The sequence below is a fragment of the Centruroides vittatus genome, unplaced genomic scaffold (assembly GCF_030686945.1).
Source record: "Centruroides vittatus isolate TY-2023 unplaced genomic scaffold, ASM3068694v2 contig_726, whole genome shotgun sequence".
In the NCBI taxonomy this organism is placed as follows: domain Eukaryota; kingdom Metazoa; phylum Arthropoda; class Arachnida; order Scorpiones; family Buthidae; genus Centruroides; species Centruroides vittatus.
The window spans coordinates 766684-906016 of record NW_027122463.1 but is presented as its reverse complement, the minus strand read 5'-3'; the positions used below and the strand labels follow the sequence as shown (position 1 = coordinate 906016).

The 139333-nt window shown below is 29.3% G+C and overlaps 2 protein-coding genes, 1 long non-coding RNA gene and 2 pseudogenes across 3 annotated transcripts; 4 read left to right on the top strand and 1 right to left on the bottom strand.

Annotated features, from left to right (window-relative positions):
* Nucleotides 1-18156: 18156 nt before the first annotated feature.
* On the top strand, nucleotides 18157-19181 carry LOC136980801 (inactive hydroxysteroid dehydrogenase-like protein 1 pseudogene; annotated as a pseudogene).
* Nucleotides 19182-26544: 7363 nt separating this feature from the next.
* crb (crumbs) lies at nucleotides 26545-85979 on the bottom strand. Its single transcript, XM_067277012.1, has 22 exons — nucleotides 85849-85979; nucleotides 81889-82448; nucleotides 73370-73504; nucleotides 70850-71065; nucleotides 69960-70076; nucleotides 65399-65749; nucleotides 65235-65304; nucleotides 60438-60564; nucleotides 57252-57402; nucleotides 52922-53249; nucleotides 51487-52035; nucleotides 47092-48458; nucleotides 41990-42324; nucleotides 41649-41903; nucleotides 40155-40342; nucleotides 37802-37920; nucleotides 34936-35656; nucleotides 32612-32738; nucleotides 29608-29688; nucleotides 29283-29535; nucleotides 28948-29207; nucleotides 26545-28837 (listed from the first exon to the last, which is right to left on the bottom strand). Exons 2-22 carry the CDS (start codon nucleotides 82442-82444, stop codon nucleotides 28625-28627), a joined length of 6519 nt encoding a protein of 2172 aa, XP_067133113.1. The 5' UTR covers nucleotides 82445-82448; nucleotides 85849-85979; the 3' UTR covers nucleotides 26545-28624.
* A 59-nt stretch (nucleotides 85980-86038) lies between these two features.
* Nucleotides 86039-124677, top strand: Miga (mitoguardin). Its single transcript, XM_067277025.1, has 14 exons — nucleotides 86039-86174; nucleotides 88297-88417; nucleotides 93477-93577; nucleotides 97290-97457; nucleotides 101083-101171; nucleotides 103222-103440; nucleotides 104599-104720; nucleotides 104809-104881; nucleotides 105810-105896; nucleotides 112033-112131; nucleotides 114424-114558; nucleotides 116158-116211; nucleotides 119313-119429; nucleotides 123129-124677. The coding sequence occupies exons 2-14, from the start codon at nucleotides 88305-88307 to the stop codon at nucleotides 123264-123266; spliced, it is 1515 nt and encodes a 504-aa protein (XP_067133126.1). The 5' UTR covers nucleotides 86039-86174; nucleotides 88297-88304; the 3' UTR covers nucleotides 123267-124677.
* On the top strand, nucleotides 106960-111010 carry LOC136980800 (uncharacterized). Its single transcript, XR_010881605.1, has 3 exons — nucleotides 106960-107089; nucleotides 110701-110858; nucleotides 110947-111010. It is a non-coding gene; the product is annotated as an uncharacterized lncRNA (long non-coding RNA).
* A 6055-nt stretch (nucleotides 124678-130732) lies between the features above and the next one.
* LOC136980798 (inactive hydroxysteroid dehydrogenase-like protein 1 pseudogene) lies at nucleotides 130733-131722 on the top strand (annotated as a pseudogene).
* The last annotated feature ends 7611 nt before the right edge of the window (nucleotides 131723-139333 follow it).

Sequence of the window (139333 nt, the reverse complement as noted above, 5' to 3'; positions counted from 1 at the left end):
GGGGAAATGCGGTTGGAGCGCCGCGTGCAAGTCCGCTGGACGTAGGCGATGGAGGGGATCGTGTCCCTCCAAAAAGACGGTATAGAGGTGGTCCGGGGGAAAATCTGGACGAATGGATCTGAGTTTGTCCAGCTCTGAGAGCGGAGAAAAGAACCGAAAATCAGCGTGGACAGGGCTCGGCACCGCGGCCGGCGGTGTCGGCTCCTCACCCGAGGCCTGCAAGACCTCCACGCTGAGCGAAAGCCGAAAAAGAAAAGAAAACTCCTACCTGCACTGACTGTCGCGGGGGCGAGGACAGAAGCAAGGAAACTAACACTACTGGCCGTCGAAAACGTGCTAGGTCAGCGGGCTGGAAGCGCAAGAAACCGAAAACAAAGCGGAGACAAAAGAAAGGCGTCCGATCCGATTGAAACCGAAACCGAAACCGAAACTCTCGTCTAACCCCTGAGCGAGCTTCGTTTATATATATTAGCAAATAGTTCTAAATTCTGCCACTACAGCAAACAGCGCTAATGGCGGGAGCTCGAATTCTAGTCCTCAGACGGGATTCCGATGTGATACCTCCTGCTATGCTAACCCCCTCCGGAAAAACCGAACAGCTCAAGCGAAAGACAAAATTGTTTCGTTTCCACCAACCGTTAGACCTACACGACATTAGTGTAGCATTATTATCAATTATCAATACTTTTGTGAAATTAAATAAAAATAATTATAAAAAGAGTTTAAATGCATTTTTTTTTTTTTTATAGTTTAGACAAGGATCGCCAAAGTGGTCGATATAACATTATTAGGAGGTCGATTATCAAGCTTAGGCTATGGATAAGGGGGAGCTAAGGATCAAGCTTATCTGTCTCACTGATTGTCAGTTACAAAAATTATTATTAACAAATATACAATAAATGAAAAAGAAATGTATTAAAATAGTAAGTGCTTTGTTTTGCTTGTAACAAAGTTTTTGGTAGGAGTCAATATGAGGTTTCGAACACTTGTAGAGGGTCGACGATCAAAAAAGTTTGGCGACACTAGGTTTAGACGAAAGCAATTGAGAAAACTACAACAAAATATGATCCTAATCGTCTTTAAAAGATGCATTTGTGAGCAGATTTCGATCGTTGGTTTTACTAAGGGTTTACCAACGGTGACACTAAGGGTTTAAATTACAAAAAACCTGTAGCTTTTAACACTAAGTAGAATACAAAAATAATTCAGCATCGAAAGAAATTGAAAGTAACGCCATCAACAAAAAATTGTCAACCGAAAGGGAACTGTTAGAGTGTCTTTTAATATTAATAAAATTTAGTTAATAATTACGTTAAAAGTATACAAACTCTATATTAAATTTGTAATATTCACTAAAAGTATTAATCAGGGTTAATAGCAATCAAATGGCATATTAGTTTAACACAGAAAACAAATTTTTAGTAGTGGAAAGGTTGTGGAGGAAGACAACGATATTACATTTACAGAGTAGAATACGGAATAAACTCAAATAAATGTTATATGAAAGATTAGATATATATATACTACTTTTAACAATAAAATATAATATAAAAGTAATAATAGAATAATATAAAAAAAAAATAATCGAAACGTAGTAAGTAAATACATTTTATTAGATGTATTAAACTGAAAAGTAATTACATTCACAAATTATTAGATGGGCAACTATTTAAGTAATGTTTTTCAACAAAACAAAATAAATAAATAAAGAACTTGTTGACATCGTGCACATTTAACAAATCAAAGAGTTTGGCAATTATTCTCAACACAATTTGGTTAATGTTACCTTAGGTTCCGAGATGGCGGCGGTGGGAATTTTTCCCTATCTTGGCGACTGCGGCGGGGAAAAATTTTTTCCCTAGAGTCGTGACGTCGACGCCGTTGAGAATTTTTCCCCGTTCGGTTTCAACCCTGAGATCGACGTTGCCGAGTATCCTGTAACCTCGAAACGGCGACGGTCGTGTGTAAATTTGCGACGGTAGAGGGAGCCTTTTCGTGACGTCGTGCGAGAGTAATATCGGCGGGAAGTTCGTAGTTGTGTTACGAACGAATATGCAAATGCTCGATCTGTGACGTGATTTCTGTTCATTTCAATGCAATTTTATGCAAATCGACTAGTTTCCAGTTGGAATCGTTTACTGCAGTGTTGCGACGAATTGCGTATTGGAATATTTGCTGTTTATTTTTCTGGTTACGATATTTCATTTTTTTTCCTCACCACCTCCCCGCGTTTAGTTTATTGCCAATTATTCGATAATGAGTAGTTTTGCCGATTTGAGTTTCAACGACGAATTTCGGTCGAGTTGCACCACACGTGATTTCTACAAGTTAATGGAAGACGACTTTTTGGAGCTAGGTTTGCCTCCCCGTATCGATAACACATTGAGATTTCCGAAATTTGCTGTAAAATTAGGCATACAGCCGACCGAGTCCGTTTGCATTCCGTGCGATTCTAAATGCAAATTATGTCATCGGAGTAATAGAGAAAGCTGTTTCTTGCGATGTAGTAAGTGCGGAACGAAGACTTCTGCCTTTGAAGGAACATTTAAAAGTAAATTTGGCCACATTTCTTGGGGTTGCATTCTGTCGTTTATATGGCCAAGTAGTAATAAATCGAACAGAGGGAAACGCCAATCGACCAATAAAAGAGCAGCCGAATCGAAAAGAACAGGGAAGAAAAGAGCCGCACCAAGAGAAAAGGAAAGTATCCAAGCTGGCAAAACCGAAAAAAGAATGGATCGGAAAGGAAAAAAAAAGTAGGAAGAAGTAGGCAACCACCATCGAAAAGTGAGTAAAAATATCGTTTTTTTTTTATTGGTTATTTCGGTTAACGTCCGCGGAGTCTGCAGAGAAATTCAAGATGGCGGCCGGAAACGCGGCCATCTTGAATCGAGGGAAAAATTTTTTCCCCGCCGCAGTCTCCAACGTAGGGAAAAATTTCCCCCGTCGCCATCTCGGAACCTAGGGTAACATTAACCCACAATTTAAACTGTCAGTGTCTAAAAACATGTTTTACATTTAAAAATTCACATTTTTCACGTATGAGTCTAGAAGCAAAACCATCCATATTTAATCAAATTATTAAATATTGGCGCAGATAATTGATGAAAAGCGAATGTAATTTTATTATGCCATTTTTCATCGAAGAGGCATTACAAAATAATTGTATATCGTTTAAAACTTCTTTAGCTAAAAGTTTTACTTGTCTATGAAATCCAACATCTAAAGATGGACGTACACTTTGGTGGAATAATTGGTACTTGGCGTGAATTTTGATTTATAGATGTTTGAAATACTGTGTTATAAATATTAATATTTGTTTGCCCACTCCACGAGTCAATTATTAATAATGAGTTTTCTGTTATATTTGAAGCTAATATATCTTTTACATAGTTTGTAATAATTACTATAGTAGCTGTAACGGTAACGTTTGGGGCATTAAACAGCAGCGATCTTTCAATTCTAGGTCCGAAGGTTCCGTGATCCTCTTTAAGCAAATAAATACATTACTACAACTCGTCCGTTAGCATTAATTAAATATTAAACAGTGTAGGAATGAGTAATCTTATTACTTGGAGAATGTGCAAATCAAATAATATTTTATCTGCTTTATACGACAGTGTTCTTGGTGAAATCGTTTCGTACTGATCTGTATCGAATATAAGGTTACGCGAATAAGATGGCAATAAATTGTTTACTGTGGTTTGAAATTTGCGCTGCTTTTATTAAAATATCCTTTTCGTTTACTCTATTTTATTTACAAGTTTTATAGTTTTACGAGATACTGATCTGTACTCTTTTTTAAATTTAGCATTCCAGGAATCACTAGCTGTAAACTTAATTATATTCTTATCGGCTTTTTCATAATCATTTGAATATCCTGATTCACAGTCGGTGTTTGCGTTATCGACTTCTTTTTCTTTAAGCAGACAAGTGTTTTTTTCGTCTGAAATAACTTTAATCAAATTATTGTCTTCCATCCGACAAAATTCTTCGTCGTCTCTACTTACTTAATTACTTAAAATATCACTAAATGCATTAAAAGCATTTTAGCTACCCGTTTATCAATGTCCAAAATAAAAGGCATACAAATATCTTCTGTAGACCAGACATTACCACATAAACGTTTAAATTCTGCTATATAATTTTGAATATTTACATTTAAGACTTCTCCCATTTTCGAAAATTCTAGAATTTATTCTAAATTTAATATCGTTATCTTCCTCCACGACCCTTTCACTACTAAAAATTTGCTTTTTTTATGTTAAATGAATATAAAATAGTATGACATTTGATTGCTATTAACCCCGATTAATAGTTTTAGTGAATATTACAAATTTAATATGGTGTTTGTATACTTTTAGCGTAATTATTAACTAAATTTTATTAATATTTATTAAAAGACACTTCAATAGTTTCCTGTGAAATGTATTTAAAGAGTGAATAACAACCTTTTTAGATATCTACTCAGATTCTTAATGTTTAAATTTAACAAAAACGTTTACTTAGTAAAAATTTTGTGCTGGAGATCTACAAAGGTTTTGTTTATGTTTTTTACAAATGCATTCTTTATCTTCAAACTTCCCTTTACATTTTGCCCGACTGTTTCAGTCGTGATATAAACTTGGAATGAAAGATGGATCGTCGCTAAACACGTTCAAATAAGTCCTAAAAACAGTTAACTATTAAAATTTACTTGCGGGTATCGCAGCCTTAATACTTACGTGCTAAACATGACGACCACATAAGGACACTGGAAACTCTCGAAATATTTAAATCCGTAAACAGAGGTCGTTGCATTAATTTCAAAGAGGAAGGACAAGTATCTTATGCATGGCAATCATTATACTTAAGGGAGCAATCGAATTAAAAATTGTTTTGAACATTTTAAAATTCGATTTAAGCGATTTAAAATATTATTTTAAAGAATGTTTGTTTTTAAAAAATCCTCGTCTATCTGCTTTTAAATAAATTTTAAAAACGTTCCAATATCCGCATTCCAATTCAATGAATCCTGAAGAAGATCTATGTAGATCGAAAACGTTAGGGACTGTGTTTTTGAGATTGCGAACTGTTAATTATTTATCCTGGAATTGCATTTAAAGGTTCAACCAGTAGTTGTTAGAACAAACTTAAATTCTAATTCAAGAAATTGATTAAATTTAGGGTCCAACATCACTACACACTGTTTAAATTACCACCGTATTTGATTTCGAAACTATTATTGTCTTCTGTTGTTAATAATAAGAGCAACTTAAATTATTATACCATTTTAGTCATTTTTAAGCTTGTGTATTATAATTTTGTACGGTCCGAAATTAAAAAATTGAAATAACTTTTAAACTAGTAATCATTTTAATATAAAAATTTACTAAAATGTATTAAATTATATTTAAAATCTGTAGATATAAAAATTTTTTATAGCTTTTTAACCTAAAATAAAAAACAGGTGTGTTTATACATTTTTTACAGACTTCGGTGTATATTTATAGTAACTACAGAAATTTCCTCTAAACTCCACATTTTAAATGTCACCAGCCACGTGAATTTTTTGACAAAGCGTACTCAAAGATAAGCCAGAAAGCCACCTCCGCACCACGCCTTCCTGCACGGCATTGGCGTGTGTCTCTCTTAGTTGGATCCGGTCGCAACACTCGAGAAATCCCATCGAGACACTGCAGCACAGATCACCAAGCCTCCCCACCACGACAAGGTGACGGGGGAAAAAAAAGTACCCCTGCCTTGTTTGCGTATTCCTATCCCTATTCCCGTCACCGATTATATTTTTAGTTCAATTCAGTTTTCATTTTCAGTAAACATTTATATTTCAAAAATTAAAAATAATTTAGATTATTTCAAACAAAAACCCGATCTTGATGGCAATTTCCGACTGGCGTTCTTAACCCATGAATCCTGTTGGATCACTCGAGAATAGGCGTCAGATAGGAAGTATCCCGGGGCACCACGAGGAGATAGGGCTCGGAGGATTTGGGTTTCCGCCCCCGTTTAGTCCGGAGAGACGCGTATTTCGTCTCTCCGCATTAAATAAAGTCAAACAAATAAGACGCCCGATTGTTATATTACATTCTTATTATTTGTATTGTCTATTGTTTAGTCAATCGATGTATTGATATTTTCAGAAATTTTTGCAATTTATAAATCAAATTCTTCACAATTATATTATGAAATCATTTCCATTCTGACAGTCAAGTGACAAGTCATAATATTAATGATATTAAAAGAGAAAAACTTTTAAACAAATTAAAACTCTTATTTATCCGTGCAATGCTCGAGGAACGCTGAATTAATTCTACAGCCTTCCTCGAGCATTGCACGATAAACAGTTGTAACATTGATCAAAATAACATAAAAATTTTACATAAAGAATCTAAAGCATATAATAGGAAGTTTTAAAGAAAGTGTGGAAATTTTTAAGAGTCATAACAGCATTAATAAATATCCAGGCGTTAAGATAAATGGAAATTGGTTTAAAATATTATAAAACATATTATAAGAATTAATATACACTGAAATCTTCATTCATAGTTACGAAAATCCAACTCCGCATCAGTTAACCTCGGACACGAAAGAATATGCTAATGAGCACAACAGTTGAAGTGCCGTGAAGCAACAGTCTGATTTTAGTCGAAGTTTTAAAGTTAAAAAGTTTTTAAAACCAACGTTCTTAACATTAGTAGTAAAGTGCCATTGCCTGAAACATTGGTTGTAAAGTGTCATCGTCTTAATCTTTAGTTGACTGAAGAGGGGCATATTAGGCCCGAAACGAGCTACATACGCACGTAATGCTTGTCTCAACTAAATAACAGGGAGAAGAAAAGCCAAATGATCGTCTTAAGCACTATATTGTGTTCATAGTCAACAAAAAAAAAAAATATATATATATATATGTCGTTAGTTCGATTATTTTAGCACGTTCTCGTCCTCGTAATCACGTAAGATTACTGGATAATTTCATTTCTACAATCATTTATACTATTGCTTTCTCTGTGTATCGCGACACAAAGGAAGCAATAGTATAAATGATTGTATAGATGAAATGGTATAAATGATAAATGATTTCCTGTTGTCCGCCATTAATTGTGTGTTAGTATGAAATCGTGTTAATTTAGAAGATTTTACGGTCTTAGTTTATAAGTGTTTGGTGTAAAATACAATAAAGTTGCCATAGACACTTACCCAAAGCCAACTCGGACCAAATCCAGCAAATTATAGAGCGGATCTTATTCTCGATTGTCCCAAGATGGAAGCCAAGAGACCCTTACTCGAACTGAACGTACTCGCATTCTCCACCTTTGACCATTTTACACACCTTCTGCATGGATCTAAATGTAGAAAAAGAAGCATAATTATTTATGGAAAACGTCTAACTCGATTTGAATTTCATTAAAAGATATTGCGGCGCTATATCGAGGTTCCGCCGTATTTCTATCGATTAGCCTACAACGAGTGAAACTAAGAAAATTAAATTTTCTACTAATTCCTTGGTTCGGTGATGTCTAGAATTCAATTTTTCACTCAAAATAGCTTATTTTTTCATTTTTATCTTAACTTTTCCTTGCATTCGTAATGACACTGGCGTGGCAGACGAATACGTCGCCAATTCTCGGTACAGCGCCGTAAAACACCGGAAAGTTACGCGATTCTCATCAATTCGCAAATATTTCTAACTCGAATTTCAGATTCAAATTTTAATACTATAAAAGTTTTTGGTGTAATCGATACTTGGGCTGAGCACCGCACTCGATTTACTGCCAATTTCAGAGCCGAGGCTAAATCGCGTACAAAATCTTACCTCTTAACGGGTTTCCACATGCTCTTAAAGAACGACCCGACCTTCAATGTATTTCTTTCCCGATATTCACGGCCATTATCTTGCACGCAATCTTCGTGCTCTGCCGGGTCATCGTTTCGTGGAGCAACCGCGCTCTCTCTATTGTACACTTCTTCATCCTCCACATTCTCGACAAATCTCTCACTAAACAAGGAAACAAAGAATGTGTAATAAAATAAATATATAATCTTGAAATTGAATTACAAAGCTTCAACCACGAATATTTAGAAAATGTTAAAGAAAAATTATAACACATGGAAAACATTCGATTCACACAGAGTAACAAACACTGGCACTACATTCCAAGTTTAATTATATATATGAATAGGCGCCGCTTAAATACTAATAGAATAAGATGGTGACGGAAGACCCATAAGATTACAACGGAACCAAAAACAATTGGCAGCATTTCTACGTTTTGATGTGAGTAGATACACAACTACTTATTATCACTTAACAAATGGAACCATGTAAAGTTCGCTTAACCAAACTCTACGATAATTCCTTCACTACGCTGGTTAAACAGCTCATACCTTTTATATATATATAATATACATAAGTTTATTATATACAAACAGTAATGTAATTTACCTGTTAAAACGTTGGCAGGCCGTCTGACAGATTGGTCGAACCTTCATCAAAACTTGTCTATAAGCGGGCTTGATGTTATTTACAAAAACGTCCAAACCTTCGAAAGCACCGGTCGACGGTTCGAACTGCTTCAAGAGGCCTTTCTTCATCTTGCTGCCTCGAAATTTAAAATCATCCAAATTGTGTGGACTGACGAATCTTCGCACGTCCACATGTTTATCCGATCCCTCCCTAAATATGCAAAGACAATAACTATTTAATTCTACTCTCAATGCTTTTAAATTTATTCGCCACAGGGGATAAGCCTTTCATGAATTGTAGCTAAACACTCGACTAGTCTAAATATTCTTCTGTTCTTTTAAAACAACGCATATAAAAATTTAAAAAGTTATAGTTTATATCTACTAAACGAAATTCCGATTAGAATGTTAGTAAATTTCGTCATATTTCCGTACCAGAGTTAGACACGAATCTGTAATATAAAAGAGGCCCGATTACTCGTTTACTCGTGTCTTATAAAGCCCCGTATTACAGGAAGACACAAAAATCGTAAAGTCTGCTTCGGATATAAACCAGAGTCGGAATGTTTACATTTCATTTAATTAGGCCTAACTATATATTGTAGATGGAAGTTTTTCTATAAAGCCTTTAATCTCTAAAACGAATTTCTTATCCGAATAAATAATAATAAAATGTAAAACGTCTCATACCCAGGGGGATGGGGCAGGGGTCGATACTCTCCACCATCAAAAAACATCTTCGAATCGCTTTCCAAATCGCACTCTTCCTAACAAGAGCAAAACGCAACAACAACAACTTCAATTGTTGAATTCGATTGTTACGCGATTCGATTGTTATAATTAAAATTAAAAAATAAAAAATTCCCTTCTTCTCGGTTTAGTGAAAAAAAAGGGAATTTTTGATGTTTTTTTTTATTTTTAATTATAATTTCGGAATCTGACGCGTGTATAATGACGATTAAAAAGAAACATCGGTGTGGGGCTAGGAGTTAGAATAGGGCCGGTTCGATAAATGCACGTGGTGGTGCTGACGTGAAATACGAACGTGTAAATATAAACATTTCGCGTTAAGCAAGACCGTACACGGAAATATAAAACGAAATTAATGCAAATACGTAGCGAAATTACAAGAACAACTCGATATTTTTACCGTAATATCGGGAGAGATGATTATTTATGTATTAGACACAAGTAAAACCTGGAGAATTCTGTTTGGCCGGTTTATTTGCGATGCGAACCAGCAACCAACTAGCAGTATTTAGTAATTTTATCCACTAAACCATTAATAATTCAAATCGGATTGCCTCTTCGTGGCAATAGGCTAACAACTTTGAATTAGTTTTGTAGATTGTTATTTACATCAAGACTAAATTTTGAGAATCCTCTGTATCCAAGAGATTAGTCAAATGATTTGTATTGGTTTTTTTTTTCTGGTACTGCCATATTTTATATTGTGTAAATAGGGGAGGCAATAGCTGGAAACACCTCGCCCGAAGGGTCTATTGTTCATCAATGATCAACTGTATCGCATTAATTGACAAGTAAAATCCAATAAATAATATAAATAGTTTCTTTGAAAAACTTTTATTTGAATACAGATTAAACATATTCTGATACAGAAAATCGATAAACAAACAAATCTATCAGATTTGATTTTAAGAAAAACATAATAAACACAATGAAACTATGTACAAAAATTGTACTTTTGTACAATAAATTATCTTAAACTTTCCGAAAATATGTACAGATACCAGGCGATGAATACAGTAATTGGTTGTTTCGTTGAAACGAACGATTACTCGAAACTCTATGTATCAGTCAAGACTAAAGTTCCGTATTTTCCGATTATAATATCACTTAAGGGTAGATGCCTTTTTTCAGATAAGGTATAATAATGGCTGGCAACGAAGCTTGCACACGATCTCTAAAAACAGATAATCAATTCTTTAGAAATATTTGAGTCTTTTAGATAATTCCCAATTGTAAATCCATACTTACGTGCAAGGATATAAGAGGGACCACGAAACATCCCCAAATGACAACGGGATACCACGGCTGTTTTTGAAAATTATTTTTAGATTGGGTAAATTTAAATCCGAAACTTTATACGAAAGTAAATACACTTACCAATCCTTTAACTGCAAATATCATGAGAGGTATTATAGCGAGTAAGCAGCAGTCTGTTTCCAAAAAGGTCCAAGTTAACCACGGAATTAATAAGAATTTCTTTTTCTGAAAATAATTCAAATATAATTGATAACGTGGTCCAGTGGCGTGCCGTGACATTTGATGATAGGGAAGCTGTGTTTCTGTAAGAAGCCGACTTACAGGAGCAATCAATTAATTGCGCGTCAGGGCCCGTTCGTATTCGTTTGTTCGATAAGCCAGTAAAAACCGTATACTTCTTTAAATGTATTTTTAATAGATTATCCGACGTACTTAATAAATAAGGAAGTTCAATTTAATTACCTCCGTTATTAGATTCAATAAATTCCCTACGCCCTCTAAATGCCAATTCTCGCTTTGAGAAAAAACATATAACTTCTATTAATTTAGATATATCGATTAATCGTAATTATCTTGTTATAATTTTCAATATTTATTTTATATTGTCTACCAATGTTAAATTCTATTCCGCTTTGATTTCCAAATTGCTTCAATTTTACGAAAGAATCGTCCTTCGTCATAAATTTTATCGTCAAAATGTCGAAATTTTTTGTTGACGTATTTATATTTAATTTAGGCATCGGTCTTTCTCTTTTAATAATGTTTTCTTTTTCATTATATGGTCTCGAGCCAAAACTTTTTTAAAATAAATTTTTGAATCACTAGCCACGATATAAGGGCTAAAATTAAAATTATCAGAAAAACTTACTTGGTAAAACAAAATGTGTGACAAATATACATACCTAGTACAAAAAAATTCTTCAATTGTACGAATATACTTTTAATGAAACTTATAATTAAATATAACTTTGTGAAGAAACGTACATAAAAATAACAAAATATTCTTTACTTTTTAAATCTTAAAACAATCCACTTAGTGAAATAGCTCCCTACGAGTGGCTAATGAATGAAATCGGAGACGTAGGTGTGGTGCGTGCCAAATCCCGAGGGTGCCGATACCGGTCAATGTCAAATGCCTCTTTTGTCGCATTACTAGTATATCTCAAAGGACGCGACGGGGCTGTTGTAGATTTTAAACGTTTCTCACCATAGCTGTAAAAATCTAAATATGTTAAACTTAGCAGATTGTCTGTCGTTCGTTTTCTAACTAATTCGTTTCAGAACCGAGTGTTCACGGAAATTTACAACTTTTCGGTCACTCTCATTGAACTGGAAAAATTTCTGTCTTTATTACATCTAATATTATGAAGAGATTAGACCCCACTATACTCGGCAAGAGATTGGTTCGGTTAAGCTTCTGTTTAAGTAAAATTTCGGCTCTTTCATCAGGGTTTTATATATGTTTCTAATTCCCTAATCGCTTAATTATTTAACTACTACTAAGTAGAAATAAGTTGAAACCGGTTACTTTGTACCTGAATATCTGTAGTCTTGGGAAAACAGTGGAAAGACAAATTTTTATGACAACGGATATATATAAATTTAAGGAAAATAAATTCTAGAGCTTTTTTTTGTACCATTGTACGTCTCATTCATTAAATTTGGTTGTAAATGATGCTGCCAAAGTAACAGTTAATTTTTTAACACTGTACTAGAATTGTACACGTTTTTTCTGCATCCCCTTACAGATGGGACATACTAAATCCTAATATCACCGGTTTAACATTGAAATCCGTAAGTAATATAAGATGGGAGAGCAGAATAAACGCAGAATAAATATGTCAAATATTTTAATGGATTTTTTTTTAAAAACTCCTGTCAACTATACAGAACTATCATAAAAACGTGCCAGTAAACTCCTATCGGTTGGGTTAAGTTATAAATCTAGTCTAGGGTGAGAAATCGTTTTTATAACATGGGCCAGAATAAATTTTACGTTTTTTCCGCAGGCCGTAGTAGTCAATTGACGCCTTCTTGTGACTTGTAATTTTTTTAGTCTGCAAATATGAAATAAATAAATAAAAAGTTAATTACTAGATTTATTTCTCTTATCGTTTTCGAAAATTACAAAGAATTGGAAAAATAACTATTAATTAGTTATTTCGCCCAATTATGTGAATCATGAGTAGACTAGATCAACGGCGGGCAACCTCCGGCTCGCGGGCCAGCTACGGCTCGCGAAATCTTTAATAGATTATTAAATTGGAAAAATAACTATTAATTAGTTATTTTTCCAATTTAATAATCTATTAAAGATCTCGCGGGCCGGATAGAAACTTTTCGCGAGCCGTAGCTGGCCCGCGGGCCGGGGGTTGCCCGCCGTTGATCTAGTCTACTCATGATTCACATAATCGGTCGAGGGTGACCGAATATGTAGCAGGCGGCTAACAGCCGACAACCGCTCCGGGATATAAACTCATATAGACTCTTTAGGCGTGTGTCGCTTCTACCAGCTAAACCAGGTGAGGTTGGTGCACTGCAAACCGCATGCGCCAATGCCTATGTAATCTGGCTGATTGGAAACTGACCCGGTTTCGACACTCCTTCCGCCACCGAATCATTGGAATATACAATAGCAATCTTATCGTTTTTTTTTCACATGTAGTATAGAAATTTGTAAAAGATACATAATGCAGTTATAATAAAATATTAATTTTAATTAATTCAAAGTACGTTAAAATATGAAAATTTATATTTTATAATATACAAGGGAAGGTCATTGGAAGTTGGAAGCGGCGCTTCCATCGCTTCCAATGACGGCAAGCCACTGAAATTTAGATATTAAATTTATAGTTTTATAGCATTTAATCTGAATTTTAAAGTAATTCGATTATTTATTATTTCATTTGTTCTGTTTTTACGGGCAAGATTCTAGGTCCGAATGACGCGGGGAGGAGGGGGGCAAACTGTCGACCCCCCCTGGGGGAGCAAAAAAGTCAAAGGAACCATACCTGTATATGTGCGCGTTCGCGAGATATGGCCCTCGAAAGTTGGGCCGACGTCACGCGGGTTCGCGGGCAAAAAAGCCGGGTCACGTGACCCAATATTTTTTTTTTCGATTTTTCCGCCTCTCAGTGTTTAAAAAAAGCGTGCCTCCCCCCTTTCCTAGTCCCCCCGCGCGCCTCCCCCTCCTGTCCGAGCCGCCGCCGCCGTCTCCCCTTCGCACGCGGCCCGCGGGCCAAGTCTCCCGCCCGCAGTCGTCCGGAGTCGCCATCTATTGCCTGTAAATACAAGTATCTATTATTATTACACCTCTTACCTGAGCGGGGATTCGAACCCCCGTCCTGGCAGGCGCCGGTCCACTCCCGTACGCACCCGCCCGTCAAGTCGCTCTGCCAGAACCTATTCGGAACTCATATTTCAGGCATGCGAGGCCGAGGAACGCACTGCGCATGACTGACCGTCCACGCGGGCCCCACCTCCGCCAGAGATGCAGCGCGCCCGACCACGCGGCCCCACCTCGGCCGCGAAGTTGAAGCGGGCCCTTCGCGCGGCCAATGGCGAGCCGGCCGCGGGTCACGTGACCGCGGCACGGCCTACCGAAGTGTTATAAGCCCGTAGGCCGCCTTCGGGCATTTTCGGCCGGTGTTTGTCACCTCAATAGTCGGGAGTGCAATTCAGTAAATGTTCAATAGTTGTGATATTCGAGGCTACGGAAGAAGAAGTAATGGTACGTGTTGACAACTTTCAAAATCCGAAACTACGTAATTTACTTTACTTCTCCCAATACTAAAGTCTTTTGATAACGTACAAACTCGAGTGTGGATTAAGTGAACGAATCGGACAATCGTCGCGAAACGATTCCGAATGAGACGAAACAGGGGGCTCCCGCAAGTTGTGTATCATTTCGGTATTTCCCTAAAGTTTTCTGAATAATATCACAATAATTTGGAGCAAGTTCTGCACCTGTGAGGTAACAACAGCATCATTCAGTGACGGAGCAGACTGTTTTAGATGATGCTGGGAAACTCGGTTAATGTTACCTATGGTAGCAAACATGGCGGCTCATCTCTGAAACAGTGGGGATGCACGTTCTAACCTATTCTAATAAATTACCCCTATTATAATAATTTGGTTGGCAATAATTGTGGTAATTTATTAGAATAGGCTAGGTTAGAACGTGCGTCCCCCACGGTTTTCAGAGACGAGCCGCCATATTCGCTACCATAGGTAACATTAACCGGAAACTCGTTCCGCGATATCATAAAAGCCATGGTCGAGTGATGTGAATCGCTTTCCTCTTTACATAAACTCTTCAGTATAACCGATCTCAGCGTAAGGAAACCTTCTACCGTTTAAGTCACGATAATCCTTACGTAATTGTCCAACGGTTATGTTCGAGGGACTGGAAATCGACAGCGAAGGCACGATTTGTTTCGTTTCTAGTAAAAGATTGTCGATTCCGCTCATTTTCGATCTTGTATTTCGTAAACCATCAATTATCGTGTCACCATCCCGTAATCTCTACATAAAAACTTTTCCTCGTGTGAAGACTGCAAAGAGCAATGGTTTTCAAAAATCAAATGTCCAGAATGAGATGATAACACTTGTTGGAGCTGCTTTTAATCTCATACTTGGTATTGGCTCGTGACAACTGTCTAAGCGATTTACTTTTACTTTCTCCACATATGTTATCAAAAGACTTAGTTACTTTTAAAAGAAATATATATATATTTCTAAAAGACTTTGTTACTTCTTTGAAGAAGTAAAGTAAATGATATTGTTTCGGAATTTTTAAATTGTCAGTTTGTAATCACATAGCAATGTAATGTCAAATTCGCTTTCATCGTCTTGATTATCACAATGAATGAAGTCAGGACATAGTTACTGTACTTCCAAATATTGCGTTATTTTATAGATCATCCAGAACATGTGAAACTGATTTCAGTTTGGTGACACATTCTGTCTTCATCTGATCTGTTGAAAGCATTGCTCTCTGCAGCTTTGAGTGTTAACACAAGGAGAAGTTTATATGTAGTGATTGCCTTTTCATTCGTACTTCGATTACAGCTTTCCTGTGCATCAAGGTTTCCGGTTTTGACCATTCACAACCCGGAAGTTGAAGTGTAATCGATGGTTTAGGGAATGTAAGGTCGAAAGTGAGAGAAATGAACGATCTGTTCTTAGAAACGAAACAAATCGTGCCTTCGCTGTCGATCTCCTGTCCCTCGAACATAACTGTTGGACAATTACGTAAGGATTATCGTGATGTAAACGGTAGAAGGCTTCCTTATGCTGAGATCGGTTATAAGACCGCTGAGGATTTCGTTAAAAGCTTGAACGACGAATGAATGGATGCCTAACCTCAACGAACATGGATTAGGACTTGTTTTAATCGTAGCTTGGAAAGTTTGGCGGCGAAGGTTTACATGTGAAGATCGACCGACGTTTCTGTCTTCGCCGACATGTCTGCATCATATGTATACGTGTGTTTTCTGATGTACCCGTGCACGAGGGCGACGAAGAGAAACGGCAGGGGAAAGACGACTGGCCAGCGAACGGCGAAGCTTGTGTGTGTGTATATGGTGCGCGTTACCGAAGGATACTTGTACGCGAAACCTGGATTATATGCGATTGTTCGGACACCATCTTCGTCGTCGCCGACCTCCGGGACATAGCCGAGGAGGAGGCGGCGACCGGCGACCTCACCCCGTTCTACACAAGATCGGAAACAGGCTAGACGTCGTCAGGTAGCGAGAGGAGGAGACTCTGTCGAAGGTGAGTGCAGGATCTGTTTTCTTGGCCTTTTCGGTAGTTAGAGCGTGTTAGAGATAGCTCGAAATAGAAGAAGCGCGCTCTGTTTACGTAGGAGCGGCGTCGGAGAAAGCGTTGCCTAATTAGTCTTGTTAATCGGGCTTTTCTTTCGTCGTTGTCGACGAGTGTCGTTAGAATAGGGCTTCATTTGGGCAAGACTGCCGTTAAACGCCCGACAGAATTAGCGAAGAGAGCGGCGAGTCCCGACGGCGCTCCCCGGAGGTGGCGGTGGAGAGGTGACACCCTCGTGTTTGGTGGCTGTTCTTTGGTCGTTGTCGACCAGTGTCGTTAGAATAGGGCTTCATTTGGACAAGACTGCCGTTAAACGCCCGACAAAATTAGTGAAGAATTTTAAATTTTACCCCATTTTTGAGGGTCTCGAAAAGTTCACATATAGTCATTTTGGGGGGCCTATATCTCGCGAAGGCGCGCTCGTAGACCCATAGTTCATTAGACTTTTTTTGTTCCTATCAGTATGCTCTACAGCTCTGTTAAAGTCCCAACCGCGTCATTCGGACCTAGAATTGTACCTTTATTTACGGAGTTAACATCGAAAAATAAATGGTCGTTGTCAAATATTAACTGGGATTTGGATATAGAACGTTACGATGTTAGAAAAGCGTAACTAGGCAAAGTTGTCAAACTGTAGTCCGCGAGCTGTTCGAAGAGTTAATCACGAGAAGACAAGAGTTAATCACGTGTTAATAATAAGACCTGGTTTGCTCTATGACGTGTTAGTGCAAAGAGAACGGATTATTCCGCGAGAAGAAAAGCTGCCGGAAACGCGTCAGAGACCTAGTCACGTGACTGAGTGGCGTTGAAATTGGGTCACGTGATACGCTTCGCGTGCATCCGCCGTCCAGTGTGCACCTCCACGACGACGGCGAGCTTAAGTAATGGCGTCTCGAACGGGGCACAATCAGTAAGTAGTCCTATGATTTTTTGTTTATAGCTCTTTATATACGGGTCGGACGGATAAACGTTTAGCGTTTTCCGAACGACTATTAAATATACATTCTTTTTAATATAACATAATAAAAAAAAATTCATATACCTTAATATGCACAATTACCAAAAGCGTTTCGCATTCTTTCATCTCAGGATACTTTCCAATTTGAATCGGATTACTAAACACGTGCTAAAAAATTGTCTTGCCGTCATTTGTAAATAATTCTTAAAACGCACAACAGATGGCGAAATCGTCGTATGTTTTTTTTCTTATTTTTTTTCTTCTGTAATAATTTGTCACCATTTTTAAAAATTAAATATAACAACAACAAATATTATTATTATTGTTTAATTTTATAATAATTTTGGTTTGAAAAATTATAATCTCCAGCACTATACGCATTCTATATGCTTTTTAACAGCAAGAACTTCCATAGACTTACTATAAGCGTTTCCCGGGAATATTTATTGCTAGACGGTTTTGAAAACATGTTTACTCGTCAAACAACATTTAATTAGCAATTTACAGCTCATAATACGATTAAAACAAGCGAATTTATAGCGATTGTCTACATTCGATTTCCAAGATCATTGCCAAAGGGGAGGAACATTTTCCAGTAATTTATAGTTAGATTGTTTTCACAGGTCGCTGATTGGTAAGTATACGTAAAAAAAAGGCCAACCAGAACTTACATCGCCTAATATTCAAGTTTCTCTGAAAGCGCTGTACTTGACAGATCGTCCACGTGTTACGTTGCCGCATTCCATCAAACAAAATAATTAGGTTCGACTTGCAATGTCTTTAGATCTAAACGTCCTTGACTCCGAATGTCTATTCAAAATGACAGCATTATTCATTTGAAGTTATTGTTAAATAACTACTCTCGACATTTTTCCGGTATATATGAAGACACACTCAATAAACCGTTTTTTACGGGATAAAAATTTCTTAAATGATATCGAACCATGTACAAATTAATTCCTTGTTTTATCTACAATTATCAAGAGAACTTTGTGACTGTTGGAATCTTATTCAGTCTCCTCTTTTTCGTGAAAATAATGGAAATAATCCATATCTTTGTTCTTCGCCGGACTTTTCCAGTAGACTTTAGAAAATACGGAAAATATGCTGTTGTAACCGGTGCCACGGACGGAATCGGAAAAGCATTAGCTCATCAATTAGCCAAGAAAGGTTTGAACATCGTTTTGATTGCTAGAAACCAGAAAAAATTGAAAGATACAGCAGAAGAAATTCGTTTAGAAAACGTAAAAGTCTCGACAATTCTAGTGGATTTCAGTTCTGAAAAGATTTATTCTTTGATAGCTGAACGACTGAGACAATTGGATGTGGGAATTTTGATCAACAACGTAGGTCAAATATTTAATTTACCTTGTAAATTTGCTCTATTGGACGAGAGGGACTTGGTGAGTTTGATCAATATCAACATGTCATCGGTACTAATGATGTCGCGCATCTGTCTATCCGCGATGGATTCAAAGAAAAGAGGTATAGTCGTGAACGTATCTTCATTATCTTGTTTAAGTCCTCTGCCTTTGATGTCTGTCTACTCCGCTTCTAAATCATTTGTCACTAACTTATCTTTGGCTCTCAGTTACGAATATCGCGACCATAACGTCTTCGTTCAATGCCTTATTCCCTCCTTCGTCACAACCAAATTATCTCATTACAGCGGATTCTTAAGTAATAGAAGCATTTGGTTACCCGATGCAAACGAATATGCCTTGTCAGCCATAAAAACAATAGCCACGTCTATTTTGACCACAGGCTATTGGTCGCATGAGCCTCAACGTATCATATTCCAAATCTGTCCTGATTGGATTAAAAATGTTATTACAAATTTTATATTCACGAAATTCGATGATAGAAGCTTGTAAATTGCAAATGATTTGTATTTTATCTTGTATTTTTCGGTCTGTTTTAAATAAATATTACCATCTTGCTGTATTTTATTTATGTTATCGTTGGTATGTATTTAATGTAGGCCTAATCGTTTATGGGATTTTTAAATCAATCTTAAATGTGATTACATGAAATGACGTCCACAAGTAAACTCAATAAGATCAACATTATTTGGTAGAAAAATTATGCTATGAGCGGTTTGATTTAACGAGAACCGATTTTTCTGTTCTAATCTTGAATAACAGCTACTTTACAAACTAAGCTAATAATTATAGAAGAAGAAAACTAATTTCATCACATTATGGGCCGTCCATAAATTACGTGAGAGCGATTTTGGCCATTCTAGACCTCCACCCACCCCTGTGTAAGAAACTAATATTTTCTTTGACCCCCTTTCCTTCTCTATCTTACATAATATTTATGCATAATTTTATAGAACGATTTGGTTAATGTTACCTTAGGTAGCCAAGATGGCGGCTCGTCTCTGATTTCAGCAAGGAAACAGTGGAGACGCACGTTCTAACCTAACCTAACCTAACCTATTCTAATAATTTGGTTGCTAATAATTATAGTAATTTATTAGAATAGGTTAGGTTAGGTTAGGTTAGAACGTGCGTCCCCACTGTTTCCTTGCTGGAATCAGAGACGAGCCGCCATCTTGGCTACCTAAGGTAACATTAATCAAAGATTTTAACAAAAATAAATTTCTTTAATGAAACCCTAAAAACGTTAGGTCCAAAATATATAATTATTAATTAGTTAATTAATATGTACTATTATTTATAAAAGACTATGTGAACAAATTTAAAAATATAAACAAATTAATAAATTCGAATGAACAATTTATTTTAAGAACTTTATTTTTTTAATTATTAACAATCTTTTTATTGTTATCATTAATCAACGTCATAATATTCATTTTTATATTAATTTCAATTTTAACAAAAGGACCAAAAAATGAATGGATTTTGACAGATCAACTAGCTAGTGCACGTGTAAACAGAAACGTCATCTATATATATAAAAATGAATGTATGTTTGTCCTTCATGCATTACCACACCATTTATCCGATTGCCATGAATCTTCGGGAAGTTGTTTAATACACTCCGCGAAGGTTTCTGGCATATGTGAAGACTACCATTTCCCCCTTTCAAAAATATCTTTATATATGGATTAAGGCTTTTATGTCCAACAGATGGCGCTAACTCCGACGACCTAGGTTTGCTTTTCTGTGAGAATGGACTAAAGGAGATCATTTTCTATCTATATAAATAAATATAACGTTCGTTTGTTCCTACCGATTCCTTTGAAATTTTGACACAACGTTGCATTCGAATACGCACGTGTTTTTATATAATATACATGTCGAAATTCCCCCACTGGGGGAGAGGGACAGGATTAAGGCTTACTGTGAAGAACTCGACTTTTATTATACTATTTTAGATGCGTGTTTGATTGCGTTTTAATAGGGTACGTCAAGAGAATGTACACTAAGAAGGATTTTTTGAAATTCTCCCCACGGGGGAAGTGTTATACATTTATAATAGATACATTTTGAGCCACAACAACGCGTGGCCGGGTCTGCTAGTACAAAATAAAACGAGAGAATAGAGAGAAACCACATTCCGTTGCCATATTGGTTACACCTTGGCTAACGCCAAGAAAACAAACTACATGCTGCTAAAATGTGCTAGGTGCACGGGGACTAAATCATAAAGCTTATAAAACTTTATATAATGGGGCAATACAACCAATGCTACTTTACGTGGCCTGTAACTAGTAAAAATTCAGTAGCAAGTAAATTACTCTCTTCAAAGACAGTTTGCCATCAGAATTTCAAAGTGCTGCAGAACTGTTTCTACTAATTCCACTCTGATTCTAGCAGAGCTCCTTCCTTTGCCACTATGTATTGTAGAAAAGGTTCTAAACTACTACATCAGAACTACCAACATCAAGGCTCAACAAGTCTCTACTCCTATCTACGGCTGTTCATATGTTACCATATTGCAATTACTCTATCTCTGATCATCATCCTGTAAACAAGATTATCCCTAGGGTACACTTGGTGTCATCTGCTTCCTCCATGGATAACCATGCAGACATTAATATCTACAGAATGGGTCCAAAAGCCCCTTCATGTCTGCTCAAGTATCTGTATCTTCCTCCAAACTGACATATTTTGCCCAAAATATGTTAGAAGGTACAGATACCCCCACATATCAAGCTGAAGATGCTGTCTACCAAGTTGTTCAGTGGACCACTTCACTACCAAACAAAACTCTGTCTGTCAACATTTACAGTGATTCTTCTAAAGGCTCTATTAAATCCCAATTTCAATAGCAATAAAATCACATATATATCCAGCACCATATTAAAAATCTTGTAAATAAAATAACTTTTATATCTGTTCCTGGCCATACTGGATACTAGGAAATGAAAAAGCCGACTTTGAGGCTAAGTCAGTTGCAAAGGACACTGATGGACTACACTCACATCCCTCTCTCACGTAGCAGCCTTAAAAATTATATTCATGACAACGCTATGCAAAAGGGGAATCAACAATGGTTGAGCAGTAAAACTGGTAGAATAACAAGACTTTATTTCCCTAGTGTTGAATGCAGGTTCTCACCAATACTTAGAGATTTAACGTTTGCTACTGCTCAATTAACCGAGCATGATAATTTTAGAAGCCACCTGGCGATGTATAACCGGGCAGAAGCTACCTCTTGCTTTTGCTCTACAGGAAACGTAGACACCGTCGACCATATGATCTATCATTGTCCAATTTACGATCAAGATAAACTTATTCTGAAATTAGAAATCTTTACGCTTGGTTTCAGGTGGTCATGTCCACTCGATAACCTTGTTCAGAAACCACTGTTTGATGCTTTTTTGCAATTATGTTCAAAAAATATGGAAGAAAAAGACTATTTATAATTTATAATTTCTAATTTTACATTTTAGTTTTCACTAAAAACTGAATACTAATTTTATGTTTACTTTGTATCATGTATTTTGGTTTATGTATTCTTAGTGTTATATACGCATAGAGTGGTGCACTTATTCTAATAAAAAAATAATAATAATAAAAAGAGAGAGAGAGAGAGAAACCACCACATGGCCTTACTCCCATGATAAAAAATGTGTCTGCTAGCGTTACTATTCTATCACGTCACACCTGATGGCGTTAGTACAATTAGTGTTCTTAATAGAAACAGCCAAATTGAAGCCAAATTCAAAACTCCACCACTCAACGAGATCAAAAATTAAAATAAGAATATTACGTAAGACGAGATCTATTACCCCCTACCCGAGTAAGAAATCGTAAGAAATCCTTGACCCCCCACCCCAAAATACCTTACGTAATTTATGGACGACCCCTAACACACAATCAACGAAACTGCACTTTTTCCATGCTCATCGTAGGTTCGATCATACAATAAAGGAGGCCAGGTTGAGGCCAGGTGAGGGACGGGGCCCAACTTATCCGAGACAGACTATCCCCTAAAAAATTTCTGAAGATTTTTCGACTGTCCGGGTTCCCTTTAGAACAGTAACTGTAATAGTTTTTTTAGTGGCCAAATGGGTAAACCATTGAACCTGGTAGGTGGTTATGAGTTAGCGCCTCATCAATGGCTGGCTGCGTGAAGTTTTCCGGACTTTCTTCACTTGTCTACTATTTAAATAGGGGCCAGTCGGTCAGTTTTTAATAGAAAGTCCTCCTAGAAGGCATTCTCTTCGCATATCATCCATGAGTTACGTTGCCTTCTCTCATAAATTCAATCCCGGAGCAGTAGGATGAATTAACGGCTTTAGCTGTTCCGTCGTTAAACTGTCATCCAACTGACACATAAATGTTAGTTGAATGTAAATTCCTCGAATATTCGGAGTCAATATCTTAGAAATATTATGTTTAATTCGGATTTTTAGTGAATAAATTAAACAAAATTAACGTCATAATCATCGTGACCAACGTTAGTCGAAAAAACATGCAACGGTAATGAAGTGTCTTTTTTCCATTTTGGCCCTTTTGGTTCCTCGTGGGCACCAAGAGGACCTTTTTAGTAAACCCATTATGAATTCGTCCAAGTTCACAATGAGGCAGCTGGGTGGTGAGGGACGGGGTCCAACGTATCCGGACAGATTCCCCGAAAAGTTCTTGAGGTTTTTCAATTCTTCTGGATTAGACCTCGGGTCCTGCAAAGCAATAGACTGTCACTTTTACTGGTTGGCCATCCGGTTTCCATTTGGCTAGTGTGAATACAGTTAAACTGTAAGCAATGCGCTTTTCAAAGTTATATTCCGAGAACACTTTTTACATGTAGATACTCTCTGAAGTGTTTGTTTTATACACGCATACTATCAGATATTTTATGTAACGATGTACAGCTCAGTCATTGTTATTGTAATGTAACAGAATATAAGATGCAAAATATAATCATTTGCTGATTTACATTTTATTGTATTTTCTACGTTTTGCTTTTTGGTAGAGAAACTTAATACATGGAATAAATGGAGAATAGATGCCATTGTGACCAGAGGGTCGGTACCTCCTTGGTACCTTGTCGGGACATCCCTGTGTCTTCTAGGATAGATACAGAAACCTTGATGGCCGCAAATTCGGAATTCGCGCGAGTGGTCACTGCGCGGACGGTCGGATTCGGGAGGAAGGAGAATTGAGAGAGACGGATTGGAAGTGAATCGTCGGATACGAGGTTAACTAAAATAACTGATTTAATTTAACAAAAAAGGAATACATGGCTCTATGCTATCGAATAACAGTCGAGAGAGAGAGAGAGAGAGTTTACAAGAAATCGCACCAAAGGTAGAAATCGCGATGCGGACTTCCCGATCGCCGATTTCTCGGTCGGTCGGAGTGGTTGGGGAGGCGTTAAATTTTCCTTTTTCCTTGATGGCGGTCGGATATAATAATGAATAACTGGAGAACTGGATATAATAATCCAGGAAGTTCGAAGGTGTCAAGAACAGAGTATGAAATCCTTGATGGGCACTTATTTAACTACGCTCGCGAACTCTCGACGACCCCTTGTCCTTGAGTCACTCCTTTTTATACTCCAAATCACGTTATCCTTTCACAAATCGTGAATTTTAGCGATTAGTTCCCAGTGACACATTCGACGAGTTCCCTGGGAAAGGAAACGACTCCGGGGAGAGAGATGCTATCATCTTCCAGTAATAAAATTGAAAAAACCTTCGAAACATGGAAAAATGAAATTTTCTTCAAATTTTCGTCAGGTCCGACTCTCACACCATTGTATTACGTCATTAGAAAAAGTGTAATTACTTCTTAAGTGAAAATATTTTGGAACCCCTTTTTTCATATATTATTCAACATCGCTCATTAGAACCGTAGTAATAACTTGATAACAACTTACTTCGTACAAAAGTTGTCCTTGTTCCCGGGACATTTTATTTGTGTACCGGTCATCTTTTATTTAAATGCAGTTTACAATTTGATTAGGACTTAATTGCCAGGAAAAAGCTTTGCCGTTGGATTAATTAATCATTTTTTAATAAAAAAAAAACCTCGTATAAATGATCAAACATTGTCTTAATATTTTTCTTGAAAATGGTCAAATAAAAAATAAACCAAATATTGAGTTAATTTTATATTCAACTGTTAATAATTTCTCTCCTAAAAAAGTAGAAAAAAAAATTATGATTTACTAAACAGTTTATTTTAATTAATTATTAAAACCATTGAATACTGGTAATTGGCATGTGTTCGGCCCTCACAAATGGGCTGGCCACGTAAAGTTTTCCGAATTTTCTTAACGTATCTAACACCTAAATGTGGCCAGTTTCCTTCAGTCTTTCCCGGTTCTCACTTGGAAAAATCTTGCGTTGCCTTATTTCCATCAGTCCAATCCAAATTCTTCTGATCGAATTTATTGAATTCATTGTAAATTGTTATACGAGACCGCTGTGTGATTGATGGGATATCAAGACACAGCCTGTTAAACTCTTCAGCAACTTCATGCTGATTGAGAGTCATCACCATCAAAAAGTTGAATTCATTCCTCTTTATTCAACACCATGCTTTATCTATAAAAGAATAAACAATGATCATATATAGGGTATATGTTACGGGTAAAGTCCGTAAATCGGCAATGCTAGAATTCTAATGCTAACATTGTTCAAGTCTCAAGTAGCTAAACTGACATTATCCAAGAACGGATGGATGAAGCAAAGATACTCAGAGATGGACAAAAGAAGCAAACTACCCTGGGACCCGAGGAAATAGGAGCCTTATACAATGTTTCTTCGTTTACTTTAAAGCACAGCCTCAAAGGTTAGTGTCGCATTAAAAAATCGTCACCGCCTTATTGCCAAGCACCTTAAAATCTGGCGGTAAATTGTTAGATCCATTAACATTGTCCTATTCGTGTAGTGACTATAAAACAAATAGTAATGGACATAAAAATGCAATATCAGTGTTCAGCCTTAACCAAACGACGGTAGACTCTCCAGATTATCCGGATAAAGCTCGAAATTTAAGTTTTATTCTTGTTTCATCCACCTGTTTTTGGATAACGTTAGCATTATCCGATTCAAGGGCGTTGCTATATGTATGTATACGTTACAGCTAATGATTGAATTAGTGTTATTAATACATTTTAATGTACTGTACCGTGTATGTTTCTTTGTGCAGTTAAATGTTAATAAAATATAAACAGGAAAAATTTGTATGAAAAATAATATTTTGGCACTAAACTTTTCTAGTATAATTGTTATTTATGAACGGTAATTTATCTTATTAAACAAACCTTTGTACTAAAACGATAAATTTAAATCATATTTTCTCTTTTGTTCCTTTGTTTTGCTTTTCTAACATTTGACAAGTAGTAAATGATCGATACAATTTATTTAAAATAATTTTTAAATTAATTTCGATTGCTTACCTCTCGTATCCTTTGTATTTCCTTCCGGGATCAGGAGAGCACACTTGTCAAAATGGCATGCAGAAGGTTACGCGATTATACAACCACAGTTCTATTCAATTGAATGAATAAGACACGTGATTCTGTACAAGATTTAAATAAAATCAATTAATAAATAGATTTTAGAACTGAAAAAACGTATATAAAATCTTTTATAATTATATTAGACGTTTGTAGAACGTTAACTTACAGTACAGTACATCAGATGGTAGTTTCAGGAAGGCACGAATTTGTTGAACAACATTAAAAATTAGTTAGCAGTCAACACCTCCCAGTAATGAAGGGAACATTAAAAAATACCATTGTTTGGAGGTTATTTTCAATGCATTTTTGTTTAAATAAAAAGGGAGAGAGAAATTTCCTGCCAAAATGACTGTTGTTGAAAAGTTTGACTTCATATGATGTGAGAAATGGACTAATTTAATACATATTTTAAATTATGAATTTTATTTTTCAACTTTTGTACAATTTGCAAACATCAGTATATGACATGATTACAAATATCGATTAAAAAATTGTTCAAAAAAGAATATTAATCTGTTAATCTTTATGGACGGAATTAATTGTTTCAATAATATCACAACATTGTTGGGAATGCTTTTAATAACAATACAAAATTGGTCTGAACAAAAAAAATTTGTAAATCCTACAAAAAAACAATATACTGGAATGTAAACTTTAGCACCATTAATCAATTCTCATACATGATTAATAAACTAAACATTAACAGAACATGATTATAATCATAAAAACGAACTGCAAATACAAAATTAAAAAAAAAGGAATGTAATATAATTAATATTGAGATATTTTAAACACACCTTTTGAGTAAATCATATGGACTTTCTCTTTCATTGGTACTCAGTTATGATTATGACAGTAATTAAATAGAAATTTCAATAACCAAGAATGCAAATCGTAAATTATAAATAAGTCTCTGGAGACAATCATTACCAGGCCAGTAGGCAATGATGTATATATAAATTATATTATGCCACATTTGTATAATACAATTTTTGTAATATATGTAATATATATAATATATATATATTTTATACATATATATAATTAAGTAATCTATTAATAGAATTATAAATTTTAAATGAAATAAAATCTTTTTAATTCGTAACAATACCAAATTATCAACTGTACAACCATTCGAATGACATTAACTTATTCCTTTTTCAAATGTAATCATCAATAATACAAATTTCAAAGTACTCATTAAATATTTATGCCAATATCTTAATTATTTAATTAGGATTTTAAAATTATCAATTAAAAAAACACTGGTATTTAAAATAAATATTAACAGCAATCTACTTCATCAATAAAGCTTTTGACAATGATTATTTTGTATCAATGCAGAGTTAATAATATTTTTTGTACATTAACAGGTAATTAAATAATTTAATAATTAAGACAGATATGTAGAATATATTGCAACAATAATATAATTAGGATAAAAATTAACTCAATACTCCTTGACGTAAGATGCTAGTTAACAACAGTTTAAATTTATTGTTTTATTTATTTAACATTATGTAATTTACTTCAAAAATTATTAAATTTATATTTCTTATTTCTGAAAAATAAACTTAGAAGCAGTACTATTTCTAGCAACACTCCACAAAGTTTTGGTATGCCCAGGGCTTGTTAATGTATAAATAGTGTAAGTTTTGTGCCCATCTTCTCTCGGCATCCTGTGCAACTGCACAGTTCGACTGTGCCTAGAACTGATACTGCTTCGAAGGAAAACGGGAAGAAACTGCATTAACTTTAGAGAATTTTTTGTAAAGAATTTTTAAATTTATATTAAAAAAATAATATATATATATATTATTAACAAACAAGATTTCAAAAGTGTAATTTATAATATTTTTCTAATTTTTTTGTTCTTCAACTGGTAATTTAATTTTAATACCAGTGTATTTTAAAGATATTTAATACTTTTTTTACAGAATTTTAAAATGCAAATAATAACTAACTTACATATATTAAAATTCAATAAAATTATCTTATTAAAAATGATATTGGACATAATTAAGTATGACACATTATATTTGATAACACCAAGTGTTGATAATATAGATTATAAAAAAAAAATATTAAGAATTTTGGAAATATTCACTCTTATTTAACATTATAAAGGAAGTCAAGACTTTTAAAAAAATATTTAATTTTATAGTTAGTGATGATTTAAGTACTTTAATATATGACTATCATTTATAAATAATATATTTCTCTCTCTATATATATAAAATTAGATCTCTATCCATTGTTTATTTGCATTTTTTGATAATAGAATAGAAATCTTTGGTTAGACAAATATTAACTTTTCATAAAATACTTATATAAATTCTGCAAAAATGAAACATTGAAAATCAGAGGAAATTTAGAATTCCACAATAACTAATGGATGGATTGGTGAAAATTTTGTTATTATGGATTAATCCCACGACTTCTTTGGCTGGAATGTGTAATACAAATAATATTTAACAGGATTTTCTAAATGAGTCTTTCTTCTGGAGGTGGTTTCATTACGTGATTCATTTCGACTCTCGAGCCATACATTTCTTGTCTACTGGGACTGTAAGTACCGCGTGTCGCACGCTTCTTTTTTGCGACTCTCAAAAACATAATGATTGCAATCAGAATACAAAGGAGGAAAGCGCAACCAACCGTGATTCCTACGACTATAGCCCAATCGACTTCAGCACCCTAGATAAAAATAATAAATTTTATTGCAAGTTGTTCATTACTTTTAATGTAAACAATGACATTTATGCTTTATTATTATATTGTAATATATAAGAAGTAAAAATGCTTACAGTGCAAGGACCATCTTCACATTTGCATTCATAATCAGAATAATTTTCATCTTCATTACCAATTGGTATACATCTTTCATTTGCATCACAAGGATTTTTCTCTTTACACTTATCAACTAAACTGCAGTGATTTCCATGAAACCCATTTTTACACAAGCATCTGTAAGATTCATTTTGATCTTCACAAGATCCATTATTACACAAATCCTGCTTTTCATTACATTTAATAATTCTGTTTTCACAATGAACTCCTTTATAGCCTAAAAAACCAAAAGAATTCATTATATATAAAGATAATCATCATCATAAAAATTTCATATTTCAGCATGATTTACCGTAATAACAATGACAATAGTACATTCCAATCCCATCTTCACATTTTCCATTTTGACAAGGATTTGACTCACATTCATTGATCTTATTTTCACACATTTTCCCACTATAACCATTAGGACAAATGCAACTGAAATCAGCCAGTGACAATTTGGAGAGACATGTTCCACCATTATGACATGGAAAGCTTTCACAAAAATCTCTTTCTGTTTCACATTTCAAGCCAGTATAATTAGATGGACAATTGCAAATAAACTAGTAAAAACAAAAATAATAGAATATTATAATATTTCAAGCTTTGTATTTTAAAATAAATAAATAACCTACCATTACAGAATCTATTTCAGCATCTGTGTTAATACATGTTCCACCATTCAAACAAGGATTACTTCTACAGTCTTTAATTTTCTAATAAAGAATAAAAATTGATAAATCTCATAATTTTTGGAAAGCTGTCTAAGAAAATTCTTTTTGAAAATTATACAGATTAACAAAAGTTTTTTCATAATACATAATTAACAAATTTCTTTATTTACTTATAACTTATTTACTAAACTTATAACTTACATTTTAAACAGCTGATCATTTGATGCATATAAATTATTATTTACTAGAATAAAGTTTCACAAAACGTATAATAATTTTGGGTTGATGTACAAGTTTCAAAAACAAAAATGGTTTATTCAAGAAAATAACTGCCATTACATTCAAACACTTTCTTCCATCAATTAGACAGATCACTGCATCCTGCTGTATAAAACTCAGGCTGTTTTAACTTGAAGAACTCCGCAAGTGCAATATTCATCTCCTCATCATCAGTAAACAGCATTACATCCAAAAAGTGTTGTATGGAATGGAAGAGATACAGTCAGATGGTGCAACATCTGACTGCTAAAGGGTTGAAGGAGAGCATTCCAACCAAGATCATGCAACTGCTTCTGAGTCAACCTTGACATGTGTGGTCTTGCATTGTGTTGATAAAGCACACACTATTCATCTGTGGCCACTTAGTGTGAATGGCATCAGTGAAACATAGCAGCCGAGCACAGTAAAGTTTGGAAGTTATAGTGATATTCCATGGAAGCATCTCAATGAATTGGTCTGTCAACATCCCACCAAATACACAGCATAAACTTGCACTAACACAAGACTTCATATTGCCCAGCTTTCAATTTACTGAACCAATTGTACATTGTAAAACTGGAGATGACATTCTTGCCAAACAATTTACCATACAACTGCTTTTATACCAAATTAATAATCATAAAGCATCCATGTTCAAATTTAGTCATGAGAAAGTTAGAAAACTTGACATGTTTAAAAAGTTGGTATTGACATACAATCACTTATGATTGTGATCTCAACACCCTTCATTTACATATACACAAGAAACTTCTAGATGTCTTGTGTTGGACAATTATTTTGAATATTCTACAGTGTCTAAAAAAATATATTTCTTTTGTACAGTCAAACCTGTTTTTATGTGGTCTTTTTTTGTGTGATTTTTTATTTGTGCAGTATAGTTGGCGACTAGTCTCGTGCGATTTGTCATGTCTCACGTTGACTTATTATAGCTAAATAAACTTATTATAGTAATATTATTGCATGAATATGCGAAAAATGAAATAATTTATTTTTTAAGTCAACAAAACACCACCCGGACAAAAATATGTAAAACAGACGATAGACGAGACGATGCAGTCGAGTGCTGACATCTGTTGTCAATAAATTCTATTTCGTACGGTTCTGAGTTATTTTCTATGTGAGACTTTTTTATGCGGTCCCTATTGACCACATAAAAAAATATTTTTTTAATTGTGTTGCGAAAACTATTTTTTATAGCCACTTGTGAAGTTTCGTGCAATTTTTTTTATGCGGTCCCTATCCACCGCATAAAAACAGGTTTGACTGTATATGTATATGCAAAAAAATATATATTTTATATACATATACAAAGATATGTTGATGAGTATAGAAAATTCCAGAAACTTTTGCATCAACCCAATAATATTTCCTTAAGTTGTTCTATTAATTTAAATTTCAATCAGTGAATTTTTAGTAACAATCCAAATAAAGTTCTTGAAAACTTATCAAAAATTTTATAATTATTGGGTTGAAATTTTCAGATTACAGACATATATATTCCTACTGTCATCTGTCCATTGTTAATCTCAAGAATAATTTAAATTTAAATAGATGAAAATCTTATCTAACTCCATCTGGCTGCTAAGCTTTCCTATATGGAAAGCTTAGCAGGGACCAGAGGTATTTGTTAACTTTATATGGACTTTGAAGTTATGTGACTTTTTAAATTAAAAGATCATTAAAAATTGCAGCCTGGCATTGTGACAATGTCACAGTAATATACATTCAATTTTTATTATATAAATTTGAAATGTAGAATTTATTATAAACTTCTAACAGTAGTTTAACCATGTACAGACTCAAATATTTTTTTTTATTTTTTAACTACAGTTTAATGTATTAGAAATGTTTGAATTTTTTATTGTTTATCTTTGCATATTTTCATAAATTTCACATTTATTTGAATCTGGGGTTGCAATAAGGTCACTAGTACATACAATGGGTCAATCAATCAATATGGGGGTTGACAAATTATTAGGGGTTGTTTAGGAGTCAGTAGACAAATTCATTTTGTATTATATAATAATTTATATAAGTAAAATTCAAAATTTTGATTTATGTTTAACAAAAATTTCCAATTAGAAAATTTACATATAGCAACTAAAGAAAAATTTCCAGTTTTATCAAAGCTAAGAGATTGTTTACCAACATGGTAATACCAGATCATATTCTAGCTTTGATGGTTCAACAAAAATTTTTCTAATGGGTTGGAAGATGTTAAATCATTAATCACATTCCATAAGCCTCAGTCTATGCTTTATGATAAATATGATTAAAAAAAATATATAGCCTAAATGATAATTTGTAATTCTATTGCATACACACATTTTTTTCAAAAAGAAAGATCATCATCATAAACATAAAAAGAATGGAATATAGTTATTTCAATATAAAATTATAGTCAACGTAAAAGTTTTTGAATACAAATATTCAATAATGAGAGTAATGTTCAAGTGTATTAGAAAAATATTTTATTTCTAAAAAGTATTTTTTTTATGAAGGTATAACCTGACAGGTGTAAAAAGTTGTTGAAGTTAATAGATATTATTATATATTGGTAATTAGGAAATAAATATTGTTTAAATTTCATTTTTAAAATGTTCTGATATACATAATAATACTAAAAATTATAATTGTTCCAAATTGATAATTAAAAAATTTGGACTTATATATTTTAAAAACTTACTGGTACTTCACACACAGTCCCTTCATAATCTTCAGTGCAATTACATTGAAATCCAGATTTCACATTGTAACATATTCCTCCATTTTGACAAGGATTACTTTGGCAATGATCTACTTTTGTTTCACATCTAAAAAATAAGCAGTTTAAAACTTTATATAACTTCTGTTTCAAAAAATTTTATTAATTTGTTAATGAGTATTTCATTATTATTTTTTATATCAAATAGAATCCTGAAAAAGTATCCAAAATTTGGCATTTTTTGTTATCCAAACTGATTATATTTTATTATTTTATAGAAATATAGAAACTTTCTTGACATATTAAGCACTAACTTTATAGTGTATTTTGAAGACACATGGCAATTTTCATCTTTATCTTTATTTAGTTGGTACGGTACATCGTTTTTTCTGTACATGTTTCAGGCTGTCTTCGACCCTCTTCAGCCAACTTGTACTTTCTCTTTGTGTCTGTAGTCTTGATGTTGATTTCTTTGCATTTTATTTGATGAATATTGCCGTTTCTGCCCTGAAGAGGGGTGAAGAAGAGTGAAAACAGCCCAAAACATGTACAGAAAAAAACGATGTACTGTACCAACTAAATAAAGATAAAGATGAAAATTGCCATGTGTCTTCAAAATACACTATAAAGTTAGTGCTTAATATGTCAAATACGAAAAGGACATGGTTTCACAAAATACCAGAATAAACTTTCTTATTTCATTTACGAGAAATGAAACCAACTGATTAATAATCAGTTTAAATCATTCAATCAATCTTCATTATTTGATATAACAGGTGTTATTAAAAAGGGGGATTAAATAACATTATTACATTAAAGTTAATACATAAACAAAAAATTTATATAATGTTAACATGGCAAACACTGTCACTGAATAAAAATTTGATAACAAAATTCATATGTCAGTGTAGCAGCTCAAATATCTGAAAGAATATTACAAGAATCAAGAAGGTGTTTTCTCATATTTATCACTGTCATTCCACAAAAAAAAATACTCACCATCACATAAGACATTATTTTACCACTTAAGTTTATTGAAAACCTATTTAATCTAAATTGTGTAGCAAATGACTTTATTTTGTAACTCAAATTAGATAATAAATATAGCAAAGGAATCCACATTACATTAAGAAAAGTTCCAGAGTCCCAACCCCTTTCACACAAATAATAAACATCTTGTGACCAATATAAGCATCTTAGTCATTTATGACAATCAAGAAGAAATGAACTTTCTCTTAAAAAAAATACATATAACTAGAGAAGGACAGTCCAATATTATTTAATAGTTCTTTAAGTATAACAGGCAATGGCTTCAAAAAAATTATTATTTATCCGTGAAAGTCTTGTATATATCGAAAATCGATATATACAAGACCTTCATGAATATCAATATATCAATTTTCGATAATCATCATCTGATAAATCAATGTTTCCTCCAAAACTGAAACAGATTTATCGATACATTAATATGAGGAGAGGTCTTCTCAATTCCATTCTCAGTACAGGCCCTGAGACATATCTATTAATATGAAATACCTGCTTAAACTAGAACAACTGTATTCCCTCAAATCTGTCCACTAAAAGATCGTCCCAAAGCAGAAAAGCAGAAAAAACACTTGGTCCATTCAAAAAATTAAATAATCTAAAATAATTATTTAATGAAGATGCTTCAAGTTTAATAAATAATTTATTAAAAATAGAGATTTTAGCTCTTGCATCAAATAAACCTTTATTTAAATGATAGGAAAATGTGCCCTGTGAAGAAAAATAAATACCTAGAGATTTAAAATTTGGCACAATTTCCAGTTTATAGTTTTCTAAACTGAACCGATCTTTTTTCTTTTTTTATTTAAAGTTTTCCACCTCTACAAAAAATCATAAGCTACTCAACCAAACAATCGCCATAAACAATCGAGCTTCAATCTAGTCTAATCATTTGGTTGAGTATCTATGTATCGGGCTTTGGGATGTTTAATATATGAATTAATTGTCAATTGATTATCAGTTTAAATCAATCTTGATTTAAACTGATTATTAATCAATACGTTATTTACTGAATGATAATTTTATTGAATGATTACAGCATTTAATACCACTGACATTATTCAATGTATTTGGTGAAAGTAATGACTTGGCTTGTAAAATAATAAGTTACTATTTATTTAGTAATTAATTTTAAAAAATTTAAGTAGAAATCACAAAGAATACTTTGTTTTTGTATTTTGCAAAATTTAATTTATTATTTATAATTTATTTAATCATGTATATCACAAATAACTAACTAAAAACAGTTAAACTGATCTTACCTGTCTCCTGTATAATCATTTGAACAATTGCACTTAATACCATCGTCATATGTATGGTAACAGACACCATCATTCTTGCAGGGTTTTTTGTCACATTCATCATCTTGGCAATATCGACCTTCATATCCTTTTCGGCAATTACATTCAAATGATTCTATTTCATTTTCACAAGATGTATTATGTTTACATTCATCTTCCCAACAAAGAATGCATCCAATATGCTCATTTTTATTACTGATTATTTGAAAATTGGATTCATTATTTGGATATTCTTTAGTTTTAAAAACTGGTAACAACAAATTATTTAATCTGACTTCATCCATGCATCCTCTAAAACCATCATTATTAAGAAATGATCCTAATATTATATCATTAAACATTTTTTTTCCATAATCATTTTTTATTTCCAATGTAAAATTAGCATCAATAAGAAGTGAAATGTCTCTATCTTTAAAAGTTACTGTCATTTTATGCCAATTTCCATCTGAAATATTCTCATAAGATTCTGAAATATTAACAACTTCGTTATCAAAAGTTAACCATTGCAACAAGAGAGAATTATTCAAGATTGAAAGCAATAAACTCTCATTGGAATAACTAATATTCATTAAATTTCCTCCATCCAGTGTTCTATAGAGAAATGTGATATTATCTACAGATTTTAAGTCTTTTGGTTTCAAATGTATAAATGTGTTCTCTCGAAAAGCAACTGAAGAAACACCTGAAAAAGTAATTCAGAATAATTATAAAATATAAAAAAATAAATTTTATTGATTACAGTCAATTCTCTAGTGATATTTAGCAGAACTTGAATAAATATTGTAGTAGAGAGATTTATTGTTATAATGAGAATTTTTATAAAAACTATCCCCTTCCTCACTTAACATTGTCAGATTACAAATAAGGTTATTTCTACAAAGTTTTAAAAATATTGGAACAGAAAAACACATATTACTAATTTCCTCTACTACAATATTTAATTGAATTGATAAAAGTCTCTTTAAACCAAACAATTGCTTTAAACGGTAGACTTTCTTACAGCTTATACAGGCATTTAAACACTTTTATTGTTTCACTACATATGCATTTTGGTCCAGTGTTTTTCTTTCTGGTCCCTCCTCAGTGCTACAAAATAAATTTATTTATTTAACAAACAATGGGAGGGACCAGAAAGAAAAACACTGGACCAAAATGCATATGTAGTGAAACAATAAAAGTGTTTAAATGCCTGTATAAGCTGTAAGAAAGTCTACCGTTTAAAGCAATTGTTTGGTTTAAAGAGACTTTTATCAATTCAACATATTGTGCAGCTGTCATTACAAAATTCAATACAATATTTAAGTTATTTAATAAATTTTAAAAAATTAAACAGAAAAAATTTTAATGTAAATTGTATTACAGTAGTATACACAGGTCTGACAACCAATCATTCAGCATCTAAACAATTCTCTGAAAATTATTATATTGAGGGAAAGAATTATCAAAAAATTACCATATTTTAAAATATAAATTTAAGTAAGACTGTCTAATTACATCAATTTTAAGTTGTTTTTAAGTTTAAAGATATAACTGCTACATAATTGAAACCATATAATTGCTAGTTAAAATCAGCAAGTAAATTATTTTTCAACTGATTTTTAAAATCAGATAACCTACAGATTATCCATATGAAATTATAGTATATGATATGTCTTAAGATCAAATTTGATATCTTCCAATGACAAAAAATTTGTGTGTTTTAGTTTTCTACTTCATGTCAATGTAATATTTATTGTCTTTATATCATATAATAGATTTTTTGTCACATGTGATGATAAAACTAGAAACACAAAGTAAATACAGTGGGTGATCGGTTAACAAACACAATCCATTCCAAGACTTTGTTCGCTATCCGAATTGTTCGTTAACCAATTATTGGTTTACCATAGGTTTTTATGGGAATTTGATAAATTCATTCTGGAGACCCCAAAAAATAAAAAAATATATACTTTCTTACTACATTTATTTATATGTAATAGTAAAAATACATATATACACAGTCGTGCATTTTTATTAGTCATGTTTTTACCATTTGTGGGGGTTAAAGAATTTGTCCAGTGTTGATTCTCTCTTCTCCAGGATTTTTCAGACGTAATTAATAGTATTGTAATTGTAGAGATCCCTAAGTCTATTAACTTCAAACTGGTTTGGATGCCATTCTAAGACACTGTTCTGATGTCTTCCCACTTCTTTAATAGATGTTTAATAGCAGATATCGGCATTAATCCTCTTTTTCAGAAAAAAACATATCTCACCAAGTTTCTTGGTGTTGTTCTGTTATTAGATCAGTTTCAGGTTTCATTATGAGCTCTTCAATGTTCTTTATTTCTCAGATGTGATTTTTGTTACTCCTTTAGCTGCTTGAATCATCTTAATTATACAGATAAGATTGAACTGCAGCCTACTGTAGACCTGTTCAAGTCATACTGCCCAGCAACATCAGACATCTTCAGCCCACTCTCTACCTTTGCTATTATACTGTCACCTTTCAAAAATAAAAACCTACACAAAACTTAATGCGTGCCCGTCCGACAGTCTCGCGAATACTATAAAAGAATTGTTTCTGTCAGAAAATAAAAGGCTGGAATTACAAGAGAGAGTTTCAAAGTTTGGAGGAATACTATCCGATCAGTATATACAGGGTTGAGCATTGATGTCAATGTCTCCCGCACTCCAAAGTATCGAATTGTTGCCCGAAGACAAGGGAAGACCAATCAGTATTCATTATTTTATGTCACTTCTTGTGTTTGTTCTGTGAGGTATTCATTATCCAATTTGTTCATTAACCGATCACCCACTGTAATAACAAATAACATAATTTACTTACATTGATAACCTTCATTCATATTATGACATCTTGAACCTGAAGGGCATTGTGTTTCATTTAAAGAACATGGTTGTCGTTCAGAACAATTTTCACCTCTGAAATCTTCTGAGCATACGCATCTGTAAATAATTTCGCAAATTAATAAACATTCAAATTAAGCAATAATGAATTCTGAAATGAATTAAGGTCAGATGTAAATATAAATTAATCTTTAAATAGCAACACAAAAAAACTTAAAATTGGCATTATAACTAAATCTACATGAACTATTAATTATACTGAACAAACCATCATTAATAAAACAGAATTTACAAATGAATTTCTTCATAATGAAAAGTCTCTGAAAAACACAGAAAATTTAGTAAATGAATAGTGAAAACATAATGTACTGTAATGTTTCTCTTTTAACTTAGCTCCACTGATCTCTTAAGCTAATAGCAGTCAGTTAATTGAACAGATCAAAATTTGTGTAATAAATAAAAACTTAGGAACTACAATTTATCACAAACCTACATATCAATACATTCCCCTTTATACCAGTACAGTCATTGGGTACATGGGTACAGTCGTTCTTTAATCAATACTCTGGCTTCCACACATCAGTCTAATTTAGTCACCACCAGAATGCATTTAACAAAGGAGACTTTAATTGTGTAGTCTTAAGTTTTGAACCATACCTGCATAAACTTTACAGTAAGATTGCTAGGGATTTAAATTGATGTTAGCATATAAAAGAAAACCCAACATTTCCCCCTCTTATCTAATGCAGATGCGAGAGCCGAATGTGGCGTAGGAACCTTTTGTTTGACGTTTGTTTTTCTACCAAAAATTTAGAGAAAGACAAAATAGAAAAATTTAGTCAAAGACAATTAAACCTGTTTCCCACAGACTTGTTTCCTTGTTGAAGGTGACACATTGAATGTGTCACCCAGAACCTACGAGTGAAAGGTTAACTATTGGCCCCGATGTACTAAAATTCTAGCGAAGTCATGGGAAAAACCCAACTCGCTTGTCATCACCTCCCCTTAATAAAAAGGAGGAAGTGATGACAAGCGAGGCAGTCGTCATCAACACAATTTCTAAAGTTCACAAGTGATTCACTTCCGGTTCGCTGTCTCTCATCTCATCTCATCTCTATCCCAAATCCGATCACCTGTGTACATGGCCGCTCGCATGATCGAATTAACATGCCATCTTGGCTTCTGTGTCACCTGGGACAAGGTGGTGTCAGTCCTGACAAGGTACCAAGGAGGTACTGACCCTCCGGTCACACACAGAATAATGTGGATGACGCTAAAGCACCTTATTCCATTACAAGATGGACAGTTTAACACATGATTGTTGTAAATAGAATCTACATACAGATCTTGCAAGCCAGAATATGTGATCACAAATATGACATGGCCATGAGGAATTCCAACAGAGCGCTTGTCCATTTTGCCACTGAACATGAGGTTTTTCCTGCTGAGATGAAGCCTCACTTTTACACAAAGTCTTTGACCAACATGATTTACAATCATTTGAAGCATTAAAAATCTATACAGTATAGTTGAGAAGAAAGGATGTTGCATTAATTCTGACAGCATCACAGTACTGAAAGCATGGAAATATTTTATAGATTCACACATAATTTAATGTTTTTAATTTTATTATTTAATATCATGCCACGTAAAGAATTGAATCATTGAAAGTCTTTCTTTTATTTTTATGCTTTAAACTCTGCATCATGACACATATCAAACATATTTTTGAATATATGTTTACCATTAATACAAATTTAATTAAATGATACTGGGGATATGATGACTCCACATGAATAAACTGATTAGTAAACAACCACTTAGGTTTTCAAGAGACCAAGAAATATAGTCTATTAAATAAATGGTTAATCTGTTCAGAATGTTCATCATTCAATTATAAGGATGTAGTTTAATGAACTTTTGAATTGCAGCATTTTTAAATCAGTTATTCCTGTAATTTGAACATTCATTAAACTACAACAGTCTGATGATAGACTGACGAACCTTCTGAAAACATTAATCTTTAATAAAAAGTATTTTCCAGCTTCTTGAAATCTTGAATGTTTTGTTAATTGAGTTATATTTTATTTTACTATCATTAATGGAATTGGAATTTTAAACTGTTAAAACAAAATCAATGCTTTACTGAAACAGATTTCATAAATTAGTATCATTATATTAATTATTCTTAAAGATAATGTTATTTTATTATTGATAATTAAATTTACAAACACAAAATCTTATTAAGCAAGTTTCAGAATTACAAAATAAAAATTTTATCAAAAACAATTGATAATAAAAGTCAAAAAGTATTTAAATAAATATTTTCTTACTGATAAGCATTCCAAATATCTTTACAAGTACCACCATTCTCACAAGGATAAATAAATTCACATGGATCATCTGATATTACACCTTTAATTACATTTTCCATACGCACTTTCCCAAGGGTTTCGGGAAATCCAACTGTATCTGAAGAATTAGTTGGCAAATCAAAGAAGACGACAACTTTTTCATTCACCTATAAATTTTATAGCAAATATAGTTCAATAATGAATTAAAATACTGTTAATCAAATTCTGTATACTAAAGTTTCTTCTACATTAAAATTATTTGAATTTTCTTACATAAAATAGAGTAAGGCCGCGACTCCACTAGCGTAAAAACGGCCGTAAAACCCCTCTCAATAAAAGCTTTTAATCATGTGACCTAGTTGCGTTTGCGCTTGGATTGCAGTGGAGGTCTGGCTAGTGAAGTTTTTACAGCAATGGTGCTGTCAAAGTTATGCCTGTATGGTTGTATACATGATATATCGATATAAAGACAATGATTATATTCTACAAGCTTTTTTCTGTACTATAATTACAAATGTAGTAAAAATAATATCTTTACTTTCATATATTAACTTTTATTATCATATTATTAAGATAATATACAGCACTTATAAGCTTAGCTTTTTTATAATATACTCCTGTAAATTGAAGGATTTTCCTTTGGCCGTCCATATTGCATTTTAGGCATCCATTGTTATAATCGGGATACCTCTTGTTGTAGATACATGAATACTTTCGGATGTTTTTGACAACTCTTTCCAGATCTATTCTAGAATAGCCACGAGAGAACATACGCAAAAGCTTGTTTTCCGCCATTTTTGCACTGTGTCACAATTACCTAGATTTCACTGATTTCTGATTGGTGGATGGTACAGTTTTACGGCCGTATTCGCTTCAAAAGTTGAACACTGCTCAACTCGCTTTTACGTTGGTTTTACGACCTGCTCAAATGTAAAATATCATGGTCACGTGATTAAAAGCTTTTATGGCGAGGGGTTTTATGGCTGTTTTTATGCTAGTGGAGTCGCAGCCTAAGATTGCAACATTGTATGTTAAAATCTTCAAATTATAAAATATTGTTAATTTTTAAATTCCATTCAAAAATTGTTATTATTTTTAATACATTTTCATTAGAATAAAATATTATTTCTATACAATTTTATTGATAATTTGTGAAAAATGGAATTATTTACTGAATTTATGTAAATATTACAACTGTTACTTGTTTTAATTACTTCAAATATCAAACAAAACAGCTAGATTCCTTTATTAAACTATTCAGGCTAAATAATTACCAAATAATTTGGTAGAAGTTAGACAGTTAAGCTTAAAAACAGGAAAACGCTTCATAAAATATAAATTTCAAATCACAAATAAAAATTATTGCTTAGAACAAAAACAGAAAAATCACATGATTAATAAATATAATAAGTACTGTACATGTGTTAACTGTATTACTACATTTAAAATAATCATAAATTGTTAAATATTTACCCTCATGTCACTAATTATTCCTTTAAAAAATCCTGTATTAGTACCAGAATATATACTAAAGCCATTATCTCTCGAATGAATTGTAGTTAAATCATTAGTTGTATCAAAAACTTCACGTTTCTGTCTTCGACAATTAGAATATGATCCAATATACAGAATATTAGCTTCAAGACGTGCAGTTTCATTAATAAAGACAACTTCTCCACTTTGTGTGTCATTTATGTAAGCAACTAATGCTGAGCTATTCCTAACAATCTAAAACAAAATTTTCATTAAACATTTAATTTTGTTAGTGATAAATAACATCAAAAGTTACTTTGAAAAATAATGTATCGACTTACTTGTAATAAATAATATTCACCGTCATCAAATTTCCTCGGAATAGTAATAATATTTTTCGAAGGAATACCTTTAACTTTTAATGTAATATGAAGATGGCTACTTTTAAGGAAGGCTTCTAAATAAGAATTTTGCGTCTCGTCCAAAGAATTGGTTACAAAGTATGACGAATTTGATTGAGAAGAACCTAAATGAAATAATAATCCGTCATCCTTTCTGGTTCTAAATATAAGGCTCACATTAACTTGATATTCCATAGATTTGGTATCGTTCTCATTAATTTGGAGACTAGCACAACCACGAGAATTGTTAGGACTGAACGTTGCGGGAGAGTAACCTATAATAATAAATTTCAAATTTAAATTATTATTAAAACATTATAACTCTTATATAAAGTAATATTTTATTATTTTTTAATTATAAAAATTATTTCTTCTTTGTTAATACACAAAATTATAACAGGAATTTTGAACTAATAAAACTTCAACTTTTATATTATGTATTTTAGTATAACTGCAAAAGATAACTAAGATTTGCATATAATTGATTGTATTCAAGAAACAACATAGAAAGGAAAAATAAATACCAAATTCATGATTATTTTTCTTAATATAAAATTAATTGAATGTTTTATTTAATCACTTCTAATATCAAATTTCTTTTTTGAAAAGTTTTTGACAATATTCTATCATTTTAGACAAAAAATGTCAAAGAAACATTCAATATTCTTAAAATTTAAATTTTATGTACCATAATTTCATGCAAATAACTCACAGATTATGTGATTAAAAGTCAATTTGAAAGCAGATTTAAATTATATGATAATTTAATAATTTATCTGTCAATTTTAACTTGCAATTATAAACTCATTCAACAGATTTTCATTTGTCTAAACGTACTAGTGGTATTTTTAAAAAACCACAACTGCACACACGTCTTTCTTGCCTTATCTTCAGTTAGCATCCATTCATTTTCTGTAAGCTAATTCAAGTTTTAATTGATAGTAGACACTCAAATTTGTATCTTGAACTTTATAGTTGATAACTTTATAGTAGATTGGTCCTCTCTACATAATGATTCAAATATTAATTCTTAATTTTGCTGTTGTTACAGAAAATAAAAGCTTCTTGATTAACCATCAAATCCATTGGTTAAATATTAATTGTGTGCAACTTTCTTAGTAAAATTAACAACAATATCAATGGTAATTACTTTATTTACAACTTATTCTTTATCCATTAGGGCAATCATAATCACACCATCACACTACCATCTTGAACTTGTCTTGATTCCAAATATCAAGTATTTTACAAATATTATCGACACTAAAATCTTTTCCTACTTAATTTTTCTTTATATTATTTTAGCATTTACTGTTATAATCTTTTGGTAAAAATGGAAATGAAATAAAACGATAAAAATATTATAACTAGTCAGCAGTCATTTGTATTTTTATCACGTATGAAGCATTCTCTCTCAAATATTCCATTTCAGTTATATTATAATTGCATCTATAGTAAATTGCTACATAAATTAAATGAAAAAACAGAAGAAGAAATGTTTGACACAAGATCTTCTAAACTGTATACTAAAAATTGTCATGTTTTGATGAATACTGCTGAGACTGAGTAGTATAAAAGTTTTATTTCCATTCTATCTACTTTTTCTTTGGGATATTTGCTGGCATGGGTTACACATGAATTATCTACAGGAAATTACGATAGTCAACAAGACTAAATTGTTTTATTTATTTTTTTAGTGACAGAACTAATGCCACACTAAAAGCACAAAGCTTTTGTATAAAGCTAAATAGAAGTAAAAATAATAAGACTCAGATATTAATTTTAATTACAGCTATATATTTTTGTAGTTTTATAATGTATTTATAGAGATTTTATTTTCCTAGATCAATGCATATTAAAAAATACTTTCCAGGCAGGATAATAAAATAAAATTAACCATTATTCTAAGGAATAAATTATACTATAAAATTAGGTAGTTCATTTAAAGAAAATGAAACCCGAAAAATTTAAAAAATCCTACAGAAAATAAGTAGAGATGGATTGTTTTATGTAATTCAACATATGTAGATTTAGACTTACATAAAACAATTTCTGATGAGTGCAAAAAACAAATCTACAAAATTTTACAAAACAAACCAATAATATAAAACACTACCAATTGTGAGAAAACATGCTAAACTGTGGCCTGTGGAAATTCAAAGCTGTCTGTATGGTCTATTTTCCTTAGTTTATGTAAGTTACATATGCTAGCTGCTGCATTTGTAAGGCATGTAATAAAACATGGCTCCAAGTTACATAAAAAAACTGATATACACATAGGGTTGGGAAGTAATTCATTCACCTGCATCAGAGACTTTCTATAAATAAAGATTTCAAAATGTCTGAAGTATGATAGTCAAGTTTTTTAAAAAATCAACAAATATTAAGTTACATCTAAGATCAATAACTACAGGGTTGAAATGAAAGTTTGTTCGAGTATTTACATAATCGCTTGTTTGTGTCTTTCTGTCATGTTTACCAAGCTTTAACTTGTTTAGGTAGGCATTACATATATTTGCATATTTAATATATAAGTCTAGTTACAGTTATTTCTTAAATTCTGTTATCTTTTAAGAAAATACACATTAAAAGATAAGATGATGTAATTTCAACATATGCTCTATTATTTCTGAAATGGAAAAAATGCAACAAAAACTCAAAAAAAAAAATGTGCTGTACATGGGAAGAATGCAGTTACTGATTAAACATGCCAGAAATGGTTTGTGAAATTTAGGGCAGAAGATTTTTCTCTTGGTCAGGAAGGACAGCCCTCAACCATAGAATATGAGTCCATAATGGCTTTAATCCAAAATGATTGACATAGAACAACACGAGATAGCTGGCATCTTAAAAATATCCAAAATGTGTGTTGTCAGACATTTGGCTAGCCTTGGATACACTTCCCATTATGATGTTTGGATTCCCCATCAGTTAAGTGAACAAAATCTTACTGTGTGTGTTTGTTTGTGATTCATTTTTAAAATGCAATGATGATGATCCATTTTTAAAGTGATTAATAACAAGTGATGAAAAATGGATTGTTTAGAACAGTAATCAATGCAAGAGTTCTTGGAATAAGCCAGGTGATCTGCCATTGATGCAACCTAAAGCTGGTTTGCATCTCAGAAAAGCACTGATTTCAGTTTGGTGGGTTTGAAAGAGGGTTGTTTATTATGAGATTTTACCCAACAACCAAACAATTAATTCCAATAAATATTGTCTCCAACTGGAGAAACTGAAGGCTGTAGTGCTTGAAAAACATTCAAAACTTGCAAATCAATGGGAGTGATATTCCATCAAGATAATGCACATATCCAAAAACATAATGAACATGAACCAAAAACCTTTAGACTTTGACAGAGATGCTTTGAGCCACACTGCATATTCTCTGGACATTGCTACCTTACACTAGTGTCTTTTTTGTTCATTGCAGAATAATTTAAATGGTATAGAATTTCAATCTTTAAAGATATAAAAAATCACATTGATAATTTCTTCAATCAGAAACCCACCCAATTCTACACAAATGTAATTAAAAAGTTACCCATCAGATGGTGTAAGGTTATTGAACAGAAGGGTAAATGCATCATGGATTAAAGTTTTTATTTATTGATATTATAAAATAGTTTATTTTATTTCTCTTTAAAAACTGAACAAACTTTCAATTCAACCCTATATAAATTCTCAAAAATGTTCACTCATAATATATAAAATATAATAAAGAAAAGTTTTGAATTATTGATTGATTAAGTAATGTTTGTTTAAAAATAAATTACATTTTAAAAATTTATGTAGAATATATAACAAAAATATATTTGATGCAATAAAATATATTGTATTTTATATTCAAAGACAAAAATGCTGAGTTTCTGAAAGCCAGAAATTATTTATTTTAGTAACATTTTTGAGATAAAATCATCTCATCATTAGATCACTTTAAATATATATTTGATTTTGTTTTGATGTTTAATTTGATTTGAAATTTATCTATGTTTAGTACCACAGTTTGTTTTGAATTTAAATCAACATATTTAATGCATTCTGTTTGTTCTGTTTTATACTTAGTATTCTTATGCTGAGTATCTATTTGTTTTGTCTTGATTATATTCTTAAAATGTTAGTCAAATAAATTACCTCTGGCTCCTAAAATCTCTTTTAGTGTTTGTCTTTAAATATAAAATAAAATAATAGAGTTGTTAGCCATGCTGAAGATCAATTAGTTTAGAACTAAGATTTAAAAAAAAATATATTATAGTATGGATATTCAAACTCCTAATTTAAAATCTGTAAACATACAACAACTTTTTAAAACATAATTTCATTAAAAGCATGTGATATTGTGCACCAAACATTTTCAAAGAGCAAAGTGTCATTGAAAAATATCAAAGTTGTTAGTCTTCAGTGTTCTTGTTTTTAATGATAGTTTTTAAAGGTTTTGTCTATTGTATTTTTAGAAATTTTTTAAAAATTGCACTTTTAGTTTTATGATTTTTCAAACTTCTTAAGCTTTTAATATTCAAGACAAATAAGATACATTCAATATGTGAAAAAATCATAAAAATTTATTAAGGATAAAGAGATGCTTATCAATCCCAGTTTCTTTTTCCACTCACTTCCTTTTACTTGTATATCCAATGAAACTTCTTGTTGAGTGTGGCTTTTAGTAGAAACTTAGTTTCTACTAAAAGCCACACTCAACAAGAGATATTCTTTCATACAGGGATATGCATTTTGAGCACTTTTTTGTTCCTCTTCAGTCCAATTTCTTAAGAGTACTTCTTGTTGAGTGTGGCTACTGAAAAAACAACTATGTAAGTTTCACTGAATACAATTATCAATTCCATTTTCAGATCCTTGCTCCGAACAAAGAAGTAAAAATTTACAAATACGTCTCTTGGAGTTGAGTAAAAATTTAAACAAATTTTAAAATTTGTCTAAATAACAAGAACTTATTATAAACATATCTTACATGTTTTGAATAAAATATACTTATTTTCAATAAGAAAAATAAAATTCAATAAAAATTTTAAAAATTTACTCACTGTATTTGCATCTAACTCCAAAAAATGATCGTTGACATTTACAGAAGTATACATTCCACTTGTCACTGCACAGACCGTTATTTTCGCATGTATCTTCATAACATTGTTTTGATCGAATGCAGCCAATTTTTCCACCTGATAAATCATAACTTTTATCATCTGGTATGAAAATTCTGTCATTGAGTTTCACTTCTCTAATGCAACCAATAAAATTTGGTATATCTGATGAATTATTTGGTGATTGAATTATTCCTGGCATCTGACCTCCAAGAATTATTGAATGAAAATTTAAAGAATTCTTAAAGGCAAGTTGTTCTTCATCATCATTTACGTTAAATATAATAACTGAAGGAGTTAAACTTACTGTTACATTCTTCCATTTGGCATCATTAATATACATATTGGCAATGAATAAACTATTAAAATAATGAGTATTATTATATATATCAAGTTGTATTGCACCATTATTTAAATAAACAATGTAAGATGCATGATCAGTTGATATTTTAGCAAGTAAACCTGTTGGTAATGTTGTTCTAAATTGAAATGTTAGGTTATAAGACATTATTGTGTCATTTACAGTAACTGGTAATTTCCAATATGTTGGAATATTTGCTCTTGCAACTGTACTAAATTGCTTAAGTGACTCAAATGACACAGTTGTTATAATATTACAAAAATTTCCATAAAATCCCAATGGACATTCACACAAATATTTATGATTGTTATCATCATCAAGATATGCAATACATTTAGCATCATTTTCACATTTATTATTAATACAGCCAAGTAATTCAATATCACAATTCTTTCCACCATATCTAGAAGGACATTCACATTTGTAGTCAGCAATAAGATCAGTGCAGACAGCATCATTTTTGCACGGTGAGAATTTCAAACATTCATTTATTTCAACATCACAATACATTCCTTCGAAACCAGGTAAGCACTGACAGTGATAACCATTAACTTCATCAATGCAAGTTCCATTTACACATTTATTATCTTCACATTCATTTATATCAACTTCACAATTTTGACCAGTGAATCCTTGAGGACAAAAACAGCGATATCCACTAGCATTTTCATAAGAAAATCCAGAAAAAAAGCCAAGATAATTTGTTTCATAAAGCGTTTGATTAGAATTTTCAAGGCAAAGTGCACTGTTATAACAAGGATTAGGATCACAATCAGGAAAATCAATCTCACAGTTTCTGCCATTAAAGCCAGGATAACAATTACAATGATAATTTTTTATTTCATCTATACAAGTTGCACCATGCTGACAAGGAGAAGATTCACAATCATCAATATTTATTTCACACAAACTTCCAGTATAGCCTGTTTCAGAGCAATTGCAAGAAAACCTGAAAAGTTTGGAAATAATTATTTCAAAATTTGTGTATATGAAGAAAATTAACAATTAAATAATCCAAACTTCTAGACTAATTACTAGTATATGCATATACCACTGCTAAACTTTTACTTCTGGTAAGATATAATAGATGAAATGAACAAACGTTTTTGATCTTATCCAAGATCTGCTTCAGATTCTTGGGTCAATAGAGTTCCAATTATGGAATGCTAAGGTTTGAATGTTTTGAAATTCAAAGTATGTAATAAGTTTGGAATTAAGAACATGGATTTGAAATAATATAATAAATTAATATACACAAAAAATAGACTGATGTCCCCGATGTTTCTTATTAATGTGGGACCATCTCCACAGGGAAATAATAAGCATTGATTGTGGCTATGGTTGGTATTACTTCTCACATGCATATCTCCAAGCATATGATATCTAGTTACTGTCTTTGAAATTAATACACTTCCCTATCTGGCTAGTTATGTATATCTCCAGGGTCTCTGGGCCCTAATGTGGTCAGTCTGGAATGATCTTTTTATAAGCCTAGTGTTTTGTGGGTTGGCCTGCACCTCAGAGTCAGTTGTGGAGGTGGACAAGGCAATGGTGTATCTTTTCTTATTGATATCGTACTTGTGATCCATGATCCTTTTATGTACCAATCGTTTGGTCAACCCTATGTAGACAAAATCTCTCTGGAACCTCAGGTCCCTTATCATGGAACACAAGTATAATATTGATTAAAAACACCACACCACAGCCATGTCCACCTACACAACTGACCCTGAGGTGCAGGCCGACCTACAAAACACCAGGTTTATAAAAAAATCGTTCCAGACTGACCACATTAGAGCCTAGAGACCCTGGAGATATACATAACTAGCCAAATGGGAAAGCATATTAATTTCAAGGATAGTAACTCGATATCATATGCTTGGGGATATGCATGTAAGGAGCAATACAAACCATAGCCACAATCAACGCTTATTATTCCCTTGTGGAGATGTTTTCTTATTAATGTGGGACCATCAGAGACACCAGTCTATTTTTTGCATATATCAATTTATTACGTTATTTCAAATCCATGTTCTTAATTCCAAACTTGTTAAATAGTTCGAATTTCAAAATGTTCGAAACTTAGCATTCCATAATTGGAACTCTATTGACCCAAGAACCTAAAGCAGATCTTGGATAAGATCGAAAACACTTGTTTGTTTTATCAATTATATCTTACCAGAAGTAAAGGTTTAGCAGTGGTGTAATTAAATAATCATTAAAAATAATGTTAAAATTAAGACTGTGTTCAAACAGTCTCTTCTTATATATAATGTAACATAAGAAGAATACAGTCTAATAATGATTTTAGATAATTTAGTAAAAATAAACCGTAATAAGATATTAAAAATTGAGAAAATTTCAATATATTTTAATATAATTCATTTAATTACAGTCGAGTCCGCATAAGTCGACACCCCAAGGGGAAGTGGAAATGTGTCGAGTTATAAGATGTGATGACTAAAGCAAAGTTGGAAAAAAAAACCACAAAACTAAAATTAGGAAAATACAGTAGTGCATTATACAGTAGTATAGGCTTACAATACATTGTGTCCTCCATTTACAATTACTCTGTAGATGAAAAACTGAAAAATTCATTTAGTGTTGTTTGTTTTGAGCACTTAACTGTCTCAACTTTCTTTTTCAACGATCATGAATGCCTTTAAAACATCATCTTCACAATTGTCAATTGTTGGCAAGTAATGTCTATGGATTCTTAATGCCTCTAGCGTGAGAAAATGCACAATTGGATTCTGGTGTGACATTGATGTAGATTGTATATTTTCTTTTTGTTTATCTGTTATTATTTTATACATAAAAATACATAAAATGTTAAGGCATTTTTATTAATATGTATATATATGTATATATATATTAATTATACATTAATAAATAAATTGACCCCCTCCTGAAAAAAAGAGTTTGCACCACACGTGCGGAGTGAATTCATTTTTTCAGGAAGGAGTGACGACTTATCAGAGTGTGGGACAGCAAAAGTATGTCGACTTATCCAGTAGTGATGAGTTAAATGGTGTCAAGTAAACTGGGTTTTTTAACATTAATGCCTATGTTAGTTGGCCAGGACCACAGAAAACTGACTACTTAACCGATGGTGTCGAGTTATCCAGGTGATGACTTATGCGGAGTTGACTGTATTTATCTATTAAAATTATGCTCAAGAATATAAAAAATTAGATTTGAGAGTTAAAAATTTATTAAAATTTTCTAATTCATAACAAAATATATTTTTTTAAAAATTAATGTAAGAAATCATTAAATTTTATTAAAGCAAGAATAAAACAAAATTATATGATAGAAAAATATACATTCTGTATATTTTTCTATCATATAATTTTGTTCCCATAATAAGTCCCATAGTCTAGAACTACAGGAGTTATGTTAATCTTTGTTTATTCTTTAACAGAAAGCATGACACTGAGTAAAAAGGAACAAATTCAAGTTATTTTGATAGTAGGACCTACAGTCTGTATGAAATTGCCAAAGAGTTTAACAGGCTACATCCAGACCATATTATAATTTGATCTGTTTGTCACCTATGACTCCAAATTTATGGGATAGCCTGTATATCTAATAGAAACAGTAAGAAAATTAAGACATGAGAGCCAAGATAAAAATAATAATGAAGAATTATAAGTAGCCTAAATGATATTTACTATTCATCTAAAATAATTTAATTTTATTAATTATTATTAATTCACATTTCTGTAATTATATATAATGAATAGTTCTACGATCTATGAACACAAAATCAAAAATAATTTTGTATATTTTATAGCCTTTTTTAGTTCCTTTTTAATCAGTGAATTGCTGGAAAGTGAGAAGAAAGTGCAAATTTTAGCTTTTACAAAATAGTTCTAGCTTTAGAATTAACAAATATATTTTATAGCCTTTAAAATCATCATAAAGGGCAAAGAGATAAAAAATCTTTTACTGCATAATTTAAAATTTTTACTTACTCATTTATTAAATCAATGCATTGTCCATTTACACAAGGTGAAGATTCACATTCATCAATGTTGATTTCACAATTCACTCCAGTAAAACCAAGCAAACATTTACATTTATAAGTATTTATCCTATCTAGGCAAGTACCACCATGCAAACAAGGTTGATTTTGACATTCATCAATATCTATTTCACAATGCCTTCCTGTAAATCCTGGTATACAAGCACATCGATAATCATTTATGTCATCCCAACAAGTGCCATTATTTTGACAGGGAATAGATAAACATTCATTAAATTCTATGTGACACTGAGCTCCTGTGAAACCAGGTGTACAATAACAATGATACGATCCAAAGGAATTTTGGCATATCCCATTTCTACAAGGTAATAGTGAACATTCATCAATATCAACATCACAGTTCTTTCCAGTAACACCATTTGGACAAATACACGTATAACTTCCAATATTGTCTTGGCATGTTCCATTTAAACAAGGATTACTTAAACATTCGTTAATATTTGTTGAACAGTCAGGTCCAGTAAAACCAACAGGACACCTGTTTAAAAAAATAGATATATTATTTATTTGCTTGAATAAAAAATACATGAAAAATTTACTTCAGAACTTTAGTTTTTACTAAATATTTAATATTAAAGCAATAATTTGCCATGCCAAAAACTAGATATTGTCTATATTTGACACACATTACACCCATGAATTTGACATAAAAACTTTTGGCAAGATAAAATGCCATTGGCATACAAAAAGTTAACAAACATTTAAATAATTTTGTATGATTTATTATGTACTATATTTAATACTCTGAGCTCTAATACTCTAATATTTAATACTCTATTTAATCAAGTTCATTTGAGTCCTTGAAGCATATGAAATTTCAGTCGGCACGTTAAATGTTTAACATTAGTACATGTTTAATTAAAATTCTATAATACTTTATAATTTAAGCTTAATGAGAAAAATTAATAAATTAAATATTGAATAAAAATAAAATATGTAAGATTAATTAAAACTATTTTAGTGGTTTTTACAATGTATTTAATGATTTAAATAAAGTGAATAGCATCTACAACCATAAAGTCATCATTTAATAAAAAGTAATAAATTTGTAACTAATTATTTTATAAGTATTATAACATAATACAAAAATATGAATAGTTATGAATTAATAAAATAGAATGAAATAGTATTCCACAAATAAATATACAGTATCAAAACATAAAAGACTACTATATGAATATTTTTTGATCATTAAATATAAAAATTAATTTAAATTGACCAATTGCTTTACGTCTAGAAGTTGATATGAAACAGTAATAAATACTTTTGTATTTCAAAAATGCATCCTTAAAACAGAAGAATAGTCCAAAGTAATCCAAATTTATTTATAAAATATTCGAATAAAACAATAGTAATATCATTACCTGCATTCATATGAATTTATAAGGTCAACACATTCCTGTCCAAATGGACAATTTATGCCTTCACATTCATTAATATTTGTTTCACAGTGACTACCAGTAAAGCCTTCTTGACAGCTGCAGGAAAAATCAGTCGATGGCATCCTTGTATGGCAAATTCCATCATTCATGCAAGGTGCAGATGCACAGGCATTGAAGATTTCAGAACAGAATTTTCCCATGTATGTAGGCAAACAGATACATTTAAAATCATTAATATCATCCTCACAAACTCCACCATTCTGGCAAGGATTGGATTCACATTCATTGATATTAATTTCACATTGCAGACCTATGAAATTATTATTTAAACTATATTATTAAAATAATTATTTATTTATTTATAAAATTTATTATTTCAAATAATATTTTTCAGATTTTAAGCTTTATTTATCTCAATTTTTGCAAAAAAATTCAATTTATAAAATTTGTATTTAAGTAATTGTAAAATATAAAATTATACAAAAAAAAAAAAAAACACCACCAAAGTGGGTTATTATTAAATTTATATGAATAAACAAAAATAAAATTAAATATTTAATTTTTTCATAAATCACATTCTGTAATTTATAACAAAAAATGTTATTTCCTATTTTATTAATGTAAAAATAAATAAATATCATGAAATTTTAGAGAAAAATCCATATATTATACACAATGTTGAAATTGTAAGTTAACCTGAGGTGCCCTCCCAAATGTGTGACACACTTTTTCTGGGAGATAAAATTTTTCTTTAATTGAACTCTCTAAACCTTTTTCCACCTATTTGATTGAAGTTAAGATTTTATTTTTAAAATCTTAATAAACAATAATACATGAGAAAATAGGACAGACTTAATCCCACCAATTATTTCTGAGTTTGAGAGAAGATTCTAAAAATTCAAAGGATGTGAAGAGCAGAAAACATTAAGAACCACTATACTAAAGGAATGACTAATGAATCAGTCTAGAATAGAGATGAATTTTTTGTGAGCTTCTGCCAAAATATGCTTATTTAACTTAAAAATAATTGATGCTTTGGGATCCAAAAATTACATTGAAAGAAAGGAAGAGTAAATATATATTTTCAGGATAAATTAGAAAAATTGACAATAATGATGATGATAATAATAAAGTGATTAGAATGTCACATAAATTAAACCAAAACTTATAAAAGATTAAATTACTATTGTATATCATATTACTTTATCTATATTTATACATTCTATATATATATATATATATATATATATATATATATATATATCTTAAAAGCAAAATGTTCTGTCTCTGCCAACCGAAATCATCACTAACACTTTACAAAGCAGTGATATAAATAGAGACTCAACTCTGACTGTCAAGATGAAATATAACTAAATCTATCAAGACCAACAACAAGTATTTATCTTTTTCAAATATTGTATTTCAATTTATTTGATTTAAAATTTAATTTAAATTAAATAATTAATTAATTAATTATTAATTAATTTGATTTAAATTCAACTGTGGAACTACTGAAAAATGGAAATATTATCTTTCCTGCATGTGCATTGAAATTAATTTAAATAGCAATATCATCAATAATTTATGTGATGCGAGGCAATCTTGGCACCAATAACTTCTAAATCAGTAGTCCTGTCATTGATTATTGGGTCGTCGACTTTCTTAACACAGTATAGGAAGTTGATCATCAGTGGCAGGATCTGCCGAGTAGCTTGTTTGGAAACCAAGTTAACACATGGAAACTGGAATAAATGTGGTGTTCAAAATTTTGTTCATAAACAGAAGCATTCATAACCCGAGGTTTGACTGTACTAGCAGAAATCCAATAGATGTGACATATTCCATATTTTTTCAGAACACAAATTTTGTTGTAATTAAAGAGAAGTCCCATTTCCAAGATAACAGTATTTGACTGAACATTTGAACTCTAAATACCTGAAAACTGCTTAATAGACAAAAATGTTAACATCTTTGGTTTTATTCTTGACTTTATATAAACTGTTTGTTTTATTCAGTTTGTTGTAAAGTGTGCATGTTATTGTTTTGTTTAAGTATGATGTTATGAGCAGATATGCATAATGTAAAATGGAAAACTAACTGAACTTTTTAAATTAATAGAAAAGTTGTAGATATAATTTCAGCATATGAGCCAACATGGGTCTACATATATAGTAGCAGATTTGAAAAATTTCTGAAATTCAATTTTATTAGAGAATGCATTTTTGAATATGCAAGAAGCATTTCCTTCAATATAATTCTCTTCCATTACGCAAATCACAACCATTATAGTTTAAATTGTACTTGTTTCCTGACTCCTAAAATGAACTAGATCTTTGTTTCCAATATTATTCTGATAAAAAACACTGAAATCAGTTCACTCAATAAAAATGTCTTTCTTTCTCACTGATCTTCAATCAACAATTGAGGAACAATGCATATTTAGTGTCTCGCAAAATTTTCTGGTAACTTCGATCAGAAATGCCAACTTTGAAAGCAATTGAATGTTCTGCCTTTTGTAACTCCTCAAATTGTCCAATTTTGTAATTTTGTCTTTTATTGAAACTATTGACAGTATCTGTATTTCAGGTAGACACTGTCGACTCCCAATTTCACAGTCAGACAAACTGAAACAATGCATCTCCAGAACAGTGAAATTGATATCAGAGGATATGCTGGGACATGTTTGGACAGTATCAAACTATCTCCTTTAACACTTGCCATATCACCAATAGTGCCCACATTGAACATTTGTAATGTGTATGTGAAACTTGGTGAGTTCTACTTTTCCATGTCATTACTGTTGCCAAATGTTAATTCAAATATGGCTAAATCAGCTTTATTTTTGCACAATCCTTTTTAAATAACTCTGAACATCCTGAAATGCTCCTTCTAAGTAATAAATAAAATCATTGCTATGATAAATAATATTAGTATCACATTTAGATGAGAGTTTTTTTATTACATTTTGACTTGTACTTTTTCTTTATATTTGATATTTTTAAACAATAAAGCATGATAATACAACAACATATATAATGCCACTAATGATATTATAAAAATTAAAATTTATGGTAATATTATAGTAACACCAATATTTATAACATGAAAATATCATAAGTGATACAGCTATGATTTTAATCGATGATTTAGAAAGGTAATGAGAAAAACTCAATGATATGCTCGAATAAAGAATTTGTCATACCTTCTCAAAAATAGTCAAAGATTTTAAATTCACTAAGTTTAATTAAATCTATATATATAAACATCCAAAAGCCCAATAATTTTAGTAATATGCAAAATGATTGATGGATTAAATCAAGCTACTTTACAAATATTCTAAATTATTTATTATATATTAATTTAATTATAATTCTTAAATTTAATAAGAGATGGTGTCTAATGCCTACCTCTAGTACCAAATTATTTAGAATTTAATTAAAAATAACAATGGTAAAGTAGCCTGATTTAATCCGGCAATCATTTGGCATATTATTAAATAAATCTGATCATCTTTCAAAATATTCATAAGCAAACACACTTAGCTCTTTGTGATCTAGAAACAAGTTTTCTAACTATATTTTTGCTAATATCTATGCAAATTTTAATTCTTTCACTGGCACAAATGAGAATTTTTTTACTCGGTAACCTTGACATGATTAACCTACCACCAGGATTTATCAAGCAAGAACAAAACCTGGTAAAAGTGAAATGAATTATTTGTTGAAGTTATTATGTGAGATAGACTATAAATTTATCTTTAAAATTGAATTAATTTAATTTCAACCAAATTTTATTTCAGAATGTTAAGAAACATTTTGGTCTGAATTGTCTAATTTATTTTTTAAAAAATATTCAGACATATTTCATATTATCCAAGCCAATCTCTGATAATATACAGCCTTGTGTACAATTGTAACAGTTCAATCTTAGAGTATTGGATTATTTATTTACTTATCCTAACTACTTCAAGGTCAGTCTATTGCCTTTCCAATGAATACCTGGGAATAATGCAAAAACAAAGATAATTAAAGGATAAGGTTAGCAACATCATGTCTTAGTGCAGACAGTGGACATTCAATTAAGTCTAATGCCCATCATTCCAAATATCCTTGCAACTATGCCAAAACATATGTATCTTCAATTATTGCACAGAATATAATTACAACTTATAATCTTTTTCATTCAGCTGAAATAAAAAAATACAATGCTAAAATTGAGACAATAAAATTAGTAAATTATATTAAAAATTCTGAATTTATTTTAAAATTAAATATTTAATTAAAACATTTATCAGTATCATGCATTATCTTACCCGTATATCCAGGGTGACATGAACAAGAATAATTGTTAGGTACATCAATGCAATTGCCATGCAAACAAGGTTGAGATACACATTCACTGATATATTCATCACAATTCTTGCCTTTCCATCCAGGTAAGCATTCACAATGGTAATCATTAACCTAATTATGATATTGTTGGAACTATTACACCATGCAAAATTCATTCAAAAACATTAAGAATCATGCAAATATAAATAAAAATATAAATTTTAAAACATAAATTTTAACAATAATGACAAAAATTTAAACTTACAATAAAGCACATAATATCTAGCATTTCAAATTTACATATATCTTTATAAAAGGAACATAAAAAGTAATTAAACTTAATATATACGCAACAGTTTTTTTTTATCTTTACATTAAAAAAATCTTATACATATGACAAGCATTTTTATATTTCTTTGTTAATTGTCACATATGAAAACATCTTTTCCATTGAGTTACCCAAAAAGTCCATACCGACATTAAATAAAATAAATTGTTTATTTTATAATAAATTTTAAATTAGAAATATCCTGCTCCCAATTTTTACAACCCTCATTCAGCTTTTCAGGTAACGAAAAATTAACTGACTCAATCATTAATCTATTTAATATAAAACACCATATCTAAGAACACGAAGAAATTGATATACTTCCCAATGACATTTAAATTTTCTAATACAGTAATAAAAAATTTTTCCAAACTAAAATTAATATGAGCAAATTAATAGAAATAAAATAAATAGACACATTCAAAAGTTTATGTTTTCTTTAACAGGTTTGATAACACTGAGGAAAGAATAATTGATTAGTGAAAACAATTAAGAAATTACATATTGAAATGAATGCATTGAGTTAGAAAATAATATTAAAATCAAATTGCACAGATTTAAAATTAAAACAAATTCTTGTTTAGAATTAATAGTATTCTAATATCTGCATAAACATTTTCTGAATATTTATTTGATGAAGTCTTTCTTATCCTCTTAATAATTATATTAATAAAAAAAATTTTGCCTGTTGTAATGAAATTAGAGTTAATGTAAATAAAAATTTTTTACAGATTGTAAAAGACAAAGTAATAATCTATATAATAAGACTAATAAAGCAATTTAAAAAATGGATTGAGTAATAAATTGTAATTTTTTTTTGTATTTTTCTAACTTAAAAACTCTTTGGTCTGTTTATCTAATAAAAAAAAAAAAAATTGCTTTTTGATCATCTACTTAATCTCAAAAATAAAATATTTAAAATAATTATATGAGTTAAGTTAACCTTTATCAAGATTCAAAACTATGTTTTATAAATGTTAGTAAAAGATTAGGTTGAATGCTTGTACATAAAGTCAATTTATTAACATCACAATGCAAATCAATTAAAATTAATTATATTTATTGTATATATGTTACTGCTAAAGCTCGAAAGCCATTAATGTGTACATTACCTAGCTAATCTCCAGATTAACTAGGTTGATCCGTTAACGTGTGGAATCAAGAGTTTTCTACGTTTTACCTAGATAATCTGCACATTAACGGCTTCCGTATCATTAAAATTCAAAAGTTTGTTTCTCTCATTTTCTTTCCCTACTACTTCCCAAAGAAGACAGAACAAAAACTGATGCATGCTCAATTTTATCTGTGGTTCTGAGTAAAACAGATGACGGCTTTTATAAACTTGGTACTAAAACAGGTATTTTAAAACAGTTGTAGACAAAATCTGAATTCAGTGTTTGTACAGAGAGATTTTTAATGAAAGAAGATATCCCTGCTGTAGAAATATCTTTACGTCAAACAGCAATAAAACAATACCTTGGTACTGAGCAGGGTTTCAGAAAATGTGACTGCAAATCTAAATGTACCACAAATAGGTGTGCTTGTCGCAAAAACCAATTGCTATGTAACTCAAAGTGTCACCAATCTTTAGATTGCACTAATAAGTAAGCACAATTTTATCGTATGTTTTGCAAATTCATTTCCCTAATTGTAATATTTTAAACCGTTTGATTTTTTTGTATTACAGTTTTTTAATTGATTGATAATTGATTCTATCAACTAATTTGTTGATTGATTGATTGTATTAACTTGATTCTTTAGATATCGAAAATTAAATAACATTATGTTAATTTAAGCATACAGAAACATTGCTGTTGTTCCAGCAAAGATCTTATTTTCACTTTACCGAGTGCCTAGTAGGTAATGTGCAGATTACCTAGATCATCTGCACATTACCTAGGTAATTTGAGAAATGGAATATTTTTCAAAACTTTAATGGATCACCCTAGTTAATCCGGAGATTAGCTAGTTAATGTACACATTAATGGTTTTCGAGCTTTACCAGTAACATATATAATAAATATATAAAATAAAAAATATTAGTTATTTCAAATATCAAATGAACAGACAAATTTTTTAAAATCAGATTATAAGGCTAAATAATTATTAAGAAATTTGACAAGAGGCAGGTCATTAAGCTACCATCTCTTGTTAAAAGTAATAATTATAAATAAAACAATTAAAATTAATTTTAGAATCCAGCTGTTCATTTGGATTATTTGAGATAATTATTGTATTAATTGTATTTATTATACAATGTCAATTATTTTTGAATTTTTTTTCAGACAGAAAAAAAATTCTTTATTGAAATAAGCAATTGATTAAACAGCCTTTTATGTTATAAAAAATATTTCAGTAATTATAAATATTACTTCAGTTTAGATATTTTAAACATTAATTCAAAAATGTTAACAGAGTCTCATATTACTAAATTTAAACACAATAAAGATTACGTTAAATTACTTTAACACATTATGTAAGTATACAGTATAATTAATTTAATAATAATAATAAATAAATTTATGAAATACTTCTATGTTAGAAAAAAACAAACATTTCTACAAATATATTGTATTTATTTATTTTTATGACTAGATTAGTTAAGTTCAATATTTTAGGAATCTACAATAATAAAATGAAATATTACATCTTTTTGGTACTGATTGTGCTTTAACTATCATATTTGGACATTGTTATTTTAAACAAATTATTAACAAATTTTAACAAATTATTACAAATTATTATTATTGTTAATTACTTTAGTAATAAGATTTTTAAAATAGTGTTGTATATTGTTAAACTGTAATAAACTGTAATAAAATAATGCTCTATATCTTACTAGATCATTACACTTGATACTATGATTCGTTGAACAAGGATTTGATAAGCATTCGTTAATTTCTGTTTCACATAAAGGACCTGTATATCCTTGTAAACATTCACATATACTGGATCCAGTAATACATCTATAAAATAATCAAGTTTTTAAAAATAAATATAATGTAATATTGAATAAATATATAGTATTAGTTATATGATAAATTCATTAGAATGGATATTTCTGCTATAAAATAAATAATCATGGTATGCAATATTTACAAATATGCATGTATTTTGCTTCAAAACTAATGTGATAAACTTCAAATACTGTACAATTCAAATTATAATAAATAAATAGCAATATTTCATTTGGAAAATAGAAATGCTATCATCATAATGCAATTCATATTAATGTTACTGTAAACACAATTTTATTGACACTGTAAAAAGGCAAATTAAATTTTAAAATGATTTAATCTCAAGATTTTTACAATATAATATATATGAACTGTTGGTTCCAATTTATTCTATGCTATATAGTACTTATCAAAATTTATGATTTCTCATTCTATTTTCTCTTTTTGTAAATGATTAATTTTTTAAAATAATAATATATTAAAGAATAAAACTTAAGAAAATTTAGAAAATATGAAATGAATACATATTTGTTAATAGAGTAAACAATACTATTGTATATGCATGACAATAAGAGAAACACTAGACAATAAACAATATTTTATCATCATTCGAAAAACTTAAAAAAACAAAACACACCTGAAAAAAAAAACAAATTTGAACTATACAGACGCATGATAATGGAAAAATAAACATATGATTATCAGATTATCATATAACTTCTACTGTAATAATGTTTCACTATTGATTACAAAAATTATAATAATAATAAAAGCAAAACTTCATGGATTAAAGCTTAATTACAAATAAATCATACACCATGGTAAGAACCTGGAGAAAAACAACTTTAAAAAGGATGTTTAAATAAATATAGTGGGTGATCAGTTAACGAACAGTTCAGACTGTGAACAAATTGGAAAATGAACACTTTCACAAAAGATTTTTATGTTCGGGCAACAAACACGTGTTTGGATAAAGAAACCTCACAGAATAAACAAGAAGTGAGGCTACATTTAATATTTATAAAACTATATTTTAATGGCATCAATGAATGGTTTATGGAATGAGACTTTCACAGTTGTCAAAAGTGAAACAAGAGTTTCATAGTCACAGTCCACTTTTTTTTGCACTAGTTAATTTCTGTTCTCTGAATTTTTATAGTGCTTTCCTGAACTTTTATTTAAGAAAACTCATAAAATTATGGGGACTAAAAAGAGTGGAGTGTCAAGAACTGTGTTCACTATAGAAACTAAGCAAGAGATAATAGCCAAGGTAGAGAGTGAGAAGATGTCTAATGTTGCCAGGCAGTATGGCTTCAACAGGTCTACAGTAAGCACAATCTTAGCTAAGAAAGATATAATCAAAAAGACTCAAGCAGATAAAGGAGTAACAAAAATCACATCTAAGAAACAATGATGTACCATCCATGAAAAAATGGAGAGATTGCTTTTAGTTTGTTATTGCATTTAAATAAACATAGTAAGAAAGTATATAATTTTTAATTTATTTTTTGGGGTCTCCAGAATGAATCAATCAAAATTACCATAAAAATCTATGGTAAATCAATAATTGGTTAACAAACAATTTGGGTAGTGAACATGGTCTTGGAACGGATTATGTTCATTAACAGAACATAAATAATGAACAATAAACAATATTGAAAGTGCGATTGTCGTCCTTCATGGAAAAACACTAAGAATCCATTAACTTATTTCAAACAAGCAGTAAAAACTTTAGGCTTGCATTAATTTGTTATAATTAAACAAGCAAGTTTCATATTAATGTAGTAAAATTAAACTTTTATTATCATTATTCTACAGATTTAAAAAACTTCATGATAGTGGTCTGTGGAATCCAAAATTGTGAGTTTAGTGGTCTATGAGGTCAGATAGGTTGCAGACCATTGCCTTAGAGCAATACAAATATCTCAATCTGCTACTTGTAGCCCAATCTTGCCCACCCATATTTTATGAGATAAGAGAAAAAAGAGTTCATAGGTAAGGTGACTTCCAAAAATGTGTTACTGTAAAAGTAAAGTCATATTGACCAGATTAGAATTGTCCTCTTACAGTAAGGAACCACTTCAATCTAAATGAATGAGAATTTTCACTTTAAATTTCTAAGTAGTCATATTTCAAACTAACCAAATTTCTCAACTTTAAATCTCTACATCCACTGCCAGGAAAAATAGTACAGTTACAAACTAGTGAGATTTCAAACTATCTGAGTCTAAATTAATGAGAATTTCTTGTATTGATATGGGTTACAGATTCAGAGTCAGGAAAATATGGTATATTGTTAATCATTTTCAATATAATTCTGTTGCAAAATAAATATTAGATTTGACTCAGGATTTGATTATTATTATAAATTAAAAATGTCTAGATCAAAAGATAATACACTGATTTTATTGCTAATTATATATAAGCTTAACTGAAAATTCTTATGTATTTCTTAGAAGGGAGTATGAATATTTTTTTAAACACACATTTCCAAGAAAATTAACTTTATTTCCTTTAAAAAATAGTTAATAAAGTTAATTTTAAATTGACTTAACTTTATATGAAAAATAATAAAGATAACAGAAGTAATGTAAACTGAGAATGCATAAAACAAAAACTAGGTAAATTTGTTTTCATATAATATGTATTTTAGTCAAAATTCAATAAATGAATTTAAACAATAAAAATTCTCCCAATTATTTAGAATAAAAATTAAAATTACATAAAATCTTTAAAATCCAATGTCAAATCTTGAACCAATAACATAAATCAAAAACCATTCACACTTTTCCAGCAAAGGGTTTATTCAGTAGATGAACCAATGCTTTTGGTTTATTTTATAAATCTTCCTCAGGTTTAGCTTCAAAATACAAATTCTGATATTCTAAATTGAAATGTGTCAAACATTCTATGATGCTATTTACAAAATATTTTAAAAATACTGAAATGTTAAGTTTTGTATACCTTTTCTAACTTCCAGTACAGAAAATAATACTTAAAGACGTATAGTCTGTATTAAGAAAATAAAATAAATTGAAAAAGCCTTAATCTACTTCCTGCATTTTCAGTTGTAGTTTCATTTATGTATGTATTGACTCCATGTTTCCTGAGATTAATGAAAAATTACTACCACGCAGGAGATAGAAATTCACACTCCTCATGGTTAATGGAATCACCTTTTAATTTGGCCTTGTATATTTCCAGTGTTTCTAGCATTCTTCATTGATGACCATTGAAGACTTGTTTTATTATCATAGAATGTTTGGCATATTCCAATTTAGAATATCAGAATTTGTATTTACAAGCTAAACCTAAGACAGGTTTATAAAATAAAACAAAAATGTTTGTTCATCTATAAGATAAGCACTTTGCTGAAAAGTGTAAATGGTTTCTGATTTATATAAAATTTTTATTTGTAGGAGAGAAAAGTCTTAACTAAAAAAATATAAATTAGAAACTAAAGTAAAGAAAAATGTAAGCAAGCTGTAAATAAGAAAAAAAACATACATAAACATTATATACATTTCAAAGATTTATTTGATCAGTTAACACAGTGCTCACATTAATGTTAGTTTATTTATTTGTTCAGAATGTTCATTAAAAAACTGAAGAGATGATGTCAAAATGTACTATCCTAGTCAATCCAATATATCTTACATATCAGTATATTTATTTATACTGTATTTCCTTTTACATTAATTACAAAAATTTTGACTTATTTCAGTTAACTGATACAAGTTTTAGTTTAATTATAGAAGACACAAAAAAATTAATTTATAATCACATTATTACCAGATGAAAAATTCAAACCACAAATCAAATAAATTACTAAACAGTTTTGTAATTCAACAATCCAGATAAAAATGAAACATTCCATCAAAATGCACTTTAAATTTTACATTCAGGAATAAACATACAAAATTAAAAGAAAATTTAAGATTTATATAAGATAAATACATGCAGATTTTTTCATAAGAAAGTAAATCACAAACTATTTGACAAGCTGAATAAAGATGGACAACTTATTAGCAATAACATTGTTGCATTAAAACAAAACATTTCATCGTAAGGCAATGATATCACTGCCTATCAGCTTTATCTCTTCACTCTGCTTATCAAATAGTTCATGCTTTACTTTCTAATGAAAAATAGAAATATTGACCATAGAGAAATATCCTCTTAGATGAGTAAACAGCATGTGTTTAACTACAAAATAAATGTTAGTACTAAATTTTAACACAATTTTCATGTAGTGATGTTCTCTTTATTAGCATATCTTAGTAAAAAAATATTATAATAATTCACAGAGTTAAATTCTATTTTGAGATATAAATGATAGGTTTATTGGATTTTATTATTAAATTAGATCAGTCTATCAATAGAAAAATCTAGGTAATTTTGGAATATTCTGGAAAAAAACAGTAATAGAAGTTCAAAAAGTATGATATACTTTTAATTCACTAAAATTGTCACTTCTAATCATACAAAATTCAACTAGTTTAATAAATACTAATTTTCATTTTTAGATGGGCTCATTCTGATGAACACTTTCATAAGTTTAATAAATGAAAGTAAACATGTTAAAATTAAAAATTAATTTTATAAACATATTAAAAAACAATTCAGAATATATAAATATAAAAAATATTATACATCTAACTTATTTTTAATTTGATTACCTTCCTCCATTCTGACAAGAATTAATGGAACATTCAACATGATCAATTTTGAAACAGTTGGGATACTGCCCTAAATATATATTTATAAAATGTTAATAAAGAAATACATTTAAATTTTTAAAGAATTTAAATATTATTTATTAAACTACTGAAATGCAGCTTACCACTATAACCTGGATTACAAACACAATAGTAATTACCACCTTCATTAATACAAGTTGAATTAGTTTGACAATTTCCATTTTCACAATTTGCATTTATTTCACAATTAATGCCATTAAATCCTTGAATGCATTGACATTCATATCTGTCTAAATAATCTATACAAGATCCTCCATTTAGACATGGTGAAGAAAGACATTCATTAATTTCATTAGTACAATATTTTCCTTGGAAACCATGAGAACACTGACAAACAAAATCGCCATATCTATCAAAACAAGTACTTCCACTGGAACATGGATTACGTTCTTCACATTCATTTATATTGATCTCACAATTTTCTCCTCTATATCCTGTAATCACAGATAAGTTGTGAATAAGTAAGTTTGAATTTACATATTATTTTATATATTTTTAAACTATTACAAAAAAGCATTTTAATATTAAATATCAATGATGTCATGAATTTAGTTGTATGTCCTTCAGAATTAGCACAAAGTTGCTGTTGAGAACAATCACACAGGAACACTTGTTTTTGATGGAAAAAGTAGGTTTATTTTCTATAATTTAGTAAGTGTATGCATTTCAAGTTTAATGCCCCTCTTCAGTCCTAAAAATTATTATAGTGACAGCTGGAATAATTAATCACTAAAACCTTGGGGTAAAATAAGTAAAAGTGTAGAAAAAAGTTATTTTTGTTAAATCATATAAAAACCATGGGCTAATACTAGTAAAACTATAAAAATAAATATAAATTTGTTAAAATGTATAATGTTTTGTATGTCATGAATTTAGATACAAAACAAAACTCATGAGCAATTTTTTCATACTGTTTCAAATTTAATTTAACCATATATATGTATTATGCATTAGTTATGCATAGTTGCATTTGATAGTCATGAATGCAAAACAGCAGACCAGTTCCTTTCAATTAAATATTAATTAGGCATATCTGGCATTGTTCTATCAGCATCAGATATGGCATAACTGATATTTGTAAATGAACTTTTAATGCAATCATATATGATATAGAAGTTAATTCAAAAGGTGACCAGATTTTAACATTGGTGAAGTGGGACAAAATTGACGGGGGTTGTCTTGTTGAAAAAAATTGTTCTAGAGCAACAAAATTTTATCATCAAAGAATGCAAAATTTGTATTATATTTTTTAAAATTTCAACATATGTAAAATTTACAAATATAATAATTATATATACTATTATAAATCTTTAAAAACTCTTTATTCTTTTGCATATTTCTCAGTCCAGGGAATTTTTTTTAGTAGATTGCTATCATTTAAAATGTCATGAAATTTTTTGCAAGATCTTGTTAAATTATATTTCACACATAATATGGCTTTCAAACTCTCAACACTTAATTGTGATTTATCAAATGTCCACACTTTATTTCGGGTAGAAAAAAACGCATTCAGTCATGGCATTAGTTCCTGGCAAGGACAGTGAACAATGCAAACTGATGTGCTTACTCTCACTAGTTGCTAGTTTTCTAAGGCAGCGACAGATGAGAGTTTTGCCCCATGTAACATGCAATGAACAAAATGTTTGCTCATTTGGACAGCCTGTGAACACATGCTGCTCCATTGCTGCAGCTGTGCACCCCAAACCATTTTCTGTTGGTCTTTGCCACTAACACAAAGAGTTTTGTTGGAGCAGCATTCTTTATTTCCATTGCTCATGCACACCTTGGTACTGATAAGTGTGATATAAAATGATCTTTATGAATCTTAAACATAAGACATAAGTTTATGACATATAATTGACAAAAACTTAATCTTTCCAAAACTCGAGACTTTTTTAAAATGCTGCAGGACACGGGACAAATTGTTAAAAAGTGGGATATCTGGTCATCTTACTCAAGACAATCCTTATTTTTAATTATTTTCAGTTCAAAACTTAGTTAATACAATATTTTTTTCATACATAATAGACAAAAATTCTCATGTTATCAAACCACAATTAAAATATTTATGAATTCCATTATATTTAAATGTCCCTATATTGTCTAATGCATCTACAAGTAATAAAAAAAATTTTGTTAAATTTTTTTTGTTACATATAATACACAACAATAAACATAATGAAACAAAATAATGACAAATGTTTTCTAATATGTTGTGGCAAAGCCAAAATTTTTTGATTTATAAAATCAAAAACATTATAAAACTAATTAATTTTATAATGGTATTGTTCACAGATGAGTCATATTTCATGTTTGTCTATATTCTAAACTATTTTATAGTATAACATAATACAGTAGAGCGTTGTTTATCCAAAAGCTGATCAACCAAAACGTCAGTTAACCGAAAACGTTCCAGTCGGACTGTATTTTGCTGAATCGAACATTTTTGATACTAGATTAACTTCCAAAACATAATTTTTTTGTTTTTATATTTTTCAATGTATTTATTTTGTTTGTACAAAATAAAGAAATAATTTTTAACGATACAATAGCCACGATTATTATTTTAAAAATTTACATTAGGCTTAACATTGACAAAAATTCAACACGTAGTGACACGCAATGGAGAAAAATTTCAACATGGGATAGGTTAATATATTTTTTCATACATAATTGGTTATCCGAAAAATAAGTTATCCGAACAACCCCCAGTCCCCAATTGATTAGGATAAACGACACCCTACTGTATTATCAATCCCTTCATATGAAATTAATAATTATTAATGATATTTAAATTTTTCAAAAGATATAAAAAGTAAACTAATGCATATAAAATCATTTTATGTTATTTTTAACTATAATATACAATTTGGTTTATATAAACTATTTATTTGTTCTAAAAAATTTTTGTTGTCTGGAATGTAATTAGATAACTATCAAATGAAATTCAAAAGCTATTAACTATTGTGACTTATTTTAATCACAATGAGAGTTCTGAATTTGTTTTGTTTTTAAATTAAAAGATATAACTTACAACATAAAATCTTCAATCTAATGTTAGCTGAATAGAAGTTGCTTGTTTGTTTTTACAAAATCCACACACACATTATTATTTTCTGTTATTAATATTTAAAATATATGCTATAATTTATTATTTTAATAACTTCATTGTACTGAATCCAGATTTTCTGGCCTTCAAAAAATTATTTACAGATATACATATCTGTATATCAGTCAAGACAAATTATAAACATATTTGAAAACCTAAATAAAATTTACCTCATACATAATTTATACTAATAAAGTGTTCTATTCAGTGTAAACATAGTATATGTTTCTTTATTATTATTAATCACTAAAACTTGTATACAATTTTGTACAAGTTTTAGTAATTAATTAGGAACAACGTTTTATATTTAATATTTTCTACTAAATATTTAAATGTGAAATGCAGATAGCCTTCAGTTTATGCCGCAACACCATTCCTACAAAAGCCGGCACAAATTGAATCAGCGTAAAATAAACCCATATTTACAGTGAGGTATAGTGTTAGGTTCTACATAAGTGAAAAATAAGCAAATAATTTTGTTTATTAATACAATACAAAATACATATATTGTAAATTTAATTTTTAAAATGTATTTTATAATAAAATAAAGTGAAATGTTTTTGTTAAAAAGTTTTAAGAAAAACAAATAATATTTCAAAGTTTTGGATCTCTTACATTTTTCAGAAAAAAGTATCCATCTTTAATTGTTTAGATTTTTGTTTTCTTTCATTAAGAATTTTGGAACATGGTCAAATGGATGGGATGATGCTCCTTTTTACATTTACACTTTGCTCCCAATCGTTGTCTAACTCACAAAGTTCATTTATCAAACTTTCCATAGTTGAAAGGATACGCTAACCTGACACAGAGCTACAGACAAGAGGAGACACGGATTGGTTAACCGCCAGCCGCATATATAAGATCAGTTTGGGCGGAAAATTAAAGTCAGTTTCATCTCACTAAGGAGAGTTAGATATTGTCTGACTGGCAAGAAGTAGACATCATCTGGCTAATAAGAAGGTATTGTCTGGCCAACAAGAAGTAGATTTTGTCTAACTAATGATAGTTTGTGATCACCAGAAGTGCAACTGTGTTGTAAGGTGTTTTCCTGAACGAACTGATACGGGATACAAACTATTCATATTCATTGGCACTCTGGATTTGGATGCCATTTATTGGACTATTAAGTTTAATAACTTGACTCATTGACTCAAAATTTAATATTAATTTAATGCAAATGTATACATACCCAATAATATTAAACAGAAAAAATAAACATATTCAATAAAAATCTTCGTTTTAACAAATGTACAATGTCGCGGCTCAGTAAATACGTTAACACTGAAATGAAAATCAGTCTAGTATAGAGAAAATCAGAGAATTACACCGTAAAACAGCGAATTGCACAGCAGTATTATTGTGAATCAGTGTAAATTGAGCCAACATAAACCAAGGGCTACATGTATATTACAGTAAAAATTAATGAATTCAATAAATTAATACATCAATAATTAAATTAATTTCTAAATATGGTAACTATTAACTAATTCATTTTTAATATAGAAATGCAATTAATCATTATCAAAATTAATTACCTGTTCCATTACAATCACATACATAACCATTATTTTTATCTGTACATACACCATTATTTTTGCAGGGATTTGATTCACATTCATTTATATTTGTGTCACAATTTATTCCAGTAAATTCTGAAAATAAATCATTACAATAAATTTATTACATAATTATTTATAATAAAACTAAACAACTACAGTTAAGACTGATTACGTAATTATGTTTTGTATAAATACAGTGAAATGTAAACAACAACAAAGTTTTTTACTTTTAAATATTTATCAATATCATTCATATTCTAATATTAGTTTAATTAATGAATCTTGTTGGTATTTTAAAGTTACAACTTAGCACAATAATCGTTCTTATAAAAAAAATATTCCATATTTCATAACCAGAACAGCATTTTATACAACAAAAAACAAAGCATATATTCCTAATCATTATGAACATTGACTAATGATATTTTGTATACTTAAATATGAAATGATCCAGTTTTTTCATAGTATTTTCACAATACCATGAAAAAGAACATTGTTTATAATTCCAGTATGGAAAACAGAATTAAATCTTTGATAGATCATCTCATTGTTACAGCTTTTTCAGTGAAATTTTAAATTGTATCTATAAGATTTTCATCTCAAAGAATACTTAAACTTATAATTTGCAGAAACTTGAAATGTAGAAAAATTAATCAATTTAAACATATGCAAAACTGCATTTCATTTTTCTTTTGGGCTATAATTTTGTCCTTTTTGTTTGAATTATCAATAAAATTTGGATTTAGACACAAGTAATCTCATACAAAATTTAATGATTAAAGTCTATTAATTAATTGATATTGAGTAATTAATATTAATTATTATTATAAATATTATTCTCGAATTTAATATATAAATCTACATACCTTCTGTGCAAGTACAAACATATCCATTTTCGGATTGATTGATGTTACAACTACCATTATTGTGACAGGGCTGGGAATCACAAAAGTTATGTTCAATTCTAGTTTCACATCGTTGTCCTGTATATTTTGGAGGACATATACATTTGGAATAATTTCCAAATTTATCTTCACGACAAAAACCACCATTCTGACAAAAAGTGAAACTACACAATGGACCTAATAAAAATAAATTTTAATTCATTTTAATTTTAATCAAATTAAAAATTTTATATTGCAATTTATTATATAAAACTATAAATTTTTAAAATTGAATTGAACACATTTTACAATTCAAATAACAACTGTAATAAAAAAATATTACAACTGGTTAATTTATCATTTTTAAAAATTGTTCATGTAAAATTTTCATTAATCAGTTTTACAAATATAATGTATTTCATCTGTTACCAGTCTGTTTTCCAATCACCTCTTTCATGCATTTATATAGTTCATAAAACAGTTCACAGCATTTGTTTTTAGTTTTTATTAATATTAGTCTATTGTGACTATAATCTATTAGCAGGTCTCTTATTATACTGAATTAACTTGTAAATGAAATTAGAGTGATTGAACCAATCACTTGATTCAAAAGAATAACTTTTATTTGCACCTGTGTACAATATTTTCTTGTATTTCAGACTTTTTTGTCCTCGTCGACAGGTATTTTGTTTTTAGTTTTATTTTATTTAGAAGTAACTCAGGCAAAACGTATTATTTTAATAAGAATTTGAGGATTTGAAATTCCTTCTTTCTTAAATTTCCACATTACAACAAGACATAGATTATTTATATTATAGGAAATGGCTGTTTAAGACGACAAGAAATCACATATGATGCAGTAATTTTATAGTCTTCTACAAAAGAAAGTTTCTTTGAAATTTATTCATATGGTTAAAAGTGTGAGAATCTGGGGGTTGATGATTTAAATTATTAAATTAAATAACAAATTTTTGTTATAAAATTTCTGACAGAAATTTATCTTTTTACAAAAATTATATGAAGTTGAAAAAGGAACTTCCTGTTTTGATGGAGAAAAACAACTTAGTTCCTCTAAAAACAATAGTTAGTGTGAGATTTCTCATACTTTATCTGCAAGACAGCCTGACTTCTGTCATGTGTCAAAAGCTTGGAGGGCTTATTTCAAATAATCCAATTGGATGAAAATTTTGTGTAAAAGAAGATAGGTCACCTCTAAACATGCTCTCACCCTTGTCTCCTTTCACCAGTCATCTACTCACATATTCTTAACTGAGGAAGAATCTATGATCCTGATTTTCCGACTCTCTCACTTGTTCTCTTCTGAGACAAGACAATATAAATAAACTTTAAACTTGTGTCTGATTCTAAGCACTTCAACACTCAACATCAAGTAAATAGGTTTACTTGAGAGATTACATAAATATGAATTTATGTAAACTCTTTTTGACTTTGATATTTATGCTTTGAACAGTCAACTAATGGTGCCATTACCCTATCTTATCATAAAATATTGGAGAACATAGTTAATTGGACAAATTGCATATAAAGACAGAATGGATACACAATATCATTAATATGAATTTATGTAAACTCTCTCTCTCTCTCTCTCTCCAAGAAAGGAACTAGATAATAGGTTGACATTAGTTTGTATTCCAATAAGGATCATTTATCATTAGAATCTTTTATTCTTTAAAATGTTTATTTTTGTATAATTAGAATTTAATTCATTTGTGTAATAAGTTTGTTCATCTGTGCTTAATATATCCTTTATTGCATTTGATTCATTTTTGTCTAACTTCATCGTCAACCCATGTTACAAATGTTACAAAATAAACCCTCCTTAAATTCCAGTAAAATTTTTATGCCTTTCTATTTGATAAGTTGGGTAAAATTACTTTGCATCCTAACTTGTGAATTTAGACTTTTATTTGCATCTTACTCTGCAAAACTGACTAAGTGATATCAGGAGATCTTGACAATAATCTAAAAAAGTTGAGGTTTTGTATATTCTTGACTTTCAACGATTAATTAATGGCCATCAAACACTAAGGCAGGGTTAACTGGAAACCCTTGTTTACAAAAGTAATTTAAAAAAAAATATATATCTTAAAAAAAGCCAACAATACAAAAATTCTCTTTAATTCACAAAAACTTCATTTGATTTTTATTCTTGCCTTATTTTTCATACATCATTTAATCATTCTCATAATAAAACAAACAATAAAAATAAAATAATTTTGGGATGTACAGAATGTTAAATGCAAAATAAAGAAATAAGTAGCAATAAATTTAAATTTAAGAAATGCTTCCAATACCAGTATCCAGCATCTCAAAATTAAACTTTCATTACATTGCATAATTTTCTTTCATTTCATAAAATCCTGAATTAAATTTAGAAAAGTTATCTATGAAATTTGTAACCATGAATGAAAGTCATAAACATATCCTGTATTATCAACATAAAGTATCTTAATAAATTCTCAGTCAAAAGAAAATATTTACCATTATCATATTCACAGTTTCCACCTCTATAACGTTGAGTACATTGGCAAGTATAACCTCTGTTGTCTTCAAGAGTATTAACACAAATGCCATTGTTTAGACAAGGTTCGTTAAAACAAGCTGTTCCATATCCACCTATTAAAAACAATAAATTAATATACCATTTAATAATAGCATTTAATGAAATATAATTTATTTCACTAAATACTTTAATCGTGTTTTCAGAAAATTATACAATATTCATAATTGTTTTAATCTATTTTTTTCTTACTTTAGCTTCTTTAAGAGCAATTTATTTTTTCTATATTTAAGCCTTAGATTTTTCTTTTTGCATATAAAACACCTGATAATATTATATTGTAAAGATGAACATACATTTGTAACTGCATTGAAGGACAAATACAGAAAATGAGACAAGAATGAGAAAACAAGGATTTACTATTGTAGCAGAGCAAGCAAAAAATCAAAATATAAAATAACTAAGTGATTAGATTTTAAAATTAGTGATAGGACTGACTATATGGTAGAAAAATAATGCGATAAGGGAAGATACTATAGATTTCTGAGATGAAAATAACAATTACACCCACATTCCAGTATTGAAATTCCACTACAACCAATGATATTTTTTATTCTTTAGTACCAATTGTGTAATATGTAAATTGAATCTTTCCAGTATGATGAATTCCTTTAAAGATCAATTGTGAAAAACTAAAAAGATTTACTAATAAAAGTGGAAAATAGGGGCTGACTCTATTCTCGATATCTGAGGCACTGTCTGATAATACAATTGTGCACTTTACTGTATTTTTTTTTATCACAAATTTTAATTTAATCATATGAATTAATTCTTAACACTTTCTTATAGTAAGTTCATTACCTCATTTTAATTATTTTTACTGTTCTTTTAGTTTTATTCAGTAATATCTTAATATAAAATGAATATATCATCACTACTATTATACTGACTTTATATATAAATAAACTCACAAAGACACCAATAGCAGCAGTTTATTCATATATAGTATCATTATAATAATTTTATTGCTATCTATTCTATATTTCCTATATAATTCCTCGTAGGAGCACTATACAAACTTATTTATTGCATTACTGCTTAGAAACGTATATTTTAATGTCTTCATTAAGTGTTTATTTGTAAGGTAATTGAAGTTTATAATATTAAACATCATGCTAAACTGTCAATAGATAAATATCATTTGTATGATTTAGGGTTTTCTGCAGTATTATCTAGGAAAGTTTGACAGGTTATTCGGATGGATTGAAAGGGAGTTAGAATTTTTTCAATAAGAAATAAAGTAAAAAGTTGATTAAATATTAATTTGATTATTATTATTAAATATAATAAGAGATGGTACCTAACACCAATTTCTGATACCAAATTATTTAGAATTTATAATAGCAGCCCAATTTAATCTGGTAGTCATTTGGCATAAAAGAAAAAAAGTCTCTTGATATCCAAATTGTTTCTTGATAGTGTTTCATAAACCATTAAAATGAAACAATACACAAGAAACTTAATATTTTTGAACATCCAGACATTTATTAAAAACTAAAAAATATTTCCAGTTATTATAATAGGATTTTAAAAAAAATAAAGCAATCAAAAATAAATACAAAAGAAAAAAAATAAATAAAAACTAGAAATAAAGCTCTATTGTTAACTTAAAGTATGTGAAAATGTATGAACATTACTAACAAAAAGCAAGTACAGTATTACACTAAGAACATCAATACTGTGAATATTTATAGCTGTGAGGAAACATTCATCTAATATAAAAATTTTATTTATTTTATTAAACAGCTACTTCCATGCTACAGAAATCTAGTGTCTAGAACTGTAAAGATTTCTAACAATTATTTTTTCCCATCATAAATCATTTTAATAGCTCGAAAATTCAAACAGAACAAGATTATAATCTAAAACCTCATTGTCCAGATACATTTTGTAAGTTTAACTTTGCCTAAAATAAAATTTCCTTTGCATTCAAATAATGCCTCTTTAGTAGCTGCCAAAAGCATCATATACAGAATATATAACAATTAATATTTTGAGACAAGAATGACAGGTAACTCTAATAACATGAACTGTCATTTGATGATAATTTTTTCATTTTTATTGTAACAACATGCAAAGCCCAACAAAAAATTAATTTAAATATGAATCTAATATTTTAAAACTTTAATATATTATCAGTCTTCATTTGTTCTGTGAAAATTTGAAATTCTGTGGACATTTTCAAGAGTTACAGAAGCATTTTTAAAAATTTTTCATGAAAATGACATTTTATAACTAAATAAAGTGAATTTTTTACATTTGTATTTCATAAAAAGCAGTGACCAAAACCAAAATCCAGCAGAAAAAGTAACAGAACTAACATTTTCACCCGTGTTAAACAGGCATTCTCAGACTAAATGACCCCACAGCTGTTAAAACAACAGCGGATTGCTGCACAAGTGTCAAGAGGAGAGGTGACATAGGAGGGAGGGGGAGAGGATAGAAAGTTTACAGTTTGCAGATTCCTTCCCAGGGAAAGGAATCTACATCACAAAAGTTAATAGCAGTATTTTTTTGGTTGGCCTTGTAAATTTCTCAATACCTGAGTTGTTTATGGGAGGAGCTATATATGAGGCATGCATGGTCGAAATGTACATCTATGCCAGGGTCAGAGGCAAAGGTGGCTAGAACAGTGTTGGCTGACCATTTCAGGATAGAATTCCGATGCTCTTTGAGACAGGTGTAAAACCTATGCATTCCAAGTGGAAGTTGGTTCTGTGATCTGTAACCAAGATGGTGTATATGTCTGGTTGAAGATGCATGTCTGGATGGTCTTTAGCATTGCGGAGAGGGGTGAAAACTAAAGAGGCTTCTCCAGAGAGCTAAACAAAAATTATTGTTCTTGGAAATTTCTTTGTACAGGGCAACTAAAAATATTAGCTCTATTACTTTTTCTGCTGGTTTTTAATTTTCGTCGCTGCTTTTACAAGTTTACCCAGTTGTGAGTGGTTGTTTTATATTTGTATTTCCTTCATGTTAATAAAATTTTCTATTGTCATATTTTATAATTCATTTTACTTTAATACAAACATATACTGTATAGAATAATTATTATTGACATAATTCCCTCAAATTAATAATTTGACAGAGCAATCATATAAATACTAAATCTAAGAAAGACATAACCCACATGAGAGAGAGATCATTCTGAACCCAAAGTTAAGACATAACTATCTCAACCAAAAGAAGAACATCAAATCCTATAGATGCATCCATTTACATTTTTAAATAATTGTAAGAAAAATTGTTTATCCTTATAAATAAATTTAAAGATTCTATAATAACATTACATTATATTAGTAGTATGTTCTTTTGAGTGAGCAAAGAAAATAAAATGATTTTCTGAAACAAAAACTTATTTCTTTTTAAACAGTTTTATTACTGGTCATTTTTTAAATATATTTTATATTAAAAAATATACATTCTTTTACTAACAAATAAGTTTTATTAATTACAACATACTTATTACTTAAAAATTACTATTAATTTAGTAATATAATGACTTATTTATTAGACGAAAAAAGAGCACTCACATCGGATGACAAAACCACACTATAAGACTTATTTATTATTAAAAAATGATGTTTGTATATAGTTTTTGCTATTAACATCGCATTTATTCTTAAAGTTTGAATTCTTTAAATTCAAAATTCAGTATATTATTCTATATTACTGTGAATCATTACAATAAAATGTTAAAAAAAAAGTAAATCAGCAATAGTAAGTTTACCAGTAATTATTTAAATTCAATAGAATCCACTTATGTAATCACTTTCAGGTAATCATTTACCTTTACTGATAACAATTAGTGATATAAATATACTATACATCTCTAATTAGTGGAAATGGAATTCTTGTTTTATTGATTGATATTAAAACAATATTTTAAATCAATGAGAAAATTGTATCTCACAAAGATTTATTAATTATTACTATTAAATACATAACTCATTCAGTACTGTTTGCCTGTTATGACCTTTAACAATGACTAGGCAATAACTGAAGAAATGCCAGCAATTTATTTTACTGTATTAAAAGTTAACAATTAAAATGATTAATATTTAAAAGCAGTGTGACCGAGTGATAATGATAATTATTTCACATTATCAGCCACATACTGATGCTGATAGAAGATAACTTAAAATATCTTTTTACTCAAAGATAAAGATGACAATAAGAAAATGCTAATTACAATAAATAGAGTTTTTATAACATATTTTAATTTATAAGTTTTGGAACCTGTTAATTTTGATAATGTTAAATGACTGATGATAAAAATCTCTGATTGTAATACTTGCAAGTGGAGTCTATTGTATTTACATATGTTTAAAATGTCAGAATATAGATTTTTTTAAAATCTCTCATTGATACTATTAGTGTATTAATAATTTAGTTCTCTCTGAATAGTCTTCATATATTTATATCATACTCATTTTTCATTTAAGTAATGTTTGAAAAATATATCTGTAACTTAACAGAAGCCATAATAACTGCTAATAACTGCATTATGGCTGCTGACAGAAGCCATAATGGCCTCTGTTAAGTTTCAGAAATACTTCATTCTTTAATCTATCTCTAATGACAAACTTCCTATTACAAATTGATGTCCACAATGGATAAAACTGAGACCATACAGTATCACTTCATTGAAAAGTTCAGTAAGGTTAAAAGCCTCATAAGTCTATTTCTATTTTTGTGGAATATAATAATCCACTTAAAATAATGATTCTAATATTCTAATCTTTCAAATTTTAAATCATTTTTAATTATATACATAATTTGATCTCAAATAATTGTAAAATCAGGAATGATGTCAGATATCAGTTTGACTAAAACAATTATAAACAGAATCACTAAAAATATTCACATCAACTTATATAACTATTAGTGATCAGACCATTAATTGGAAATGGTATCAAGAATTGAAAGAATTAAACATTTTTCAGCAATAAAAATTAGTATAAGAATCAAGAAAAATTTATCTTGATTTTCAATTCTTAAAACAATTCTTTAACATTTATAAAACTAATATTTTGTTTCAGGAAATAAATTAAAATTATTTAAATTATGATCAATAACAATCATATTTTTATATTGTAAAGTTTCATTTTACTCTTTAAAAGTAAAGAATAAAGTTATTTCACATTGCCAGTTAAGACATTATGGAAAATTAAACAAATGCATTCTATGATGCATGTGACATGAAAACCTGAAATTGTGGTAAGAAATATCAGTAACACAAACTATCGAAACTAACAAGTAACCAGCATTGTCAGCTTTGGCAATTTTAAAGATTTTTTTGACACATGAAAAAATTGTGGAATGCCGAATCCTATTTAGGATTATATTTCGTCTGAATTAAACTCTCCATTGACATACTGTCAGCAATAATAACAATTAGAAACACTCAAACTGCTGTGGAAATTTTACTATTGAAGTGCTTTTACTAAATTTAGTGTATTTAATTCTCCACTTAAATTCTGATGTTGCATCTACATCGATACCTTTAATCCGTCAGTTGATTACATAAAACAAGAAATTGATGACGTAATTGCTGTTAAGTTTTAAATAAAGTTAAGTTTTTACAATAAACTTATTCAGTACATTATTAAGTGTTTTTGATTTCTAATGTAATAATTCAACTTTACCATTTTTTACCCTGAAATGCTACACGTGTCTAGCACTATTATGTTGCCAGATCTAAGATTATATCTGATTATGTTTATGAAAAGAATTGGAATCAGAATAAAGACTTTTTAGTGAAATTGTTAGAAATTTTAGTATTATCCCATCCCTAATAACTATATTAGATTCTAGATAATAGGATCATCAAGTAATATCTCAAAATAGATAAATTAATATAACAAATGCATTCTTTAAACTTCACAACTTTTTTTTTTTTTGAGTTATCAAATGGCATAAACATTGATAGCAATTAAAGTTACTTGTCTCCATTTAAAATTGGTGATGATAGTAGAACCTGGCTTTGTTGAGGCTCAGATTAAAATATAAGATATATATAACAAATATAAAATATAATTACGACTATACAAAGTTGAAGACTTTGTCTTGTCTTTAATCCGCCGTTCGCACCATCAGCAATCCTTTTAAATTTCACAAACTCCTGGAGGCGACCTTTCCTTAGAGGCTTCAATCTCCGTAAAAGAATGTAAAACAGGTAAAAAGCGTCCTCTAGTGCTATTGCCACAGTTAAATTATTACATTTTAAAGTAAAAAATTAAATACGTAACATGGCCGGCGTTTATTTACATTTAACAAATATAAAATATAATTACGACTATACAAAGTTGAAGACTTTGTCTTGTCTTTAATCCGCCGTTCGCACCATCAGCAATCCTTTTAAATTTCACAAACTCCTGGAGGCGACCTTTCCTTAGAGGCTTCAATCTCCGTAAAAGAATGTAAAACAGGTAAAAAGCGTGTTACGTAGTCTTCAACAAAGTCTTCAACTTTGTATAGTCGTAATTATATTTTATATTTGTTAAATGTAAATAAACGCCGGCCATGTTACGTATTTAATTTTTTACTTTAAAATGTAATAATTTAACTGTGGCAATAGCACTAGAGGACGCTTTTTACCTGTTTTACATTCTTTTACGGAGATTGAAGCCTCTAAGGAAAGGTCGCCTCCAGGAGTTTGTGAAATTTAAAAGGATTGCTGATGGTGCGAACGGCGGATTAAAGACAAGACAAAGTCTTCAACTTTGTATAGTCGTAATTATATTTTATATTTGTTAAATGTAAATAAACGCCGGCCATGTTACGTATTTAATTTTTTACTTTAAAATGTAATAATTTAACTGTGGCAATAGCACTAGAGGACGCTTTTTACCTGTTTTACATTCTTTTACGGAGATTGAAGCCTCTAAGGAAAGGTCGCCTCCAGGAGTTTGTGAAATTTAAAAGGATTGCTGATGGTGCGAACGGCGGATTAAAGACAAGACAAAGTCTTCAACTTTGTATAGTCGTAATTATATTTTATATTTGTTAAATGTAAATAAACGCCGGCCATGTTACGTATTTAATTTTTTACTTTAAAATGTAATAATTTAACTGTGGCAATAGCACTAGAGGACGCTTTTTACCTGTTTTACATTCTTTTACGGAGATTGAAGCCTCTAAGGAAAGGTCGCCTCCAGGAGTTTGTGAAATTTAAAAGGATTGCTGATGGTGCGAACGGCGGATTAAAGACAAGACAAAGTCTTCAACTTTGTATAGTCGTAATTATATTTTATATTTGTTAAATGTAAATAAACGCCGGCCATGTTACGTATTTAATTTTTTACTATAAGATATATAATCTAAATATACAAAATGACTTGTCCTGACTGACTGATAGATTGACTAATTGATTCATCATTGCCCAGAGCAAACCGCTGAACCTAAAGGGGTGAAATTTGGTACACAGTTAGGGTACGTCATGAGAATGCACACTAAAAAGGGATTTTTCAAAATTTCCCTACGGGAGGGAGAGCATTAAGGTTTAACATGAAGAATGGCTTCTACTGTACTATTTTAGATGTGATTTTTTGTTTTCAACTATGTTTAGTCTTCATTAAGTACTTAGGTGTATTAAATTGATAACATTTCAGACATTGTTATAAATATTTTTATATATTTCGATTTTTTAACCAAACGTTTTAAATTAGAATTTGTTATTGCAATATTGATTCGATTATAGAACGATTGTAAACATTCCAGAAAATTGATCAAATTGAAAACGGTTCGTTTGATTCTCAGCAATTCTCAGTGGTAGGTGTTATATAACAATTACTGCGGTTGTTGAAATACTGAATATAAATGGTGTTTGCTTGCAAAATCCGCATGGGCAAAGTCACGGGTAACAGCTAGTATCACATAAGATGAGGTCTTATGTGACACTAGTTAAATTAAATCTGACAAAATGAAAACCTTAAATTACAGCAAATATTTTTAATTGCTAACAGGCTAGAACATTTGGCATCTTAAGAACATTTAAAAACTTGGAATGTATTATATATGGAAGACATAATACATTGTTTGTAAATGTGTTTGAAATTTCTTAAGATTCCAAACATTCTAGCATGATGATGGCCTTTGAAAAAGTCTAAAACATTAGCAATTAAAAATACTTATGCTGGAATATAAAGTTTTTTGTTTTGTTAGAAACATTAGCATACTAAGATGACAAGAATTCTACTTTGTCAATCTTAATATAAATGACATTATTTCTGTTTAGTACCTTATTTTATATTTTTGAACATTTCAGTTTAATAAAGCTGATATATAACTAGATTTTTGAAATTTCAATAAATGTATATTTCGTTAATAAAATAAAACCTTCTTCATATATCATTTCACACAAATATAATTAAAACAGGATAAAACAAGATAAATTTATAATTTAAATTAAATGAGAAATAAAATAAATAATACTTACTACAATCTTCTTTATCAGGTAAAGGACATACATCCCATTGTATAAGATTTCCATTTGTGGAAGAATTCAATAAAATATTTATTCCTTGTAATATACAACCAGAGAAATTGTATCCAACATATAAATTTGGAATATCGTCTTTTAAATTAATTTTAAATATATTACTATGATAAGTACTATTAGCAACAATGTATGACTCAGAATCTATATATAAAGTTAATGTTCCTACATTATGAATTAAATCCACATTATGCCAATGATTATTATTTAGTTTAGTTCCACCAAAAATACTTTGTTCTTGACCATTTATTTTCCACTTGAATTCTATTTGGCCTGACTCCTTAAGGTCAAGAGATAAAAAGTCTCCATTTTTGCCTTTTTGATAGAGCAACAGACCAGAGGAACATGTTTGGAAACTGAATGATGTCCTTTCTCTAAGAGATATAGTATTATTCAAAATAACAGGTGAATATCCATTGAAATATCCTTGCTGTTTCTCATAACCAGAAATAAAACAAATAAAAACAAAATATATAGCTGATAATCTTCTCAACATATTTCTGTAAGAAAGAAAGAAATAATAATTATACTTCATTATTTATTTACATAAATAAAAATAAAGACATTTTGAAATTATAGCTTAATAAAAAAACAACAAATTTTAATAGCTGCATAGTATTTTGACAACACTTTTGCACAATACTGTACACCATATAAAGATAGAAGTTAAATTTATAATCATATATTAGCTAAATCAGGTAATAAATTTCTGTTACACTTCTTTCATTGTAGTGATTTGTAATTTCTTCAGTATAAAATTAGAATTCAAATGCAATAGTTCAAAAAGCAAAAATATTTTAATGTTATGACATACTTAGTATATTGTAATATTCAAATAATTCAATAATCACCAATAATCCAATAACAAATGCCATAATGAATAATGAAATATTTATGTATAATAACTATGGTATTATATATATGAAAAATATTTCACAAATTGTAAAAAAAATATTAATTATAACAAAATATAAAATTATAATGTACTCATTCCATGCTTTATGGACTTTTGGTTTAATGGTTATTTGGTGCTTCCCTTTTGATCTTTAGACTACAACTTAAGTCATAGTCAACAATTTTAATGGAGTATAACTGAAAAAAAAGAAAAGAAGCATTGCATTATCTTATGCAATATTTAAGCAGAGTGAATATTACTTCACATAGCTTTTCAGATAACTTATTTTCTTCAATTATCTAGGAAATATCATAGTAGTTATTTCTTTGGAATAGAATACATATGCATTTTATATTTTATTACAAATTATCATCATGATTAATATAATGGTTAAATAGTTCTTTAAATTAATTAATATACAGTATATATCACAATATCTTTGATATTTAGGCATTTGTTTGATTTTTTTGACTTTTTGAATGAAAATGGCTAAATTTTTGGTGGTCAAGAAAGGCATTATAAAATTTCCCATTAAATCTATAAAGTTTTTAAAATTTTTATCTTCATACAATATATTCAGAACAAATTTCCCAAAAAAACAATGTACCATTGTAAACAGAAAGTTAATGTAAATATGAATTTAAAAAAAAATTAATTTACACAATCTGATATTTGTAAAAACAGGCAAAAATCTTTGTACACAAGTATTTAATTTTAGAAACTGATTCATTCTAATTCTAATTTTTAACTTTCAAAGGATGTATAAGTTAACAGAAAATCTTCAAATAACAAATCATGTATTCCTTTACTGAGAAATGAAAGTTCAAATCTTGCTCTAAGAAATCCTTCTGTTAAACCTTTCTAAACTAACTATAAATCATTAAATAACTTGATAAAAAAAATACCTTCTGTAATAACAAATTTATCAACTTATTAATAAATTTAATTAGATAAATTATAATCAAAATTTGTTAAATCCAAAATATATTGTTAATTACAACAGAATAATAATGTTTAACATGTCATATGTGATAACTGTATAGTTATTGTTGTAAGTAATTTTGCAGTTTTGTTCAATTCCTTATTTTTTTTTCAAATTATTCTATATTTTATATCTATTAGAGATGATAAAGTAAAATGATTGTACTAACTGTATTTACTTCACTCAATATAATGTTTAACATTCTCTATTATCAAAATCAGTATAGAAATCTTAGTCTGCGATTTATATTAAATTTATTAGAAAATTATAGGTTTTTGAGCAGTTTTCACATGAAGTTTTCTAACACAATAAATTATTATTCTTTACTTTCAAAATATAAAACAATTATCCGTTTGGGCTGTATTGCTTATATAATATTCAATCTAATAATTAAATTGTGATAATTAAACTACATGTAATTTCATACATGTACAGTACTTTAAGTATGTGATATAACAGGAAAATAATGACAGTAACACAAACATAATTTAAATGTTTATTTCTGATATATCAAATATATAAACAGAAAGTTTTGTATGATGATTTAGCTAATAGTACAAAGATTATATTCAGTGTTATGTATGGCAACTGATTAAGTATAAATAATCATGTAAAATATGAGTTCATAAAAGATAGACAGATCAAATATCAAAACAAGAATTATCAAGTAGATTGTGTAGAATAAAACCAAAACTAAAAGGGGAATACTTAAATAATTCTATATATTACTTCTACTAATAATAATATGAAAATTTAGTACACGTTCAAATTAACATGTTCATAATGGTTAATGTTACCTATGGTAGCAAACATGGCGGCTCGTCTCTGAAACAGTGGGGATGCACGTTCTAACCTAACCTAATCTATTCTAATAAATTACCATAATTATTACTAATCAAATTATTAGAATAGGTTAGGTTAGGTTAGAACGTGCGTCCCACTGCTTCAGAGACGAGCCGCCATGTTCACTACCATAGGTAACCTTAATAACATCTGTTAGTATAGCATTTTATATGATGTCAAATGATAAAATTGTTTAATTAAATTTTTAGATTAATCAACAGTGATGTATATTTAATATTAAGTTGCAATTTATTTTAACTTGATTATTAACAAAAATAATTTCAATTTAGAAAATTTTTTTAATACAAAAGATTGAATAAACCCAAAATAAAGTCAAAAATGTTGAGTGATTTATTATTGATGATTACATATTAATACTGTATATAAGGTAACACGTTTTAACGACTCCTTGAAAAAATATCAAATACCATATTTCATACATAAATCATTCATCCTAATGACATTCTAAGGGGCTTTCCATTCTCAGGATAACCTCATTCAAAACTACAATTTTACCAAAAGTTTTAATATAGACCAAACTTTTCTTTTTAAAAGAAGACTTAAACAATTTACATATCAAACCAGTTTTATCATATTTATTAATATATAAGACCCATAAATTAATGAATATTGAGAGAGGGACATTAATTCTGCATCCAGAAAAAATTATCCGTATTTTAACACACAATGAAACAATGGTAATCAGATAATTAACCCAATATAATGAAACGTCGAATTTCGAAACAGAGACAGGTAATTTAGAATGAATAACTCTAAATCATCAACTTTAATTCCCTTATTCTTGCCATAAATCTAGTTAATACACTACATAAACTAGTGTTATTCTCTTCTTAAGCATACACTAGTGTTATTCCCTTCTTAAGCATACACTAAAGTAGTGTTAAAGCATACACTAATGTAGTGTTATTCCCTTCTTAAACATACACTAAACCAGTGTTAATCCCTTATTAAGCATACACTACACAAACTAATGTTATTCCTTTCTTAAAGAAACACTACGAGAAGATTTTACACACGAAACAAGAAACTGTTTAAACACAGGAAATACGCCTTGTTGTTAAATTATGAATATATTTGACACTTCATTAGGCTTAATTCCATTACCACGTTTCACTTAAACTAGTCTCATAACTTAAACCGTTAATTCTTTTGTACTTACTTATTCTAGGATTGTTAATTCATGATATGATGTTTTATTTTGTAGACTTGGTAATATAACAGTAAACAAAAATTCTCACGACAAAAAACTAAAGAAACATAAACTATTATAATGAAAGGTCATTGTCGGTAATCTCGAACCACAACAGAAGGAAATAGTATAGAGAGTAAACATGTAGGGGGCAGTAAAAGTTAAAATATGTCACGTGAATCGCACATGTTTTAATTCTAGTGTTAAGGAAAATATTTGTAAATTTAAATGAATATAATTATGTATAATTTATTCAGATTTTCTTAAATTTACACATTTATTTCGAGCTTATGAAGGTTTGTTATCAATTAGTAATTTGATTAGATAATAAATGTTAGATTCGTGAGTGAAGTATGAGTAACGTTTTTAAAAAAAAGGTGGATATAATATATAAAAATTAGGTTAGACGAATATTTTAATTACTGAAATAAATTTTGAGGAAATGCCTTTATCTAATGCTACTCTATGCCAAAATATACAATAAATTCCTTTAATGCATACAACAAATAAAAGACAAAAATATAACTCTCTTATTCAATGCATAATAAAATTGTTTTCATTTTATTTCAATATTTTTTTAGTTTAGTTATTTAAAACATATTTGTAAATATACTATTGTATTTCATATTTTTTAATGTACTACATTTCCTTGAATGGAAGTTAAAAGTTCTTCTAATTTTTAACTATATACATGTATTTATCATAAATAGTCACATGGACATGGATTTTGTACCTCAAAATAGTTCAGTCATTTGTTTGTTTTCATTGTCACATATATGGATTCAAATTCCTAAATTATAATCAGTATTAAATATGGTAAAATATCAAATAATTTAAGTCAATTAAAACAAAAGCATTTTATTATATTATGCTTGTGATTATTGTTGTTCTGATAATTTATATATTTCAAAGTATTTTCTATTATTTACCTGCTAAATGTTATTTTATATTAAAGGTTAATGTATGTGTATATAAAAATACATCTAAATAAGCTTTGTGAAGCTGAAATGAAAACCACACTAAAAAGTTTAAAAGAAACAGTTTAATAGCAAAAATAATCATATCCAAATTTATATATATTATTTTTTGGATTAGTTATTACTGTACCCTCTAGTCAAATAATTCCTGGAATTTTATTGTACTATTTGTAAGTTGATGATAGATTATGGCCAAAATATCATATTTTAATGGTTCAGATTCAAATTAATTGTTCTTGCATTTAATAGGTTAAAGTCTCATTCATGCGTGATTAATTCCTGGTTAATTCCAAAAACAAAATAAAACTCTATAGTTTTTTATGATTTGAGTGTGTTCATTTTTCATTAAGAGTTGGGAAAGTTTATATTTTTGTTTTTAATCATTAATTTGAGTAATGTATTTATCACCATTGTCTTAAAATTATTATAACAGAATTTTTTTAGGATAATTAAAACAAATGCTTTTCCTGAAATAAAAAAAAATTGTGTTTGATTATATATTTGAGAAGTTTTCCTAAAAAAGAGCAATTAGATTTTCAGAATGGATATATATATATATATATCTCAAGAGAAGCTTTTCTGACATTTATGAATTTCTTTTATGTTTTAACTTATTTTTATGTATTATTAATCTTATGCAAGATCATGCACAAGATTTTTAAAATGGTGGAGTTTTAAACAAACATATTATTTTTCATAACATAGTTTATTAATTTTTATAATATAGGTATGTAAAATAACACAGTACAGTGTACTAAATACTATTTAAATTTTTAATTCTTTCCAAATGCGAAAGGTTAAACCCTGCACACAGCCTAATCTGAGATTTCTTTTATAAATTTCAAACTGCTATTTATAAAATTCGAAATTTTAATTTAAAAACACAGTATTGTGAACAATAATAAATTGAAAAGATAAATAAAGTAAAAAAGTTAATTACTGTAACAAGTTAATGTAATCAGAGTATAAAATATTTTTTTTTAAATAAATAGTTTTAAAATAATAAAAAGTTTAGAAAAACTAATATCAAACTAGAAGTTATTAATATTTTTTAATTTTAATAATATATTTACTATTTTTTTTGGTATATAAATAAGTATTAATATATTCTGCTAATAATAATAAAAAAATATTGCTAATAATAGTAATTTTAATATAATTTCAAATTAATCTTACTTTTCTATGAATTAAATCATAAAATAATTATAAGAATATAATAAATATATAAAATTGGAAATAATTTTATTGGGATTTCTTCAAAAAACTTATTTAGTTACATTATTTGAAAATTTTTTTTATAAATTTAATTTTTGTGTGATATAATTAAGCTCATAAATTAGCAGAATAATAATATAATGACTTTACTAATAAAAAATTTCAAAATATTATGAAAATATAAAATTTAATACTGAAATTTACAAATGTTTGAAATTTTTAACAGAAACAAGAATGATTTTATTTCGTCCAAATATACAGTTTCCAAGTTTAAACCTACCTTTTCATATAAAAGTAACAGTGATTTCAATTTCTGTGGGCGTAACATTATTAGGATTTATAGCAAGGTATGTGATTCATGAGAATTGATTAAAAGAATAATAATTTTTATTACAAACTTTTTATTAATACAAGATTCATGATATGCATGCAAAAAATTTTTAGTATTATAATATTGATTGATTTATTATATTATTTTATATGCATATAAATATAATAATATGATATCTGACATGTAGAAATGAGTTTATTTAGAAATTCTTTATGAATAACATCATTAATAGATTCTGAAGAATTAAACATGGATTTTGATTTAAAAAAATAGGTTTGATGTTGCAATAGCTCTAATTGTTTTGAATAATATAGCTAAATTTTTAAACTTTTAGCTGTTAGTTATATCTTAATTTTCATTAATTGATATATAAAACAACTTTTGTATCAACATGTACAGTGCACTCAAAACAATGCACTCTGGAGTTAACATCTGTTTTTGTGTTAGCCTAGATCAGGCCTGGCCAACCCAAATTGTTTTGCGGGCCACTTTGATTACGCGTAACATTACAGTGGGACACAATTTAGGCAAACATGCTTTTAAAAAAGTAAAACAAATACAAAATGAAGATTTTATTGTTATACCAAGAGTTTGTAGTACTTGCACTTGCGCATTATAACAATGACACATGCAAATTTTCATTTATTTAATTGTTTTGGTATACACAACGGGAAACAAAAGTTTTAATGGATATATAATATCACTCAGCGGCTACACAATTTAATGTGACAGGCCACAGGTTGGCCAGGTCTGGCCTAGATGATGATGGTGTGTTAAACATACATGGATTTTATGACTGATATTCTTGAAGGTGTGCTGAATTTTTATTTTCACTGTTAATGTCCCTAATGATAGAGAAATAAATATCCTAGATAATATTAAGTTCTTTAATGTGAATTTAAAAAATTTTTGGGATGACTGGGTCTGTCTTTGGAATCTGAACAGAATGGAACATTAGAACCAACAACACATTCTATCTGTTATTTTTTTCAATTTAAAATTTAAACTTTTTGTTCTATAGTTCTACAGTTCAATTATTTTTATTTTAAAATGTTGTAACTCATTCTAAAAAGATTTTTGTATAACTAAATATTGTACTCAGCTCTTTAAAATATTTAATATTTAATGAATCATCAAACACCTGATACTGAAAAATGTTTATTAAACAAACATTAATGTTTTTGTCCCAATATGATAGGCCATCTGCAGATGCAACTGAAATTCGAATGTATTTTTAACTTAACATTTAAACGGCAGAATGTTCGAACACTTTTGGTGTTCAAACACAAGTGTTCAATGTTCTGAATTTAAATGTTTAAATGTTTGAATTTTGGTTGCATCTGAAGATGGCCTATTATATTGGGTTGAAAACATTAATGTTTATTTAATAAACATTTCTCAGTATCAGGTGCTTTGATGATTCATTATGGATTTTTGTATATTTAAGTATGACACACATGAATGAGAGCATCATGATTTATGTGATAATTTTTGAATAAAGCAGTAGTAGTGCTGTTATGAGAGTCTCAAAATTGCTGCTTAATATTGTCTATTGTATTTATTTCTCTGATTTCACATGGAGTTGTCTCATTTATGTAAGACCCAAGATAACTTTTAGGAACTGAAAAAATGCTATAATAATAAAGATGAACTCTGGAAAAACAGTGTGTCAAATGAAATTCATTAACTAAAGATATATATTACTTTTGTCCTAAGAATATAATAGTCATTAATAATAATTGATGTACAGATATATACGAGGCATGTTTTTTAAGTAAGTACTGTTTTGATATCAAAAAAACACAACTGCAGTTTGTAAAATAATTTTATTCTTACATGAAAGCCTGTATCTTAATCTACTTTTCAACATAATTTCCTACAATATAAAGACACCTTTCATATCGTACAACCAGCTTCTGAATTCCATCCTCATAGAAACCTGTCGCCAGGTTCGTTGAGCCATGTGTGGATGGACATTGTTATGAAGCAAAACAATCTCCTTACTGAGCTTGCCACGCTTTTTGTTTTGGATGACAAAATTGTAAAGCGTCTGTTTTCTCAAACTTTTGCAACAACTTTCTGCACAAGTCTTCAGTAATGAGAGACGGTCGCTCACTATGCTTCTTGTCATGGACATTGGTACGGCTATCTTTAAATGCTCTAACTCATTTTCTTACCATTTCATTGCTCATACTGTTTTTTCCATATACCTCACTAATCTGCCAATGAATGTCAGCCACTTTCACATCTTTTGCATTAAAAAAAACTAATCGCCGCACATACTTCACAATCAGCGGGATTTTCAATTGTTCGAAGCATTTTAAACACACACAAACAAATGTAAAAGGAACAAATGCTTTTGTAATTGCGTCTGTGGCTAGCCAACAGATGTAGGTACTCAGTGTACATTCATGGAACACCAACTATAGCACTGCAGCGGTCCTATTTTAAAACGGTACTTACTTAAAAAATATGCCTCGTAACTTCATTATTAACAACAGAACAAAAAGATAAAAATAAAATAGAATTATCATACATTTTTTTATAGTAAATATTTTTTAAAATGATATTTCTGTTTAATAATGTATTGTCATTTATTGGTAATTAATTCGATATTTATATCAAGAAAATTGCATGTTTTTAGTAAGATCTAGTTGTCCTTAATATTCTGAATTTTCTGTGAAAAATATTTAGGCTTGAAAAGTTTTTAATAATTATCTTCAGTTCTAAAATCCCTAAAATTTAACAGCTTAATATAAGTATACATATAAGCATACATTAATATTTGTATTTGGTACTGATCTAAAAATAGATAATTTTAATAACAGAATTTATCTTAAGTAAATACTAAATGAATAAATAAATAACACCTTATCATTGCTGAGAAACGTATTTATTTCAATAACAAACGTTTTCAGCCTGATTTACAGGCCATCCTCAGGTTTCGAATGCATTTGGAACTAAAGCATTCCATTAATAGAATACAAAATTCAAATTATAAAATTAAATAACAACTGAATAACATAAAAACAAAATTAAAATTAAAAATTAAAATAATCAAGGGAGTAACATAAAAACAGAACAAAAAATATGTACATAGAATTAAGAAATTCAATTAACATAACTTCTCTACTGAAATCATTAATTTAACTGGTTAGAGCTCTTAGTAAGATTTTTAACCATAAATTTCCATGCAGAGGGAAGACTTTCTGCATCCCTTGCATTTAAACATTTTTCCTGTAGTTTACTTTTATAAATCTGAATTTTTTTTGACAGTCATCGCCAAAGATGGGGAATATAAAGATTTGATGATGGCTGCGTCATTCCATTTGACTACAGAACCTTGTGTTTGCGCCAATTGGGACAAGATCTATTAGACTCTTAGATATTTAGATTAGACTATTAGACTCTTTTCTGATATTATAATTATGCTCCTTGAGCCTAGTTTAAATGTGAGGGATGCAGAAAGTCTTCCCTCTGCATGGAAATTTATGGTTAAAAATCTTACTAAGAGCTCTAACCAGTTAAATTAATGATTTCAGTAGAGAAGTTATGTTAATTGAATTTCTTAATTCTATGTACATATTTTTTGTTCTGTTTTTATGTTACTCCCTTGATTATTTTAATTTTTAATTTTAATTTTGTTTTTATGTTATTCAGTTGTTATTTAATTTTATAATTTGAATTTTGTATTCTATTAATGGAATGCTTTAGTTCCAAATGCATTCGAAACCTGAGGATGGCCTGTAAATCAGGCTGAAAACGTTTGTTATTGAAATAAATACGTTTCTCAGCAATGATAAGGTGTTATTTATTTATTTGGTGATTTGCTGACTAGATACTAAATATTTACTTTCTGTTGCTTTGTACAAATATGGATCTAAAAGTTTAGTTTTTTATTATATTATTCTAATATCAAATTATACTTGAAATTACTTAAGTTACTGTTAAATTGTATCATTATGTTTCAGTTGTAAACATGAACATTAGTTTTCCTACTTAAAATTCTTTATTTTTGCCTTTCCAAAGTTAAGGAATTGTAGCAAAAGTGAATAGTTTAGGTTTATCTGGGATGGAACAACCACCTTATCTAGTTTTAATTTTTTGGCCAATGTTGAATGAGGTCTTCACCGGCCTCCATCACTCCTAGTCAGCACGTGGCGGCACTGGAGCGCTACATTAGCCTCACTGGTCGTTTCACTTAGAAACTGGCAACGTTGGTCGGAGAAAGAGCCGCAAAGGCTATAATCTCCATATTAAACTGTGAAAGAAGAAGAAGAAGAAGAAGAGGTCTTTATTAGTATTACTTTCCAGTCTAATTTGTTGTGAAGTTATTTATCAATTTTGTATTAAGGAATTTTCTTCTATTTTTAGTTATGATTTTGTTTTAATTAAAAATTTGCTTTTTTTTCCAACTAAGAAGGTGACTGTTCATTATTTAAATTTTTGTTAAGTAATATTTTATTTATCATCAATATATGAACATTATCTTCTATATTCATGATAATATTTGTCATATATATTACATGATAATATATATATATATATATATACACATATACACAGTATTATTTATGAATGAACAAGCCTACATCTCTGGTGAACCTGGGACTGAATCTGGACAGTCAAAGAACCCCAGAAATTTTTTGGGATTGGTCTGTTCCATATATGTTGGTTCTTGTCCCTCACCATTTTTCCACCCCATTATGGACCTGGTTGGATGGACTTGATAAAAAAAGCCCTCTTAGAGCCTACAGATTGCAAAGAGTAAAAGGAAAACTATTCATGAGATATTTTTGTAAAACTTGCTTATATATGTAATGCTCTCCTTATACATGCTTTAAAAATTTCAATATGCTTATATTACACATTAAAGTGCAAAATTATTAATAAGTGTAATATAAATGCAAATATTTCAAGTGTTTAAATTAATAAATTTTATATAAAAAAGATAAGTAAATAAATCTGTAATTTTTGAGAGTATTAAACACAAGATTGTGTTATTAATCAATCACGTGGCTTCTTTTCCATCTTTATTTAATTAATCTGTATTTAAATCTGTAATTCTTTTATAGTTATATAGGAAAAAGAAGAAAAAGAAAAGCAAAGTTTAACAAAAAGAACCTTGCTCATCAAAAAAGTAAACATGGTGCCACTTGGAAGGATACAAATGGAGGTATATATTTTTGTCATTTAAAAATTAATGTAATAGTTTTTATATAAATTTATATATAACTGTTTACAATAGAAAACAATTGTTTCGACATTGTCATATTGATCACATTTTCAGTATTATCCAAGTGCAATATTTGTGATGCAGTTCCAACGGTGAAAATGTTAATGAGATATTTTTATAAAATATATCTTTACATATATTTATATAATATGTAAAACTTTTTACTACTATATTTAAGAGTTTGTATTTAAATATATTTTATTTAATTTTTCAAAATTTGTTTGTGTGTATCCTGAATATGATCTTTTAAGGTCTAAAGTATTAAAAATTAAAATACATTTTGGTTTTGAAAGATGATTTGTCTACTGAAAAGTGTTTAGTAATTTTGAGCTTATGAAACTTTAACACATTTTACTTTTCATATACTAGGACATAGGTTATTCAAGGACTATTTCCATTTTTTTTTTAAATTTTATTTATACATCAAAGTTAAAATGAGAATACACCAAAACTTTGCAAAAATAATCTTTCTTGATTAATACGTTGAAAAATTCTATTTTTTCCATAATAAAAATGGCTTATATAATCATAAGGCAAATTATTAAAGCTCTTCCAAGTCAAAATTCAAATCCAAATGCTTTATATGAAACAAAAATTCTAACATAGTATTATAAGCTTATATTTTAGAGTGTCATATTATAAATATAAATATAATGAAATCTAAATATAAATAACAATACTGCAACAAATATTACTTTCTTGACTAAATATTCTGCATAAAATCAAAAACAAAAAAATAATGTTAAAAATTAAAATAAGAAATTTTACAATACCAATAATTAATTAATGATACAAGTTATATATATATTTAAAGGAATAAGCATCAAAAAATGTCACACAGCCAATCAGAATCAGAGCTTTATCTACAATACACAATCTATATTTGTGAAGTAAATGATAAAGGTTACTGAATTTTTATTTGGGAGAAATTAAAAAATTAAGTTTCCTTTAACAACAGAATAATTATACTTTCAAGTTCTAAAGAACTTGTAATAATTTACTGATTTCTGATGGAGCTAGTTATTTACTTTAATTTTTATTACTACTTTATCTTCTATAAAATGTATTTTTCTTTGTTTTTTCAAAGATATGTTGAATATTTATTTAAACTTTGCATTTTGCTCTAATGAAATCAAAATATTCAAACAAAATTTCCAACTTAATTCTCAATATAATCAGTGGAAAGGCTGTCTTAACTTTTTTTATAAATACATTCAGACAACTAAGCCTGAATTATACTAATGATCAAATAATAAGTCCAAATTAACTTTTAGGTTACGACTTTGCTAATTATTTTGTAGATATTACATAATTTGGCTAAAGGTAGATGATTGTGCTGCCATCTTATATTAAATTTAATAATTATATTAATTTTTGAATTAATTAATTTAGACCTTGGATTCCCAACCTTTTTCTTGCATTGATTCCATATATAAAATATTCTTTTCACTTGATCCCCATGAAATTTTTGTTATTTTTCAAGATTTTTCATGATATATCAAGAAATTTATTAAATCAGTTACTGAATTTCCAACGTGATTTGTCATTTTTATTTGAAAATTATCTGAAATTCTCAAAAAAGTACAATAAATATCTCAGTTTTCCATCAATTCCCAATTGATCTCTTGAGTTCCATTGACCCCTTTCATAATTCTATTGATTGTTAGGGGGATGTATCTTGATCCTGTTGGGAATCTCTGATTTAGACTATTCTAGAAAAAAATATTGATTCAAAGCAGGATTTGAACCCAAAATTTTGCAGTGATATGAAATTAATTAGCCAAATTTTAGCCTAATAATAATTCAATCCAGTCTTATCATATATATTTATTTTAAATTGATGTCATTATACAAGGGATTCTACAGTAGTGTAACGAGATCTGACATAAAGGGGGGCCCAAGTTATAATGTAATATGAACCACTACACATTTTAATAAATTTTTACTTTTATTATTTACATAATGAATAATAACTAATATATATATATAAACTATTATGTCAGTAGTTACCTCCACAATTAAATTTTTTTTCTGTATTTAGCATTTTTATGAACTTTTTTACTATGAAGGAAAGGCTTGGATTCCCTGGGTTCCCTTGTTATCTCAGTGATGTTTCATAAGTCTGGAACCACAAGTTATGTTGATCTTTGTTTATTCTTTTACAGATAAGGCATGATATTGAGTAAAGAGGAATGAATTCAAGTTATTTTAAGGGTGGGAACCGACAATCAGCATTAAGTTGCTGAAGAGTTTAACACATTGCATTCAGACTTTCCACTTTGATCTGGATGCAGCCTGTTAAACTATTTGGCAACTTCTTGCTGACTATAGATCTTCACCATCAAAGTAACATTTACTCATTTCTTCTCTCTTCTTACAAATCAGCATCATGCTTTACCTGTAAAAGAATAAACAAAGCACAACATAATTTCTATGGTTGTAGACTTACCTTGTAGAATAAAATATATTTTATACTTATTATTAAGACTTTTTAATTTAAATATGTAAAATAATATATTTTTAGAATTTTATGGTTTCTTTCAATATATTTCTTCAATCTTCATTAAGAAACTGATTTAAATTAAATAATATTCAATAATGATTAACAAATTTTGTTTTGTTTATTAAAAGAGAAATGTACTATTGTTTTAACCTGAATGACTTAATCTATTGGTTTATAATTACAAGGCATTAATTAAAATTTGAGAAAAGTTCAAAAAATCTTTAATATTTGATTACTACAGATAATTATAGAAGTTATTTAAATAATTCTAATAAATCTCAAATGTTTAAATTATATAATTTTTACTCTCTCGGCTTCATTATATGTATAACAGAGGGAAAGTATGGCAATCGGTCAAAAAATGATTCCCAAAGATTTTTACATTTTTGGACTCTGGACCTTGAAACATCAAGAAATACAGAAAAAATTTGGGTGTTTTTCTGTATGTATGGATGGGTGTCATGATTTGTTCACCCTCTATGAAGCTTAATAACTCCTGTGCTTTATGTCAAAAATTTCTGAAATTTTGCAAGGAGATTTGTGTATTAGGGGATTAGGGGGATTGATGCTATTAAATTTTGGTTGGTTAAAGGTAGACAGGGTGGAAAGAAAAAGGAGTCACATGTCATATTTCAAATAAGGTTGGACTTAATGATGATTTTGCTCGTTATTAGGATTTACAAATTTTTAAAATCCCATAAAAATTAAGGTTTTTGCTATTTTATAATAATTAAAAATATAAAGTTTTTTTAAAATAAAATATCATAACAGATAGAGCCACACACTCAGTTTTAAATGTTGCCTGGGAAGTTAAGCAACACTCTGCTGGATTTTTTAAATTTTAAATAAACATTAAATTAATAAAAAGATAATAGAAGAATAAATAGTCCCTGCACCTGCTATAAGTATTATACACAGTGTAATTTCTATAAATGTTTATTTTTATTATTTTATCTAAATAATCTGTACGATAAACTTGTTGATTACTAATATTGTATGTAATATTATTTACTTGTATGTATATATGGTAAAAAGTGTGTTATAAAATCAAGATTTGTATTTTTATTTGCATTAGTTTGTATTTGTGTAATTTTCAGATAAAGTAGATAATAGGTAAAGATAATATATATATTTTTATTGATATTTTAGGTTTTTCTCATGCAAGAATTAGTGTTAGTCCCAACAGCTACCATCCTAGACAAGGATCTATTGCAAGTGATATACAGTCTGTCAGTTCAAATTTAACTACAATGACACTAACTGCTGAAACTGGAATTCCAACAACTAGTTTAACGCCACAGCAGCTAGGAGTAATGGGTAAATTTTATATAATTTTAAACATGTAAAATATAGTGTGGCCAAAATGTTGCTTATCAAATTGGATAATCACTGCTCTTATTGTTTCAGGTGTAATAACTAATTGGAAATAATCATACTAACTCCTAAACAACAAGTGGAGCATGTTTTCTTTCAGGGCAAGGAATGTTTTCTTAAATTTTATTAGGATATTGCTAACAGCTTAATATGGAAGCTCTAGAAGATTAGGTGGCAACAATAGAATTCCTGTGTTGTTCTGTGATTGTCCCCATACAATAAAATTAGCTCCACTTGTTCAGAAGTCAGAATGATTACTTCAAGTTGTTACTGCACCTGAAACAACAAGAACAGTGACTGTCACTATTTGGCAAGCAACTTTTTTGGCCACACTGTATAATATTTTTCAATATTATTTTACAAGAAATTATTTAAAATGTAACATTATCAATTGTATTAGTAACACAAATTTTTAATGATAAAATAAATACAGACACTTTCTTACTGTTGAACAGTTAGGTTTCCAAGGTTTTGTCATAAGTCAAAAACTAACCATAGACACACAAACGACCTTACATATTTTTCCAGCAAATTACTATTTAATCAAACTAACATTTTCAGCTAAACTTTACCAACCTTTAATATGCAGTCTATTCTATTAACGTAATCTAACGTTTTCGGTCAATTAATTGACCTTCATCAGGATTGAACAGTTTTTCAATTTATGAACGAAACCAAATATAGAACATTTTTAACATTAAAGGTTGATAAAGTTTAGTTATTTTCGTAAGTGCAGTTTGAGAAGAATGTAACATTTTGAGCTTTATTTATAAGTCTTCATTAGGTTTTTGAAAAGAGATTTGATTTGGAACAATATTTAAAATTTTGTTATTTTTGAATGATTTTACATTTACGTTATTTTAGAATGATATTACATTACATTTTCTTTAAAAATATTAATGGGATTATTGATTAAGTTACAAATAAAAATAAAATATAAATTTAAAAAAATCATAATATACTAAAAAAGTTTCAATTAAGAATAAAAATAAATAAAACAAAATCATTAATCAGGTTGGAGACAAGTCTGCCCAAGAGGGACCACCATTATTTTGCGTTTTAGACTAAAAACATACACATATGGCGACAGGCCTTCCTTTTTAGGCTTCATGTCGCCAGTAGTAAAAAAGTCCTTTAAAAAAACACAAACATCCAATTAAAATTAAGGAGTCGGTGACATACAGACGTCTCTCTTCAACCATCCGGCCAGTGGGTGTTTCCGCTTTTTATCTGCTGGAACAGGCGCTGGAAAATGCAAATTTTGAAGCTGCACCCTGGCGACAGTACTTTCAAATTTCTTTTTGTCAATTTTTTCCGTTCGATGGCGAGATTATTATTAATCAGGTTGGAGACAAAAAGAAATTTGAAAGTACCGTCGCCAGGGTGCAGCTTCAAAATTTGCATTTTTCAGCGCCTGTTCCAGCAGATAAAAAGCGGAAACACCCACTGGCCGGATGGTTGAAGAGAGACGTCTGTATGTCACCGACTCCTTAATTTTAATTGGATGTTTGTGTTTTTTTAAAGGACTTTTTTACTACTGGTGATATGAAGCCTAAAAAGGAAGGCCTGTTGCCATATGTGTATGTTTTTAGTCTGAAACGCAAAATAATGGTGGTCCCTCTTGGGCAGACTTGTCTCCAACCTGATTAATAATAATCTCGCCATCGGACGGAAAAAATTGACGAAAACAAAATCATTTGAAGTGCTATGAGGATGTCATGTTTTGCACCGTGTTATGAGTTTTGCTGCCTCTCCTTTCTAAGGGGGTTATCAAATAGCGATCTCCAAGCATATGATAGTGATTCACAGTCTCTGCTGTTAATGCAATATTCTGTTAATGTAGATTTAAGCATTTCTGCTATTCTTAGTTTGTGTTTGCCATATATTCATTTTATAAGTTGGACTCTGCTGAAATCTGTTGACACCCTGGGTTTGCCTGCATATTGGGCAAGAGTGGTTTTTAAATTATTTTTGTTGATATCATATTTATGTTTATTGATTTTGTATGTTAATCATTTATTAGTCGAGCTGATGTATTTTAGATGTGTATAAAATCTAACGTTGTATATAGGGACGGAGTACACCCTGGGACTTTATTTGGGTCAGTGTAATCCTTACCATTACTTAGTAATCTGTGTACCATTGCCTCCTGTTTGTATCCTATATGAGCTCCTGTATATTTAGCAATTAATGTATATACAGGTAGAGTATGGAGATAAAGTTACCAAAAATTTTCTTTTTTAAGGTATTTGTATAGTTTTTTTAACTTTTTATTATGTAGCAAAATTTAATAAAATTGATTATTTAAAAATTTTTCAAATCATAAAAAAATTTTTAAAATTTGATTTCAAAGTCAAAGTCTTACAATCAATGAAAAATATAGTACTTACAATACTCTTTTAATTAATTTATTTATTCAAAACTTACTTTACTCTGCACAATAGAACTTGCTTTTATTCAATCTTATGAGCATTTCTTTCGGTATTATAACTATCAAATTTAAAATTTAAATAAATTTTCTGAACAATACATGTAAAATCCATACAATATCTAAATAATGCATTGTACCCACAATTAAAATTAATCTATTATAAAATTTCTATTGAAAGAATATTTATCATTCTGCATTTAAAATTGCTGAATTTATAAGAATGACTAATGAAAACAGAAGCAGAGTTACAGTAAAAAATTTATTTATTGTTAACTAAAAAACAGCATTTCATTTTTCAGATATCATTGTTCATTTTGTTATTAAAATGAATATTTTAAAATTAATGTAATCTGTCTACACAAATTTCCATTTTTTGAATTATGAAAGAGTATTAATAATAAAAAATTAACACAAATATACTTCTTCCATTTATATATTTATTAAATATTAAATACACATATAATAAAAAAAATCTAATAGTCTTGTTGATTAATTTATATAATTTCCATATGAAACAGTAAACAAGAAATATTTTAAACACTAATACTTGAAGTTTTTGTTTGTTTATATAGGAATATTTTACAGTGTAGTCTTGTAAATGATAATGAAGCCATGGTCATTTATCTGCTGTATAGTTTCAGGAAAATATATCATTAGTTGAATAATGGTTCTTAATTATTGGATCACCTTCAGAAATTACAATTATTGCTAAATATTATTATTGTAATAACAGCCATGTAAATTTACTTAAGTATATTGAATATGTAAATAGCTAATAGATAATTATAACTTTAAATTAATCAAATTAATTTCCAGATATAATGAGATATTGTTCAAATAACTTCTAAATAAATAAAATAAAAATTATAAGAACATTTCTATTTTTTTTTTTTTTTTTCATATCTGTACAAATGACAAAAAATTTATATTAAAGAGTAAATCAGAAAATAAATTTTATTCTTGACTGATTGGAATTTTTATACATTTTTATATGCTTTGAATAGCATTAAATATTTTAAATTTTTTGATGGTAATATTAATATATTACCATCTTTCTTAAACTTAGTATTTATATTATAGTAAAATGTTCAAATAAATTTTAAAAAACTAGAAATAATTATTTTTTAAATATTTTAGGAATGGAAGCATTGGAAACTGCAATTGGATATTGGGAAGATGCATTACAAAGTTATAGATCACCAGATCAAAATGTATTATGCTTAACTGTAAGTAATATTAATAAATTACATTAAAAATATTTTTGAATTATATTGTAAACTAGCTGACCCGGCCACGCGTTGTTGTGGCTCAAAATGTATCTATTATAAATGTGTAACAATTCCCCCGTGGGGGGAATTTCAAAAAATCCCTTTTTAGTGTATATTCTGTTGACGTCACCTATTAAAACACAATTAAAAACGCAAAAAACCGCATGTAAAATAGTATAAATAGAAGCCGAGTTCTTCACGGTAAGCCTTAATCCTGTCCCTTTCCCCGCTGGGGAATATCGAAAAATCCCTTTTTAGTGTATATTCTGTTGATGTCGCCTATTAAAACGCAATTAAAAACGCAAAAAACCGCATGTAAAATAGTATAAATAGAAGCAGAGTTCTTCACAGTAAGCCTTAATCCCGTCCATCTCCCCCCCGTAGGCGGAATTTCGACATGTATATTATATAAAAACACATGCATATTCGAATGCAACATTATGTCAAAATTTCAAAGGAATCAGTAGGAACAAACAAACGTTGTATTTTATTTATATAGATAGGTAGAAAATGATCTGCTCAGGTCCATTCTCACAGAAAAACATAATGCCTCACAGAAAAGCAAACTTAGGTCGTCGGAAGTTAGCGCCATCTGTTGGACATAAAAGCCTTAATCCATATATAAATATATTTTTGAAAGGGGGGAAATGGTGATCTTTACATATGCCACAAACCTTCATGGGAATGTATTAAACAACTTCCCAAAGTTTCATGGCAATCGGATAAATGGTGTGGTAATGCATGAAGGACAAACACACACACACACACACACACACACACACAGACATACATTCGTTTTTATATATATAGATAAATAGATAATTAAATTAAATTTTTGTAATGAATCCAAATTTTTTGAAGTTATAAATTACTTTGCTAACTTTTGTATATAAAATATTCATTAGCAAGTTAGCAAGAAAATTATATTTAACTCATCATTCAAAAAAATTTCATTATCAGTTTAACTGTAGAATATTTCCAGATGGTAATTAAGTTTAAAATATTAAAAATTGAAGACAGTCTGTTGAAACTGGAATCAGCATTTATTCAATTTCAATGTTTCAGAATACATTTTTGACAACCAACCTTTTGTTGTACGCTACCTGGCTGTCAAAATTTAAAAACATTCCTTTAAAAATAGTGAAAAAAATAATCCAATTAAAAACAAAATTTTAAAATTAGAACTGGTGAAATCCATATCTAATTTGGTCCAGGTCTAGGTCAGTTGTGAAAAATGTATTCCAGAACATTGAAATTGAATAAATGGCAATTCCAGTTTCAGCAGACTGTGTCTTCAATTTTTAATATTTTAAAGAATTTCATTATATTTATGAAATCTGCAGAAAGATATTTCTGAATATTAATATGGTAATTTTTATTACAATAATACCTTTATAACTAACTCATATTCAGCTACATTTTAATAATTTTTTGGAATTATGGACAAGACTATGTCTCGTCTCTAAAATCACACTTCTGTCAACAGCTGCATTTTAACTATGATTTTCTTATGGATTTAAGAACTTTAAAATAATCAATTTTATTAAGGTTTTTAAGTAACAAGATTGAAAAGAAAGAAATACAAATCCTATGAAATAAATAATGTTCAGCAGCACTATTCCCTTGTTCTTCTTCATCACAATAACCTTTCTCTGTATTTAACATTTAAGTTAAAGTGTAAATTAAATGTTCAATCATCAACCATGAACTGATGTGAACATTGAGCAGTTTAGCCAAAGATATTATTGATGCATAGTGTATCATGTGGTTTACTCATGGAATATTCTTTTTGATCATAAATAGAAATATAAGATGCCATTGATTGTAAGATGTATCAATATTTTGGACAGGTTAAAATTGGTAAAAAAAAACCAAGTTTTAGAATTGAGGAAATATACTATATAAATAATGTAATTATTCTATTTAGTAAGCATTTAATAGGGATTTGATGTAATAAGATGAATTTTAATTTTAAATTAATTTAATTTCTTATTTAAAATTTTGATAGGATTCAGAAGAAGGAAAATTTATTCAACTTCTTCAAAAGATATTAGACAATGCCCATGATTTACAAGAAAATTGTACCCAGTTATTTCTTTATGAAAATTCTGTATTGTTTAAATCAGATTCAGTATCATCTACATACCAAGAAAAAATATTAGAAACTGACTGGAGAACTATGACAAGTTTATCATCTGCAGATAGCTTTGTTTCTGCTCAAGGAGAGGTAATATATTTCAAGTATCAAATTTTAAGGTCTAATAATTCAAAATTTAAATTCTCAGATATTTATATATTGACATTTAATTATATATAATCTTAATTGCTTTCAATTATTATTATTTTTATTAAAATATTGTGAGATCCAGGGGAGGTTAATTAAAATTAAAATGGGAAATTAAGAAAGTGGAAAAACACCAGTTTTCTTTCCACCTGCCATTTCCATTACCCTCTGATCCAAGATATAACAAACATTCAAATGACCATAATAAATCAACAATCTTTACAATGTTTTGAGTAAGTTTCTATGATACCCAAACATCTAATTATTGATGAGGGAGAATGTCAAAATCGTCTAAATTATGAGGTAAGAAGAATCACAACACTGACAGAGAATATCAACAATCTGCCCGAGTCATCAAAAGTCTTATGGCCTACCTCAGCTGTGCTGTACCAGGGACATATTGTGAACTTGGAACCACGACAACATGAGTCACTAGAGTAAAGTCTCACACTCCAGAGGATAAAAAGGGCTGACTTCATAGGTTTGGGGCAGACATACCAGAAGAGCATAGAAGAAGGTCTACCTGCCAGCTCCTGTCTCACCATACTTAGGAAGACATCCCTGGAAACAGCTCTACTCGCCATTCTCCAGGCCAAACTTCATCTCCAGAGAAGACTGGACCTAACCAGTAGGCCTCGACTATAACCAGAGACCTCAGTCCTTTTCTCAGAGGTAGCATATTTAGATTATTGTAAACTTTTTCTCAATTGACTTAGATAAAAGGGACTTTAATATATATCTTTGGTATATTGCTTACACAAGGTAGGAAATACCTTAGTGTGTCAGCTTACTGTATTATATGCTTTGTTTTAGTTCATTAAACAAATTGTGTGTGGACTTCCTGCAGAGAACCGGTCACCCTATCAACTTATCCTCATTCCCTCCCCACTTGACAAATAGCCCTCCTAATTAATAGCCATCCAGTGACATAGTGAGCAGCCTTTACTGGACTGATGTCGGAGAAAGGGTTAGGTCTCACACCTCAACCCCCGGCTTCTCACAATATTATTATTGTAGTTTAATATAGAAAAAATCAAATATTATATAAAAAATGAATGAAATAAACTCATAAAATAATTAATTGTGTTTTTACTACTTTAGGTTGCTGACATAAGGGATTTTGATGAATTTCTTGAATTAAAATTTGATACTCAAGATCTTTTACTTTATCAGGCAGCAATGAAACAGTTTGAAGAAAATAATATTCCCTACAGAATTCTTAGGTAAAAACAAAATTTTAATCTAGAATAATTTTCTAATAATCATTTAATTTATTAAATAAATAATAGGCAATAATGTTTTATTTTATAGGACTGATTTGCTCAAATGTCAAACTGATTATGAATACATTGCTAAACTACATTGTGTTAGATTGGCATTTAAAGTAAGATTTCATAGTATCTTTAGATTTTTCTTTCAAAAATTGTAAATTTAAATTATTTTATTATAGTTATTAAAATTATCACGAGATGTCTAGTCCAGCTGCCTACCTCTAGATAAACTACTTTGTATCTAATTATTAACTTAGCCTTATTACAGTCCTATAATTTGGCAGATTGTTTGGTTTTAATCAAACTAATTCACAGTAAGATTTGATGATTTATTTTGAAAATTAATTAGAATCTATATAGAATTTTATTTAGCTAAATAAGTTTAAACAAATTTAAACATGTTGAATATTAATAAATCTCAGCTTACATGAAGAAAATTCTTAAAATTTTTATAAAACTATTAATTACTAAATACAGTAGAGAATTGATTATCCGACTTAATTGGGGACTGGGGTTGGTCGGATAACTGAAAAGTATGAAAAAATACATTATTAGTATAGTATATTAGTATATCGCTATTAACCTACCCATGTTGAAATTTTTCTCCGTTGTGCGTCGCTTTGCGTTGAATTTTTAATGATGAAGCCTAACAAAAAGTTTTTTTAAAAATAATAATTGTCACTATTGTATCGTGAAAAATTATTTCTTTATTTTCTACAAAATAAAGACAAAATAAAAAATTAAGCATGGTTTAAATACTGGCCTCCCTTTCATGGTCGAGCCAGTGCTGCCAGCTAAAACATGCAAAAATTTAACAAAAATAATATTAAAGTAGCCAAGACATAACCAAATATTGTAGAGCCATGTCACTAGTGAACATTTGAATTTGCTGACTAGAACGCAGTCGGTTAACCAATAAGTTGGTTAATCGGGGGTCGGATAATCGATGCTCTACTGTATATAAAATCTGTACAGATATAAAACAACTTTTGTACTGATTTGTATTAATAAAGTAACAAAACTCTTAATTTTATTGTTTAGATGTTATTGTCAAAAGAAGAAAATAAACTTTGGTTTATTGAAATTGGAAGTCAACTTCTAACAGATCTGATACTGTTTGCTGAGAAGGTAATTTATCATGAACTACTGATATAAGCTAAAAATTTGCATTACATTTGTTATAACTAACAACAGTTAAACTGTTATTTAATTATTTTATTACTGTTTTTGTGGAATAATTGAATTATTAAACTTTGGAAATCATCAGTTAGTGTTTGTGATGAATATATTTCATCAACAAATGAAAAATATACTCTTGAAAAATGTTTACCTGTGGATTTGTTTTTATTATCTCTGAGAAATATTCAGTTATTAATTTTTTTTAACTTTTCTAAATAACAAATTTAATATTTGATTTTCTATTTTTCAAATATTTTCATTATCTATCAGGAAGCATTTTATCACTAAATTAATAAATTTATTAAATTTTCAGACAAGACTTTAAATTTATTCTTATTATTTCTTTTTAAATTATAAATTAAGTTCATATTTTAAAAAAATTTTTTCAGTTTTTAAATAGTCAAATTTATTAGATTATTTATTTATCATTAAAGTTCTAACAAAAGTTTTAAACAAGAACATTATGTTTAAGTTAAAAATAACAAAAATATTTTATATAGTTAATAATAAACTTTATTATAAATTAATATACAGTTTAACCCGATTATAACGTCATCAGATGTAATGACAACCCTAATATAACATCAAATTTTTATTGGTCCCACGATTTTACTATACTAGTTAATGTTAAAAAACCTGCTTGTAACGACATAAAACTCTGTTTTAATTTCATATTTGAAGCACTCCCAAATTTACAAAATTAGATTACAAATTTTATTTAACAGGGGAGCATCTGTCAGTGCTGTGTCTTCGATACTAATTTTTTTTCTATTTATAGTTATAGGCTAGGTGTAATTCATTAAACTTTTTAAATAATTACTCGAGAGAATTGTGTAACTTTTGTGTTGAGAAAGAAATTGTGGATGCCTGGCATATTCTGGCTAAATGTGGGCGTCTTAAAGTGTTACGTAAAGAAATCTTTGGTTGCGAAGTTCTTACCAGGGGGCGTGATTCCTCTACTATAAATCTAGCCTTGTTTTATAGGTAAGTCTTTACAATTATGGCGGTTAATCCGAAAAGAAAGTCGTTTTCACCGAGTTTAACGGAAGGAGAGACCAGCAGTAAAAAGAAATCTTTGAAGAGTCGCGAGGAGGAAGAATTTGCATATCTTCTGGAAGGAGAAAATTTTAACCTCGAAGAGGGTATACGTGTTCTGTTGCGTTTACATTTTTCCATGAATTCTAAGGTTGATGAACTTATTTCAAGATTAAATTATGTATCGGAATGGTTAAAAAATTTGGATGAAGGTTTGGGTGACTTAGATACCAGATTAGAGATATTAGAAAAATTGGCTGATAAAAATTGTGGTTTAAGCGATCAAAGTAATGTTACGAGAAAGTTTAATGATATTACTCGAGAACTTGATTTTTTGGATAACCAACGTCGTATAAATAATGTTGTCATTTCCGGTCTAGAAGAGGTACGGGATGAATCATTTCTAGAAACGAAAGAGAAAATAGTTGAATTTGCTACGCGAGTCTTACAGATGCCCGACATTAAGATTGGTAGGGCAATGAGAGTGGGAAAGAAAAAGGCTAATTCCCCTAGATTAATTATTTGTACTTTTGTTGATTATTATGAAAAAATGAACTTTAAGAAACGAATTCTGGAATTAAAACCGGATGGTGTTTATGTAAATGATGACTTTTCTCCTAGATTGAGAAATATTAGATTTAAGCTTCGTGATTTCGGTAGACAGTCAAAACTTTCTGGAGCGCGAATGGTAAAAGTAGTTTATGATAAAATTATTATTGACGGAACGAAGTACTTTTACGATGTTGACTGTGACCAGGTTAAGCCTGTCTCATCCTAGCAATTGCCGGATAGGGGTACTTCCTTTTTAATTTGGAATTGTGCTGGTTTGTTTAATAAACCCGAGTTTTTTTGGAAGTATCTATTGCAGTACGATATTATATTTCTTTCTGAAACTTGGTATGGTTCTACTAATAGAAATTCGGAGGTAACTGATTGTTTGCAAGGTTATAATCTCTACTTTGGTAAGGCTTTTAAGTTACATACGAAAGGTCGTTATTGTGCAGGTTGGTTATTGGCAATAAGATCCTCTTTTCCCTGCGTTGTTATTTATCAAGATAACTTTCTAATACTTGTCAAATTTGGTGCCGAACTTGGTAATATTTTGGTATGTTTTGTTTATTTTAGGGAAAATGACTGGCAGTCTATTTTTGAAACTTTAATTGGTTTGATATTACATGACAAGAATGTAATGATTGCTGGTGATTTTAATGCTAGGATTGGATTGGGGAATATAATTTCTGACGCTTTTTGCAATTCTTTTGGTATTGTTTGTCCTTTGCATAGGAATTCGAAAGACTTGGTGATTGATTCTTTTGGTAGAAAGTTGCTTCATCTATGTGATGATTTGAATTTGATTATTGGTAATGGAAGATGTTTAGGTGATGAAGCGGGTGAATATTCTTTTATCTCTAGTCGTGGCTGTTCAGTTATTGATCTGGTCATAGTTTCTCCGTTAATTTGGAAAGATATTCTCTCTTTAACGATGGGTCAGTTTTTGGATTCCGACCATAACCCTTTGATTTTACGACTGGCCTGTGGCAATGATAGATCGGTTTCTTTAGAGAAGAGGCAGAGGATTAATAGATTGTTCTGGGATGAATCTAGAAAGGATGAATTAAGGTTGGCTTTGGAGGAAATATGTGTCTTGAATGGGTTTGATTCAATGGAAGACCTGAGTAATCTTCTTTTTAATTTGGCTTGTAAGTGTGGATTTAATATTAGGAGACATAAGAATTCTTTTTCGTGGTTCGATTCGGACTGTAGGATGTTAATTTGCGCTAGGAATAGAGCCTGGAGATCTTTTAGAAAGAGTAATGATTCTAATGATCGTTTGCGTTTTGTTATGTTACGAAGTTTGGCGAAGCGATTTTGCATTGCGAAAAAAAAATTATTTGCTGGAAAAATTCAAAATTGTTTCGGGAAAGATAATAGGCTTTTTTGGAATTATTTCCGACACGTTAAGCGGACTAAGTCTTGTAATTTCTGCTTTATATCTATTGATGATTGGTTTCATCACTTTTTTAATTTATTTGGTTCCCTGGACCCTTATTTTGTTGATTTTTCTATTTTTAATTATTGTAGGAATTGGTATGATGAACTTTTGGACCATGAACTTTGTGCAGGTGAGCTTAATGATGCTCTGAGGAGGTATAAGCCAAATAAAGCGCCAGGTTTTGACGGGATCCCGATGGAATTTTGGAATTTTGAGACTCTGAGACCACATATTTTGTGTCTTTTTTCAAAGATTTTTGATACTGGGATAATACCGGAGTCTTGGAAGACGAGTATTCTAATTCCGATTTTTAAGAATGGTAGGAAGGATGTTCCTGGTAATTATAGAGGTATATGGCTATCATCTTGTGTTTCGAAATTGTTTTGTATTATTTTGTATAGAAGACTGATTAGGTGGTTAGAAGTTAATAATATATTGCATGAGAATCAGGCAGGATTCCGAGCTAGTTATTCCACATTGGATAATATTTTTGTTTTGTACACGGTTATTCAGAAAACTTTTTTACGGAAACGGAGGAAGGTGTATGCTTTTTTTGTGGATTTATCTTCTGCGTTTGACAGAGTTTGTAGGAACTTGCTGTGGTCTAAGATGTTGCGTTATGGTTTCAGTTATAAATTTATATCTTTACTTGTTGCTTTGTATGAAAATTCCTCGTTTATGGTAAGAGATGGTGGGAACTGTTCGCCATTAATGTTTTCTAAGACTGGTGTTAAGCAGGGCTGTATTTTGAGTCCAATCTTGTTTGGTATTTTTTTGAACGATCTCTTTGGTTTTATTAATTCTTCTGGTGATGGTATAGAAATAGATGGTTTCCAAATTAAAATACTAGCTTATGCAGACGATATTGTAATTTTATCTGACTCTGTGATTGGACTTCAAAGATTGATTGATAAATTCGCAATTTATTTAGATGAAAATGGTTTGAAATTGAATTTGAATAAGTCCAAGATTGTTGTTTTTCGAAGAGGAGGTAAGAGTGCGAGGGCAGATAAATGGTGGTTTAAGGGTTCTCCAATTCAAGTTGTCTCTAATTACAAATATTTGGGTGTTACATTTTCGTCTAATGGTTTATTCCATACGCATTACACTAATAAGAGAACTCATGCCAGATTATTGATGAATAAAGTCATTCAGTTGGGGAGATCTGCCAAATTACGTAATCTGAGAGATTATTTACGTCTATTGAAAACTGTGGTATTGCCCTCTTTGTTATATGCTTCAGAGATTTGGGGTTTTAATCTGACTAATGGTGATGGTATACAGACTGAATTTATTAAAAACTTATTTTATTTACCTCGTTGTACACCAGGTTATTTAATTATGATGGAATGTGCTTTGACCCCTATAAAACTTATAATATTTAGTAGGATAAGAAATTGGATTAATAGAATTTCTAAGCTCGATGATCATCGTCTGAGTAAGGTTTGTCTGAAATTTATACTTAACAAAAAGTCTATAGATTGGACACGTTATCTTATAGATACATGCAATAATCATGGTATTAATTTTATTAATGATGATTTGGATCTAATGGACTGGTCTCTTCTCCTTGTAAACATTTTTGATAATTTTTTATATAATATAAATGAAAAAATAAGTAAAAGCGTATATAATTGTTGGTATAAGAATTTGAATGTTACGTTTTTTGATAATTCTTTATATAATCAAGATGTTTCCCTTAATATTTTGTGTTTATTTATACAGGCTAGGTGTAATTCGTTAAACTTTTTAAATAATTACTCGAGAGAATTGTGTAACTTTTGTGTTGAGAAAGAAATTGTGGATGCCTGGCATATTCTGGCTAAATGTGGGCGTCTTAAAGTGTTACGTAAAGAAATCTTTGGTTGCGAAGTTCTTACCAGGTTTTTTTTCCTTAAAATTTTATCGAAACCTTGTTATAAATTTAATGTATTTTGTTTTCTAAGAAAATCTGTTAAAATTTTGTTTTAGGGGGCGTGATTCCTCTACTATAAATCTAGCCTTGTTGTTAGTGCTGTTTGGGAGCATCTGTCAGTGCTGTGTCTTCGATACTAATTTTTTTTCTATTTATAGGTAAGCAATTTGCCATTTTGGTTTCTATTTTTTGGTATTTTGTATTATATTGACAGATGCTCCCGATCTTTAAACTTTATTTAATTACTGTATTTGATTTTGTAAATTTTATATAATTTATTTTACAACTGAATTGTTATTTATCATTGTATAATTTTGTTTGATTATGTTTATTGTATTTAAGTGTTTTGTTTGGGAGATGGTTTTGCTCCCCGCATCAAGGAATAAAAATCCAGTATGCGTAATAAATAAATAAATAAATAAATATTTAACCAAAAAAATACTACATGTTCAGTCCTAGGGTCAGAGTTCACTTTCCTAGAACGACTGTGGGTGGTGCTCTTTTCACCTGACTTTGGGGGGTGAAATTCGCCACATTTAAATGACATGACGATCGGTTATTATGTACTCATTTTTAAATTACTTTATGCTAAATTGTTAAATATTCTATTATTTTTAATATAACATATTATATCAAATAGTTTATAAAGAAATAATTGAATTATTTTTAATTGGCATACATTAATTTAACCTTTTGTTGCCTTTTGATTCAACATTATTCTCAAAACCGGAAGTTCCACCATTATTGAAACTTAAGACAAATAGAAATTTCTTATAAAATGTAATTTTTGAAATTTTTAATTACATCTGATGTAAATAAAGTTTATTTAAACATGTAGTTTGCATTTTTATACATACGATAATAAATTATTACTATCATAATAGATACAGTATACTGTATTACTGTTAAGAAATAATTTTACAGTAATACATACAATTTAAAATTAGAATGCAGTTTATAATAGATTCTTAAACACACTTTGTACATTTTATCGGACTGAAATTATGACCTCGCAGATAACGACACTTGGTTATAAAGTCAAAAACTTGCCGGTCCCATGGATGACGTTATAAACGGGTTAAACTCTATTTAATTAAATTATATAATTAATATAAGATTTGATTGTGTTTGTTTATTTTTAGGATCCAAGAGATTGCTTAAAAGCATATGACAATATATTAGAATTTATTCAGCAGGAAGAAAATTGGTTAATAATGGAAGAAGAATTAAAAGCTAGAGGAGTAAGAATTTGATAATGTGATTTAGTAAAATAAAATATGCTTGTTTTTATATATGACGGAATGATCTGCTATATGAGTGGTATAATATTTAGAATGATTGCATACCTTAAAGTGCAATAGTCATTTTAGTTGAGCAACATTTTGGTGTTGACAAAATGAAGCAAATTTATTTTAATGTAAATGCACGTACTGGCACTTTTTTAATTTCAGTATTATCTATTTTACAGGCAATTATATTCTTGCTTTTCAGAATAGAATAATGGGAATTCATTTGGACATAGTACACCAGTAATTGTTTAGTTGCTGACTCATGGATAAGTCAGCAACTAAATAATCACTAATGTGATAATTTTCACATTTGGAGTCAAAATTTAAAAGTTACTGGTAATTTACCAATAAATCAGTAACCATTTGAAAACTTAGTGTTTTACCAGTAATTTTTTTTATTACTTTACCAGTAATACCGGTAATACTTTTATACTTTACCAGTTATTATCAGTCATTTATTTTTAAAAAGTTGGTAAATTTACAACTCCTACTTTTTACTATAACAATAATATATTTAAAATATAGAATATCCTATTTTAAAAAAAATTAAATAGCATAACAATTTTGAACATTATCAAATCAAAGCTAGATTGAAAACCTGACAGAGGCTTATGAAATATGCTTAAAATGTTTGTGTTTTTAATAAACATGCTTGCTGGAAATACAAGGAAGGCATTAAGATTTTCATGTTAAGAGTAAATAACATTAAAAGAAAATTACTTGTAAATTTATTGGTGCTGTAATTTATTTTTATAATTTTTTTTTTCATATTTTTCAACTGAATGTTATTTGAAAAATTTGATTAAAAGTTATGTTAATTCAAAGTAGTTTTTGGTTATTTTTTTATTTTATTTCTTTGATAAATTTTTGTTGAATAATAATTTTAAAAATCAAAAGGAATAATTTAACATTATCTACAATATGAAGAGATACTTTAAATCAATAAATGTCTTCTTTCTATTTTAGTACCAAATTATAAATTGCATTTTCTTTTCTATACCTTTCCATTCCTATACCTTTTACAGAAAATATGACATAAATTATTAAAATTATATAAAAACCTCCCTTTCCAGTATCAATAACGTTGTTTCCCTTTTTACATAGATTGAGTTAGCATCTTATGTAGATTGTGTTGCAATCTACACAGGATGAGAGAAAACAGGAGTATATGGTGTATACTCTTATCAAAGAAAGTGCAGGAGTATATGCCATACTCCTGCTCTTTCTTTGGAAAATCTGAAAGCAGACCTTTATTATATATTGGAGCAGCAGAGAGAAATTTAATCAAATACATTGCAGAACATCAAAATGATATAAAATACAGAAGAACAATGGCACTAGCTATCCTATTCTCAGAGGACAATAATGAACTAAAGTAGGACAAGATAATGTTGTTATTCAGTATAAAGTTAATATCAGCACTATTTGCCAGATACAATCTCTTTTGTAACCACCAAAAAGGTATTTGTAGGCAAATAAACAAATTTGTTATGTCCTTCCAATTTAATGTTTATCACAATTTTAATTTGCAGATCTTTATTTATATATATTTAAATAAAGATCTGTGAATTAAAATTGTGATGAATGTTGGATTGAAAGTACAGTACATAACAAATTTGTTTATTTGCCTACTAACCCTTTTTGGTGATTACAAAAATAAGTTATTATTCAGCCCATTCAATCAGAAAATATTATTCTTAGTAGAGAAACAACTGAAGAACTGGCGGACACTGTCAAGATAATAAACACACATCTTAAAATTTTCTAGTTCAATAACCATTATGTATTGGATGTGTGATTATTATTCCTGGCAAAAGCCATCTATCTATATTAAGACTAACAATATATACAACATTCCACATTAAAACTTGCAACTGTATGGAATTTTGTCTGCTGCAAGTATAGTTCTCTCCAACATTTTGTAAAAAGAAAAACAAATGTAATATTACAAAATTTGTTTATTTTGATTAAAACTTTAATAATCATTTGAATGCATTGTTCAAATTCATTGTGTATTTTTGAACTTTAATTGAAGCTTTTCTTGCCAAAAACTGAATGTATTTTATTTAAAGAACCTCTACATAGCATGGATAATGTGAAATTATTCCTTTTGATTTACTCTCTGAGATAAAGTAAGAAAGTTAATTTAATAGCAGAATAATAATTTCATTAAACACTATTTAATAAAAACAAACATATGATTAAAGATGATTATTGAAATAATTTTTGTAATCATTATTTCAGGTTAAATGTTTATCATTCTATGATGTAGTTTTAGACTTTATCATTTTGGATGCTTTTGAAGACTTGGAAAGTCCACCATCTTCTGTCGTAGCTGTAGTACAGAATCGATGGCTTTCAAATGGCTTCAAAGAAACTGTAAGCTATGATTTTTACAAATAACCATTTTACTACTATAAAAAACTGTCAAAATATATTTGTTAAACACTGATTTTCAGTCTGTTCTATCTAAATTTAACTTCTATATTAATGACTTTCAATTAGCTTTTATGTGAAAGAAGGAAACAGAAAGCAACCGTTACTTTTTTATTGCTTAGAATTATTAATTTAAATTAAATATAATTTAGACATTTGGATTTAATCAGCTTTATCTGTATTTGTTTGTTATATAATTTACTATAATGAATTGCTTTTTTTTATGTTTACTTTTTTTGGTATATTAAATTAAAAACTATTTTATTGTGCTAAGATTTCTGTAAATTGCCTGATGAGAGATAGTCATAATATCAGTTACAAACAAATTTTAAAATATAAATGTTTATTGCTGGCATTATAAATTCACTTGTACTGTTATAAGTCAGTTCATGCAAATTTTTTTTTGTTTGTTTGTTTTTGGATAAAATGTTTCAAAAATCATGTATTTAGTTTTTTATAAATTTGCTTATATTTATAAGCAAATTTATAAAAAAATTTTTGACATATTTTAGCAATATAATCTTAAAATATATTTAGAAAACTTAACATTCTTACTAAACTACAACAATTAATAAATTTAAGATGGCTTCCTGTTATATGATATATAATTATAAAAATGTTTGTGCCATATACAGTTATAAACACACAAAGATTTTTATGCTTTTACAAAACTACATATATATCACGATATTGCACAGCAGAAAGACTGAACAGTCAGCTTCACTTCTAGGCTAATTACGATATTGCTGGAAAATTGTTATTCTAGGAGCATGTGTTCTACATTTGATTATCTCAGTTCAAATAACAGATATCACTTTCATTGTTTAGTTATTCAATCTATTTCATTATACATAATTTTTCTATTGGCAGTAATAAATGGTATGTTGGGATTTTTAAAAATTAGAAATTTTTTCTATAAATATGAATTAAATCATATTTTTGCATAGTAAATATGAAAATTTACCATTCATTTTATAATGCTCGACTTTAAAAATTTATTCTATAGACAAAACATTGTAAGAAAATTCTATAGACATATTTACATGAATATTCTGTGTAATGGACTGAAACACACATTATTTGATTATTTTGAAAATGTAATTTTTTGACAATTATATTTATACTTAAGATTCCATTTATAATTAAAAAATTGATTTATTTATATTTTCTGTTTATTTTATAATAATATGATAATTCAATAGATTATTATAAAATTATGCAAAAAAAATTAAAAAAAAAGAGCTTAATATTATTATTAATTTGAATTTTAAGTAATTCTATTTTTATAGAAAAGAATCATAAAAGACATCAAGAAAGCTTTTATTAATATTTATTTAATAAAATTATTTATATCATGCTATCTTTTAGATAAAGTAATCCACCTATTTAAATTTCTTGATTTAAAAAAGATTATATGCATTTTCATTTTATGAAATATTGATTTCTCCAAATAATAATTATAACAACAACAATAATATTATATATTATTATAATATATGTATATATAATTGTTAAACACAATTTAATATTGAAATTTTCTAGGCTTTAGCAACTGCTGTTTGGTCTGTTCTTAAAGCAAAACGTCATTCATTAAAGGTAAATATTTTAAATATATTTTTGTATTTTACCAATACATAACTTTTAATAATTGGTGAAAAATTATGATTTAAAGAAAGATAGTAATGTATAAAAATGATCACGTATTTAAAAAAAAAACTCAAAACTGTAGAGAAAGTGTGATTTTTCTAATGAAGTGAATCAAATTGAGAATAGTGAAAAGTAAAGGACTATATGATGTCAATACAATTTCATCTTCAAGCGATTAGGACATTAAGTATAGTACATTCCATACTTGATGAGTCACAATTTGCAGGTAATTTAATGGATCAGTAATTATTGAAGAAGAATTAAGATTATCTGATAAAAGCATTATTGAAAAATCACAAATGAAAAAAGGATCAAAGTGGTATAGAAATAGAAGAGAAACATTTTGTGAAATTGGATTACAGCTTGCAATTGCATTGAATGGATTGTTGATTGTTTATCTGGTTGTTAGAGGCATAGCAGTAAGAGGAACAGATTAAAATTTTACAACTATTATTGCAAAAGAAATTATCTTGAAATAAATGTTCTGTAAGAAGAAACAGAATATTACTCAGTTTTTAGTAGTTAAATACATTTTTAAACTTTTTGTAAGGTAATATATACAATAGAGTGTGTTGTTGTAGAAATTTTGGAAAGTATTGTTTATAACATACATCATTGATAAATAACTTATTTTAATTATATGATTGATCAATTTTTTTAAGATCTGCTAGTGTTTGGTTGTTTGTAAATTAAATGTGTATCCCAAAAACAAATTTTATGCGAAATCTTCTTTGCCAGTCATTTTATTTCACAGTTACTTTAATTTTTGTTGTTCAAAAATATTGCAAATATTGCATATACACCATGCAGTTATTTATTGTGATATTGTCAAAATGCGGCACTGCAATTTTTAATCATATTTTAAATTTATTTAATTTAAAATATATGCTCTCCATCTCAAATCAGTATAGTAGAGCATCGATTATCCGACTTGACTGGGGTTGGTCGGATAATTGAAAAGTATGAAAAAATACATTATTAGTATAGTATATTAGTATAACGCTATTAACTACCCCATGTTGAAATTTTTCTCCGTTGTGCATCGCTTTGCGTTGAATTTTTAATGATGTTAAGCCTAACAAACAGTTTTTTTAAAAATAATAATCGTCGCTATTGTATTGTGAAAAATTATTTTTTTATTTTGCACTAAATAAATATAGTACTGTACTGTACATTGAAATATATAAAACAAAAAAATGTATATTCGGGTTACATATTTTTCATAAAATAGGCCTATACGTTAGGAAAAAAAGTCTAAAATTTTCTTTTTCTTCACAGCTGATACTCGTTTTTATGCCGCTAAACCTCGCACACATTTTAAAAACAGCAATTGGATAGCGTCGTTAAATGAAATTAAGCCTCGTTTAAATACTGGCCTCTTTTTTATGGTCGAGCCAGTGCTGCCAGCTAAAACATGCAAAAATTTAACACAAATAATATTAAAGTAGCCAAGACATAACCAAATATTGTAGCGCTACATCACTAGCGGACATTTGAATTTTGCCGACTAGAACGCGGTCGGTTAATCGGGGGTCAGATAATCGATGCTCTACTGTAGTGTCTTGCCCCTGTACATCATACTTTTCCTTTAACAATAGAGTTATGCCAGTCACCTATTAACTGCTTTTCAATTCAAAGTTTTGAATTGAAATAGTGTGACTTCTGGTTTGCATTGGAAGTTTGTATATTGTTAATTGGGGCCTCCAGCACCTATGGTTTCCATATCTGATCTCAGATTTTATCTATCTAACATCATTCTTGAGATTAAGGAAAGACGGATGGATGGATGACAGTGGGAATTTATAGATCTACAATTTTTTTCATATAATAAAGCCCAATAAAAGTTTATTTCCATTTAATAGTGAAAAAATTAAATGGAGTTACTAGCTGATTATACAGGGTAAATCATGTAACCTGAAACAGTAAAATATCTTGAAAAAAGTGTTGCATATGGATATGTTTAAAATAATGTTTATTTTGAAGGGAGATGGGGAAACAAATGTACATACTTTTTATTTTGATGATGTGTTTGATGTGTCAAAGGTCAACTTGTTATTTTCAAATGGATACCTATATTTTTTGTAGATCATTTGATTCTATGTGAAACAACAAATAACTTTTGTCTGAAACATTTTTCTGTTTATTGCTTAGTTTTTACAACATTTCAATTTTAAAAGAGTGTTAACAATTTTTTTTTTTAAAGTGAAAATAATTTTTTATTGCTGAAATATAACAAATCGGTTGCAACAAAGAAATTAATCTAACAGGTATTTAAAAAATGGCCTTTAACATTGAGACATTTTTTGATACATTCAAGAAAAGATTGGCAACAAGTTAAATGTTTCTTGAGAAATATTTTCACAATTATTTCATATTTATTCCTGCATATTTTCTGGGGTGGTAGGTACAGTACTTCTTGGTACCAGTAAACTTTTCCTTTAAGATGGTCCATAAAAATGTCAAGTGGTGTTAAATTAGATGATGTAGCAGGCCAAGATCCTATCCACCAAGTCCTATCCACCAACTATTGTAACACTGATGGAATCAAATAACGTGCTAGACAGCCATCCTGCTGAAACCACATTCTCTGCCTTTCTTGCTAAATACTGAGAAATACTGCAATTTTTTCATTGATGAATTGCCATTATTGTCAGAAGATCTGAATTTATAAGAAAGGCAAAGAAATTTATTAGAAAAGTTATATAAGTTTGATTTATTTAAACTTTAAAGAAACCTACAAATTTTTATTTTTTTTTGTCAGTATTTTGAATTAAAAAAAGGAAAAAAAATTCAAATTGAAGAAATGTACAAATAATAATCACATCCTCAACCTTTGCTAAAATAAAGCAAAGATTATCTATGTGATTATTATTAGTATTTTGAATATTTATATTTTATCGTTATGTTAACTTTTTGAATTATTCAAAAGTTAGCATATTGCCTTATGTATATTATTTTAATATCTAACCAAATTATTTATTTTTATAAGATACAATTAAAAAAATAATGAAAAACTAAGGTCTTTATAGAATAATTTATATATTTTTCAGTATTCAAATGGATTTATCAATCATTTTTATTCAATTTCTGAACATATAAGTCCAGTATTAGCATGGGGCTTTCTTGGACCCGATGAAAACCTGAAACAAGTTTGCATTTCTTTTAAGGTGAGACATATTTATATTTTAAATAACATATTTAGACCTTTGAAGTATATACACATGTTATCAACAATCTATTGCAAGAAACAAGAGTTTTCAATTAAAACTATAGTTTTCCTCAGGCATTAATATCAAATATACAATAAAGTGGAATAAAGCAAAGTTAATGAAAACTGTGCCAAATGTTCTGAATTTAAATTTTCAAAATTACAGATACAACAGAGAGGAATGATTTTTCTAATATTGCATAAGTTATATTACAGCTGTTAGTTTTGTTAATTTTGTATAGAGTAAATAACAGCGTAGTTAAAGAATGAGAATTGAACTCCAATTGAAACTATCTGTGATAAATTATAAGAGTTTAGATTGTATTCAAACACAAGTGTTTCATAGCTTATCATACCGTAAGTAAATACAGCTGGTCGTATTTTATGTGGGGATTTCATACCAGTAGGTGCAGTATCAAACAAAACACTGTAAAAAGTTGTTTTACTTCAAGGTTATCCGTGATTGCCTAGACCCTTATGTAACCATTTATAAATAACAGAAAAACATTAAAATGTATTTAAAATGTTGTTATTGTTTTTTATTACAATGAAAGCATTTTAATCTGATGTTTCTTAATATACTAAACAAGATTTTATTTTACTGTATCAAGTATACTATTTGAGAAAAATGCATGAAAACCACCATGGTGGATATTCACCATGCAGGATATTACCAATGCAGGATATTCACCATGGTGAATAGCATTTAGTAGTTCTCTATGGAATGTCAGAAGCAAGAGAAGTACAGTTTCCTGAGTTTAAAAGTCAAATTTAATGGCACTGGGAGTGGGTTAACCTAACCATTCACCATCTGCAAAAACACAAATCTGCATTTAGAAACCTTGTATAAAACACAATACTATTATACAATTATTATCAAACAGTTTTCATTAAACTGTACATCTCAAGTAATATATCAGAAAACTTTACAAAAAAAATTTCAAATAGTAACATTTAATAAAATTAAAATTTAACAAATTTTATTTGATGTGTGCAGAAACATTATCAAAGACAACAGATATATCTACACAAATAAAAATGTAAGTGTTCATTTGTTCAAAATCTTAAATCTCTGAAAGTTCTTCACCGATTGCTTTGAAATTTTGACACAAAGTTGCATTCGAATATGCACGTGTTTTTATATACCTACTATCATATAGATGTCACACGAAATTTCCCCCTGCGGGGGAGAGGGAAAGGATTAAAGCTTATCATAAAGAACTCAGCTTCTAGTGTACTATTTTAGATGCAATTTTTTTATTTTTAACTGCGTTTTAGTAGGGTACCACATTTAGTAGAATGCCATGTGGGGATGAAAGAAGTGTATTTTTTAACAATGGAAGTGTTAAGAGAAAGCGACGGTGCAGATGCGGGTTTTTGCATTTTTGCGGGAAATCAAACATATCTTTAGACCCATCTAAGAATTCTCTAATTAGTTTGGAAACAGAGGGGACCTAATTCTTGCATTCCGTAAAAACAGGTAAGATTGGCTATAATGTAATAATCTTAATCTTTGCTATCATTACTTTTTGCCCGAGCAACGCCGGGCTTATCTGCTAGTTACACATAAAATTGGTTAAGCATAAGTTAATAAATTAAAACTTACAAAATAATGTGAAAAATTCATAACCTTTTGGGATATATTAGATATCTTTATTTAACTATGTGTATTTAGGAAAATTAAAATCTGTCCTGTTAAACTGATTACTTTTTTGAATAAGGATGTTTTTGAATTTTTAATGTCAAACAGCATGAAGAAAGACATTTGTCCTATAGATAAATCTTATTTGTAAGTCTGATATGATATGTAAAATTGTTAAGTAAACTTAAAATTCTTAAGGAATTTTTGTATTTGAACTTGAGTTTTTATCCTGAAATAAACCAAATATATACAGGGAACTTGTTTTAATAGAAAATCTAGGGACAATTTAACCAAAAATATTTGTTTCTTGCAATAGTTTTTTTTTTTCGAACAATGATTTATGAGTGTATTGAAGTTGAAAAAAAAGATTTAGTTAAAAAGTGAATTTTAGAGTAACAGTTAAGTTTTTCATTTTTGAGATTATTTGAAGTTATATAAAATAGCTTTTATATCAACTAAATTCTGGTTTTTTGGAGAAGAGAATAAATTAAAACAAGCTTGAAGTACTTTCAAACTTTGTTTTATTATCACAGATGTAATCTTCCATGAAAAGCTTGAAAGTACTTGAAACTTGTTATAATTGATTCAATTCTGCAATAAATCAGAATATAATTAATTTTAGTGCTCAGAAATTAATTGTAACTTTTAGATATATTTTAGAATACTTCTTGCAAATTTTAATGTTTACATTCACTTATATATCTTCTTATTTTAGATATTTTTCTATAATAATTCTAAAGGAAAATATATTAAAATCTTGTTTAACCATATTTAGTTAAAAAATATTTATTGTAGAATATATTTGATTTAGATCTAAAGATAGTACATTAACGTTCTGAAAAGCTTTTAATTTCAATAAATAATTATGATGTAATTATGAACTTTTAAAGTATTTATTCTCAATACATAATTGCACTCTAAAGTTTTTAACCATTTTTATTTTCTTATTTACTTTAAACTAGATCATTTAAACAAATGTAGTTTGTTTCTTATATTTTATGTTTAAAGTATATTTTTAGTGATTTTATATGACAGTAATCTTAATATTAGAAACAATCCTCATACTGGTACATATGATGTCCATTATACCTTCTTAAGCCTTTTTTCGAATTTCCGGTACTAAGTACTAACATTAACGACCACTTAACTAACGTTTTCGACCGCCTCCGCGATCTTCGTCAGGTTTTATTCGATGGTTTTCGAGATAGAATGCAATAGAATTCTTTCAAAGTTCAAACGATCGAACCTCTCACCGCGTGCCATAATTGCGAACGATCCAACTTGTTTTTAATGCCTATAATATAATCATAAAAAATGACTGCGTACATCCGTACATGAATAGTACACTACTCTGATATGCTACCATTGCAGGTGTACTTCGGAGACATATCTCCACGCATATGATAAAACGTTTCCATCTTTGAAATTAATGCATTTCCCTGATTTAGACGCCTTGTAAATCTCAAGGGTCTCCAAGGCCCTGATGCGGTCCGTGTCGAATGATGTTATGATCTTAATATTATTTTGAATGTTTGAAGAATTTCCGATGAAATTTTGAATATCATTGATTTATGAAACATTTATTAAAACAATATTATCTTTATTATGCATATTATTATTAAACACCTGTTGTGATATTATTTAATTTAAACTTCAAACAATATTAAAATATGTTTATGTTTATCATTTTACACATTTTATCATTACCACACCTCAATTATTTTTTAATCGTTATGCATTAAGTTAAGGAACTAATAATTGCTTCATAGAGTTTACAATTTTGTCATATTTATTTATGTTAATATAACATAGATTGAGAAAATAACCTAATTATCTTCTTAAACTCTGCATGATATTATTTATAATTTAGATATGCTTAATCATTAATAAAAAATAGTGATAGTTTTTTATATCAAATATAAATATTGATAGTTAAGCATTCATTAAGAATTACTTATTCTTTATATTACTTGAATAAAATTTATCAATAATTTTGTATATTTATGATCTTTTTAGGATGAAATTCTTGGATTTTTATGCGATATCTTTGATTTTACTGTTGTAAGATATTCAAAAGTAGAGGATCTATCTTCAGATATTTTAGACGTAGCTAAAGTAAGATATGAAAGATTGGGTGAAAAATTTTCATTATGATGTAGGATATTTCATTCCACATATAAAATGTACATAACTGATATTTACCAGTACACTATGAAAATATATTTGAAATCTTTCAAAGTTTTTAAAGAAGATTGATTGCAATAGCAGTTACTGTGTTAACATCACATTTAATAAATGAACTATAAAAAATGTAAGCAATGTAGAATGAGTTCTAATTCTGAATTTGTTGTCAATGTATAGTGAAAATATGAAAAGATTTGTTAATTTGTAAGTAATGATTATTAAATGGACAATTTTGAAGTATTTAAAAGTAGCTCCTGATAAAGGTACTACTTTATAAACACTATATAAACATGAAATTAATGCTTAGGTATCACAACACTACCTAAAAGAAATTTTTCTATAATTACAAAACTGTAATACTGTATTATGAAGTAGAATTAGTATTTTATTATGAAATAAAAAAAAAATTAATCAGAAAAGATAATTTTTTATACCTAAACAAGAAAATGTTATCTTTTAGTTACATTTTATTTGATTTTATTTTGTAATCAATTAATTAATGTATAAGAAATGATGTTATTTAAGAATTATTTTTCTATTATAATTTATAGTTTTCTTATAGAGTCACATAAAAGATCTGTAATTAATGTGCTCAATACTTAAAAATACAAATTTATTTGGCATTCAAGAGTAAAAAGTCAAATAAATATCACTATCTGAATATATTCAGATAACAGTTATTAATTAGAATTACCATGATAAGAGAGAATTGTTTAGAGAAAATTAGAAGTGATTTTATGAGTAATAAATTATTTTAGCATTTATTTTTGATTAGTTTATATTTTTTTATAACATATATATTAATTTATTTATATAGTAATATTTTTCAAATAGTTTTAATGAAATTTACATTAGAAACTAGAATATAATTCTATTATATTAAAAGAAGCTTAGCAGAAAAATTCAAATATATAAATGTAGCAAAACTACTCCAAGTTCTTTAAAAATATAACAATAACAAAAATCTACTCTATTATAATAGAGTTCACTTTAATAACAGTTTTTTCTGGGTATTTTTGGGAAACCAAGCTCATCATCAAGCAACAGACAAGTAAATCAGATAGCTAAGTCACCTAAGTTTGTGCACTATGTTGTTGTTATCAGACTGAATAACTACCAGATATTATATAAACAAACTTAAGTGACTCAGCTCCTTGATTTTCTTGTGCATTTCCTTACAATGGACTTGGTTCTCCAAAAATGCTTGAGAAAAAACTGTTAGTAAAGTGAACTTTATTATACTGTAATAAAGTAGATTTTGTTATTGTTATATATAATATATAAACAAGTAATTAAAAATAAGTTTATTTAAATAAAAATAAAGTTTTATTGTATTATCAGAGAATGCTTAAAGTCACTATGACTGTTAAATAATTAATTTATATTTTTGATTATTAAAGACAATTAACCGAAAATGCTTAAAACAGTAATTTATAAAAGTTTAAGGTTTTTCATTAAAAGAAAATTAAAAGATTGTCATGATAATCTCATATTAAGAATTTACTGTCTCATATTAATTATAACAGTAGTATATTAACTTGGAAATGTTGTATTAATTGTATTATTTTAAACTTGTTTATTGATCTTTACTATTGACAATTATCTTTTTTAAATTTTTGGCATAGTTAAATTACTTTTGATCTTATAAACATTTTTATTGTAAATATATGTATTTAAGCAAGTACACACAGTTTACACATCTCTAAATAGACGTATATGTATGAATGAAGGTGTGAGTATATACAGTATATAGAATATATTTATTCTAAAACACAAATGTGCATGTATTATATAGCATTGTCACAGTTGGTAAATACACAATAAATTTTTAATATTCTGAAGCTTGATTTTATTATTTGTTTATTTAACACAATTTGTGATTGAGTGATTGTGATAAGTTTGCATAAATTCTCAAGAAATTCAATGTCTAATCGCATCAATAAAAATTGTTTCATGTTTAAAATCGTTAATAATATAGGAAAGATTAATTTTTCTTTTTTATATTTAGCTAATTTTATTGGAAAATTGAACTATATATTAGATATACACTCACATGCCAAAAGTTATGGGATAGCAATATAAAAATTTTGATGTCGTACATCATGTGGTTGCTTGTTTAAATGCAAGACATTTGTCAGTTGTGAGGTGTCCTCTCTTAAGTATGTAAGATGTAATGGCTGCCAGGCTGATTATGGCAAGGTGACGTCAATTATCGAAGTTTGAATGGGATATGATGGTGTCAGAGAAATGGGACATTCCATTTCTGAAGTTGTGCGAACATTTAATGTTTCCTAGATCGATGATGTTATGGAATGTGTGGATCGTGTGTGGAATACATGTGTGGATTGTGATAATCCCTTCCATCCACAAGTGCTTAATAACCGGAACCAGTAGCATCTAGCTAGAATTGGTAACAGACAAGATCAAATCCCATCTGAATTCAATGTAGGCAGTATCAGAGACATATCTAGATCAGTGCAACATAGTTTAGCGGTCATTTGATTTAAGAGCAGAAAACTTACTAAAGCGCCTCTGTTAGTCCACCATTTTGGGGATCCAGGATCGAATTCCAAGTAGCGAAATTTGTGGAGCCTGAACTCAATAGACTTGAAAAAAAGTAAAAAACACATAATTATATATTTGAAAAAGGAAAGGATTATAAAAAGCTTTAATGAAGAACAGAATCAGAAAAACGCATAATAAAACGTAAATGTATCCAATTACTGTTTTCAAGCTCTTTGCTCCGTGGGCTCTAAGTGGGCCATTTTTAGCAAGCACCTTATGGATTCGACCGGGCCCACAACTGGGCGGTCTGGAAGTGAGGGTATGGACCATTTACCTAAAAAATTCCTGAAGTTTTCCGACTCGTCTGGATTAGATCCTCTGGTTCCTCAGCCTAGCTGTCCAGCCGAGTATCCATGTGCCAAAAAGCGCTGAAGTGGTTAGTACAGTGTAGAAACAAGGATATTTGCGTCGATGGAAAGTTTTTAAAGAAAATACTAAACAGTTGAAACGTATCAAATTCAAAGCAAGCAGATGGTAGCTAGATAAATTTATGAAGAGGCATAGATAGTTCAATAAAATTGTTGCAAATGTGAGCGAAGGATTGCGTGAAGTGATTGAAAAGTTTACCAGAAGTACAGAACTGTAGCCCGGATGACTTTCAACGCAAATAATTTTTAAATGTCTGTTAGAGAAAACAATGGTGTTCAAAAGTGACTTATTCATCGAGGTAAAAAGAAGCAAAGAAAATGTAACTTATTTGGGAGCAAAACTCACAGCTGGTGAAAAACTGCCATCGTTATTAATTGGAAAATTTCCAATTAATCCAAGCCTGGATGTTTCTGCAAGGTCAAATATGTAACAAATAAAGCATTGATGACATTAGAGCTTTTTTCTAACTATTGTATCTGAAGTTTAGACACCCGCATGATTGCCGAAAACAAAAAAAAATTATTTTTGTTTGATTTTTTTAATCGATAATTGCGATGCACATTCAATGATTCCCATTCTTTTTCACGACCAAATACAACTTCTAGATTGCAACCTTCAGATCAGGGAATCATTCAACACTAATTAAATTACGATATAGAAGGCTTATGGTACGAAAGATGTTGCATGTTGTTGAGGATTGATCGCGTGAATTTGTATTGCACCTGCTACATACATTGCGAATGATTAAGTTTGGAATAAAGTTCCACAAAGCATCATTGTAAATTTACAAAAGCTTATTTCGGTCAATAATTCATCAATTCTTCGAATAAATCGCTATTTCCATCAGTATCAGCGGATTATATTATTGAAGAGTGGTTAATCTCGTTAGAGCAGTGTTCGTGATAAAAAAAGTGTCGCTCGAAGATTTTTTCAACGTTGACATTGTTCTAGATATTTGTGGACACTTCTGATGGAATCATTGTTGAAGTAACGAATCAAGTTCAAGATACAAGCGATGAATTTTGTTTTTCCGTTTTCGACTCTGCAGGTACCAATGTCGAGTGGATTCAATACTAATAGTTGGTCCTGGGTTCGCGCCTCACCAACGGTCTGACCACGTGGAATTTTCCTGATTTTTTTTTCACGTGTCCAACATGTAAATAGAGGCGATTTTCCATGGAAAGCACTCCCGGGAGGCACAGTACCTCCTTGGTAGACCACCTACATGCGTTTGTTGTATGCTATCAACCACCAACCAAACCAAACTGAAAACACTTGAGGAAGAAGCAATAAATCGTTGACGACAAACTTATTTAACAGACTTTTTTTTTAACCTCTCCACTTTGTGGTTATGAACAAGGCCTTTTGTTTCATCCCCATCATGGGTTCGGTTTTGCCGCCCCATGTAAAATTCCCTGGGTTGTTCGACGGGATTCCCCAGAGCTCTGCCAAATGGTCGGCAATTAAAAGAAACGGCTGTTTCCGTAACTGAAAATCTCGTTAACTATAAAACTTTTTGTTCTTTTCACAATATGTTAACTAGAGTTTACTGTATTATGTATGATAAAATATGAAATGATAAAACACAAAATAAGATTCATAGTTTATGAAACATTAAGAAACACTTTTTGGCACAATTAAAAGCAATTTTACAGAATTGGAGACAAAAGTGGATGGCATCAAGACATTGTTTTAGACATTGTTTTAGAGAGCATAAAATATACTCAGTAGAACAAATTAAAAAAATTAAATAGTTACTTTGAATGGTTAAGGATTTTTATTTTGCCTGTAAGTAGTTTTCAGTCATATGTTACGATGTGCATCTATGAATATCTCATCAGTAGCCAAGTGGATAAAACCACTAAATACTGGTCGCCGGTTCGTACCTCCAGTAGGCTGGTCGCGTGGAGTTTTCTGTGTTTCTTCATTTGTCTATCACCTATTAATAAATAGAGATCTTTTTTCCCATAGAAAATCCTTTCGGGAGGCACTTCCTTGGCTGATCGGCTTTATCTATCTAATCCAATTCATTTTTTTTTTTACTTTTCCGGCTGTTATATATAACAGAGGGAAAGTATGGTAATCGCTCAAAAGATGACCGCTTCAAGATTTTTACATTTTTGTACTCGGGATTTTGAAATTCGAGAAATGCAAAAAAAATTCGTGGGTTTTTTTTGTATGTATGAATGTTAGTGTGTGCGAGTGTAGGAGTGACGATTTTGTTCGCTCTAAAGCTTAATAACTTCTGTGTATTTTATCGAAAATTTATAAATTTTGCAGAAAGGTTTGGATGTTAGGGGGATTGATGCTAGTAAATTTTGATTGTTAAAGGTCGAAGGATTGGGGAGGTAGAAGACGGTCACATGTCATATCTCAAGCGGGATCGAACTTATGGTCAGACAAAATTTATTTACGAAACTTAAGTAATTAAAGATATTTAAACAAAAAAAGAAATACCGATGTATTTAGATTGATAAATGCAATGTATAGTGATAAATACAATAGATTATTAACCATTTTAAAGTTTTTTTCTTAATTTATTTTAAATTTCTTCTACGAACGTAATTACGTTCGTAGAAGAAAATCAAGGAATAAAGGATAAAAAGAAATATAATAGAAAATCAAGGAATAAAGGAATAAAAATTGCATTTGAATTCTTACTGTATTCTAATTAAATAAAGCATTAACGCTGAACATAAATTAACTATTATATAAAAATTCCATTATAAATAAATATCTTTTAAAAATTATTATAATTAAATTTTTATGGAAATTGTGGGCTGAATTCGGATTAAATATGATATAAAAGTATATGAATTAGTAACAAAATTATTCTCTCTTTCTTCTCTACCTTTAAAAACTTCGAATTTCTGTATTTTTTTTTTATTTACTTTTCTTTTTTCTTTCCTTATTACGCAATTTTTAGTATATTCATTCAACACACAAAAGACTCGACAAATAGAGAAATATTTGCTTTATTTCATTTTTTAAAAGTGCTAAAATAATAAGGAAAGAATGGAAATCTAAAATGCGCAAGTGGTCAACAGTTAAGTGTGTAAGCAAACTGACAGATCTCAGTCGTGATAATAAAACCAAGAAAGCGAACAAAACATCTTTAAAAAAAAATTGGTAAGAAAATCATTCTCTTTTTCTTCTTTACTCTTAAAAACTTCGAATTTCTGTATGTCATTTGATAAGAAATGCACTATGTCATTGGCCATCTTACTTCTATTTCGTTGGCTTTTTACTCAGCTGTGTTTTATTTCTACGTATCCCTAATGATTTCGGATGCAATTGAAGATCCGTTTCTAGATTTACCATACTTTTTCAGTAGGTTATAAATCCAATGTTATATTGTGTTTTATTTAACATTATATGGAATTTGACTTTCCGTGTTTACATTTTAATTCATTCTAAAATTTATGACCTTGTAAGTGTAATTTTGACGTTCTCTTCCTCCTAAGCTCGGAGGTAAATACAATAGATTATCCATCATTTTTAAGTTTTTTCTTAATTTATTTTAAATTTTTTTTACGAACGTAATAAATAATAGAAAATGAAGAAAGAAAGGAATAAAAATTGCATTTGAACTCTTACTGTATTTTAATCTATTTAATTAGAACAGAGTAAGAGTTTTAAAAAATTTAATTAAATAGATAAATAGACAATGCTCGTATTTTGTCAATTAAGGAATTTTAAAGTATAATTTAACGTAAAACTTATATTAAGATAAGGAACGGCCAGAGAGCAAACGGTTCACCAGGAAAATTCCTGATTTAGTCCATCTCTGGAGAGACATTACATTGCAGAGACTTGACTTTTGCTGCGACAAGAGCCTAGAAACTGACAAAAATTTACTTTTTAATGTAAAAATATAAAAGGTGATGGGAAACAAATAAAATGCCAGGCGGAAAGGACAACATTTATATACATTACTCGAACAGTTATTGTTTTAATTCGACTATGAAATGTTGGAAATAACTTACAGGTACAAGCTCGTTTTAAAATTTTTTCTTAAAATAGATCACTTTGATTTATTTGTCAGAATCTGCTATTCTTTAAATATATTTATATTAAATTGGAAAACGAAGGAAAGAATTCAGATATTTTGATTCTGATATGCTTTAATTTCGTATATTATCTTGCATAAATTACATATATTATAATTGTACTATATATAGGCCTAATTTTTAATATCGTAATATAGATGGATAAATTCGAAAATTTGCAATCACAGATATTTTCTCGGTTTATAAAAATAGATTATTCATAAATTAGCAATAAAACATAATTATAAATGAAATACTCGCAAGCTTCTCATTTGACAGAGCGAGTAGTAACTCAGAATTTTACTGGTTAATATTTTTAAATTTCTATGACCTTGCCTTTGAACTTCCAATTGGCACGTTCGTTATTTAAGTGGCTTGTTAAATACATTCGACTTCTTTCCGCCACGAATATATACTTATTGACGTTGAATGTAATAAAACTCCTTTGTTAACTTCAAAAAGAGGTTTCCCAATTGATCTAGAATCATGTTCAAGTTAATTCTTTATCTTCTTTGCAAGTATCAAGAGAATTTTATGATTGTGGGGATATTATTTATTCTCTTAACATTCTTTCTTTTATTCATAAAGACAATAGAAATAATCGATATCTTTGTTCTTCGCCGAACTTTTCCAGTAGACCTTAGAAAATACGGAAAATATGCTGTTGTAACCGGTGCCACGGACGGAATCGGAAAAGCATTAGCTCATCAATTAGCCAAGAGAGGTTTGAACATCGTTTTGATGGCTAGAAACGAGAAAAAATTGAAAGATACAGCAGAAGAAATTCGTTTAGAAAACGTAAAAGTCTCGACAATTCGAGTGGATTTCAGTTCTGAAAAGATTTATTCTTCGATAGCTGAACGACTGAGACAATTGGATGTGGGAATTTTGATCAACAACGTAGGTCAGCAATTTGATTTACCTTGTAAATTCGCACAATTGGACGAGAGGGACTTGGTGAGTTTGATCAATATCAACATGACATCGGTACTAATGATGTCGCGCATCTGTCTATCCGCGATGGGTTCAAAGAAAAAAGGTATAGTCGTGAACGTATCTTCATTATCTTGTTTAAGTCCTCTGCCTTTGATGTCTGTCTATTCCGCTTCTAAATCGTTTGTTACTAATCTTTCTTTGGCTCTCAATTATGAATGTCGCGGCGATGATGTCATTATTCAATGCCTCATTCCATCTTTCATCGCCACCAAATTAGTTCATTATAGCAAATTTTTACGTAAGAGAAGCACATTATTGCCCGATGCCAACGAATATGCTTCGTCAGCTGTGAAAACGATAGCCACATCGATGCTTACCACCGGTCATTGGTGGCACGAGCTGCAAAGTATCATTTACAAAATCTTTCCCAATTGGATCGTTAACAAAATTTCCATTGTTTTATTCACGGCATTAGATAGTAGAATCTTGTAATTTACAGAAAATTTATGTCTTTATATATTCTACTTTATGAATTACGTTTGTATTTGCATTGTTAAAATCGCTTTACCGTTTAGATACTCATAAAGGAAAGTATAAGTTGAACACGTTTACTATTAGAAATATTTCAAACACTACTTTTGAATGTAGCAGGTATTTCCGTAAACCTTCAAAGTTTGTTTATTTCATTTGATTTATAAAATGTATGTATTTTTTTTAAATTAAAATTTACTATTTAATATAAAATACAATGCATTAATTAATTCTTAATCTAATCCATTCTCTTAATAGGTTAATGTAAAATTCACGAGTACAGTATTAATTTTTGGCAAACATTTAACAAAGTTTCTGTTTTATACTTGTCAGAATGTATGGAATCATTAAGAATTCAGAAAACTGAATTCTTAATGATTTTTCAATATAAAGAAATATCTTCAAATTAATTTCGTAATGTAAAATTTATTGTACAAGTTAATTCACAATGTATTTATTACATACAGAAAATGCTAAGGCAAAATCTTTTTCCAATTCGCTAAGGACTATGAAATTACATATATACATAAACAAACGTGATATAATCCGGTGTATGTTTGGCCTTATGAAATTACATTTGCATTTATTTTATACATCATTTTGAAGCTTACGTAATATATATTACTCCTATTACACTTATTTATTGTTTAATTGCATGTAAATTACATCGAAAATATATCCAAGTTTGCTCCAACTGCTTCCTTGCCATTCCAACTATTGAACTTTCCTCGTACAGTATAAAAAACGCTTCTGAAAACAAGTAGAGTTGACATTCTGTCATGATTTCCGATGATTTTTCACATTATGCAGTAAGAAAGGTTTGTACAGTACATGAGAAATGTAATCTTTTGCGAGAAAATGTAAGTTATTTTACAGGAAATATTTTTCTGAGTACAATTAGTTTGACATATTTTAACAATAATACAAATGAAGAATAAGCGATAATTTTCCCCTGTTTAATCTTTAATTAACATAAAATAAAATTAAATAAGGAAAAGTCGATACCTAAATTGCATAGATTTTTTTATACCTAATCGTGGAAATGTTTATCAAACAATAGTAAATAATATAATCGTTTACATAATAACTGAGATTTACTTACATAATAACAAAGCATATTTATAGATTATACATTTACTAACTTTTAAAAATGGATAATGAGTGAAATAAAATGTGGCTAATTAATTATTAAAATATTAAATAATTTGATTAAAAGTAGGCGATTAGGCTGTCGTCTTTTATTAAATTTAATAATCAGAAATTAATTTTATTTTTAATTATTAAATGTAATGTCTCAATCTCAATTTTATTTTGGAAAATGAATTTGATTTTTGAAAATTTTTGAAGTGTTATGTGAAAATGGAAGGAAAACAGTGGGCAAGTTATATAATTCAATTTCACCATGGGGTAGATAATGTAAAATCATTCCCAACATAGACACCACTTAAAATGTTTAATGTTAAAAGATAAAAATTTTATTACTGATAAATTTCAGTAATTCAGTACTCTTGAAGTCCAGCATTGGATAGGTACAGAAACTAACGATAACTTAAGTAAAATACTGTATTTACTGTAGTTTGAAATAAACTGGCCATTTTTCTGGAAATGAAATAGGTATTGCCATTAAATAATGCATTAAACAAAATGCGGGAATTCTGGAACTTGCATGCTGAAAACAATATACACATACTAATTCAGACAATACGTGTAATATGACGAATGGGTGAACTATTCGAAACTGGGAAATAAATCTTTCTTTATCTACACTTCATTCTAGCACATTTCACAAAAATTATTTCGTTAAATTCGAATAATATACATTTTATTGTATTGCGTACATTCAGAAGGTTCTGATTATACCGCCATATTGGATTCTCATTCTAATTCATAACGGTGCAACAAAGGAGTGGGATTGCCGTGTCTTATGTGACATTTACTCTACGGTCGTCGCTCGCCTCCATTGTGAGTTGACCAAACCCACAATGGGTATGATTAAACATGCGCTCTTAGTGCCTACAGGGCAGAAAGATAAAAACCATAGAAGAGACATGCTTGTGGTGTTTTAAAATAGAATTTCATTACCTTCATTTCTACTAATTATTCTTCATTGTTATTAATTATTATAAAAACTAGCAGATGAGCCCGGGTTGCTCGGACAAAGAATAACAACGGTAAAGATTAAGATGATCAGATTATGTCGTTCTTCTAACTCCTCTATTATATTACATAATAATATTTGATTTATATAACTATAAAGGTTATCTTACGTAAGGGCTTATCACACCTAGTGACCAATTCAACACATTTTAAAAATGCTTTAAATTGTGTACAGTAGAGGAATAAAGAATTTTTGAAATGTGTTAGATTGGTCATTTGGTGTGATAAACTCTTGCGTAAAATAATCTTTTTAGTTATATAAATCAAATATTACAATGTAACAAACATTTAAACAAAGACCATATAAAGAGTTTGATTATTTCAGTCTACCATTTCGATATCTATCCCGATACTCGGATGGTACGAAATGGCACAAATTGAATGGTCAAGTAGACGGGAATTGAAAATATATTTTAAATTTTTCAGATATCATAATATTTTCTAATGTTTACTCTCAGAAACTGTCAGAAAATAATCTGCTAACCAATCAAATTTGGCGAAAAACGGACCAAATATTTAAAATCGGGACTCTCGAAAACCACTTAAAACATATTTAATGCTCGCCGATAACCTTGTATTATACAATTTTTCTATTCGAATGCCATCATACCGCTGGTCCGATAGAAAGAAGAGACTCTTCGGGAAAGGGGTTGAAGTAATTCGAGCAAAAGTAGTCGTTGACCTTCTCCCGGAAGAGAGGATGCTCAACGACTACTAATTAGTACTGGTCTAATATTTGAAAAATAATCAGTGTTGGATGGGTTGCGATGGCCACGCAGGTGATCGAAGTTGCTAACCCTAACGTCCGAAAGACTTCGTATGACATGTTTAAATAAATAAAAATGTGAAAATGCTAAAATAATTGCTTGTATGTGATAATGACGTGTTTAAATTTTGGCAACAGATTGTATAAACTACGTGGGAAGTATATTCTCGTAAATATTGCGTCTGTAGAAAAGTCATTGGGCTGCAATTTAAAAAAAAATGTAGACCTATAAATTCCGACTGTCGTCTGCTGTCTGTCTATTTTTCCTTAATCTCGATCGTGAACGGTATTAGATGAAAGTTGAGGCCAGACATGGAAATCGTAAGAGGAGGACCAGATACGAACTTCGAATTTGTAGCGCAAGTCACGTTATTTCAATTCAAAAATTTACCCCCGAACGGAGTTAGATAGATAACCGGCACAATTCTATTGCTGACGTGAAAAGTATGATGTACGGAGACAAACATTACTGCACTCCATTTATGCAAGTGCTATGTGCTACCTGTCGCAGCAAAAGCGTAATAACGCATCTATTTCGCGCTATATCTTTGTCGCAGTAATTCAATAACTATAATATATATATTTTAAAATTATATTTTTTTGTAAGAATTATATTTAGTTAATTATTTTGTTAAATTTTGCCAATAGATGGCGATACGTATAAAGCAAGCAATCGAATGTAAACAGAAACTAATCGATATATAGAAATCCAATCGATAATTTTGGGTGGGATGTACGACATGATCTAAATTAGAAATTGGTGCATTTGAACGTAAATGCCGCGTTTCTTAGCAATTAGTCGAACGGCCTGGATAAACATCCTGATTTATATATATGTTATGGACAAAGTGATTAATCGGGCATTATGAATAATGACCAAAAAGGGCGCGCAGTGTGATAAATATTGAATAATTTATCAAATTGACCGGTCATTATGAATACTGCTACCACCTAGTCGGGCAAAGTGATAACAATACGTTGAGAAGTGATCATCGGACATACACTAGCCAATCGGCACTCAGTCACGTGTGTGTATCGTGTTTAGTACCGAATTTTAAATTTGTTTAAAAAAACTCCACTTATTTCATTTAGAAATATTTATTTTTTGTGAATTATTTCAAAGTACTATTAACTGATATTCTTCCAGTAAGTTAGAAGTAACTTCCATTTTTGACTCTCACTTTTTCTATCATTAACAAATACGCAGATTTTGTAAAAATTTAATTGTTTTCACCTTTTTCTGCTATTAACTCGTTTAATCGGTTGTTTATGTCACTTAATGATTCCTCCATGATCGTTACTTTTGTCAAAGAAAAAAGATTAACTACTGGTCACATAAATTTAAAATTCGGCACTAAATGCAATACGCATGCGCAACTAAGATGTAAGTCCTGATGTAGCGTATGTAGGATGATCACTCCTCAACGTATTATTATCACTTTGCCCGACTAGGTGGTAGCAGTATTCATAATGACCGGTAAATTTGATAAATTATTCAATATTTATCACACTGCGCGCCCTTTTTTTGGTCATTATTCATAATGCCCGTATTAATCACTTTGTCCATAACATATACAGTCAAACCTGTTTTTATGCGCTCTTTTTATGTGCGATTTTTATTTGTGCGATTTTTTTAATGCGAATTTTTAATTTGTGCGGTATAGTTGGCGACTAGTCTCGTGCGATTCGTCATGTCTCACGTTGACTTATTATAGCTAAATAAACTTATTATAGCATAAATGCACTTATTATAGTAATATTATTGCATGAATATGCGAAAAATGAAATAATTTACTTTTTAAGTCAACAAAACACCACCTGGACAAAAATATGTAAAACAGACGATAGACCAGACGATGCAGTCAAGTGCTGACATCTGTTGTCAATAAATTCTATTTCGTACGGTTTTGAGTTATTTTCTATGTGAGACTTTTTTTATGCGGTCCCTGTTGACCGCATAAAAAAATTATTTTTTTAATTGTGTTGCGAAAACTATTATTTACAGCCATTCGTGAAGTTTCGTGAGATTTTTTTTTAATGGCGATTTTTTTAATGCGGTCCCTATCGCCCGCATTAATCACTTTGTCCATAACATATATATAAACAACGTTATGTAATATTTAAATATCATTGGAATATTGTTCTATAATATATTATTCCAGAAAAAAATTAATGTATATTTGAATTATTTTAATTGTTTGAATTTATGTTCAAATCATTAAACCGACGAGATTTTCGGATTTCCTCTTTTAGTATGTGAATACGGAAATGAGGTATGGGATGAGTGTAGCCTACATGATTAACAGCTAAATGCATACGTAAATAATCCAATGACAGAAGCCTTTGTATATGAACCGAACTATATTTTTATGTCCGCGCCTGCTGCAAAGAATGTAATCGCCACGAATACCGAGCTTCTACTGTAATCAGGGCCGGATTATCGAATAGGCAAAGTAGACAAATGTCTAGGCCCCGTAATTCGGAGGGGCCCGGCTTCAGTGCAGAAGATTTCTCTGTTTCAAAACGAGTTAAAAATTATTTAAGAAATTAGATAGGAAAGAAAAGGCTGTATTTAACAATTCCTACTAAGCTCCGCTCGACTAGCCATTATCTAAAGAAAAAAAAGGTCAACAGCCACCCGTGCGTCAGAAGTAATGTGCGCCACGAGATCTCTCGCACCATCTAGAAATATTCCTAGGGCCGCCTATCGTGGTAGTACTGATGTATGGTTATGATTTATTTTCTAAATCTAAACTTATACGTCGCGACATCGCATATTGGATGTAGCGTTCAAGTTGCTCGAGTGCGAAGATATTACAATTGAATAGTGTTTTATAAAAGAGTTAAAAAGGGTGACACTACGGTGTGACTTGGGGTGACACCACGATATCCGCACCGGGTGTCACCCATGCTAGCTACGCTAATGTCACATTATACAGTGGTACCTTGGTACTCGAACATAATCCGTTCCAGAAAGAGGTTCGAGTACCAATATGTTCGGACTCCAAATCATTTTTTCCCATTACAAATAATGTAAAATGGATTAATGCGTTCCAATCCCCAGTTGATTCGCTAGTATTTTTTTATTGTTTCTTTATTTTTTAAAATAGTCGATATTGTCGACTTAGCCATAGAATATTGGACAGCAAGATCCGAAACACGCACTCCATTTTCGTGTTTAGCAATGATTTCTTTTTTCAGTTCGATTGTTGTTCTCACTGTTTTCCTTTTCACTTGACCACTTTCACTTTTATTCTTCTTGGGACCCATGTTTTAGGGCTAATAAATCAAAAGAAAAGGATGCTAATCCAAAAAATATAGCACAGCGTAAGTTAATGTGCATACGAAACAATGACTGTCTCGTAAAGACCAACAACTGCCGTATTATCGGGCTAGCAAATGGCTAGCCGATATTAATATTAATAATATTAGTAATATAGTAATATTGTAGTAATATTAATAATTTAATATTACTACAATATTACTGTAGTAATATTAATAATTTAAAATAATTTGGTACTAGAGTTAGGCGTTAAGCGCCATCTCTTGCTAAATTTAATAATTGGAATTTTAATTAAATAATTTAAATAAATTTAGGCCTAACTGGACTGTCTCGTAACTGACGTGGCGTCGGCCGTCGACTTGGCGGCCTTTCCCGTTCGAGTACCAAAATTTTGTTCGGGAACAGGGGCATTTTTTTTTCGAAACTTTTGGTCGAGTACCGATTTGTTCGGGCTCCGAAACGTTCGAGTACCGAGGTATGACTGTATAAGATTTGTTTTGAAGCAACTTATTTAAATGGGGCCCCAATTTAAATTTTGTCTTGGCCCGCTAGAGGCTTAATCCGGCGCTGACTGTAATAGTAGTAGCTCCGAGATATCCGTAAGGTCAGAATTTTAATCATCTTTCTCTTTGACAACAAAATTGTGTACATACAATTTATTTAGCAAAGGGAAAGATGATTAAAATTCTGCATTAATACTTATTAATGTAATTATAGAATACTATAACTATATTAACAAACTTTGTCGTATACATAAATACCGTGTATTTATATCTTTGTTGTATTTCTATCAGAAAGAAATAAATTCATTATTGAATCATTGCACGATTTCTTTGTTCCTTGCATAATTTCTCGAATTTCCAAGAGCATGTTGTATACGCTATAGAGGGTCTGGTACACCTAAAATTTAAAAGAACATTTTTTATTATTATTAAAAATTATATGAACTAATGAATTCGTCATTGACACTTTTTTAAAAAAAGGGCTTTATTGCTATTTCGGCATTTAATACTCAAAATAGCAGAGAGTATTAAGATCGAAAGAAAATATATACAGATCTATCAAATTCAGTGTTATATTTGCTTATACGACTGGACAACATTAGAGATATTTTCAAGATAAGAACTTTCCTCGTATTTAGAAAAACTGAATTATACAAATGCTGTGAAAGCTATCGCTATCTTGACTAACAAAGTGAAAGCCAGGAGAAGTGACGCTTTTGTGACTTTTAAGAAATCTGCAAAATACAGCAATAAATATTAGCAGCGATACAGCAATAAAAGCTACGGATAGTGAATACAGTAGGCTATTGTACGCTACTACACAAATGGTTTTAAATTACAAAGAAATAAATTATTTTGTTTTGGGATCCCACGAGCCT

Excerpts from the sequence above, each read along its gene's own strand:
- crb (XM_067277012.1), bottom strand. The coding sequence starts at position 82,444 with ATGTTGAGAAGATTATCAGCTATATATTTTGTTTTTATTTGTTTTATT. Across the intron at positions 53,250-57,251 it reads ATGTCACCCTGGATATACGG|GTCTGCAATGTGAAATTAAT; the intron begins GTAAGATAATGC and ends ATAATTTCATAG. Across the intron at positions 28,838-28,947 it reads GTGAAGATGGTCCTTGCACT|GGTGCTGAAGTCGATTGGGC; the intron begins GTAAGCATTTTT and ends ATTTTTATCTAG.
- Miga (XM_067277025.1), top strand. The coding sequence starts at position 88,305 with ATGATTTTATTTCGTCCAAATATACAGTTTCCAAGTTTAAACCTACCT. Across the intron at positions 88,418-93,476 it reads TTATTAGGATTTATAGCAAG|TTATATAGGAAAAAGAAGAA; the intron begins GTATGTGATTCA and ends ATTCTTTTATAG. Across the intron at positions 104,882-105,809 it reads GTGTTAGATTGGCATTTAAA|ATGTTATTGTCAAAAGAAGA; the intron begins GTAAGATTTCAT and ends TTTATTGTTTAG.